General features: G+C 41.1%; 4 protein-coding genes and 1 non-coding gene across 5 annotated transcripts; 4 read left to right on the top strand and 1 right to left on the bottom strand.

Annotated features, from left to right (window-relative positions):
* The first annotated feature begins 27,400 nt into the window (after nucleotides 1-27,400).
* On the top strand, nucleotides 27,401-97,118 carry LOC141617406 (uncharacterized). Its single transcript, XM_074434599.1, has 6 exons — nucleotides 27,401-27,698; nucleotides 91,549-91,673; nucleotides 94,403-95,056; nucleotides 95,178-95,420; nucleotides 95,634-95,763; nucleotides 96,001-97,118. Exons 1-6 carry the CDS (start codon nucleotides 27,401-27,403, stop codon nucleotides 97,116-97,118), a joined length of 2,568 nt encoding a protein of 855 aa, XP_074290700.1.
* LOC141624207 (small nucleolar RNA R71) lies at nucleotides 42,298-42,404 on the top strand. Its single transcript, XR_012534017.1, has one exon. It is a non-coding gene; the product is annotated as a small nucleolar RNA R71 (small nucleolar RNA).
* A 91-nt stretch (nucleotides 97,119-97,209) lies between the features above and the next one.
* LOC141617405 (uncharacterized) lies at nucleotides 97,210-98,463 on the top strand. Its single transcript, XM_074434598.1, has one exon. The coding sequence runs from the start codon at nucleotides 97,210-97,212 to the stop codon at nucleotides 98,461-98,463; it is 1,254 nt and encodes a 417-aa protein (XP_074290699.1).
* Nucleotides 98,464-142,167: 43,704 nt separating this feature from the next.
* LOC141617402 (uncharacterized protein At1g43920, Chloroplastic-like) lies at nucleotides 142,168-142,620 on the top strand. Its single transcript, XM_074434597.1, has one exon. The coding sequence runs from the start codon at nucleotides 142,168-142,170 to the stop codon at nucleotides 142,618-142,620; it is 453 nt and encodes a 150-aa protein (XP_074290698.1).
* A 488-nt stretch (nucleotides 142,621-143,108) lies between these two features.
* On the bottom strand, nucleotides 143,109-144,098 carry LOC141617401 (uncharacterized). The gene has a single exon (XM_074434596.1). It carries the CDS (start codon nucleotides 144,096-144,098, stop codon nucleotides 143,109-143,111), a length of 990 nt encoding a protein of 329 aa, XP_074290697.1.
* Nucleotides 144,099-144,179: the final 81 nt, after the last annotated feature.

The raw sequence follows: 144,179 nt of genomic DNA, 5'->3' as shown, positions 1-144,179 counted from the left end.
TCCCACTATAAATCATAGAAATGGACTCCTATTTCCAGTCGACTACCTCAAGTGACCTCACCTTACCTTGGGGTCTCCCGTGCTCACCCTTCACCCTTTGGCATGTTAGACATCTAGCCACGAACTCCACCACCTTCTTCTTCATTCCGGGCCACCAAAAGACCTTTTTCAATTCCTTATATAATTTATCGCCACCCGTATGTATGGAATATGGTGTACAATAGGCTTCCGTTATGATCCTTCATTTCAACTCTTCATCATACGACACACACCACCTTACCCCAAATATCAACCTACCATCTTGGAGTACTATAAATCTTGAAGGTTTGCCCTGATTTACACTCTCCTTCCACACATTAACTTTGTCGTCTAGCAATTGGTTTTTCCTAATCTAATCATACAATTGATAAGGTTATTTTTAGTCGTTGACCTATCAAAATAAATCCTAAATTACTACTAACTGGTAGCTAGTGGCAAGAAAGGGTCGAATCCATAGGGAGGCGAGTTAATTAATCTAGTTCATTTATATTTAAGTTCATCTTAAGGAAAACAATTTTATGGAGTTTTGTTTGTTTGATTTCTAAACTAATTGCGATGTAAATAAAGACAAATTCAATAATATTAAAGAGTCTAGGGATTGAGTTCACTAGGTAGTCATCCAAGGATAAGATTTAATTCATTGATTGAGCAATTTATATTGTTGAAAGTCATACGATCGGTCGATTCTAATATGTCTTTTTAGATCTAAACTTTACATGCGATCGCTATTATTAAGTCAGTCTAATTCAATTATTATGGCCTATACTAGTCTTAACCCGGTCGGTGAAAATCCTAGTTTGCAAGACTAATTAACCAATTCTGATTAGTAATTAATTAACTAGATGTAAGACAACAATTGAACAACAATCAAGTGCAGTTTACTAATCAATTCATTAATAACCCTTTTCTAACAACCTAGATCCCCTTTCACCCTAGATTATGAAATTAGCTACGCATACTAACAGTAATAACGACAATAAGAATTATAGAAAACATAATTAAAAGCATAAAAGATGAATAACGAATATTGAATGAATTAGAACTTGAATTAATAATAACTAAAGAAGGATTAGAGAGTGCCGTAAATAAAGAGTGTTTAGATCCGGAAACAATAATGATAAAACTAAACTTGGAGTTTTTAAGAGAGTTCTAGGGTAAAATAATATGTAGCTAGGTAAAATAAACCGTAAATAAACATAGAGTACGAATTGGGTATTTATAGTAAAACACAACCGACTTATGGAAATTGCGGAAAAACCCCAGCTCGATGTGTACTCGATCGAGCCTAGGTGCACTCGATCGAGTACACTACTTCCTCGATCAAGCCTGCTCGGGATTGATCGAGCATCCTCCCTTTTCAGCTATTTTCTTCGTGTTGTCTTCTTCACTTCTCTTCCTTTATTCTTCTAGATTCCCATGCCATGTTTCGTGTATTCCTTCATGCCTACTCCACGGTGCTCATTTCATTCCTTTGTTCCTCAAATGTATCATTCCTGCATTAAACACCAAATAACGGAAGTAACAACATTCTAACATAAAAGGCATGTATTTAATATAAACTAGCACGAAAACCGTATCAAAAGTAATTAAGGGGAGGCATAAATATGTATATAATTATAACTCATCGATAATTCCAGCTCAAGAGTCAAGTCATTAATCACACCACCTTTCTTATCACATGAATTCCTTTTTGTTCTTCTTCCTCCATTAACTTCATCCTTGACAAGGTGGTACACAAGGAGCACCGCCTCCCGACTTAAATCTGTAGGGAAATATCCGTATAAAACCCCTTAAAATTAAGGACTATAACGCAATTTTAACATGTGATTAATTGTCATAAACGAAAAACAAGAGAAAACGATAAAGGAACAAGAATCAACCTCGGGTCCTGTGAATTTCGGCCTAAGAACAGAAATCAATATAGATTTCCTCCTAATCGTTGCACTCAAGACCGTCTGAGACTATGCCCCTTGTGCTAGAAATTACTCTCTAATTGCCTTGCAATATTGAGAGAGTTTTTGTGAGTTTTTCTGATGTGAGATCTAGGTTTTCAGAGAGAAATGCTCCAAAAACCTAATTTTTGTGCAAATGAAATGAATTAGCTCAAAAGGAGAGAAAGCCTCTCCTTTTGTTTCACTCGTCTAAACCGTGACATAGGGAGGGAGCGGGCTTTCCACTTTCTCCTTATTTTGACTCGTGGTCCGACTCGTTTTGCTAAAATGTATATGACGGGTTTTAATTATAAATCGTCATCCGTTATCGGATATTAAAATATCAACTAGTAACATGACTCAGTCGATATATTAATACTTGTCCGACAATGACAATATTGTATAATTAATTAATTCAATATACATTAATTAAATATAATCGTTTATATTCAATTTACGAATTAACTGCTTAATTAACCTTAGCCATTATTATTTAATCCGTATTAAATAAATATCTCAACATCGCGTTTGACTAATTATTAGTCAATAACTCCGACTAACTGCTTAGTCATATTAGGCATCAACATGACTGTATTTTCATACCGTCACATCTCTCAAACGTATCCTATAGGTGTGACTTTTAGGGACCAGTTGATCACCGCCATCTGTATGAAAATAACGTCAAACTTATCTAGCAAGCCAACCGTTATTGATAAACGTGGACCAACTGATAATAATACAAAAGTATACCCTTTGATCCTTTTAGAGATTTATATGTCATTGCACTAACTGTGGAGGACACCACCCCCAACAAACTCCCACTTTTCCGTACAAGTGTACGTGCAATAACGTTATCCGCACTAACTGGAGGACACCGGCTCCAACAAACTCCCACTTGTCCGTACAAGTGTATGTGCGACAACCGATTCTCATATCCATTTAAAATTTCTCCCACTCAATGTAAAACAATTTGCAGATCCGTATCCGCAAAGGTCGTATTTTACAATCGATCTGTATCAAGAGTGGTTTCCCCGACTAGAGAGTAACTTAACTGATAAAACGAATTCGTATTCGAGCATGGCCATGCATTTCGATTCTGACTCCTCGAGTGGCCCCGAGAAATATCGAGTACCTGATAAAGGCTGAATATTTCCTTCAACTCGACTCCCGCCGATCTAAGCACAAAGCATGAAATGACCCAAAAACATCTACTTGGCCCCTGTTACGGATGACCGTGAGAAAGAAACCAAAGTCACCCAAAATCGCCTTAATCTCAAGAGACAACGATACTCAAAGAATCGACTCTTAGGATCACCATGGAGGTCCTATCCACGAACTGGCACCGAATGTTATAAAACATTTAGGACTCCACGTCGTTGTCACAATTGTGTCCTACGAGATATCCGTATAACTCGCCTCTGTGATTGGTCGATCAGTCAACAGTTTGACTTATGGCTCGTTGAACCCACCATCAACCAACGTCACAAAATAATTGCGAGTTATCACTCACGTGGGCAATTAAGGACCATAATATAATGTTTGTTCAGTTCACTTTGTGGTGTTCAAAAATTGTCGTACAACTCCACATGAAAAACAAAATATATAAATATCAAAACGATGATGTCGTATAGAGTACACAAGAAAATGAATCTAATCCATAAAAGAGTACTACAACTCAGGAACACGTTTAATTCCCATGGAATTAACATGCCCTTCATGCTTATCTTGTCGTAATGGTTTAGTGAGAGGATCTGCTATATTATCATCTGTAGCAATCTTTTCTATCACTACCTCCTTTTGCTCCACGTAATCTCGGATTAAATGAGCTTTCCGTTGTACATGTCTAGACTTGTTGCTAGACTTAGGCTCCTTAGCCTGGAAGATGGCACCTCTATTGTCGCAATAGATGGTGATCGGGTCATTCGAACTAGGCACTAGAGATAGTCCTTGTAAGAATTGACGCATCCATATCGCTTCCTTTGCGGCCGGATGCGGCATAGTACTCGGACTCGGTCGTAGAATCTGTTTGTAACACTTTGTTTGGAACTCTTCCAGGTGATTGCAGCGCCATTAAGAGTAAAAACGAATCCAGACTGAGATTTCGAGTCATCTCGATCCGTTTGGAAGCTAGAATCACAGAACCGGTTGCGCATAGCTTTTGATCGCCTCCATAACTCAATGCCCAATCTTTAGTCCTCCGTAGGTACTTAAGAATGTTCTTGACACCATCCAATGTGATTCACCTGGATCTTTGTTGGAATCGACTTGTCATACTCAATGCATATGCCACGTCCGGACGTGTGCATATCATGGCATACATGATTGATCCTATAGCCGAAGCATAAGGAATCCGGGTCATGCGCTCTTTCTCTTCCGGTGTCTCTGGTGCCTGAGACTTGCTCAAATGCACCCCCGGAGCCATAGGAAGAAACCCCTTTTGGAGTTAGTCATCTTTGAATCTCTCTAGAATCTTGTCTATATAAGACTCCTGACTGAGAGATAACATCCAACGTGATCTATCTCGATAGATACGGATGCCCAAAATTCTTTGTGCCTCACCCAGATCTTTCATCTGGAAATGGTTCTTCAACCATACTTTTACCGAGTTAAGAGAGGTATGTCATTCCCAATCAGGAGTATGTCATCAACATACAATATTAGGAAGACAATCTTGCTCCCACTCGACTTGATATATAGACATGGTTCCTCGACCGATCGAGTAAATCCATTCTCTTTTATCACTTGGTCGAAACGATGATTCCAACTACCAGAAGCTTGCTTAAGTCCATAAATGGAACGCTTAAGCTTGCACACTTTCTTAGGATGTTCAGGATCGATGAAACCTTCGGGTTGTACCATGTACAACTCTTCCTCCAAATAACCGTTTAAGAAGGCGGTTTTCACATCCATCTGCCAAATTTCATAGTCATGAAAAGCGGCAATCGCTAAGATAATCCGAATGGAACGCAGCATGACTACGGGTGCAAAAATTTCATCGTAGTGCAAGCCTGGCACTTGGGTGAAACCTTTAACAACTAGTCGTGCTTTATAGATATCTTGTTGACCTTCCACAGAATGCTTTATCTTGTAAAGCCATTTACATTGAAGGGGACAAACCTTAGCAGGTAAGTCAACAAGATCCCATACGTTGTTCTCATACATGGAGTCCATCTCGGATTGCATGGCCTCAAGCCATAGCTTTGAGTCGTAACTAGTCATGGCACCTTTATAGGTTGCGGGATCACTACTCGTTAAGAGCAGAATGTCATCTATGTCATGTTCCTCGACCATACCAATGTATCTGTCCGGAGGAATAGAGACTCTACCCGACCTCCTAGGTTCCTCAGGAATACTAACCGCAGCCGGGATTGAAGGAACTGGTTCCTCCAATGGTTGCTCGGCATTTGGTTCTCGAATCTCCAGACGGCTCGAAGGTTCTATTACTCTTCGCGTTCTCGAGAAACTCCTTCTCTAAGAATGTCGCACTAGCCGCAACAAATACACGTTGTTCGGTTGGCGAATAGAAGTAATGACCAAATGTTCCTTTAGGATAACCTATAAAGTATGTCTTGACCGATCGCGGGCCGAGCTTATCCTCGTGTCTCCACTTGACATAAGCCTCGCAGCCCCAAACCCATATAAAGGACAAGTTAGGGACCGTTCCCTTCCATAGTTCATATGGAGTCTTGTCAACAGCTTTAGACGGACTTCGGTTAAGTATTAGAGCAGATGACAGAAGAGCATAACCCCACAATGAATCAGGCAATACGGTGTGACACATCATGGATCGAACCATATCAAGTAATGTTCGATTTCTCCGTTCGGACACACCATTCAACTGAGGTGCTCCAGGTGGAGTTAACTGTAAGACAATCCCACAGTCCTTAAGGTGTTGATCAAACTCGTGTGAAAGATACTCGCCACCACGGTCGATCGTAGTGTTTTAATCTTTCTACCCGGTTGGTTCTCAGTGCCCGATTCTCGTATTCTTTGAATTTCTCAAAGGACTCACTTTTGTGCTTCATTAAGTAGACATAGCCATATCTACTTAAATCGTCCGTGAAAGTGATGAAATACCTATAGCCTTCTCGTGCGGTGATTGACATAGGTCCACACACATCCGTGTGTATGAGTCCTAATAGGTCGGCCAGCAGCGCATTCCAACACCTTTGAAGGAAATTCGAGTCATCTTACCAATGAGACATGATTCACACGTGCCAAATGATTGAAAATCAAAGGCCGAGATAGCTCCATTCTGTATGAGCTGTATAACGCGTTTCTCATTAATGTGTCTCATACGACAGTGCCATAGATACGTTTGATCTTTGTCACCAAACTTTAACTTCTTATTCATTACGTGCAATATTTCGGTGGTCTGATCTAAAACATAAATTCCATTCATGGAGACTGCCTTGCCATAAATCATATCGTGTAATGAGAAAATGTAGGTATTATTCTCTATTACAAATGAAAAACCAAGTTTCTCAAGTGCAGAAACTGAAATAATGTTTTTGGATAGACTGGGTACATAATAGCAGTTATATAAAAATAACTCAAATCTGCTAGGAAGCTGGATCACATATGTTCCCCTCGAGACGGCAGCCACTCGTGCTCCATTCCCGACACGCAGGTCCACCTCACTCTTTACGAGGGGTTCGATGTTTCGGAGCCCCTGCATATGATTGCACAGATGAGAACCACAACCAGTATCTAGTACCCAAGTTCCGTAACTTGCGTGGTTAATCTCAATCATATGAATAAAAGAAGAAGAAGAAGAAGACATACCAACAGGAGTAACGCGACCTGCTTTTATGTCCTCATGGTATACAAGACATGTACGCCTCCAATGCCCAGTCTTGTGGCAATGGTGGCATTCCATGTTACTGGTCTTGCTCTTTGTCACGCCTGATGAGGTGCTCGACTCACCAGGCCCACTCTTACCTGATCCCGACTTCTTAAACTTTGGCTTGCCTACTGCTAGGTCTGCATGAGCTTTGCCCTTACCCTTACCCTTGCCCTTGTTTGACACAACGCGAACATCCTGTTTCAAGCTCCCACTAAACTTCATGTCCTTCTCGGTCTGTACGAGAAGGGAGTGTAGTGCATGAGGAATTTTCTTCAAATCATTCATATAGTAATTGGCTCTAAAGAGCGCAAAACCATCGTGGAGTGAATGAAGCATGCGGTCAATCACGATGTTCTCACTGATCTTACAATCAAGTGCCTCCAGTTTCTTGACATTCTCAATCATGCTGAGAATGTGTGGGCTAACCGGTTGGCCCTTCTGGAGTTTCGCCTCAAAGAAGTGACAGGTATGCTCATAGGTCACGATTCTCGGTGCTTTCGAGAATTTCTTAGTGAGCGTGGTGAAAATCTTGTTTGCACCTTGGGCTATGAAGCGTTTCTGCAAATTGGATTCCATTGCAAAAATGAGTACGTTCTTTATCGCACCCGCTTCCATGACGAAATCGCTATACGTGGCGATCTCGTTAGCTCCAGCCGTGGGACCTGGGTTTGGCGGGATGGGCTCTATCAGATATTTGAGCTTCCCGTCAGCAATGGCAGCATTCCGTAATGCCGCCTCCCGATCCGCGAAGTTTGATCCATCATTCTTGATCGAGTAGACTGATTCATCTGATTCATGAAGATCCAAAGCCAGGACTCACGGTCCAATGTGGCACTTGGCATTGGGTCGTCAGCACGGCCAACCATTTTGTTATTAGCAGTTTAAATGATCGTGATCTACACTGAAAAAAAAAGGAAAAACAAAACGAAATAAGCAACTCATCGTGGTGATTTAAGTCTATTTAAAATTCATTTTTTTAACGTGTAGACTCATTGCACTTATATAATTGATCTACCTCAAGAATTATACAAGTGATCCCAAGACTCAATTTCCGTAAATTGATAAGCCAACTGTTTAGCTAGTTCTACCGTTAGAACTCTCGGTCGATAGATTTCCGTAAATCCTATCTATAGTCCACCATAATCACAGGATCGTACGAGTGACCATAGTGTTGAGATAAAATAGGTCAATCAGTTCCAACTTACCCGACGTAGAAGGGGTCATATTATGCCTACCGACGAAGAAGGGATTCATTGGAGTTTGACCTATAAAGACTATTCTCAATTTTTGGTTGTACGAGGAAGATCCCATCAACTTAGTTTTAATTCATTTTAAGTGAACAAAAATCTAGCATTACGTGAATGAATTAATTTAGGTGATGGCTTATAAAAACGTGTGACATCTGTATGTCATAGAAAACTAACGCGTGACCTCTATATGAGTCAGTTTTCATGCAAATATTAGGTGGTTTGGTTTTAGGCGGAATATGATGCAAACTATCGTTACGATGAAAACATAAAAAAAATGCAAGACGTAAATAAAAGTCCTAGTGTGGCCTATCCTAGCAAAATGAACATAATACAACTTTGGAATCCACTGTTGGACCCGAGAAGCTTGTCTTGATGTTCCATCTTGATCCATGCAGCGGGAGTGAGCGTCCGATCTCCATCTTTGGTCTTCTCAAAATTACAATTTAAAATTCACAAAATATAAACCTATTTACATCCTTGACAAGGTGGTACACAAGGAGCCCCGCCTTTCCTTATCACATGAATTCCTATTTGTTCTTCTTCCTCCATTAACTTCATCCTTGACAAGGTGGTACACAAGGAGCACCGCCTCCCGACTTAAATCTGTAGGGAAATATCCGTATAAAACCTCTTAAAATTAAGGACTATAACGCAATTTTAACATGTGATTAATTGTCATAAACGAAAAACAAGAGAACACGATAAAGGAACAAGAATCAACCTCGGGTCCTGTGAATTTCGGCCTAAGAACAGAAATCAATATAGATTTCCTCCTAATCGTTGCACCCAAGACCGTCTGAGACTATGCCCCTTGTGCTAGAAATTACTCTCTAATTGCCTTGCAATATTGAGAGAGTTTTTGTGAGTTTTTCTGATGTGAGATCTAGGTTTTCAGAGAGAAATGCTCCAAAAACCTAATTTTTGTGCAAATGAAATGAATTAGCTCAAAAGGAGAGAAAGCATCTCCTTTTGTTTCACTCGTCCAAACCGTGACATAGGGAGGGAGCGGGCTTTCCACTTTCTCCTTATTTTGACTCGTGGTCCGACTCGTTTTGCTAAAATGTATATGACGGGTTTTAATTATAAATCGTCATCCGTTATCAGATATTAAAATATCAACTAGTAACATGACTCAGTCGATATATTAATACTTGTCCGACAATGACAATATTGTATAATTAATTAATTCAATATACATTAATTAAATATAATCGTTTATATTCAATTTACGAATTAACTGCTTAATTCACCTTAGCCATTATTATTTAATCCGTATTAAATAAATATCTCAACATCGCGTTTGACTAATTATTAGTCAATAACTCCGACTAACTGCTTAGTCATATTAGGCATCAACATGACTGTATTTTCATACCGTCACATCTCACAAACGTATCCTATAGGTGTGACTTTTAGGGACCAGTTGATCACCGCCATCTGTATGACAATAACGTCAAACTTATCTAGCAAGCCAACCGTTATTGATAAAAGTGGACCAACTGATAATAATACAAAAGTATACCCTTTGATCCTTTTAGAGATTTATATGTCATTGCACTAACTGTGGAGGACACCACCCCTAACAAACTCCCACTTGTCCGTACAAGTGTACGTGCAATAACGTTATCCGCACTAACTGGAGGACACCGGCTCCAACAAAATCATCCGCCACTACGTTGGCTTTTGCTTCATGGTAAACAATCTCCATGTCATAGTCCCGAATCAACTCGATAATATGTATTGAGCTCATTTTGGGTATATATGTATTTCAAACTTTTGTGATCCGAAAATACCTTGAAAGTAGCTTCATACAAGTAATGTCTCCATAATTGTAAAGCAAACACCACGACACCTAGCTCTAAATTGTCAGTTTGACAATTCTCTTCATAAACTTTAGTTGTCTAGATGTATAAGCAATCACTCTCTTGTTTTGCATCAACACACAACCTAGCCCATGCTTGGAAGCATCGGTATACACCTCGAAATTCTCACTACCCTCCGGTACTGCTAGGATGGGGGCCATTGTCAAGCGTTACTTTAAGATTTGGCATACCTTCTCACAATCCTCGTCCCATCTAAACTTGTTCTCCTTCCTTATTAATGTCGTCATGGGGTTATTTATCTTTGAAAAATCCTTTATAAATCTTCTATAATAGCCTGAAAGCCATAAGAAGCTTAGGATCTCGGCTACATTCTTTGGTGACTCCAATTTGTAACTGCTTCTATCTTACTAGGATCTATCGATATCCCTTCCTTAGAGATCACATGTCCCAAATATGCTATGTATGCTCTCTAGCGAAAACTCACAGTTAGACAACTTAGCATAGAGTTGGCTATCTCTCAAGGTTTGCAACACAATCCTCTAATGTTCCTTGTGCTCCTACTCTAGACTTAGAGTACACCACAATATCATTAATGAACACAACCACAAACTTATCCCAATAGGGACTAAAGACCATATTCATCAGGGTGCCAGGCTATCATGGCACATGATGATAGGCGCCAGGCCATGGAGAGGACAACGGTCAAAATATCAGGACGATATTAGACCATAATCGCGTATATTAAAGGAATTAAATGCGCAACATTAAGTGTGAAGATTATGCAGTAAATACGATAATTAAGAGAGAAATATTCGGTGATTATTACTAGCAATTATGGAGAATATTCTGCCTTTAATACCAGATCAAGCAGCCGTTCAGGGAAGAAGACTATATAAGGAACACTTTGAAGATTTCAGGAATCATCTCATTCATACGCAAGAAGAAGCATATGCAATACTTAGAGAAATAAAAAGATTGTTATTATCATATAATTATCTCTAAAATTACATAGTGAAATCCTCTCCTGGCTTGGTGCCCGTGGTTTTTTCCCATTCAAGGGTTTTCCACGTACAAAATTACTTATCTTGTTATTGTTTTTATTTCATTTACGTCTTGTTCTTGCACCCTGACGACCTGACCAACTGACTACCTAGAGCTAGTTAACCCTACACAGTTTCACCCTGACCTGATTTTCCCGTGCGCAAAATCCACACAAAACACATCTGTATAACAAATTTATGCTTTCTTACTATGATTCCCCTATGATCCCATGACATCCTAGTATCCTTTATTACTTGTTTACATCTTTATTTGCTTTATTGCTTGTTTTATTCCATTGCCTTCTTTAGTTTAGAATCATCAACCCAAACCAATCGTGACAACCCCAAGCATAACTACAATTAGATTGAACAATTTGAGTACCCCTATCCCGTGGATCGACCCCGACTTTCTTGCTATGCTAGTATTTGGGTATAAATGTGTTTGAGGGCGTACAACGACACGCTCATCAGCCTCGCAGTCAGGTTTAGATGAAATACTGATCAGGGCGGTCTGTGGATTTCCAGGCCTAACATGATGCAAGCAATTTATTATTGTTGGATTTTAAGTTAGTTCATGTCATATAGTTCATAAGAAGAGTTGGGTCCCGGAGCTGGGTCATTTGTGACTTTACAACACCTACAAGTCGACTACATTCTTCCTATTAGACTACATGCATATGTGGACATGGTGAGTCTTTCGGACTAAATTCTTCCTATTAGACTACCTACAAGTCGATTTTAAGTTAGTTCATGTCATATATTTCTTTTTCTCTTGACGATTTTAAGACCTGTTATTCTGTTAAAACAAACATTCCTGGCCGTATAAGTTTTAAGGTCAGGGCGTCTACTACTCCTCTTCTGAGTAACTTGGACAGTGGCCATGATAAGGGCTGGGCTGCTGGCTACATGTTTGTCAGTACCAATTCTGTGGGTCTTGACCTAGCGTATTTAAATCATGAGGCATGCGTGGCTGGTGAGTCTTTTGGTTTCTTTCTTTGCCCTGCATGTCTTATCTGTTAGTAAAAAATATAATGAAAATAATAAGTCATACCTCTTATGTGTGCAGTTGATGATTAGGTTACTGAAACTGAGTATCCCACTCCCAATGTTTCTGCTTTCCTTACTATTCCTCCTTTGGAGAGGTCCTGGCCTCTCTGTTGTGGGGTTGGTCACCTTCCACGCTTTTTGAAGGCTGACAGTGCTCCCAGGGCGGCTAAAGCTTCACGGGCTGCTAGTGCCACTACTTCAGGCAGTAAGTCCATCTTGATCTTTCCTTTCTTTTTACCTGGACATCTTGATAATGTTTGGTTTATATTGTTGATACAGTATTTCGTGTTGTAGCTACTAGGTCATCTGTTCGCCTTTCCAGGTTTGGCATGGCTGACCTTTCAGCCAGGCTGGCTAAGATCAAGGAAGAAGGTCCCCAGGGAAGCAAGGATACTGAGCCTGTTATTGAGTTGACTGAGCAGTGTAATACTCCGTATTTTATATGACTAATTAAGACGGGTTATATCGATTTATTACGCTAAGCTATTTAATCGTGTTGATATCGTAAGATCGAGTATTCGTAGATTTGTTGAGACCCGTTTAAGTGAACGAAGTCACGTTAGATAGCCCAGTTACCAATCACGCTGACCCATCGACACCGTCTAACCTACCTTAACCTAATCTTACCCTAGCTCTACAAAACACTCCTCTCTCACCCGCCTCCCTCTATTCGACGACACACTTTTTCACAATCACACAAATCGAGAGGGAGAGTTTGAACATGGGTAGTGACGGCGCAGCAGGGAAGAGCATAGGGTGGTTGTCGACACTTTGAGGCGGCCTTAGTGGTGGTTTACGTGGCAGTTTAGGTAAGCAGTCACCCTTTTCTTTTCTTTTTGTCGTTTGTCGGGTTGTGGTTGTTGTCATCGTGTGTCACAGGGAGGTGATAATGGTGGTTGGTGTCGGGGAATTTGTATTGGGTGGTTTGAGTCGCCCCTATTGGTGGCGGTTAGGGAGGTTTTAGGCGGTGGGATTGGCGGTGAGAGGCGTTATCGACAGGGGAAATCAAACGGGTTTAAACAGGGATTTTTCAGGCGGATTTAGGCGATTAGAATTGGGGTGGTGCCACCGTGGACTCGGGGGAGGTCGAAACGGCGGCGCCACGGCGTCTGTGTGCGTTGAGTGACGGCGAGCAGAGTGGTGGTGGTAGCATAGGATGATGTTGATGACGGTGGTGGCTATAGGGTTACCAGGGGAGGCTGATAGTGGCGGCAACCCCTGCTAGGCGGTGTGTCAGTGCTGTTGGTAGTCCTGGTTCGACTCGCCGGCGACAGTCGACCAGGTTGGGGTCGGTTGTCGGCGGTTGGGTCGAACTGGGGAACGGGCCTGGTGGTTGTCGTGGTGGTTCAGGCGGCGCGTGAGGGGTTTGGGCGAGTGTGAAGTCACGGGTTGTGGGAGTCGGGTTGTTTGGTTTGTTCAATGTTTGTTTCGGTTTTCTTAATCGTATAATCCGTTTAATCTTTTATTTGTCGTATTAGTTATTAATTTAATTCCCGAGTTATTTAAAATAATTAGATACGGGTTTTGAGTCGGGTTTGTTAAAATGGAAAAGCTGCTGTATCGGGAAAGTTTCCATTTAAGGAAACTTTCCATTTTAAGCAGTTTCTATTTTTAGTAACTTTCTATTTTGGGAACGGGAATAGTTTAAGTAATTGTTTATCATTTATTTATCTTTCAGAGGGCGAATTTGTTGTGGAATATTACTGAGCACCCGACTATTTGACTGCAATACTGAGGTAGGGGAATACACTGATTGAGTTCTTACGATTATAAAGAGTTGGCATGTTCGGTGATTATATGACATATCTGATTATCTCATTTATCTTGTTGAGCATAATTGATTCATACGTTTCATACATTGCATTTGCATCAGAGTTGGCGTTGGAGGAGATGAGATTATTGCGATTAAGGCCCAGGCGGGTTCTCAGGACTTGCCCTGGTGTCCTCTGCTACGAGCTGGTATATCGATGACGGTCGATTGATATAGTCTGCCGGAGATCGGTATGGCTGGGCGTTCCGGGGATGTGTGTGATGGAGTTGAGAATGGAGGATTATAGCATTGCATTCTTTATTTATATCGTATTACGTACTCAACCTTGCGGTTGACCCTGTGTATTCGTGTACGCCTGTGATGATCCATTTACTGGGGAGCGGATTAACAGGTTGTTGAGAATTATGGAGCTGGCAGGGGAGAGAGCATGAATCATCTGACTTAGAGCTAGCCCACTTTTATTTTCGTTTAGCTATCAGACTTTATTTCCAGTTTTGAGACATGTTCCATTTCAGTTGTAAACATTTATAAACTTTTAATTTAAAGTACTGTTATCTTTCCCTTTGTTATCTACTGCCTCGGGTTTCCGAGATGGTAAAACCCTTCTTTATCTGAGGAGTCCTAGTCCAGGCCCTTAAATAAATGGGGGTGTTACAAAGTGGTATCAGAGCGAACGATCCTCAGGCCTAAACCAATGAATCCAATGAATATAGGAAGAGTCTAAATAAAATGAACCCCGGGATAGAACTGTTAGGAGCACACAAAAGGTAAGGGATGAGTTAGGGGCCCCCTCACACCGAACCATTGGCCCTCTCAGTTTGACCCGGGAACCCTGAATGTATATGAGAGAAAGGGTAGAAAAAGTTGCATGATGTTGAGCATGAATTCATATATCGTTGCCTAAGTGTTAACTGATTGATATTTTACTTGTTGCATAGAAGAGTTGATGGGAGGTTGTGGTATAATACTTTGCATGTTTTAAAGTTGATTCATACTTATATCTCTATAAAGTTTGTGTTAGAAGGCTATGTCTAGTGATATGCGGTTATATGATCCCTAAACCATGCTAGGTCGACAAGTAGGGTAAGAAGTGATAGAATTGGCTAGAGTTGCCAATGTGATTTTGTGTTGCAGCTAATTCCAAATTTTTTTTCTTATAGTCATGCCTCTAAGAAGGGACACAGCTGTAAACATCACCCAGGCAGAGTTAGATCAGCTACGGGCTGAGAATGAGGCCCTAAAGGCCAAAAGAATTGATCCTGCTAAGATGAGTACCATAGTGGCGAGGCATAATCCTACCATCTTCACTGGAGAAGGGGAACCTCACTTGCTGGGTGAGTGGTGTCGGGAATTCACCAACCTTTTTGAGCTGATTGCTTGTCCAGAGGAGCTGCAAGTGGACCAGGCTGCCCACTATCTTAGGGCCACGGCTGGAGAATGGTGGATCAGGAACAAGGCGGAGATCCGACATGTTGCTAGGGACATCGAGGAGGGTTATGTGTCTTGGTTAGAGTTCCAAGCGATACTGACGGACCAGTTCATGCCAGAGTTCAGGAAAGCTAAGCTCAGGGAGGATTTTGATACATTTCGGATGACAGAGGACATGACAGTGGACACTTATCACAGGAAATTCCGATTGTTGGCGTCATACATCGACGAATTTGCTAGGGAAGAGACCATGCTAGCTATGAGGTTTGAGAGGGGACTGACGGTGGATATCAAGAAGAGGCTCACGGCAGCTCCACCTACCACCGTTCAGGACATCTACCTAAGGGCCGGGTGTCTTCTTGAGAGGCTCTCCGAGCAAATCAAGGAGGATAAGAAAGGAAAAGCCGAGAAGAGGAAGCCGAAACTGTCGTGATAATCTCAGGGCCAAGAAGCGAGAGTCGGGCAAGTTCGGTGGATACTCCACCAATAGTGCTCTGGGGATGAGGAATCAAAGCGGAGGCGATTCTGAGAGGTGCTAGTAGTGGAGGTAATGCGCCCAAGGTCACCTGTTATGGCTGTGGAAAGTTGGGACACAAGAAGTGGGAATGCGAAGTTACGGAGGAAACCAAGTCAGGGTTTTCGGACACCTACATCCGGATACTGGCGGATCTCGTCTGGCGGGATCGGGTACAACAACTACCGTGCTCCTAACACCGGCTATGGAGGAGGTGCCCGATCTGGGGCAAGTAACGATTATCAAGGAAGCTACAACAACTATCGAACCGTAGCCAACAAAACCAGCCAGCCGGGGTGGTAACTTCCAGAGGAACCGAACGAGGGAACAAGCAACCCAATACCGCTTCATCGAGTCGATGCTGAGCTAAGTCCAATGGCAAGCTCTTTGCCATGGGAGAGGAAGCGACAAGGAGGATGCCCATGTCGTGACTCGGTACATTTCTTGTCAATTCTAAACCCACATTCGTGTTATTCGATTCTGGAGCCACACATTCATTCATATCTAGTGAGCATGTTAGAGCCTTGAACCTTACTGCTTCTGATAGAGTCGTCGATTCTGTTATAGTACCCTCGGGAGAGTCTGTGTCTTGTGATAGAATCTATACTAGTGTACCTATCCAGATTGGGGAGGTTGTCTTTCACTGTGACCTTATGGAGTTTCCATTAGGTGGTTTCGAGGTGATTTTAGGGATGGATTGGTTGGGGAAGTACAAAGCTTTCATTCACTGTTACCAAAAGGAAATATCATTGAGAGGACCTAAGGGAGTTAGAGTAACCTACAAGGGATACAGGGTCAAACCCAAAGTCAAATTTATTTCTGTAAACACCCTCAAATCGAGTCTGAGGAAGGGAGACCAGTTGATCTTGTGTCAGATGTGGGATAGAGAGTCTGACACCCAAGGATTTCTGACATACCTGTGGTGAGAAACTTTGAAGGGGTATTTCCGGAAGAGATCCCTGGGCTACCACCTAAGCGTGACGTTTACTTTTCCATTGATCTAAAGCCGGGAGCTGGACCTATTTCTAAACCACCATACCGTATGGGACCGAAAGAGATGGAAGAATTGAAGAAGCAATTGGATGAATTGGCTGAGAAGGGTTATATTCGACCCAGTGTTTCACCGTGGAGAGCACCTGTCCTATTTGTCAAGAAAAAGGATGGAAGTTTGAGGCTGTGTGTGGATTACCGAGAGTTGAATAATGTGACTATCAAGAACCGTTATCCTTTGCCAAGGATCAATGATTTGTTTGACCAATTGAGTGGAGCTGGAGTGTTCTCAAAGATTGATCTGAGGTCGGGTTATCACCAACTGAGGATAAGGAACGAGGATATTCCTAAGACTGCATTCAGAACCAGATATGGACACTATGAGTTCGTGGTCATGCCCTTCGGATTGACCAATGTGCCAGCTGTGTTTATGGACCTAATGAATCGGGTGTTCAGTCCTTATCTGGACAAGTTCTTGGTTGTGTTTATCGATGAAATACTGGTTTACTCCAAAAATGAGGAAGAGCACGGGGAGCATCTAAGGATAGTACTGAGAACCTTGGCAGAGAATCAGTTGTATGCCAAATTGAGTAAGTGCGAATTCTGGTTGAAGAAAGTTGCCTTTCTGGGGCATGTGATTTCCAAGGAAGGGGTGTCAGTGGATCCTAACAAGATCGAGGCTGTGACTAGATGGCAGAGCCCAAAGAATGTGGGCGAAATTCGAAGCTTCTTGGGGCTAGCCGGATACTACAGGAGGTTTGTTTAAGATTTTTCGAAGATAGCAAAACCTTTGACATCACTAATGAGGAAAGAGAACAGGTTTGTCTGGGATGAGAGTTGTGAGAAAGCTTTCTTGACCCTCAAAGAGCGCCTAACCACAGCTCCTATCCTTGCTTTGCCAGATGGGAATGATAACTTCAAAGTATATACCGATGCTTCCAAGAAAGGGTTGGGGCGTGTGTTGATGCAGAACGGGAAGGTAATCGCTTACGCTTCTCGACAATTGAAGACCTATGAGGAGAACTACCCTACCCATGACCTGGAGTTGGGAGCCTTAGTGTTTGCTCTCAAGTTGTGGCGACATTATCTCTATGGAGCGACTTTCAAGGTATTTTCTGACCATAAGAGTCTGAAGTATATCTATACTCGAAGGAGCCGAACATGAGGCGGAGGGGAGATGGATCGAGTTGATTGGTGACTATGACATGGACCTACTCTATCATGAAGGGAAGGCGAATGTCGTAGCTGATGCTTTGAGTCGGAAGTCTATCCATGCCCTGATCAGTGCCAGATCCAGGGTGAGGATGTTAGGTGAGCTAAGGAAGATGGGGATTTACATGATCCGACGAGGCGAGACTATTGGAGATATGACAGTTGAGCCAGAGTTGTACGAGGAGATTCGAGAGTTACAGAAAGAGGATGCTAGAGTTCGAAATGGCGCGGTGCGGTGGAACAGCAGTGTGAAGCTTACTCTAAATTCGGTATTCATTCGATGGGAGCTTGAGGTTTGGATAGAGGTGGTGTCGCCACTAATGAGGAATCAAGAGGAAAATTCTTCGAGGCACATGCTACTCCTTATTCTGTACATCCTGGAGGGGATAAGTTATACAAGGACCTCAAGAAGACGTTTTGGTAGCCTAATATGAAGAAGGAAGATGCTGAGTTCGTGTCTCGATGTTTGACATGCCAGAGAGTGAAGGGTGAACACAAGAGACCGCAGGGGAAGGTTCAGCCGCTAGATGTGCCAGAGTGGAAATGGGAGAGTATATCCATGGACTTCATCGTCGGGTTGCCTCGGACTCAGAGAGGTAACAACATGATTTGGGTGATCGTCGACAGGTTGACCAAGTCAGCTCACTTTATTCCCATGAAAGATACTTGGAGTAAGGCTGAGTTGGCTAAGGCTTATGTTCGATGCGTGGTAAAGTTGCATGGTGTGCCTAAAGATACCGTTTCGACGAGAGATTCCGGGTTTCTATCCAAGTTCGCAGAATTGCGTCATTGATGGGTACTCAATCAAGATGAGCACCGCTTTTCATCCTCACACTCGACGGCCGGCCGAGAGAGGACTATTCAGACCCTCGAGGATATGTTGAGAGCTTGTGTTCTAGAGTTTGGCGGATCTTGGGAAGACAGACTGGGGTTGATCGAGTTTTCTTACAACAACAGTTATCACGCTAGCATTGGGATAACTCCATTTGAGGCACTTTATGGTAGGAAATGCAGGAGTCCTGTATGTTGGGATGATCGATCTGACGCTGTCGTTTTGGGGCCAGAGATGATTCAGGAGATGGTTGAACAGGTACAGATTATTAGGCAAAAGATGAGAGCTTCCCAGGACAGACAGAAGAGCTATGCTGACACTAGGAGGAGTGACATTTCTTTCGAGGTGGGAGAGAAGGTACTACTCAAAGTGTCGCCGATGAAGGGAGTTATGAGATTCGGGAAGCGAGGAAAGCTGAGTCAGAAATTCATTGGACCTTATGAGATATTAGACAGAGTTGGAGAGGTGGCATACCGTTTAGCATTGCCACCAGCGTTAGCCAGAGTTCACAATGTCTTTCATGTTTCTCAGTTGCGGAGGTACTTGAGCGATCCATCACATGTGTTGAGTCCTGAGGTGATCGAGGTGGATGAGCAGTTGTCCTATCTGGAGACACCTAAGGAGATTTTGGACAGGAAAGTGAGGAAGACCAGGAATGGAGAGACAGCTTTGGTGAAAGTCTTGTGGACTAACCACAATGTTGAGGAAGCTACATGGGAGACTGAGCTTTTCATGAAGGAAAGCTATCCACACCTGTTTACATGAGGTAAGTTCCGGGACGTAACTTTCTTTTTAGGAGGGTAGAATGTAACATTTTGTTTTATTGACCTAAATCCAGGAGTTATCTACACTAGAAAATCTGTTATGGTACCCACATCGATGCTTGGAGGTTGATAGATGAGCGAAATTCGGGACGAAGTTCATTTTAAGGGGCGAAGACTGTAATACTCCGTATTTTATATGACTAATTAAGACGAGTTATATCGATTTATTACGCTAAGCTATTTAATCGTGTTGATATCGTAAGATCGAGTATTCGTAGATTTGTTGAGACGGGTTTAAGTGAACGAAGTCACGTTAGATAGCCCAGTTACCAATCACGCTGACCCATCGACACCGTCTAACCTACCTTAACCTAATCTTACCCTAGCTCTACAAAACACTCCTCTCTCACCCGCCTCCCTCACTTCGACGGCACACTTTTTCACAATCACACAAATCGAGAGGGAGAGTTTGAACGTGGGTAGTGACGGCGCAGCAGGGAAGAGCATAGGGTGGTTTGTCGACGCTTTGAGGCGGCCTTAGTGGTGGTTTATGTGGCAGTTTAGGTAAGCAGTCACCCTTTCTTTTCTTTTTGTCGTTTGTCGGATTGTGGTTGTTGTCATCGTGTGTCACAGGGAGGTGATAATGGTGGTTGGTGTCGGGTAATTTGTATTGGGTGGTTTGAGTCGCCCCTATTGGTGGCGCTTAGGGAGGTTTTAGGCGGTGGGATTGGCGGTGAGAGGCGTTATCGACAGGGGCAATCAAACGGGTTTAAACAGGGATTTTTCAAGCGGGTTTAGGCGATTAGAATTGGGGTGGTGCCACCGTGGACTCGGGGGAGGTCGAAAGGGCGGCGCCACGGCGTCTGTGTGCGTTGAGTGACGGCGAGCAGAGTGGTGGTGGTAGCATAGGATGATGTTGATGACGGTGGTGGCTATAGGGTTGCCAGGGGAGGCTGATAGTGGCGGCAACCCCTGCTAGGCGGTGTGTAAGGGCTGTTGCGCCCGTTCGACTTCATTGGGCGCAATGATCGACCTGGTTGGGGTCGGTTGTCGGCGGTTGGGTCGAACTGGGGAACGGGCCTGGTGGTTGTCGTGGTGGTTCAGGCGGCGCGTGAGGGGTTTGGGCGAGTGTGAAGTCACGGGTTGTGGGAGTCGGGTTGTTTGGTTTGTTCAATGTTTGTTTCGGTTTTCTTAATCGTATAATCCGTTTAATCTTTTATTTGTCGTATTAGTTATTAATTTAATTCCCGAGTTATTTAAAATAATTAGAGACGGGTTTTGAGTCAGGTTTGTTAAAATGGAAAAGCTGCTGTATCGGGAAAGTTTCCATTTAAGGAAACTTTCCATTTTAAGAAGTTTCTATTTTTAGTAACTTTCTATTTTGGGAACGGGAATAGTTTAAGTAATTGTTTATCATTTATTTATCTTTCAGAGGGCGAATTTGTTGTGGAATATTACTGAGCACCCGACTATTTGACTGCAATACTGAGGTAGGAGAATACACTGATTGAGTTCTTACGATAATAAAGAGTTGGCATGTTCGGTGATTATATGACATATCTGATTATCTCATTTATCTTGTTGAGCATAATTGATTCATACGTTTCATACATTGCATTTGCATCGGAGTTGGTGTTGGAGGAGATGAGATTATTGCGATTAAGGCCCAGGCGGGTTCTGCAGGACTTGCCCTGGTGTCCTCAGCTACGAGCTCGTATATCGACGACGGTCGATTGATATAGTCTGCCGGGGATCGGTATGGCTGGGCGTTCCGGGGATGTGTGTGATGGAGTTGAGAATGGAGGATTATAGCATTGCATTCTTTATTTATATCGTATTACCTACTCAACCTCGCGGTTGACCCTGTGTATTCGTGTACGCCTGTGATGATCCATTTACTGGGGAGCAGATTGACAGGTTGTTGAGACTTATGGAGCTGGCAGGGGAGAGAGCATGGATCACCTGACTTAGAGCTAGCCCACTTTTATTTCCGTTTAGCTATCAGACTTTATTTCCAGTTTTGAGACATGTTCCATTTCAGTTGTAAACATTTATAAACTTTTAATTTAAAAATCTTGTTATCTTTCCCTTTGTTATCTACTTGCCTCGGATTTCCGAGATGGTAACACCCTTCTTTATCCGAGGAGTCCTAGTCCAGGCCCTTAAATAAATGGGGTGTTACAAGCGATCCGATCTTTGCCAAGTCATGCTTCGCACTGCCGCCCCTGCTGAAACAAGTTCAACAGCCCAAAAAAGGAGAATTGAAGATGTTGATGTTTCTGCCCCGGTCAGGGAGGTGAGAGCCAGGTTGGATAATATGGAGGCTGCTAGGGTGAAGATCAGGGATTATGCCGTTTCTAAATCGGATGTCATGCTCACCCTTGACCCTATGGAGACTGCTACTCAGGCAGTTGCTTCAGTGGATCATTCAGTCAGCCTCTTGGCTGGTGCCCTGGCTGCTGTGAGGGAGGTAGGTTGGCATAATTTCTATATGTGTTTTGTTTTTGGTAGTTTTCTATTGTTGGTATAAGTTTACTCATACTTTTCTTGTTTTTGACCAGGGTGCTGCGACCTGTCTCCATAATGCCTTTCAGGCTACTTCTTTGGTAGCCAGGATTGATCTGATGAGATCAGATTATGATAGGCTAAAGTCTGAGCTGGATTTTGCACGAGCCGACTGGTTGCTAAAGTGCTGACTTGACCGGTGCGGTGAGAGGGATGCTGCTAAGACTGAGGCGGTTTCAAGCAAGCGGCTGTTGCAGGAGGCCTTGGATAGGAATGAGGAGCTCACCCAAGAGAGGGATGACATGGAGTTTAAGCTGGATGATGCTTCCCTCTGTTTCTATATGAAAGAAAGGGCGGCTGCTATGTCAGAGCCTATCGAGGCCAGGGCCAAGTAGGATCCTGTGGCTGAGATGACCTTTCCTGCCTCAAAGTATCCTGACCTGCACAATTTGGAAAACGAGCAGGAGGTCGACTCTCTAGGGGAGCAGGATGTTGGCGCTGATCTGTTTAAGAGTGAGGAGCAGGTTGTTGATGCTGCTGCTGTTTCTAAGGAGAAACAGTGATAAATATTTTCAGTTGGTATTTTGGCCCATCCAGGGGGGATGTCCCTGGACAAACATTTATTTTTCTTTTCCTGTTTTGGGTCAGGGAGGTTGTCCCAGGCTTTTATGAATATTTTGGCACCTTTTCCCCAGGGGGTAAAGGTTTTTATTAATATAAGCATGGTGGCCTTCTTTTGGCTTATTCTGTCTTTTGCTTTACTTGTGAATTTCATCCTGTTGGTGCTGACAAACATTCTGCTTGAATAACCTGCACATTATTTTTGTTTTAATTTGTTATGAGTATTTCAACCAAGTATAGTTTTTTGCTATAATGGTTGAAGGCGTGGGAAATCCGGCCTGTCAGGAGGGCTTACGTCCCCTGCCTAGCTGGAGGGCTTGGTATTCGACCTGTCAAGAGGGCATTTAGACTGATGGTCGGGATAAAACACCCTTGCACCTGTCTTGCTACGTCCAGCCGGTTGTAATCCGTGGCAGTAAACCTAGTCAGGTCAGGCAATTATTTTATGCCTGATTGGTCCTGACTCTTTACTGTATCTGGTGGTGGTTACCAACTCGTCAGGCACGGTTAAGTGCAGAATTTTTGTTCCAGGAATATACAGTAGAGTAGCCCTCAATCCTGAATATTTATGCATATAATCTTTCATTATGTATAATTGTTCAGGATTCAAAAAGTAAATAGATGGGTTAGTTGATCAGATATAAAATACAGACAAGGCATGTAAAACATGTAGTTCATCACATAGCATGTTAAGTTGAGTAGTAATTTATACCTGATTGTAGCCTGATCTTTACATATGGAATAATTTTAAATGAGTTACATTCCAGGATATTGGGATCATTTCCCCTTCTAGCGTTTGGAGCCTGTAAGCTCCTTGTCTAACAATTGAATCAATTAAGTAAGGGCCTTACCATGTGGGAGCCAGTTTGCCTGCTGACTTTTCTTTTTTATTTGGAAATACTTTACGTAAGACCAGGTCTCCTTCTTTAAAGACCACGACCACGCGTTTTTATTGTAAGTCCTGGCGACTGCTTGTTGATATGATGCCATCCTGATTTTGGCAACGTCTTTTAATTCTTCTGTCAGAACCAAATTATCTTGCATCAGGTCTTTGTTGGCTTCAACGTTGTTCAGGCTGCATCTGGATGTTGGTACTCGTACTTCCGCAGGGATGACAGCTTCACAGCCATACACCAGGGAATAAGGTGTTTGGCACATTGCGATTTTGGAGTTGTCCTGTCTGCCCATAGTACTAATGGAAGTTCTTCAGCCCATCTGCCTCGTCTTCTTTTCAACTTCTTTTTTAGGTAGCTTATGACTACCTTGTGGCTTGACTCCACATGGCCATTAGCTTTTGGATATCCAGGGGTCGATGTTACCAGGTTGATATTCCATTCTTGGCAAAATGCTTGGGCCCTTTTCCCCACGAACTGAGTTCCGTTGTCACATACTATTTCTGATGGGACTCCATATCTGCAAATAATGTTTGTCCTGATGAAGGATATTACTTCTTTTTTGATTACTTGCACGAAAGAGTCGCCTCAATCCATTTGGAGAAGTAATTAGTCATAGCTAACATGAAGACTTTTTGTCCTGGAGCTACGGGCGGTTTTCCCACAATATACATGCCCCATTTTATAAATGGCGAGTGCGGAAATTGAATGAAGGAGTTCGGATGGTGATGTATGATTGGTGCATGAATTTGGCAGCTTCGCATTTTGAAGAGTATTCCGAGCGGTCGACCCTCGGTGTAGGCGAGTGCTTTGTCCTGATAACTTTGCTTGCCAGGCTCTTTCCTCCTTTGTGGTTGCCATAATGTCCATCATGTATTTCTTGAAGTACTAGTTTAGCTTCGTCAGGCTCCAAGCATCTTAGGTAGGGTCCAGCCTGCGATCTCTTGAACAGGGTGTTATTGATGATAGCATAAGTTGAAGCTCTAATTTTAAAAGCCGTTGCTTCATGTCTTCCCTGAGGCAGTATTCCTCGGAGAAACCAATCATAATAGGGTTTAGTCCAAGAGTTATTGTCCTGATTAACAGGATTGTCCTGTTCAGGTTTGCTGATGGTTGGCTCTAATAAGTTCACAATTGGTATTTTGTCGAAAACAGTGGGGGTGAAATTTGAACCTAGGCTGGCCAGAGCATCAGCCTGGGTATTCAGGTCTCTTGATATTTGATCTATGTCAAATAAAGCAAATTTAGCGTTAAGGTTTTTTGCATATTCTAAATACGAAATCATTTTTGCATCCTTAGCCGTATAAATTCCCTTTATTTGATTAGCAATTAATAGTGAGTCAGTTTTTACCTTTAGGTTTTAAACACCGAGGTCTAGACATACCTTTAAGCCTGCTATCAGGGCTTCATATTCTACTTCATTGTTGGTAGCTTTGAACTCACAGCTTACAACCTCGGCTATCCCGTCTCCCTGTGGTGATTTAAGTACTAGTCCTAACCGTGTCCCCCTGGCGTTGGATACCCCATCTATGAATAGGGTTCATTCTTGGTCTAGGGTTTTATTTTCTAGTTGGTTGACCTCTTTTATTAGTTCTGGTTCCAGGTTAGGGCTGAAATCAGCCACAAAGTCTGCTAGGGCCTGCGACTTGATCGCTGCCCTGGGTTGAAAGGAGATGTCATATGTGCTAATTTGTACTGACCATTTGGCCATCCTGCCTGAAAGTTCAGGTTTACGCAGGACAGATTTTATGGGCAGGTTGGTCCTGACTATAATGGGGTGACTTTCAAAATAGGGTCTCAACTTGGTACATGACATAATGGGGTGACTTTCAAAATAGGGTCTCAAGTAGTCCATACCTCAACTCAGCATCTAACAGGCTTTTACTTACATAGTAGACTGGATGTTGCTGCCCATCTTGTTCTTTCACTAGGACTGCGCTGACTGCTGTGTCAGTGACGGATAGGTATACTGCAGAGGTTCTCCCTTTTCTGGCTTAGCCAGTAAGGGTGGAGATGACAAATAGGTTTTTAGATCCTGAAAGGCTGCCTCATGCTCATCTGTCCACTGGAATTGTTTATTCTTCCTGAGGAGGTTATAGAATGTTTTGCATCTTTCAGAGGATCTTGATATAAAGCGTTTCAGGGCAGCTACCCGGCCTGTCAATTTTTGGATGTCTTTGACAGACTTGGGTGACTGTAGTTCCAGGATAGCTTTTATCTGTTCAGGGCTGGCTTCTATGCCTCTCTTTGTGACCATATATCCGAGAAATTTGCCTGCAGAGACTCCAAAGTGGCACTTTGCAGGGTTTAGTTTCATGTTATATTTTTCTAATATCTCAAATGCTATTTCTAGATGCTTCACATGGTCTTCTGCATTCTTAGATTTCACCACCATGTCGTCTATGTATACTTCCATAGTGTCACCTATCTGGTCTTTAAACATCATGTTGACCAGGCGCTGGTACGTTGCCCCTACATTCTTCAGGCCGAAAGGCATAGCAGTGTAACAGTATATGCCTCGGTCTATAATGAATGCAGTACTCTCCTGGTCACCAGGGTGCATCTTTATCTGATTGAATCCACTGGAAGCATCCATGAATGTTAACATTTCGTGGCCTGCTGTGGCATCTACCATGGCATCAATATGAGGCAGGGGGAATGGATCTTTAGGTCAGGCTTTGTTCAGGTCAGTGTAGTCTACGCAGACTCTCCACTTTCCATTCTTTTTCTGCACAACAACTACGTTAGCCAGCCATTCAGGGTACATTACTTCCCTGATCATCCCCATATCTAAGAGTTTTTCTACTTCCTCATTTATTAAGGTGTTTCTTTCAGCTGCAAATTTGCGCCTTTTCTGTTGTACAGGCTTAAAAGATGGGTCAATGTTTGGGCTAAAAATAGCACAACAAAGAAGGCCCACTTAATAAAATAATGGCTATGGAAGAAGTGATAAGGAGGAAGGAAGCCCGCGGTTGGAGAAAGGGGAAACGGGCTCAAGAGAGATCAGGTGCCCATCGTAGAAGGCGTCCGGATTAAGGAAAGAGGTATCAGGGAGAAGTTAGGGAGAAGTTAGGGAGATCAGGGAGAATTGGGAAGGGAGTCCGAGTTTGGAAAGAGTCTTTATGGAAATTATATTCCCTTTCCATATTCGAGGTAGGACATATCTAGGGTTCTTACCCTATAAATAGCCAAAGGATCAAATCAAGAAAGAGGACATTCAACACCCATATTCATACATCAACATTCAAGATCATATCTCGACATATAATATACGTTCGTCCAAGATCTGCAGGCCTGACACCTAGGGCCAGCAGAATTAGTTTTGAGCCATAATTGTAATCATCCTCCTATTCATATAGTGCAATACTTGGCAGGGTACCGTCCCTCCCGCGGTTGTTCCCACATCGGGTTTTCCGCGTCACCAAATCTCACGTGTTAATTTAAATTACGCACTTTATTTTTCTATTTACTTATTGACATACGAACGATCGAACATCCAACCAACGAGTAAGACTACATTGACCCTAATTAATCGACTTGGGTAAAAACACCTAAACAGTTTGGCGCCCACCGTGGGGCATTGTGGTCGTCAATCGTTGATATTCTAGATATACAATGGAAAAGCAAGCATCTGAAGGCGTGTCAGGGAGCAGGCAACCATCGCCACCGCCACCATCTACTCAAAATCCAACATCAGCAGTGGCCACGCAGGCCCCCGGACACACCTCAAGAATCATACCGACAACAAAAACCTCTTTACCTCCCAAAGCCCCTGCTATCGCGGCCCAAGCCAGATCAGATAAAGGAACAACAAGTTCAGGCCTCCCTCCGCCACTTAGTCCCACACAAATATTGCTCACCGGCGTGGAAAATCTTCAAAAAACTGTGGAGAACATGAGAGAAGACCAGAGGAGAGCGGATGCTGAAGCAAGAAGGAGAGACAGAGAGCTCTGGGCACAGATTGATATCCTAAAACCGCAGTCTGTCACCCCAGTAAGCAGGACAGGTGACGGAAGATCTCCATTGGTAGATCTGACACAGGGACTATCAGGCAGCAGGCAGATACCAGCTGAACTAATAACAAGATTGGATTTGGCTACAGTACCTTCAGATGGAAGAATAACCCCACGAGGGTTGGGATACCTCACGCCAGATAGCTGGCAGCCGGCCAACTGCATAGGGACACAAACAGGTGGCCTCCCCGTCAGCAGCCCCGCAACAATCGATCGAGCACACATAGCGGGATCCGAGTCGAACCAACAAATGAATCGCGGCGGGGGGACAATCGTTACTCGCAACCCCCCGGCGCCGGCCTATCGAGAACCTTCAAGAGCCCGGATCGGGAGGAAATATGCGAAGGTGACAGTGGACCCAGTTCGGCCAAGTATAACTAATCAAGGCAATACTTGGAGCTAAAGAAGATGCTTTGAGCGGGTCCCGGGCTACCACCCCTACTCGAGAAAGCAGCTCTAGACAGTTATGCCGACTCACCATTCGTGGACACCATATCCATCACAGCCATGCCAAAGGGATTCACAAATCCAAATATGCCTCTCTTCGACGGCACAACAAATCCCTTTGATCATATCAGCTAGTATAAACAGAAAATGATGACGGTAACAGCTATAGGGCAAGTCAAGGAGGCTTGCATGTGCAAAGGGTTCGGGTCCACCCTAACAGGACCGGCACTTCGATGGTTTGTGAGCCTGCCCAACAGGTCGATATCTACATTTGCTGAATTGGTGAACACATTCACTCATCAGTTTGCAAGCAACAGAAAACCACAGAAGCACGCAGGAGATCTGTACAGAATCGTCCAGGGGGTAGGAGAGAGCATTGGAGAATACAATACTAGGTTCAACAATGAGAAGGTAGCAGTACGAGAGTGCGATGTCTCAATAGCAGTAGAAGCCTTCAGAAGAGGCCTCCACCACGACTCCTACCTATACAAGCAGCTAACTATGCACCCATGCCATAGTTTCGAGGCGGTGCAGGAGAAGGCAGCTGCCGCAATCAGACTGGAGGAAGATGTCCAAGCCAGAGCCAGCTTGTTAAGCACGCCCGGTATTTCTAGTACCTCAGCCGTGGAGAACTCAGGAAGAAAGCAAACCACCAGCAAGAAGGATGAGAGATACAGACCATATGGGAGGGGTGTCAACAGAATCGAGGAAAATCAGCTACTCCCCACTCTGGAGGAATATGGATTTACTACAGGTATCGGAGGAATCCTGAAGGCACTCAGGGAGATGGGAGATAGAGTCAGGTAGCCCAACCCACAAGTAGGAGAGCAAGCATGGAGAAAGGATAGCAAGAAGAAGTGCGAGTTCCACCGGCATATCGGGCACAACATTGAGGATTGCTATACATTACGAAGAGAGATCAAGCGCCTGTACGAACAAGGAAAGCTGAGCCACCTATTACCACGTGGGGGCAAGCGGCAAGATAAGGTAGGCTCCGCCAAGCCTGCAGACCCACCCACATGTACTAAAATCATAAACGTGATAACAGGCGGCTCAGACTTAAGCGGGCTGACATACTCAGCAGCCAAGAGACGTGCTACCGAGACCAAAGGAGACAGGCCAGCCAATTCGTGCACTTTCTCACGGTGACTGCCCAAATCGGCTTTGACGAAGGAGATACATACGATGAGCGAGAACATCATGACGCGCTTATTATCACCTTATCAATGGCCAATTGCACAGTTAGAAAGGTCTTGGTAGATACAGGAAGCTCGGTCAACTTAATCATGCTGAAAACTATAGAAACCATGGGATTTAGCGAGAAGGATTTGCAGAAGAAGACTATTCCTCTGGTAGGCTTCAGTGGAGAAACAGCTAGCTCATTAGGCGGGATAGTCATCCCAACCTATGTGGGAGGAGTCAACAAGCAAGTCAGGTAGCTGGTTTTAGACGGCCCCTCTACTTACAACGTCATCTTGGGAAGACCATGGTTGCACCAGATGAAGGCAGTCCCCTCAACATACCACCAGTGCATAAAATTCCCCACACCATGGGGAGTAGAAATGATAAGAGGAGATCAGGAGGAAGCTAGAGGCTGCTATAAGAAGGCACTCAAGTGCACTGCCAGCCCCCCCGCATAGCAATTACGAAGCGACCTATCCAGACGAATACATCGAACCTCCAAAGCGGAAGAGCTGGATCAAATCAACTCGGACAAGCCGCACCCCGGCAACGAACCGTGCTCATTGGAGCAGGATGCACAGGAAGCTTAAGACAGCAACTAGCCAAGTTATTACAGGATAACATGGATTGTTTTGCATGGTCACACGATGACATGATAGGAATAGATCCGTCCATCATAACACATAAGCTTAGTGTGGACCTAAAGTGTAAGCCCGTCCAGCAGAGAAGAAAAAAGTTTGCAGTGGAGAGAAATAAGGTGATCAACCAGGAAGTAGATAGCCTGCTGGCAGCGAAGAAAATAAGCGAAGTAAAATATCCAGAATGGCTGTCTAACGTAGTGGTGGTTCCTAAGAAGAATGGGAAGTGAAGAGTATGTGTGGACTTCACCGATCTCAACAAAGCATGCCCTAAAGATCCATTCCCGCTGCCTCATATTGATGAAATAGTGGACGCAACAGCTGGGCATGAGATGTTAACATTCCTCGACGCATGGAGTGGATACAATCAGATCAAGATGGATCCTGCAGATCAAGAGAAGACGGCATTTATGTCTGAAAGAGGAATATATTGCTACAACGTCATGCCATTCGGCTAAAACGCGCAGCTCCACATATCAAAGGTCAAGTTAACCGAATGTTCAAAGAACAGATAGGAAGAACAATGGAGGTGTATATTGATGACATGGTGGTGAAATCAGAAAAGGCCAAAGATCATATGCGGCATCTGGCAGAAACATTCGACACCCTCAGAGATTACAAAATGATGCTAAATCCATCTAAGTGCACCTTTGGAGTATCTTCTGGCAAATTCTTAGGCTATATAGTAACCCAAAGAGGAATAGAGGCCAGCATCGAGCAGATCAAAGCCATCTTACAGCTGGAATCACCTGAGAAGCCTAAGGATGTTCAAAGACTAGCTGGGAAGGTAGCAGCCCTAAACAAGTTCATTTCAAGATCTTCAGATAAATGCAGGCTGTTTAACGACATACTAAGGAAAAGCCAGAAGTTTGAATGGACCTCTGAGCACGAGCAAGCCTTCGAGAGTCAAGCACTACCTTAGCGACCGGCCACCTGTCGAAGCCAAAGCCAGGAGAACCATTATTCCTATACCTAGCCGTCACAGAAGTGGCAGTGAGTGCTGTCCTGGTCAGAGAGCAACAAAAGGAGAAAAAGCAAGTATACTACGTGAGCAAGTCTCTGCTGCCAGCAGAGACCAGGTACACATCTCTTGAAAAGTTAGTACTATCATTGGTAGTAGCATCTCGCAAACTGCGCCCCTATTTTGAGTCCCACATCATACATGTCGTGACCAACTACCTGCTAAAAGCTATCATGAGGAAGCCTGAATTGTCAGGCAGAATGTCAAAATGGTCTGTACACCTCAGTGGGTACGATATCCAATATGACCCCAGAACAACAATTAAATCACAAGAACTTGCCGACTTCGTATCAGACTTCAGCCCAGCCATCCAGAATCTGGCAGATACAGAGATCCTCACCTTAGAAGGAAGCAAGGAGTCAAAAGTCTGGCAGATGCATATTGACGGAGCCTCAAACCAAAGGGGGGCAGGTGTAGGATTAATCATGCGGTCACCACAGGGAGACCTGATAGCGCAAGCAGTAGGATGTGAATTCAAGGCAACCAACAATGAAACAGAGTATGAGGCCTTGATATTAGGAATGAAGCTAGCTTTGGAGTTAGGGGTCAGGCACCTTCTCATATCCAGTGACTCTCTGTTAATAGTCAACCACGTGAATGATGAGTTTATAGCCAGAGATTCAAAGATGATTGCATACCTAAAAGTAGCAAAGGAGTTAAAACAGAAATTCGAAACTTGCAAGCTTAAACAGATCCCCAGAGATAAGAATGTGGAAGCAGACGCCCTAGCAACCCTGGGGGCAACATTTAAACCAACAGAGCTATCCAGCATTCCAATAGCACACATGCTGGAGCCTTCTATCCAGAAGGCAGACGAAATGGACAGAGGTGAACTGGAGGATCCACGGAGCGAGAAAGAAATCCAGGCAGTTACAGAGGAAGGTGAGAACTCCCAGCCAAACAGGCAGACGCCTAATCAAATAGCCGATCAAGCAGGCGACTGGCGCACACCTTACTTAGACTGGCTGCGCTATAACAGACTACCAGATGACAAAAAGGAAGTGAGAGCTTTCAGAGTGAAGGCCTCCAGATTCATACTTATTGATGATATATTATTCAGAAAATCGCTAGCAGGCCCCTACCTACGGTGCCTGGACAAGGAAGAAGCACAGACCGTGTTGCATGCTCTCCACAGTGGCAAATGTGGAAACCATGCAGGGGGCAGGAGTCTGACAAATAAAGCCCTCAGACAGGGATACTATTGGCCTACAATGAAGGCAGATTCAGCAGAATACGCACGAAAATGTGACGCCTGCCAGCGCTCAGCACCAATGATCTATCAGCCAGCAGAGCCCCTGCACCCTATTATCTCTTCCTGGCTATTCATGGCGTGGGGCATGGATATAGTAGGACCTCTACCACGAGCCACAGGAAATAGAATCTGGATGCTAGCAATGATAGATTACTTCTCCAAGTGGATAGAGGCAGAAGCATTCACGGAGGTAAAGGATAAACAGGTCATTTCGTTCATAAAACGAAACATCATTTGCAGATTTGGTATCCCATCAGAAATCATATGTGACAATGGCTCACAATTCATCTCAAACAATACCGAGGGATACTGTGCCAGGTGGAACATCACCTTAAAAAAGTCAGCACCTAGGACTCCAAAGTCCAACGGGGCAAACTGAATCCAGCAACAAAATCATCATGGACAATCTGAGAAGGAGGTTACAGGAGTTAGGAGGAAAGTGGGCAGATGAATTGCCACTAGTGTTATGGTCAGACAGAACGACACCAAAGATAGCAACAGGTCAAACACCCTTCAGCCTGGTGTTTGGCGCAGAAGCAGTCATCCCATCAGAAGTTCTAGTTCCCACTCACAAGTATGAAAATATGACACGGGAACCAAACAATACAGAGATGACCAGAAGCCTGGACACAATTGACGAGCTGCGAGCAAGCGCAAAAATCCGTCTGGCTGCCTACAAACAGTTTGTGGCCAGGAGTTATAACAAGAATGTGAAAGTCAGGCTCCTGGAGGTAGGAGACCTGGTCCTCCGAGAGGTGTTTCAAAACACCAAGAATAAAAAAGCAGGCAAATTCGCCTACAAATGGGAAGGACCATACCAGGTAGAAGGAGTTGTTGGCCATGGCGCATACAGACTGATGACTATGGACGGTCAAATCATACAACGCCCATGGAACGTACTTCACCTGAAGAGATATTACTTTTAATAATAAGTAGACTCTAGCTTTCAGAATGATGTACTATGAAAAGCCAAACCACCTTTTAAAAATTAAAATAAAAATCCGGTAGTAGGCATACTGCCAATTTCACTTTATTTCTGGTGTCTCTAGTTATTTTTAAGACTTTAAACTACTATTAGATGGTGTGGTCTGGCAGCGTCCTGGGACCACAATTGCTCTGGTACCCCATGAGATGGCGACAGGTACTTCACATCATTTTAATAGATTTTCTTATTTTCAGGCTTCTCTAAGTACACCACTTTGAATTCTGGTATCTATGGTATTTTGAAAGGATGTCTAGCAGGACTGTCAACTGCCAATGCGGGGTGACTAGGCACACGACACTCCAACATGCCTAACCTATTTTCTCCACAAGGAGCACCCTCACCAGGCGGACTGTGGAACATACGAAAGGGAGCCTGGTTGACAGTGAATACGCTTGTCCGGCCTACCCCGATACCACCCCCGGACGTAGTTCGCACTAATCGCAATTAATCGGGGCCCCAACATGCATGCACACGAACATGGAACGTAGGGATATCTGCGCTACCAGAATCCTGCAGCGTCTCCATCGGTCCTAGAATGACGATAAACTTGCCTCAATGACGCCCCTGTCGGCTTTAAACGAGATGAACACACCTTGCGTCAAGAACAAGGTTAAGTAGTCCAAAACTGCGGCATACGCCTAAATCAGCCATCTGGCTGACACGGCAACTAGCTTAGTCTGGATCAGCCTTTTCAGGCTGACCAGGCTGGTCTAAATCAGCCTCCTAGGTTGACACGGCCACTCCTCCTTACATTGCGGCATACGCCTGATCGGTCCGTTTCGTATTCACAAGTAAATAGATGTGGTCGTTGGTCACGGTCGAATCAAAACACAATTTATAGCTTAACAAGCAACTCTATAATTAGTAAAGAGGCAAGTAAAGGTCGGATCCCAAGGGACGGGAGTTGAAATGAGATTTCTATTGTAACTAGTGGTATCTAAGGGGTGTCACAAATTGCGTTGATGTAGAAGGTTACTAAACTAGAATAACAATGAAAATAAACAAGCAAGATGAATTAAAGGGGTGTAAACAATTGATTAAAGGCACTAGGGTGTCATGGGGTCATAGGGGAATCATGGGATATGATCATACAAACATGTTCTCAAATTATAAGCAAGCAATTATTGTTGTGATGGATTGAGTTGGGTTATATCTTACAATCCTAGGAAAGTTTGGGTCCCGGAGCCGAATCGATTAGATTGTACAATACCTACAAGTCGACTTAATCTTCCCTACTCAACAACATGCATGGTCTAATGAGACTCGAGTTGGGTTATGTCTTACAAGTCTCATTGAAAAGGTAGGAGATGATAGTAAATGCAAGGATTCATAGGCTTAGCATTTCATCAAATATAACATGTGCATGAGTTGAGATCAAAACAAGCAAGCAAATAAGATATGAAAGCATATTAATTTAAGCATGAATCATTCCCCATGTTGGTTTCCCCTAATCACCCATTAACCCTAGCTAAGAGACTACTCACTCATTATCATGTTGATCATGCTAGCAAGGTTGTCAATCATACCAACAATATGAAACATGATGAATAAATGAAAGTAATTAACAATAATTAAAAAGGGATTAAGAGATTATACCTACTAATGATTCCAATAATAAAGCAAGAATAATAGAAGTACTTGAATGCTAGATTGAGAGGTTGTCAATCTCCCAATAATAACCCAAATAATCTTCAATTACCCAAAATAAAGGATGAACAAAAGAGAGATTAAAGAACTAAAACTTGGATTAAAACTTGATAAATACTTGATTACAATATTGAAGAGAGATTTGATTGATATTAACTACACTAATTATTGATAAGAAGAACATGCTCCTCTAATTAGACTAATGGGGTATTTATAGTGAAAATTAGGGAGGATGCATTAGGGTTAACTAAGGGCTAAACTAGTAATTACACTTTTTAAGTTGAGCAAGGAGGACCCGGTATTTTCTGAGAGAAGGGCTTCTCTTTTCGTAGCTTGAAGAAGACAACCCGTGCTGTGAAGGAATCCGGGCGGATTAAGGTCGGGACGGCCGGATTTGGGCGATGGAATCCGAGCGGATTCTGGGGAATCCGGGCGGATTGCTGAGGGGGAATCCGAGCGGATTCCAGCTGGGACGCTCGGATTGTGCAAGGGCAGGACGGGCGGATTGTTGACAATCCGCTCGGATTGTCAGTCAGCGTGGTAACTTCTTCTTTTCTTCCCTTTTCTTCATAAATTCCTTGGGGATTTCCTTGGGGACTCAAGGATCTTTTCTCAACATTGCTCTTCTACTAAGATATGTACAAAGGCCTTCTAATCTTGTCTCTCCTTGATGCTTGGTCATTGAATTTGATCAATTTAGTCTCGATTTGCCATGAAAATGCAAGATTCTTACTCCTTTCCTACCAAGGGATCAAAATCTCAAAGAATATGCAAAACAAAGAACTAAAGATAATAAATGACCCAAATAAGCACTAAAAAGCATGGAAACAAGGGTAATTCGGGGGCTAAATATGCGCCAATTATGGTCACATCAAATATCCCTAAACCGAACTTTTGCTCGTCCCGAGTAAAGAGGTGACAAAGACTAGGACTAATACTAACCTATCCTAATAATATAGCCGATATGAGACAATTAGCGGGTCTCACTCCGCCCCTTCAACTCACAACAAGACAACCATGAGGTAGGATGCCTTCTTGCAAGGCAAGGTGGGTCTTGCCAAAATGGTGACACATCCAAACATTAAGCACACAAAAACACATAATGGATGCATCTACAAAAAGAATAGCCACTCCTTCATCAAGTGGCGGAAATTATCTACAAGGGAAGCAATTCAAGGGTACACAATCCTTCATAGATGCAATTTGTTCAAACTACTAGGCCTAGAAGGATACCAATAAATCACCTCCAAGTTGTGTCAAGCTAGGGTACCTTTGTCCTCAATCGTTAAATGCTTTTGTCAAGAGTAGACTCCCTATGGTGTTAGAAACACTGGAGGATCGCGGAATTCCCCCTCTTGCCTAGACAAGAAGAAGGGTCGTCCCCTCTCTACCATGCACAAAAATGGATATGATGGATAAAGGGATCAATAGATATTTGAGCTTCACTTTGGGAGTTTGCTTTTGTTTTTGTTTTCCCCCCAATTTCTTGTGGCATATAACATTTGAGAACACTTTCTTTGCCATTTATTTTTTGATTTTTGGCATTTCAATACTTGACAATTTTTTTTTTTTTTGCATTTCTTTTTGAACATTTTCAAAGTCACCCCAATTAGTAACGAGGGTGGCTTGTATTTGAAGCTTAGGAGTTCTATTTTTGCTCCTCTTTTCATTTGATGCATTTTTGCAAACTTTCTTTCACTTTTCATTTCATTGAACTCAAATTGATTTCTTTTTGTGCCCATTCCCTTTGATGACAAAAATATATGGTAGAACATGGATGAATGATGGTTGGGTGCATGGTTTCAAGGGTCACCTTGGAATAAACGGTAGCCAAGGAGTTATCACACCACAAGGTACTCTTGACTCGGCCTTAAACCATGGGTCAAAGGATACTAGCATGACACATCCTAGGGTGTTTTACAAGTATTCTAACAAGCAAAGTCTTAAGAATAAAAAGCATCTACTAGGGCCTATATACACTTGTCAAGCTTCCGAAGTAGACGGTTTCGCAAAATTTTTCTAACATGCAACTACATGCCATGATGCAACTAACATATAAACATCCTAATGCATATGATTCTACCAACTAATATGACATATAATCTAAATGCAAGTCCTAGATTCACATTGTTATACCGCATCAATCAAGATAAAGCCACATAGTCATTAACATAAAGAGGAAAAAGGAGATTGAAAAGATCATACCATGCGGTCTTCAATATCCTCATGTCTCGGATGTGGCGTAGTCAATCAATGTGAGCAAGGATAAAACAAGCACAATATATACAAGACAATATATACAAAGGAAATGAACTTGTTTTTGGGTTTTCAATTTTTTCAATTTTTATGATTTTTGAAATTTTTTCAATTTTTATGGGTTTTTGAATAAGAGTTAAATGTTAGAATTCCCATCCCCACACTAATATGGGCATTGTCCTCAATGGCCAAAATGATGGAAATTATGCAAAGATGATGCATGATTTCTATACTAAATACAATTCTATACTAAGCTACACTACATGATGCATGGTTTTTGTTATGACAGAGAGGATAATTTAGATTACCTCCCGTTGCGTATGCATTAACTTCCCCAAACCGAGTAAGACACTATTGCTAATGTCCAAGGATGGGTATAGTTCATGCACACACTATGCTATGCATGAAACTAGTTTGTCATTTTGGATTTTACAAATGGGAACAATAAGATAAGAACACCTCAATGGTACCGAGGTCTGAGTCCTTTGATGTTGCTAGGACTAAACCAACAATGATAAAAATGAAATAAAATACAAAGAGATATAGACAAACCATGGGAGTGTAGGAGTCTCCAAGGCTTGCTAGTCTTCCATCATGCTATCATCATCACCACTTCCCTCATGAGAAGTGGTCACATTGCCACTTTCCTTGTCATTTGCTTCTTCACTTTATTCCTCATCTTCCTCTTCATCATCTTCACCATTTCTTTCTTCTTCCATTGCTTCTTCCTCAATATTATCATCAACTTCTTCATCATTTCCAACAACCTCATTATCTCCCACCACGTCCCTAGATTCACCCGGAAATAAGACTTCTCTATCCGCCCAACTAGGCAAAGGACAAGATGGATCAAGGAGTCCTTGCCTAGCTAGATGTAGGAGGGGTCGATATTGATCCAAATACGCATTTTTCCGATCTTCATGGGCTTGCTTGTGCATTGCTTGCATGAGAAGAGTCACATAGTCTTTCCCAATTTCAATTCCTTCCGGCTTGAACTCTTCATACTCAAAGGGGTAAGGTGGTATGACAATGGAAGAGGAGGGAGCTTCAAGATCACCCTTTTGTTGTTGAATGATATACTCGGCTTCTTCGGGAAGGGGAAGTAGATAATTGGTCTGGTGGACGCTTAGGCGACAAATCTTCGAGGGCAAGGTGAACGATCTAGCTTCACTAGTTAGCCATCCATATTTAGTGTCAAGGGGGTTATGGGCAACCCACTTGAACTTGTGAATCATAATGTGCATATCAATAAGATGGCCACCTTCCTTTGCTTTGTACTTCTTATCCTTATTGAAATTAGGATCAAAGTACTTAGCTAGGACCGTGACTAGGCCGCCATTGACAATAACGGTCGTGCCCTTCTTCCCATTATCAACATTAAGCCATCTATCAACCAATAGCCTCAAAGAATTGTAAGGGTTGGTGTGAATTCTTCCGATATTCAAAGCCGATTAAAGGAGAATAAAATCGAGTCTTGTGAAATGATTGGTGTCTTTCCTAGCAATTATGGTATTTCCCACAACCTTGTGCCATACTCTTATGCCCGGATGATGGACCAAAAGAGCACGACACGCATGAAAATCCTCAAATTTCTTCCCGGAGATTGCCTCCCAAAGAGGTTCGGGGTCATACTTTCCATAACTCTTGAAATAACTTTCCTCATCACTAAGACCCAAAATTTCACCCAATTCCTTAAAGGTAATGCGTCTACTAACATTAGCTAGACGAAACTCGATATTTTCCCTATTCTCAACTTTGGTGACTTTCAAAGGACTTAAAAATTCCAAGACAAGGGAGGGGTATGTCAATTCCTTTGTTTCAAACAATTTCTCCAACCCCATGGCTTTGAAAAAGGCTTTTGTTTGTTCAAGAACACCCAATTTTTCCAAGGCATCTTTACATATGAATTTGGTGGATTGAATATATTTCATAGCAAACTTGACAAAGGTATTTCTATGGGTATCGGAAATAAAAGTTACCTCCGGATAATGCAAAAGTTGATTAATTACCGGAGTAGAGGATGTTGATGGTCCCATAGAAGGTTGTTGTTGTTGTTGCACTTCCAAGTTTGGTGTTGCCACCACCATAGCCAAAGCTTTCTTTGTTTGAAGAGCCTTTTGCCTTTGTGAGTGTGCCTTAGCCTTTGGTGCCTTTGTTGCCTTTGTTTCACCCTTAGTCCTTGCCATTGATGAGCTTAATCAAGAAAAGAATGAAAAATCTTCAATTTGTAGTATGCCCAAATCGATTTTAAGGTGAAAGGCTTTGCCTTTATGAAAACAAAAATCGACTCAAAGGTTGAAGATTTTGTTCTTGGTTTTGATTTTTGTTGAAGAAGGAGTGATTAATTTGTTGTTGGAAGGGTGGTTTGATTTGTTTTTGTTGAATGTTGTTGAGGGTTTTTGTTTTTATGATGGAGAGGATGAGGGTTTTGATGTTGTGGGTAGTGTTTATGAATGAATGAATGAATGAATGAAGGTGGGAGGGGTTTTAAAGAAGCCGAAAATTTCAAAATCAGGGGGCAATCCGTGCGGATTAGGCTCAATCCGTGCGGATTCTGCTTCTTCAATCTTTGCAAAAGCTCGCCTAAAGACGGGCGGATTTGGCACAATCCGCTCGGATTTACCGAACACGGACGGGCGGATTTCTTCAAAGACGGACGGATTTCTGCCCGAGATTTTTGCTTGTTTTCCTCAGCTGCAAAGACGGGCGTCTTTTCCACAAGACGGACGGATTCTTCAAGACGGGCGGATTCTCTGGAATCCGCTCGGATTCTTCAACAGTCAAGAAAATTTCAAATTTCAGCTTAGTTCAAGACGGGCGTCTTTTCTGCAGGACGCTCGGATTGCATAAGACGGGCGGATTCTTGGGAATCCGCTCGGATTCTTCCCTATGTACACGGATTCAGTTCCACCCGTGCATAGCGCATTCCCTTTATCATTCTTCCATTCTTTCTTTCAAGGCTTGTGTTCTTCATTGTGGGGCCAATACGAAGGCATGAATAGCCTAGGCAATTGCCATCCCCACACTAAGGTAAAGCACTACACATCAATTGAAGTTGTTAGTCCCTCCCTCACTTCTCTCTTACATGACAATTATTTTGATCAAAGTAAATAAAAATCCAAAAATGACAAAAATGCAATACAAGAATTGAAATGTAAGTTAGGGAGTTAGAAATATTTACAAGTGGTGGTTTAGGGAGGACTCCACCAAACTCTCATTCTTGATGAGATGTCAAGGGGGCATGTTCAAGGTGTTGTTGATGTTGCTTAACACCTTGAAAAAGTAATCAAAAGCTTGTTCATTATTATGGTAGAGGTCCTCAATAGACCGTGGCCCTTGTTGTTGATCATGATCGATGGCATGCCCAATGTAGGGGTTAAAAATCCCTTCAAGCTCGTCGTCCCAAAGACCACAAACTTCATTGAGTTGATCATTGAAAATCTCTTGCTTAGATGGAGACAACTCTCCCAATTTCTTCTCTTGGCCAATGAGGCCATCCTCTTCTTCCTTGGTTGATTTTGATGAGCTTTGCAAGCTCTCCTTGTCACAATTCACTTGCTCTTTGAATGGAGCATCTTCAATTTTCTTCCTCCATTGGAGTTCCGATTTCTTCCTTTCATCTTTTCGGCTATAATGATCAATCATGAAACATGGCTCATGCAAACGAGGAGCTCTCATAGTCTTGTCAAGATTAAAAGTTATGCTTTCATCTCCCACTTCTAGAGTGAGCTCTCCATGTTTCACATCAATCACCGCACCGGCGGTGTGTAGGAAAGGTCTTCCTAGGATGATTGGAATGTTGGAATCTTCCTCCATATCAACAATGACAAAGTCCACCGGGATGAAAAATTTCCTAATTCGCACGGGGACATCTTCCCATATCCCTAATGGTGTCTTCGTCGATCTATCGGCCATTTGAAGTGTGATGTTGGTGCATTTAAGCTCTCCCATTCCCAACCTTTTACTCACCGAGTACGGCATGACACTCACACTAGCCCCTAGATCACATAAGGCTTTGTTGATTGTCGTGTCGCCAATGGTACACGGTATTGAGAAGCTTCCCGGATCCTTTAACTTTGGAGGTGAACTCCCTTGAAGTATTGCACTACTCACCTTAGTGAAGGCGATAGTCTCAAGTTTCCGGATCGACTTCTTCTTTGTGAGGATATCTTTCATGTACTTTGCATAGGCGGGAACGTGGTTGATTAATTCCGTGAAAGGAATTGAGACTTCTAAATTCTTCACAATTTCCATGTACTTTCCAAGTTGATCATCAAATTTGGGCTTGGCTTGACGACTTGGAAAAGGAAGTCTAATCACAATGGGCTCCTTCTCTTTGGCCTTGTCTTCATTTTTCTTTGAACTTTCTTCTTTTGATGATTCTCCATCTTTGGAGTTTTACACAATTTCTTCCTTCTCACTAGCTTCCACAACTTCATCCTCAACTTGCTTCTTCGGTGCTTCATACCTTATACCACTTCTCAAGTGAATGGCACTAACCGTTTCATGTCTAGGGGGATTACTTTGAGGTGGTAATTGCCCCTTTTGTCTTTGTGAGCTTGAAGATGCTAGTTGAGTCAATTGTGTTTCCAACATCTTGGTGTGAGCTAGAATGTTGTTGATGGTGGTTTCTTTTGCTTGGCTATCTTTTTGCATTTGGGTGAAAAATTCTTGTTGATTCTTTTGCATTTGGAGGACCGCTTTTTGGACATCAAAACCTTGGTCATTTTGGTGATTGTATGGATTTTGATTTTGGTAACCTTGGTTTTGATTGTAAAAGGGTCTTTGATTTTGGTTTCTCATGGGTGGTTGAGTGTATGTTGTTTGAGGGTTTTGAACATTTTGGCTTTTGTATGAGAGATTTGGATGGAACTTGGTGTTTTCAATGTAAAAATTTGAATAAGGGGTACCACTTTTGTAAGCTTGGAAGGCATTAACTTGTTCGGTTGTTCCCCTACACTCACTTGGGTCATGACCCAAAGTTCCACAATTCTCACATATCCCACTTGGGATTGATGAGGAGGCCGTCATGGCATTGACATGATGCTTCGATGATTTTGAGTTTTCCTCAAGTCTAGCCATAGCTTGTTCAAACTTCAAGTTGATTGTATCGATATGGGAGCTTAGTTGGGCACCTAATTGAGTAACGGCGTCCACTTCATACTTTCCTCCTCTAGTAGCCTTGCGAGGCCTACTATATTGTGAATTGTGGATTGCCATCTCTTCAATTTTGCTCCAAGTTTGGTTGTCATCAACCTCGGTAAACATCCCATTCGATCCCATATTGAGAATGTTCCTAGAATCTTCATATAAACCATTCCAAAATTGTTGTACCAAAAACCATTCGCTAAGTCCATGGTGAGGACATGAGCGACAAATTCCCTTGAACCGCTCCCAAGCTTCATACAAAGAATCTTCATCCCTTTGCTTAAAACCCGTAATTTGAGCTCTTAGCATGTTGGTCTTTTCCGGTGGGTAGAATTTTTTGTAGAAAGCTAGAGCCAACTTCTTCCAAGAATCTATTCCAAGGGTGGCCTTATCAAGGCCCTTCAACCATTGCTTTGCGGTGCCGATTAAGGAAAAAGGAAATAAGACCCATCTAATTTGGTCTTGAGTCACGCCCGTTTGAGAGATAGCATCACAATAATCGCAAAAGGTTTCCATATGAGAATGAGGGTCCTCACTAGGCATTCCCCCGAATTGGCTCCTCTTAACTAGTTGGATGAAGGCGGACTTGGCAATAAAATTTCCGGTGAGATGTTGCGGTGTAGGAGTACCGTTTGGTAGATTCTCCTCGGTGGGTACGGAGTGTGACGAGAATTTTGGCATTGTAGGTGGATTTTGTGGGGTATTGTGTAATGGGTTTTCTTCTCCTTCTATTGCGAAAGGATTGACAAACTCACTAGTGGGTTGAACAACTTCACTAACACCTCTCAAATCCTCCTAACAAGTCTCCTATTGTTCGTCAAGGTTCTTTCGATTTCACGGTCAAAAGGTAACAAATCACTTTGTAACCTTCTAGACATGCAAAATATCAAACAACTCAAAAACAATTAGAATAAACCTTGAGGATTTTTACTTCCTCAAGGCGAAGAAAGACACAACTAATAACAAAAAAGGAAATTTAAATCAAACAAACACCGTCCCTGAAGAACGCGCCATTTTTGATCGGTCCGTTTCGTATTCACAAGTAAATAGATGTGGTCGTTGGTCACGGTCGAATCAAAACACAATTTATAGCTTAACAAGCAACTCTACAATTAGTAAAGAGGCAAGTAAAGGTCGGATCCCAAGGGACGGGAGTTGAAATGAGATTTCTATTGTAACTAGTGGTATCTAAGGGGTGTCACAAATTGGGTTGATGTAGAAGGTTACTAAACTAGAATAACAATGAAAATAAACAAGCAAGATGAATTAAAGGGGTGTAAACAATTGATTAAAGGCACTAGGGTGTCATGGGGTCATAGGGGAATCATGGGATATGATCATACAAACATGTTCTCAAATTATAAGCAAGCAATTATTGTTGTGATGGATTGAGTTGGGTTATATCTTACAATCCTAGGAAAGTTTGGGTCCCGGAGCCGAATTGATTAGATTGTACAACACCTACAAGTCGACTTAATCTTCCCTACTCAACAACATGCATGGTCTAATGAGACTCGAGTTGGGTTATGTCTTACAAGTCTCATTGAAAAGGTAGGAGATGATAGTAAATGCAAGGATTCATAGGCTTAGCATTTCATCAAATATAACATGTGCATGAGTTGAGATCAAAACAAGCAAGCAAATAAGATATGAAAGCATATTAATTTAAGCATGAATCATTCCCCATGTTGGTTTCCCCTAATCACCCATTAACCCTAGCTAAGAGACTACTCACTCATTATCATGTTGATCATGCTAGCAAGGTTGTCAATCATACCAACAATATGAAATATGATGAATAAATGAAAGTAATTAACAATAATTAAAAAGGGATTAAGAGATTATACCTACTAATGATTCCAATAATAAAGCAAGAATAATAGAAGTACTTGAATGCTAGATTGAGAGGTTGTCAATCTCCCAATAATAACCCAAATAATCTTCAATTACCCAAAATAAAGAATGAACAAAAGAGAGATTAAAGAACTAAAACTTGGATTAAAACTTGATTAATACTTGATTACAATATTGAAGAGAGATTTGATTGATATTAACTACACTAATTATTGATAAGAAGAACATGCTCCTCTAATTAGACTAATGGGGTATTTATAGTGAAAATTAGGGAGGATGCATTAGGGTTAACTAAGGGCTAAACTAGTAATTACACTTTTTAAGTTGAGCAAGGAGGACCCGGTATTTTCTGAGATAAGGGCTTCTCTTTTCGTAGCTTGAAGAAGACAACCCGTGCTGTGAAGGAATCCGGGCGGATTAAGGTCGGGACGGCGGATTTGGGCGATGGAATCGAGCGGATTCTGGGAATCCGGGGCGGATTGTTGAGGGGAATCCGAGCGGATTCCACCGGGACGCTCGGATTGTGCAAGGGCGGGATCGGATTGTTGACAATCCGCTCGGATTGTCAGTCAGCGTGGTAACTTCTTCTTTTCTTCCCTTTTCTTCATAAATTCCTTGGGGATTTCCTTGGGGACTCAAGGATCTTTTCTCAACATTGCTCTTCTACTAAGATATGTACAAAGGCCTTCTAATCTTGTCTCTCCTTGATGCTTGGTCATTGAATTTGATCAATTTAGTCTCGATTTGCCATGAAAATGCAAGATTCTTACTCCTTTCCTACCAAGGGATCAAAATCTCAAAGAATATGCAAAACAAAGAACTAAAGATAAGAAATGACCCAAATAAGCACTAAAAAGCATGGAAACAAAGGTAATTCGGGGGCTAAATATGCGCCAATTATGGTCACATCAACGCCTAAATCAGCCACCAGGCTGACACGGTAGCTAGCTGAGTCAGAACGTCGGCCTTTTCAGGTTGACAGGACTCGCCTAAATCAGTCAAGCAGGCTAACACCACAGATTTCCTAAAAACAAGGAAAATAAATAACAGGCACACGATATGTAAGCTAAAGCCTTGCCAAACTGTGACAAGGGGCATTTTCAAACTATGGCAAAAGTACGGCCCAAAGTTTAACCGCCACCTTGGCGGAGCAACCACAGAAAAAGTTTTAAAACTTACAAAGTCTGCCACCTCTGGGCCAGACTGCCAAAAAAAGTTCATCAAAACACAAAATACTTAATTGTCGGTCACATTAATGACCTCCACCTCCGGCGTCTCCTCTGCCTGCTGACCTCCTGTTTCAGGTACTGCACCAGCTTGCACATCCTTAGCCGCCATAGCTCCCTGAGCTCCGTCAGCAGCATCCTGGGACATTTCAACTCCATCCCCAAAGAAATTGTTCGGCCAAAGTGCGGAGAATTCACCTCCCCAACTTCAGGCATCAGCACACTCAGATCAGGTTGGGTGGGGTAGAGCATCTCCAGCTACTTCTCCTCTTCCTCTATAGCCCGCTAGGTAAAGGCCTCCGCGAGGGCAGCACGCATCCCGCTGATCTTTCCCCGCCAGATAGCATAGGCAACAACGTTGGTGGCCAGGGAGATCAGCTCACTGATCTTCTCGTCAGAGCGCTTGAGGGAGTCAGAGAAAGTGTTGCACACCGCTTGAGTACGAGCCACCGATCGCCCCTCCTTGACTTCTTCTTGGTTGGTGACAAAGCTCCGTCTTCAGCTCCACCACGCGCTCCTTCAGATCAATCCGCTGCTGTGCCAGATAAGCAACAGTCTCCTTCAGCTCCTGGTTCTTGGTGCTGGTAGCACGGCTGGTGGTCTGCACTATGTTAATCATCTTCCTATTGTAGAGTGCAGACTGAAGAGTCTGGGGCATGAAAATTCAGAAGTCAGCAAGGAAGTCGAGAGATAAAAACTAAACAAGAAAAGACAAACAGGTAGAGGAAGAAGAGTATTTACCATGAAGGCATTGTGCACGTCATTCTCAGCCATCTCCTCTGGGGAGAACTCTGAGAACGTCTCCTCAACGGGAGGGAAGAGCAGCTGGTCAATCTCTGGCCAATACGGCACCTTGTCCACATTCCCAAAGCCCTATGGGAAATGAGCAATGATGCCTCCACTAGACGAAGCACGAGGACTGGCAGGAGGAGTAGGCGGATGGCGAGATAACGGGTCGACCTCCAAGGGTTCACGTACAGCAGAACTGGAAATTGTGGGAGGAGTCTGGAAGGAGGCAGCGGGAGCACTCCTCTTGGAGGCAGAGGCCACATCAGGGCTAGCAGAAGGTCTCTTTCTTTTGGCACTTTGGAGGATGATTTCCAATTGATCGGCTTTTGAACCCGCAAGCGCATATAGCCTCAGACGACAGAATTCTTAAAACATCATCAGAAACAGCATGCAAATGAAAGTGGTTGAAGAAGCCTTACCAGAAGACATACTGTGAGCTGACTGAGGAGGATTGGAGTTGGAAGCAGGTGAAAAATCGTAAGCGGATCCGAAACTTTCTCTCGGTTCGGAGATGCTTGAATGCTTTGTTGCAGTGTGATCTTGGCACCAATACGGGTAAGGTCACAGGGGCCTGCACGAAGACGATGAAGTAAGCTAGTAAGCAGCAAGATAAAATAAATCATGTGGCAGGAAGACTACTTACTCGAAGTCAGAACCCATTTCTCGAAGATATAATCATCACGAGGCTGGATGGAGTCCTTCCTCACGTAGAACAAGTCCTCAAACCATTTCTCATCACGGGATTTTGACGCGTGTTTGAAGGGAGCCTCTCCATGGCCCCGGAATGAGAACTGACCCCAGCCCAGGGATCTGATGTTGTACATATGGGCTAGATCACCCAGAGTGACGTGTTTACTAGTGTTCTAACCGACGGCCAGAGAGTAGAGAAGAACTCTCCAAATGGCAGCAGAAATTTGTGCCATGGCAAAGTTGTTGGTAAAAATGAAGTCTTAAATGAGTTTAGGGAAAGGAAAACGGAGGTCATATCTAAATGGGTACAGGTAAAAACTAACCCACCCTGGACGGAGGGCGTCGGCTTTTTGCCCTGGTTCAGGGATGGCGATATCCACCCCGTCACCAAGACCAAGCAGATTCTTGATCATGGGAATGTCGGCCGGAGTTAAAGCAGAGTCACAGTCGTGAGGATGCTTAAAAAGTCCCCGAGAAGGAAAGGTTGGGTCAACATTACGGTCGGAAGGTATGGAGGTTGATGAGGATTGTCTAGTTTTACCCATGGTGGAGAGAGAAAAATGAAAATTAAAGAAGAAAGGAGGAAGAATTACCTGATGAAGGAGACGGAGGAAGAGGACTAGTGAAAGCCGGCGAAGAACAAAGGAAAGGGAAGGTTGAGGGTTTAAGAGAGAGGAGTATTTTTTTAAATGATTTGGGATTAATGAAAGTGGAGGATGGACGTTGGAGTTATAAAGAGGAGAGAGGGAGTTGGGTGAGAGAAAAGAGGAATAGGGCGGCTGAAATGATGGATTACATGGGAAGGAGTGTAAAAGACGGCTTAGGGTTTTTACCATTTGGTTACGTAAATTCCTTGCTCGATACTTGAAAGCGTACTTCACAAGAAATTTGGGGCAAACTGTTTGGGCTAAAAATAGCACAACAAAGAAGGCCCACTTAATAAAATAAAGGCTATGGAAGAAGTGATAAGGAGGAAGGAAGCCCGCGGTTGGAGAAAGGAGAAACGGGCTCAAGAGAGATCATGAGCCCATCGTAGAAGGCGTCCGGATTAAGGAAAGAGGTATCAGGGAGAAGTTAGGGAGATCAGGGAGAATTGGGAAGGGAGTCCGAGTTTGGAAAGAGTCTTTATGGAAATTATATTCCCTTTCCATATTCGAGGTAGGACATATCTAGGGTTCTTACCCTATAAATAGCCAAAGGATCAAATCAAGAAAGAGGACATTCAACACCCGCATTCATACATCAACATTCAAGATCACATCTCGACATATAATATACGTTCGTCTAAGATCTTGCAAGCCTGACACCTAGGGCCAGCAGGATTAGTTTTGAGCCATAATTATAATCATCCTCCTATTCATATAGTGAAATACTTGGCAGGGTACCGTCCCTCCCGCGGTTGTTCCCACATCAAGTTTTCCGCGTCACCAAATCTCACGTGTTAATTTACATTACGCACTTTATTTTTCTATTTACTTATTGACATACGAACGATCAAACATCCAACCAACGAGTAAGACTACATTGACCCTAATTAATAGACTTGGGTAAAAATACCTAAACAGTCAACATTGAGCTTATGAGTAATTATATCAGCAGTAATTCCAGTCATATCAAAATGTGACCAAGCAAACCAAGATGATTTATTTTTAAGGAATTTTACCAGTTCAGGCCTGACACTATCTGGTGCGTCAGATCCTATCAATACATACCTGTCAGGATACTCAGGGTCTAGGATTATCTGATCTGTTTCCATTCTGGGAGGTGCCACATAAGTGCTCCTGACAGGTTACTATAATTGCTATGCCAGGGACTTACCTGTCTTAGAAGGCTTCAAGGCTGCTGTGTAGCATTCCTGGGCAGTCTTGTGATCCCCTTTGATTGTGGCTATGCCCCAGTCTGTTGGTATCTTGATGCACTGGTGATAGGTTGATGGTACGGCCTTGACATTGTGAATCCAAGGTCCGCCTGGATATCGTTGTAGGATGACAAGCAGTCAAGGACTCCAAATTTCTCATAGGATGAGACTCCTTCCACGTAGGTTGGGAGGTGTATTTCTCCTAAAGTGCTCCTGGTTTCACCGAATCCTACCAGACGCCGTATTTCTTGGTGATTTGATCCTCGTTTATCTTCATGGCTTTCGAAGACGTCAAGCATGATCAGGTTCACCGAGCTGCCTCCATCTACCGTAATCCTTCTTACTTGTGGGTCGTTCCAATCTGCATAGAAATCACCAGGCCATCATGATGAACATCGTGGATGCCACCAGGTCACAATCATTGAAAGTGATTGTTGGGACAAGATCCGGTTTGCGGGGTGACACGAGTCCTTGGTGTCCTGGCTATCTTTTTCTTCTTGAACTTGTCAGGCCGCAAATCTCTGAACCGCCAGATACGAATTTTACTTCATAGATTGGTGGTGGTGGAGGGAGATTGCGATCCTGCTTATGCTCCTGATTTTCTTTATCTTGGTTTGCGTTCCTGCCTTTTATCTTGATCAGATCTTTCAAATATCCTGACTTTAGCAGGTAGGCTACTTCCTTCCTCAGGGTAAAACAATCATCCATGGTGTGTCCAATGTTCATGTGAAATTCGCACCATTTTGAATTGTCTCTTCTGGGACTTGTATTTTCTGACTTCCTGGGCCATCTAACTGCTGTTCCCATGTTGTCAAGTCTCTGGATCAATCCTGCAATATCAACACTGAAGTTATGTTTGGAGATAGGTGGATAAACCTTAACCTTACCTTGATATTCATGAGCCATGTTGACTTCTGACTGATCTGGCCTGGAATATGGAGTAGGTCTATAATTGTTCCCTTTGTTGCTTTTCCTATTGCTTCTTTCATGAACCCTTGGTCTACTGGGTGATCCAAGTTTGTAGCTTTTATCTTCTTCCAGCCTGATGAAAGCGAGAGTCTTGGCCTGAACATCTTCGAAGGTGTGGCAGGGATACTTAGTGAGTTCGCTGTATAAGTCATTGTATGGTAGTAACCCCTGTCTGAATGCCTCCACTGCTGTTCCAATGTCACACCTGGGTATAAACACTTTTTCTTTGTTGAATCTTGCGAGGAATGTCCTGAGAGTTTCATCAGGCTTCTGTGTAACTCGGTAAAGGTCACTGGATCGTTTCTCCAACTCCCTGCTACTTGCAAACTGCTGGTTGAAACTGTTGATCGGGTTGGCAAAGGAATGGATGCTGCCAGTTGGCAGGTTGATGTACCATTGCAGGGCAGGACCAGCCAGGGTCGTTCCAAATCCCTTGCACATGCAAACTTGTCTGAACTCGCTGGGAATAGATGCTACAAACATCTTTTGCTTGTAAAGAGCTACGTGATTTTCTTAATCCGTGGTTCTATCATAGACCCTCATGGATGGAATTGTGAACTTTTTTGGTAGGTCTACTTTTGCTATTTCGTCTATGAAAGGCGAATCAGCATAGCTATTAGAGGCAGCTTCTTCCATGCTAGCAGGTACTCCTGGTATCTTATCGAATTTTTCGTTGAGTTTCTTGATCTCCTGAACTACTGCCATCATGATGGCTGCCGCAGATTCATCAGGTTTCTCTTTATCATCATCTTTTGGTTCATCATCACCATCTACGTTAATGACTTTAGGAATACTTGGGCTCCCAAAGCTGGAAAAGTCAATGTTCTTAATGATTCATGAAAACGGGGTTCTGGTTGGAATCTAGAGCACCCCTGGGTTTTTTTTTTCCAATTTTTGCTTCAGGGCCGACTCAGATTCTTTCAATTGCAGGATTTCTGCTTCAGTTTGGGCCAATTTTTCTTTCAGGCTTTCCAACTCAGTGATTTTTTGGAGAGCTGCGTTCAATTGTTCTTCAACGGTGGGTTGGGCCATTTTTATAGGATTTTTGAGTTTTTGTAAGATAAGAAAAAAGGATTTAAAGAGCTAGATGCCCCACGGTGGGCGCCAATTATTTTGTGTGGATTTTGCGCAAGGCGAAATCAGGTCAGGGTGAAACTGTGTGGGGTTAACTAGCTCTAGGTAGTCAGTTGGTCAGGTCGTCAGGGTGCAATAACAAGACGTAAATGAAATAACAACAATAACAAGATAAGCAATTTTGTACGTGGAAAACCCTTGAATGGGAAAAAACCACGGGCACCAAGCCAGGAGAGGATTTCACTATGTAATTTGAGAGAATAATTATATGATAATAACAATCTTTTTATTTCTCTAAGTATTGCGTATGCTTCTTCTTGCGTATGATTGGGATGATTCCTGAAATCTTCAAAGTGTTCCTTATATAGTCTTCTTCCCTGAACGGCTGCTTGATCTGGTATTAAAGGCAGAATATTCTCCATAATTGCCAGTAATAATCACCGAATATTTCTCTCTTAATTATCGTATTTACTGCATAATCTTCACACTTAATGTTGCGCATTTAATTCCTTTAATATACGCGATTATGGTCTAATATCGTCCTGATATTTTGACCGTTGTCCTCTCCATGGCCTGGCGCCTATCTTCATGTGCCATGATAGCCTGGCACCCTGACAGCCTGGCAGTCAGGTTTAGATGAAATACTGATTAGGGCGGTCTGTGGATTTCCAGGCCTAACAAGATGCAGGCAATTTATTATTGTTGGATTTTAAGTTAGTTCATGTCATATAGTTCATAAGAAGATTTGGGTCCCGGAGCTGGGTCATTTGTGACTTTACAACACCTACAAGTCGACTAAATTCTTCTTATTAGACTACATGCATATGTGGACATGGCCCACCTGCAAGCCCAGCCGATCTGTGGACATACAACGATCTTTTGAAAGCCACGCTCGGCGGCGTAAAAATGCTTTCGACCGGATCATTTTAGATCGGTCGGTTTCGTCTCGATAAGGGTCTCGAAACGGTTAGAGATGTTCGGAGTCGCCACCAAGCATTTTTGGGATGTTTGGAACCCGTTCGAATCCACTTTATACCTCGGTCAAATTAAGCACAAAGCAGTGTTTGACATAGGTATTAAAGATAAGGAATCGTCCCTCTTTAGCATCCTATCTCTAGAATGACTCTCGTACGCCCTGGATAAGTTCGTCCACCATCCAAAGTTTCTGAGTAAGAGGTGAAGGTACGTATTGGGAATCCCTTTAATTAGACACCCAATCCCGCCCGCGGTAGCGGCCTCTACTGATCGATCTTGGTTGGTTGAATGCAAAAGTTGATAAAACGGTTTAAATGCATGAATGCGCATCCAATAATTTAAACCTAACATGTGAGAGCTTTCTAAGTCGGTTGATTTAATCCAAGTATCAAGTATAAGATGTCGAGTTGGATTAATGGTTGATTTGCATGCAAGACGGAAATTAAACATCCATTTACCGTATTAGGTTTATGGTGCATAACGTGATCCATTTGTCTTAGTAAGGCATTTTACAAATGTGATTTTGAATGAGCAAACAGTCATATGATCCGTCCTATATCCGGGTTAACCAGAGTCGGGATCGCCCTAGACTAATGCTGGAAGGGGAACAGGCCCTGTGCCAGACGGCCATAAGAGGCGCGAGCATGCCGGCGATGTAAGGGGGCCTCCCCTGGTTTTGAAAATAAGGAAGAAAAGGCCTGTTTAGGCACGGGTAAGTCAACGGTTATATGCCGTGCTCTGACCATTTGAAAAAAGTTTATAAAACGTATTGAAAAATGGGTATTTGACCCGGTTTGGTTTGAAAGGGTCGTTTAGACCGTATTTGTTGATTTTAGGAACGAGACTCGAATAATCATCATTATTTTGATGATATTCGGTGTCGAGTTCGACGTGGCAAGCTTGATATGAATAGTTTTGAAAATAATTATGAACAAATTGTTTTAAGTTCATTTGTATATAATTAGTCAATACTCATCATCGTACCCGGGTTAAAATCTGACATGGTATGTGGAACCAAGGATGACTTTGTGTTGGTGACTAATATGTTTATTTTGGAAATGTGAAGGAATGATGAAAGGCTTTAAAATACCTCCCAAAATGTAAAGAAATAAAAGGCTTTAAATACCTTTTAAATGTTATTAACCAAATATTATCACCGAAACACGGATTTAACCGTCATGGTATGAGGAACCAAGGGTGAAAAATGTTTTATGGTTTAAAACAAATAAAATAAAATAAAAAAGGTTTGAAAATATTTGAAATGGTAAAAACCGATTAAAAATATGAAAATGGATTAAAGGGAAAAGACGAGAACAAACACGGTTGAGTTCTGACCTGGGCACCCCATTGAGGTGCGAGCCTATGTGCACAATAAGGGGCTTCTGCCTCATGCCAAAACTCAGTTTTGGCTCGTTTATCCCATGTTTTGGATCGTGTTATGCATGTTTTAGCATGTTATAGTCATAAAACAAATGAAGACATGATAAAATAAGGATTTTTACACCCTCATACTTACGTGTTTGGTTATGGCGAGAAACCATCGTAAGTGTACCAACTCGTTTGGTCGGAAAAAGACTCGGTTTAAACCCATTTTGGTAAGTAAAAAGAGTGTTTTATTAAGATTAGTGACGGTGTAGTGGTCGAAATGGTCGATCAAGTGATTTAATGCACGATGACGGTACCAAACAATATGTAAGGCTTGTATTTACGATCGGTAGGTCGTAAATACGCGTCGGATTGTGACTTAAGAAGTCGAGTCGAGAATTTTAAGGGAGAAAAGAGGGGGCGGACACTCGTGTAAGTTCTCAAATGGGGGCATTTAAGGGGTATTTATAGGAAAATGAGTGGTTGTTTGAGTTTTGAGCGACGTGGCCACCTGGGCTGCTCAAAGAGGCGCGAGCCACATCGCGGGTCTTCGAGTTGTCCTGTCACTTTCACACAAGTGCAATCATGATTTGTTCTATCCTAGGATTTGTAGTCACATGTTTGGTACTTGACCCTTCATGAATCCGGGAAATCTTAGTATAGAAGACTTTAAATGTTTTGTTTTTGGTGGTTGACTCGGTTTGACTCGTTGTTGGAGTCGGGATTTTAATTTTTGAGTCGGTTTTTAGTCCGGTGTCGGTTTTGACTCTAGTTAGTGTCATTACGACCTCGTCATCGTGTATTAAACACTCCAGGTACTTTTGAAAAGTTTTGAAATGTTTTATTTTCGAAATCGTTTTAAATTTTCCGACGTAAAGTTGTACACAAACTGTCGATCAAACACCGCGATTCCAAAGGATGTTGTAGTCCGATAATCATCGGGTGTTTGTTGGAGTCTCAGCAGATACTGAGTATCTACAGAGCCCCAATTTTGACTGAGGCTTGGACATGGAAAAAGTCAAAGTAAAGCCCCCAGGTCAATCGAAAGGATTCGGGCCATGGACCTGCCATCGGGAAGGGCGACGCCAAGGCGACTCGAGGGTACGAGTCAAGGACTTGTCGTCGGGAACATTTTAGAGTCTGTCGACTATCCGTGCGGGTCGTTTAAAGTCCGTTAGACTACGTACAAAGGCTCGTCAGCCATAAGAAGGAGTCATACCTGAGGCATCTTTGGATACGTCCTTGCACTTTTGCGGATAAAGGCTCGCCAGCTGTGGTGCGTATGTGAGGAGGGCTTGCCAGCCGCGATGCATAGTAAGGCTCACCAGCCATGGTGCGTACCTGAGGAGGGCTCGCCAGCCATGGTGCATACATGAGGAGGGCTCGCCAGCCGCGATGCGTGATAAGGCTCACCAGCCATGGTGCGTACTTAAGGAGGGCTTTCCAGCCGCGATGCGTAGTAAGGCTCGCCAGCCATGGTGCGTATCTGAGGAGGGCTCGCCAGCCGCGATGCGTAGTAAGGTTCGCCAGCTATGGTGCATACATGAGGAAGGCTCGACAGCCGCGATGCGTAATAAGGCTAGCTAGCCATGGTACGTACCTAAGGAGGGCTCGCCAACCGCGATGCGTAGTAAGGCTCGCCAGCCATGGTGCGTACATGAGGAGGGCTCGCCAGCCGCGATGCGTAATAAAGTTTGCCAGCCATGGTGCGTACCTGAGGAGGGCTCGCCAGCCGTGATGCGTAGTAAGGCTCGCCAGCCATGGAGGGTCGGTTAATTGACCGTGAGAATAGCCGCTTCGGATGGGCTTATTTAGAAAGTAGCGGACTCATGATGCCGGCGTGAAAATAGTGAATTTTGAATTTCCACTATCACTGTTTTTTAAATAAGCGGGTTCCGCGAGGAAGCCCCCTGTTGGCATTTGAAAGAATAGTGAATTTGGAAACTTCATTATTCGTTTTTGAATTTGAAGTGGCGGTTTTAATCGCCGTTTGTTTGAATTTTTTGAAGGAAATAGCAAATTTTAAATTTTCGCTATTACGACTGAGGTGACGGTTTATGTGCCGTCGTTGACATGTGAAGGAAATATTGAATTTGGAATCTTCACTATTATTTTGAAGTGAAGGTTTATGTTGCCGCCGTTGACATGTGTTGTGAAAATAGTGGAATTTAATTTCCAACTATTATTTTGAAAATGACGGTTTTAATTGCCGTCGTTTGAATTTTGAGGAAATAGTGAATTTTGAATCTTCACTATTCTACTTGAAATTGAAAATTGAAGAAATAGTGAATTTTGAATTTTCCACTATTATTTTTGAAATTGACGGTTTTAATCGCCGTCATTTAATTTGAAGAAATAGTGAATTTTTGAATTTTCCACTATTATTTTGTTTTTGAAGGGAAAATGGCGGTTGATCGCTGTTTGTTTGAATTTTTAAAGGAAAATAGTGAATTTTGATTTCACTATTTGTTTTTGAATTTGAAAAATGACAGTCTTTAATATCGTCATTGAAAATTAGAAGTTTATTACCGGAAATTGGGCCAAAGCCCAAAATTTCGCTGAAAGAGCAGGGAGCACCTGATTGAGGCGCGAGCTACCTGGCGAACCAAGGGAGCTTCCTTATTTTTCTGTAAAAGACGCGAGGTTGGTCCGCAAATCATCCTCACTTCATATTCGACCTTCGACACAAATAAACCACAAAAATAGCCATTGTTGGACCTTTGCTTGCTTTCATTCGTGCCATTTTCAGCAATGTCATCTCAAGGTATGTATTCCCTCTTGAATCCATTTGAATTTGTTGGTCCTTTAGCTAAATTGAATTAGGGCGAAAAGTTTACCCTAGAAAATCGATTTGGGGTTTTTGATTGAGCCCATTTCGAGTTAAATTGATGATTGCATTAGGTTAGAAACCTGTTTAGGAGTATAGGGGTGCTTTTAGTTTGCATTTAGGTCCCTGTTCCCACTCCTTATGTTCGAAAGACGTGAGTGAGGTGGAGAAACCGTCTCATCTCACAATGCCAAGTTTATTTGCTTGGATAGTGGGTCCCACTAGGTTGTATTGTAGTCGGGAAAGACCGTATTTGCCATTGTGGACCTTTGTTGGGTATTGTGGGCAAAATTGGAATTTTTGCCTTTTGTGATGGTCTTATGTCTAACGGAATAAGCGCCTGTTTAAGCTTGAATTGAGTCAGTTTGCCTTGAAATGGACCTTATTGGTAGTTTAGGTTGCCTTGAGGCGTGCTAAAATCACGTTGCCTTGTCGTAGTCGTATTTTGACTTTTTGACCGGTTTGCGCTCAAATTGGCGTAGAAATTACCTCTTTGAGTTGTAGAAAAATACCCCGGTTGCATCGGGAACGTATTTTGGTTTGTTGGCGGACCTTGTGTGGGTCTTGGGGTGCCATTTTTTGTTGTGGTTGTTTTGACTCGTCTTTTGCTTGAAAAGAAGGGCGAGTCATTTTTTTTTTTTTGCGTTTTTGTAAATTGTTTTGTTTGGTTGGTTGGATTTGGGCGTGATTGCCCTTGTTTTGCTTTGCAGGTTTTTTTTTTTTGGATTTGTCCAATTTACGCTGTCGTAATGCCGAAATTTCGGTTGCCGTCATTTGTTTGACCTTGATTGCAGGGTACCATTTAGGACCTATGGGGTCCATTGCGGAGGCCTTGGAAGAGGAGGATGATCCAGGAGGAGGAGAGGCGACTGTGGAGGCTGCGGGAGCCGAGGTGGTGGTAGAGGATGCTTCCGTAGAGGAGGGGAGGCGGCTGTCGCAGCCGGCTTGTCCTTTTCGTTGTGGCTTATAGACAGGGCAGCTGATGATTGGAGGTCAACACCGGGGTGGTGCATCGCATCATGGTCCTTGGCCTCCTTATCATCCAAAGTCTGCCAGACACTGTCTTCTTTTTTGTCGTGGAGCAGGAACGAGGTATTACCATCATGGTAACCACCTCTGCTTCCGTTGTTGCTCCTCTGTTTCCCGTGTTGCTCCCTTTCTTTTCCGAGCGAAAGGATAGGGAGTGCTTAGTTTGGTAGGTGGCGGATAGCCCCCAGTTTGTTGTCTTAGGCCAGTGTCTGTATGATAGATGTCTATACTGGATCCTGTTTGTATGGTCAGACGTTTGTATCAAACGTATGTCGATGTATTTTGCGTGAGGAGGTTTGTATATATGTGTTTTTGGATTGTGGTTCATTTTGTGATTTTTGGTTTTTTTGTGTTGTGTTTCAGAGGAGCGATGTCGGCTGTCAATTCTCCTTTTGCTTTGCACCAGTTCCTGTATCGTTAGTGTAGAAAACAGGCAACAGGTAGCACGTATGCATAAACGTAAACACGTAAAAGCATTTGATTGAAAACAAAATTAACCACGATGACTTGAAGTTAAAATTGAATTTTGAAAATTTTTGCGACAAGTCGTCACGTTTGGACTCACAAAAGGAATTAATTTGAAATTGAGCAATTAAGTGTCGTGAATTAAATTGCGTTGAAATTGTTGAAATTGATTTGTGACTCGAAAAATTCAAACTCAAATCGTCGGGGATGAATTTTAGAAAAGATTTTTACGAGTGTATTTGATTTGATTTTCGTGAGGTCAAGACTCGAATTTGTGAGTGCTTGAATATTTGAGGAAAACTGACGTCGTGTTATCAATTTTCGATTTTTATTTTTGCTGTAAAATTGCGAAAAAGCGAAAAATTTTCGGAATTTTGATTGACATGGAAACGATCCGTCGCGGATCGGGGCGACTAGCCCTTCCCCCCTTAAAAAAAGAAAGAAAAATCCGTATGTTTAAAGCTGCGTTATGGAAACCGTGTCAGATTTCGTAAAACACGAAAATAAGGAAATGCGAGTGTGAGGAAACACAAAATGTCTTGGACCATCCCGAAGAGGCGCAAGCGTTCTGACGGGAGGTTTGAGGTGTCAGGAGAAAACACAAGTTGAAAAAGACAAGTCAAAGCGGGAATCCTGGGAGAGGGCCTAAAGAGGCGTGAGCAGCCTGGCGATGGGAGCCAACTCTCCCCTTTTTCTGAAAAACGCGCTAATCATTTTTGTATAAATAGTGATGTTTGCGCTTCATTGTTTCATCATCCGAAACACAAAACATCTCTTCAAAACTTCTTCTTATTCCACAAAAATATTTCATGGATGCCTTTGAGAATGTGTTGCGACAATGGTGCCGGGATTTGTCGCCTCCCGAAAAGTATCAACTCATTTGTATGGGAGTTGGTCAATTGTTGGTGCTCCGTCAAGTCAAGGTGCAATCCTCATTTCTCGAAGCATGTTCTCGGTTTTGGGATTCGAAACACCATGTTTTCGTCTTTCCGAAAGGTAAAATTTGTCCTCTTGCCGAAGTAGTTGGAGCCATTGGTAGGTGGCCGGGTTGTGTTTCGGTGCTTCCTCCGACTCGGTTGTGCTACAAGGAGAAATCCCGTTCCATGTTGGGTTTGTCGACAAGTCAAGTCTTTTCTTCTTGCTCCACATGGTGTGGATATGTTGGCTCTTATCAACATCTTTTCCAACCGATTAGATGCCAATGTTTCGGAGGTGGCTAGGAGAAGGGCTCTTGCCTTGTCCATGTGTACCTCTTTGTTGATGTTTTGAAGAAGGAGGGGCCAAAATGTTATGGTAGCATGACCCTTATACATGTGGTTGAGCAAATGGAGCATGGTAGAGATCCATCATGGTTGGTGCTTGGAAAGATCATCCAAGCTTTGGATAAGGAAGGCTCTTGCGGGGAAGTTCCTTCATTTGGGTCCCCAAGGATCCTCCAAGTGTGGCTATTGGAGAGGCTAAGGTATGTAGAGCCTCCGGTTAATTCTTCTTATTCCTTCCGTCACCTTACCATGAGGAAGAAGTTGTACTCGGATAGTTTTGCTTCTACCGAGGCTTTTTGGGATGCAAGATTGGCGGAGGAGGGTGGTCCTCACATCCGTTGGGTGGTGCCATGGTGGCACTTGAGGTCCTTCACGGGGTTGCCCGCTTCGGGTGCTAGTCCTCGTTCTTTGATGGTGGTGGGTTTGAAGGTTGTTTCCTTCATTTATCCCGAAAGGCTCATGAGGCAAATGGGGCGTCAACAAAAGGTGCCCCCTCAAGATACCCTTGTCCAAGAGAATGTTTTCCGGAACTCTGAGCTTGTGGAGGTCTTCAAAAGATGGTGGGACACTCCGCCGCTTTGGGAGGTACCAAACCCCTTTGCCACGACATGGGTGACTCCCGCTTATGTCAAGTGGTCACGCGCTCCGTCCTTGGAAGAGAGGTCCAAATTCCGTAAGGACGAGGTTGTCGACTTGAAGTATCGAGAGGTTGGCAAGGCCAACCGTTCTTTTTTTTAGGAGTATGTTGATGGAGCTAGTCCCAATATGATGAGACCACCAAAGAGGCGAAGCTCAGGTCCCAAGAACATGGTGGGCCGTGCATTGGCTCGTTTCGGGTCGAACATGGGGTCTTGTGCTAGACCGGAGGCCGTCGCCGTCTTAGATCCGTTGAGGATCTGTTCCGAGGAGGAAATCCATGCTAGGTGGGCCAACAAGAAGAACAAGGGGAAGATGTACCCCGAGGGAAAAAGCAAGGGTAGAATGGAAGAGTGAAGACCTCCATTACCCACTTTATTATTATGTTGTATTATTGTTGTGAGTTTTTATTATGTTGTACTAGCTATGTTTTGTGTGTTTTGTGCTAGTTTTATTATGTGAGGTGTTTTAGTTGACACCTTAGCTTTGACAAGTTGTAGACTCGTCGAGCTTTATTTGTTGTTGAAATTGTAATCCCTCCCATTATTAATTAAATAAGAGGATTGCTTGTGTCAAAAATTGTGAACGCTTGTTTCTTCCATCCATTTTGTAAAGGCAATTCGATTTGAACCGTCCGAAACGTTTGCACATGGGAAAGTGGGATTTTTAGAAGGAAGGGAGAAAGGCTTATTTTTGGTATTTTTTGTGGGGAAAAGGGAATGTTGTTCCCTTTTCTTTTTTTTTGATGGTGATGTTTCTTGTATGTGGGTTTTTTTTATTATGGGGATGGTTGTATCCTTCTTGTGTAAGAAAGGACTGCCTACGTATTCATCTGAAGAGGTGAAATCAAACCATGATCGTAGTTCGAAATGTTTTGTAAATTTTGATTGGGTTTTGTGGTTGTATCCCTCATGTATAAGAGGAACTGCCTACGTATCCACCTGAAGAGGTGCAATCAAACCATGCTCGTAGTTCAGAGGTTTTTGTTTGTTTTAGTGCAAATGGATGTTGCCTTTGACAGATCAAAGGACATTCGAAACGGGCAAGGTACCGCAACTTAGACTCGATAAAACATGCAATTTCAAATCAGAACGTGTTGAGGAACTTGACTTGAAAAGGGTTAAGGTGGACGCTAGTTATAAAACTAGGCTTGGATCGTTTGTTGTTACGGTTCAAGGGTAGTATTTCTTGAGTTGGTCAAGGTTGGTCAGGTTTGTAAAATCCTCCCCATCTAGGTCACTCAGTCTCACTGCGCCCCCCGAAAGCATTTTCTTGACCAGGTATGGCCCGGCCCAGTTGGGTTTAAATTTTCCCCTCAGATCGACGGGTAGCGGTGCTCGAACTGACTTGAGGACCAAGTCGCCCTCCTGGATGTTCCTGCGTTTGACCCTCTTGTTGAATGCCTGTTGTATACGTTGTTGGTATAGCTGGACGTTGTGCAAGGCGTTGAGTCGCCGCTCGTCTAGAAGAGTGAGTTGCTCGTACCTTCGACGGGTCCATTACGCCTCAGGAACTTGACTCTCTAACAGGATACGTAGAGAAGGGACCTCTAACTCTACCGGTTGAACCGACTCCATACCGTATGCTAGGTAGAAGGGTGTGGCACCTGTCGGTGTTCGAATGGAGGTTCGGTATCCCTAGAGTGCGAATGGGAGTTTGCTCGGCCAATCGCGGTAGTTGTCTTGCATTTTCTTGATAATGGTGACGATAGTTTTGTTAGCTGCCTCCACCGCTCCGTTGGTTTGGGGACGGTAGCGGGATGATTGATGTCGTTTGATTTTGTATTTGTCCAGCAAGGCTTGAGTTTCCGCCCGGAAGTGAGAGCCTTGATCGCTGATGATTTCATGGGGTACCGCATACCGGCAGATGATGTTGTTCTGGATGAACTTGGCCACTTGTTTGGTGGTCAAGACTACATATGACTGCGCTTCCACCCATTTGGTGAAGTAGTCGATGGCGACGAGGACGAAACAATGCCCCTTGGTGCCCACCGGGTTTACTTTCCCGATGATGTCGATGCCCCAGGTTGAGAAAGGCCAGGGTGACATCATGGTGTATAAAAGGGATGGTGGTATGTGTTGTATGTTGGCGAATATTTGGCAATTGTGGCAATGTAACGGCAATCGGCTTCCATGGTGGTCCAGTAGTAACCTAGCCGCATGATTTTTCGGGTAAGCATCATTGCGCTCATGTGAGGGCCACATTTTCCGTCGTGGACCTCTCCCATGACTTTTTTGGCTTTGTGATGGTTAATGAAAAGGAGGAGAATCCCTTGGGGTGTTCTTTGTATAGTTGATTTTGGCTTATCGCGAATTGTGATGCAAGTAAACGGATGGCTCTTTGTCCTCTTGGGTCAAAGTTGGGAGGGAATTCGTTTTTGGTTTTGTACTTTAGGATGGCTTGGTACGTAGGTTCATCATAGCTTTCCTCGTCGTTGTTGATGGCACAAATGTAAGCTAGCTCGCTCCCTTTCTCGACACATAGGGGCATCGATGTCATGTCGTCAGGTATGTTGACGAGTGCGACAAGTTTCGCTAGGGCATCAGCAAATTGATTTTCCTCTCGTGGCAAGTGGAAGTAGTCGACTTGGTCGAAGAACTCGGCCTCTTGATTGATTTTTGCTCGGTAGGGAGCTAAGCTGTCACTTCGGATTTTCCATGATCCGGACACCTGATTGATGATGAGCGAGGAATCGCCGTGGACCCTCAGTCTTTTGATGCCAAGTGTGATGGCTGCTTGCAGGCCGATGAGGCACGCTTCATATTCAGCGGCATTGTTGGTGACGGCGAAGTCTAGCTTGACCGAGATCGGAACATGTTCTCCCTCCAGTGATATTAAGAAGATTCCTACCCCGAAGCCTCTCAGATTAGATGCACCGTCGAAGTGTAAGTCCCATGCGTCGGATTCGGCACAAAGGATGTCCTCGTCAGGAAGTGACCATGTGTCGGTCGTTGGATCCTCGTTGACGGGATTCTCTGCTAGGAAATCGGTGACTGCTCTTTCCTTAATAACCTTGAGGGGTACAAACTTGAGATCGAACTCGGACAACATAAGTGTCCACCTAGACAGCCTTCCGTTTAGTACGGGTTTTTCGAATATGTATTTGACCGGGTCCATCTTGGAGTAGATGTTGTTGGAATATGTCTCCTCCGACAATAATGCGATCACAACTGTTGATCATGATGATCACATGTTTAAATCTCATTTTAAGAATACATGTGGGATGAAATATTTTATAGTCAACTGGTCCACACATATCGGTAATGATTGGCTGACTAGAGTTTGACATTACTGTCATGCGACGGTGGTGATCAGTTGATCCCCTTAGGTCATACCTATAGGGAAATACTCTTAATTGATTATTTAATTAATCGTATGCCGATACGAGTTAATTAAATTGCTTAAAATTGACGGATGATTTTGTGAGTAAAGATAACGTGTCTTATTGTAATTTGATTAAATTAGATACGGTCTAAGTAATTGAATTGTTTTATTACTTAGATAAAATTATTGTTTACGAAACAATTTGGAATTGAAATTAAATGAATAATTTATTATAAATGCAAGACGTTGTAATTTATAATTTGATAAACCGTTTTGGTACAAGTAATTACGAATTACTAGTCAATTTTGTAAATGACATATTTTATGAATATGTTGATTTTTAATATGTTAAAAATACATTACATTGTGACATGTCATGTAACATGTTACATGTGACAAAATTGACAAATGACAAAATAAAATGGATCTCCCATTTTATAGAAATGTACCGAAATATTGAAGGGAGTTAGTGGAAAAATTGTGTAAATTGTTTTAAGTGGAAAACTGTAATACCCCGTATTTTTATATAATAAATTAAACGGATACTATTATATATTAATTATTATACATTTTATATTACTAATTAAGGCGGGATAATTGTTGAGTCGATAATTACGTAAATTATTTTAATTAACCGCGTTGTATCGATCTAAGTTAATTAAGACGGTTTTATATAGAATTCGAAATGTGAGCTGACACATGTGAGCTGGCCCAATAACTGTTCAGCCCAATTTAACCCTAACCCTAACCCTAAACCTAATAGTACCCCTTCCCTCACCCGCCTCCCTCACGCCTCCCTCCTTCATCAACACCAATCATCACGAATCCGCATAGAGAGAGAGAGAGAGTCTTCGTGGGTGGTTGACGGCACAGCAAGGAAGAGCTAGGGGTGATTGGCGACAACCATAGACGACCGTGGTGGCTGTTATGGCGGCGGGAAAAGGTAAGAGCAACCCTTCTCTGTTTTCATTGTTTATGTCGGGGTTTTGGGTGGTTGTTAGTATCCGATAGGGCGTTTATGGTGGTTGTTGACGGGGTAAGGGAAATGGATGGTATGTGACGAATGTAATGGTGGTGGTTATGGTGGCTTTAGGTGGTGGTGGTGGGTGAAATAGGTGGCGGCGACGGGGGTGGCAAACGGGTTAAAATGTGTGTTTTTCAAAGAGTTTGAGTGATTAGATTTGGGGTGGCGCCACCGTGGACTATGGGGAGGTCGAAACGGTGGCGCCATGTCGTCTGGGTTCATGGGCTTGCGGCGAGTAGGTAGGTGGTGGTTTGGCAGGGGATGGATGAGAGCCGCGGTGGTTGCAGGTAGAGAACAAAGGGTGTTTGGTTAGGCGTGGTTGTGAACCAGGCCAAATGGCGGCCATGGTTTGACGCGCCGGCGAGGGTCGACCCCAGTGGGGGTGGTTGCTGGTGGCTGGGTCAGAGTGGGTGTAGGGGCTGGTGGTTGACACGGCCTCACGGTGGCCTGTGGTGGCGGGTGAGTGCGTGTGAAGGGGGTGGTGTAGGTGACGAGTTGTTTTTAGTTTTGAAACGGGTTTCGTGATAGTTAATCGTTATATTTCGATAATGGGTCACATGCTTAATTAATTAATTTAATTCCGAGTTATTTAATTAAAATGATTAAAGACGGGTTTTAAGTCGGGTTGTTGCATTGTTTTATGTTTGATTCGGGTTTTCTTAAAACGTTTAATTCGTTTAATATTTTATTATCATATTAGTTATTTAATTTAATTCCCGAGTTATTTAAATAAATTATTCCCGAGTCAATTAAATAATTTATTTAATTTAATCCTCGAGTCGTTTAAATAATTAGAGATGGATTTTGAGTCGGGACTGGTTAAAGTGGAAAGTTACTATATCGGGAAGGTTTCCATTTTAAGAAATTATACTTTAATAACTTCCTATTTTGGGAAGTTGGGTCAAATATTAATCGTGTTATTTTAGCTATCAGTTGGGCATAAGTTTGGTGTCGGGACTGTATTTCGGGAAAGCTTCTATTTTGGGAGATTGCTATATTTAGTAGTTAGTAATTATAAATATTATAATTGTTTTAGGTGACGGATTCGTGAAGGATCGATAATCAAATTCATTGCTTTACTTTCTGGACTGCTTAACTGCTTAATTGGAATTGCTGGCACTTTGAGGTAGGGAAATACACTTGTGCTATTATCGTTGTTGTTGAATTGTGTTGACTTGATTTCTGGTTGTTGATTTAAGTACGATTTATATATACGGAAGGAGATTGACTGAATTGATCATATTGAGTATGATATCGCAACATCGGGTAACTGGCATGATTTTATGATTTATCAGTTCATTATATATATATATATTGTGTTGCATTCATTTCTTTTGAGCATTTATATGCATTGGAGATGGAGAATGTTGTGGTGATGTGGTGCGGTGATGATGATGTTGTGATAAGGCCCGGGCGGGTTCTGCAGACTTGCCCTGGTGTCCTCAACAAGCGAGTGCGGATCGACTTGGTCGATATATAGTCTACCGGGGATCGGTATGGCTGGGCGTTCCGGGGTATGAGATGTGTGTGATGAGTTGAGATGGAGATGGAGGTGACGGAGTATCATGCATATCATATTTTATTGTTTTATTGTTTTCCCTACTCAACCTCGTGGTTGACCACGTGTATTCGTGAACACCGTGATGAACCGTTTTATGGGGAGCGAGACTTGACAGTTTAAGAGATAGAACAGAGTTGGAGGGGCGTGAGACATTGGATCGATTTACTTAGTAGCTAGATCATCATCTAGAAGACTTTCACTTTTATTTATGTCGTCATTCTTGTAATTTGAGTTGAAAAGAGGATTTGTAATAATTAAGTTAAAATATTATATAAATTGCCTTGGAGTTTAATTTGTTATTCACTACCTCGGGAAACCGAGATGGTAACAGTCCGTTTTATTAGAGAATGTCTTGACGAGGACTTCTTTTATAAACCGGGGTGTTACAAAGTGGTATCAGAGCGAACGATCCTCAGGCCTAAACCAATGAGCCCAATGAACATAGGATGTGTCTAATTAAAATGAACACCGGGATAGAACTGTGGAGCACACTAAGGTAAGGTATGAGTTAGGGGCCCCCTCACACCGGACCTGTGGCCCTCTCAGTTGACCGGAAACCCCGAGTATATACGAGAGAAAGGGTAGAAAAGTTGCTTGAGGTTGAACAGAAATTCATCTATCGTTGCCTTTTTGTGTGTTAATTGATTGATACATTGATTATTGCAGGACAACGCTACGGTAAGTAATTTGTATGAATGATGTGTTGATAGCACTACTATGACTAAGTAATATGCGGTTATGTGATCCCAAAGCCATGCTAGTATAGTATTGTGATAGTAATTAGAAACACTATCGAATTGCATATTTATAGTCATAACGATCGTGATTTAGATATACGGAGTAGATCGAGATGCGAAGGGATTCTATGGGGTAGATGTTACGAATTGTACAGTGTGAGATTTAAGTTAGGATAGATTAGTATCGATAGTATAGTTGTAAGAAATGGGACATAGAAAATGAATAACTTAGTGATAAAACTCGTTCTGGTTGGTGTTACCCTTTAATCGACCTTACTGCCATTTCTTTTCTGTTTATCGCCTATCGATGAAAATTTTATGAGAGATAGCCTCGTGAATTAGTGTTCATTTAGCGTTGGTTTCATACTTATATGATATACGGATTAGGAGTAATAAATGTTTTAGTAAGCTGTGGTTAGGAAGTTCCTGTGCAGTGATGTTTTGACCAGCGATTTTATAAAATCCCCATTTAAATTGTACTAATAATTTTCGCATAATTCCAACTCCATCGATCATAAAATTCGCATATGTTTTCAAATTGATAAGTCCCTAAAAATCTTGATGTCTCAATATTAAATAATAAGTTTAGCAAACTGAGTTGTAAAATTCTTTAAAAATGGAATTCTTGTGCTTTAAACCTAATTCTTTTTCCCTGTGTTTTTAATCTCCGTGTTTTATAAAAGTAATATGAATCAATTTTTAATTGAACGGTTATTTGTTCGTGGTCTTTGGAAATTACAACGTGAATCAAAACATTTAAAATGTGCGTCTATGTTGAATTTTCATACGATTGTTTGATTAAATTAAGAGCCTCAGTAAGGTGAATTTATAATGTTTTATATGACGATAGTAGCACGCATGTTCAGTAGTTATGTATCTTAACAAGTGATAAATTTAAAACTTAGTCGATAACATGGTTGGCATGATAGTATGAGTAAAATTGGATATCTTAATTTGATTTTAATCGAGGGTGAAATATTTTATACGAGTCCAGTTGTTTGCATATTTTATATACGTTTGGCATGTTGGAATATCTTTGGTGTGTTCATCATATTTGCATAGTGGTCGGATATATATAAATATAAAACTATATTGTCATATCTTGGTAAAGTTGATGGTATTAAAAGTAATTTGATTGTTCTAATATACTCGCATGAAAATTATAATAGTTATGTTTAAAAGTTTACACATGGATGGTAGTAATGATTGTGTCTAAATGTTCACACGTGTAGGATGTCATCTGAGTTCTAATGTCTTTCATATGAGTTGTGTGCCCATAGTTATAATTATTATCTTCATCGCATTAAATGATTTCAATTGAACCTAAACCTATGACACGATAATAAAAGATGTTTATTTCTTATTGGATATGTTCATTATTATATTATCATAAAATGCTAAAGTGATTCTTGCAATTGTATGGGTGTGATATAAAGGAAACTGTTTGATATAACACGACATTTGACATATCTATATTCTCGAGTCATTACTATGAATTATATTTTAATAAAAAGTGTTTATGATAATTATATTGGCAATTATAATGGATAACCCTTTAATGATTCACATGTTATGCATTGGTTCCAATGATAGTCGTTATAGTTACGTTTAATTGAGCCGTGAATATAACTGAGTAAAGAAGTGCAACTAAAATCCTGATGATTGAGGTAATAGTCGTGCATTAGTAAAGATAGGACTGAAATGAATAAGATGAACCTGTAAATTATAATATATGAGTCGACACCTAAGCTCGTTTTGTTTAAAGGAATTGAATTAAGTTTATCGATTATGAGTTTCGTAGTAAGTTTGTAAATGGATTCTATGAACGGCTCATATAAGATTTATGTTAGGAAAATTATTCACCGTCCCGTAAGAAAGTAAAAGTTTTGAAAATGAAGTTAAATTTGTGTCGTATGAGTATAAATTCGAATGAGATTTCCGGCCGATTAATCACGTTTGTATGTGTCCATGATAATTGCTAGTCTGGAGGAATGAAACTAGAACGGAGTCATAAGTAGTGGGATAATTTAGTCATGTTGTTCGTTCATATAGCGAATTGGTGGGTTGTGGTTAATTACGAATGTCAAAACGGAAAATGTAATGTGGTGATTTAAGTGAATTGTGTGTCAACATGGTATGTTAATATTAGCATGACAAAAATCTAATACTTGTAAAATTTGTGTAATTAAATACATTAACCTTTTATGTCATGGTGTTGGGTGCAGTCAAAATATATTCAATACCAAGAACGAAATTTTATGCATGATAGTCTTGTATGTTAACTTTCCAATATCGTGGTTTAGTCGCTTGTTTGACTCGACCAATATGTTTGTAAAAATTTGCCAATCAATGTGCTTTCGTCATTCGTAAATAAATCCCAAACCCTTTGTTATGAGGATTAAAATATTTCTAGGTTGATAAATCTGCGAATTTGTCTTCATTTTATTGGTGATTACGTGTCTTGACCTAAAATCTGTACAATTAAGTAAAGGAAAGTCAGACTGGACCTATTAGGTTATAAATTTTCATAAATCGATTTATTAAGTTTTGACCTTAATTCTTTCTTAGGAGGATTAATCCCCTATGTTCTAAGGTATGAGATTACAATTATTGGTCAAATGAATAATTACTAATGATTTTACTGGTAACGGTAGCTTCCTTGAGAGAGCTTGTAGGTGGATTGTCTTTGGTAGGGATTAGTTAACTTGAGCGTGAGTTGTGAATCTTTTATTCTCTTTCAGTTGTTAGCGGTAGTTTGAGAACTTTGGTTATAATAATGAAGGTTACGAGGACGTAACCATGTTTTTAGTTGGGTAGGATTGTAATATCTTAATGCTTGAATTGCACCTGTTGTAGATTGTAGTTTTGATCAAGTTGACGTTTCGTTGTGAGGTTGCCTATGCAAACGAGTTCTATATGTTTTGTTCCTACTTCTGTTAGTTGGTTGATGTTTAAAAAGAGAGTGTAGTTAAACTACTGGTATTGAGTTATGAGTTGTGGGGCCTTTGTGCCGAGTTACGTTTGCGGTCCAGTGCGACCATGGTTATTGAGTTAATTGAGTTTGAGATCGGAAATTAGATGGAAAATGACAGTGTTCTCAGGTGATTATTTAGTTGTTATACAGTTGTGTTCTCAGGTAGTTATTAGTCCTAGTTAATTGGGTTAAGTAAAGACGAGTTAAACTTCGGGACGAAGTTTATTTTTAGGAGGGCAGAATGTAACATTCCGTATTTATTATGTTTAATTGATGTGTCAAAAGTGTGTGTTAACCATGTTAGAAATGCGTGACGTCCGTAAGTACGATATACAATACCCTTTTGAGGTTTGAGTATGGGAGCGAACTTCGGGGCGAAGTTCATTTTAAGGGGGGAAGACTGTAATACCCCGTATTTTTATATAATAAATTAAACGGATACTCTTATATATTAATTATTATACATTTTATATTACTAATTAAGGCGGGATAATTGTTGAGTCGATAATTACGTAAATTATTTTAATTAACCGCGTTGTATCGATCTAAGTTAATTAAGACGGTTTTATATAGAATTCGAAATGTGAGCTGACACATGTGAGCTGGCCCAATAACTGTTCAGCCCAATTTAACCCTAACCCTAACCCTAAACCTAATAGTACCCCTTCCCTCACCCGCCTCCCTCACGCCTCCCTCCTTCATCAACACCAATCATCACGAATCCGCATAGAGAGAGAGAGAGTGTTCGTGGGTGGTTGACGGCACAGCAAGGAAGAGCTAGGGGTGATTGGCGACGACCATAGACGACCGTGGTGGCTGTTATGGCGGCGGGAAAAGGTAAGAGCAACCCTTCTCTGTTTTCATTGTTTATGTCGGGGTTTTGGGTGGTTGTTCGTGTCTGATAGGGGCGTTTATGGTGGTTGTTGACGGGGTAAGGGAAATGGATGGTATGTGACGAATGTAATGGTGGTGGTTATGGTGGCTTTAGGTGGTGGTGGTGGCTGAAATAGGTGGCAGCGACAAGGGTGGCAAACGGGTTAAAATGTGTGTTTTCAGGCGAGTTTGAGTGATTAGATTTGGGGTGGCGCCACCGTGAACTAGGGGGAGGTCGAAACGGTGGCGCCATGTCGTCTGGGTTCATGGTCTTGCGGCGAGTAGGTAGGTGGTGGTTTGGCAGGGGATGGGTGAGAGCCGCGGTGGTTGCAGGTAGAGAACAAAGGGTGTTTGGTGAGGCGTGGTGGTGAACCAGGCCAAATGGCGGCCATGGTTTGACGCGCCGGCGAGGGTCGACCCCAGTGGGGGTGGTTGCTGGTGGCTGGGTCAGAGTGGGTGTAGGGGCTGGTGGTTGACACGGCCTCACGGTGGCCTGTGGTGGCGGGTGAGTGCGTGTGAAGGGGGTGGTGTAGGTGACGAGTTGTTTTTAGTTTTGAAACGGGTTTCGTGATAGTTAATCGTTATATTTCGATAATGGGTCACATGCTTAATTAATTAATTTAATTCCGAGTTATTTAATTAAAATGATTAAAGACGGGTTTTAAGTCGGGTTGTTGAATTGTTTTATGTTTGATTCGGGTTTTCTTAAAACGTTTAATTCGTTTAATATTTTATTATCATATTAGTTATTTAATTTAATTCCCGAGTTATTTAAATAAATTATTCCCGAGTCAATTAAATAATTTATTTAATTTAATCCCCAAGTCGTTTAAATAATTAGAGATGGATTTTGAGTCGGGACTGGTTAAAGTGGAAAGTTACTATATCGGGAAGGTTTCCATTTTAAGAAATTATACTTTAATAACTTCCTATTTTGGGAAGTTGGGTCAAATATTAATCGTGTTATTTTAGCTATCAGTTGGGCATAAGTTTGGTGTCGGACCGTATTTCGGAAAGCTTCTATTTTGGGAGATTGCTATATTTAGTAGTTAGTAATTATAAATATTATAATTGTTTTAGGTGACGGATTCGTGAAGGATCGATAATCAAATTCATTGCTTTACTTTCTGGACTGCTTAACTGCTTAATTGGAATTGCTGGCACTTTGAGGTAGGGAAATACACTTGTCCTATTATCGTTGTTGTTGAATTGTGTTGACTTGATTTCTGGTTGTTGATTTAAGTACGATTTATATATACGGAAGGAGATTGACTGAATTGATCATATTGAGTATGATATCGCAACATCGGGTAACTGGCATGATTTTATGATTTATCAGTTCATTATATATATATATTGTGTTGCATTCATTTCTTTTGAGCATTCATATGCATTGGAGATGGAGAATGTTGTGGTGATGTGGTGCGGTGATGATGATGTTGTGATAAGGCCCAGGCGGGTTCTCGGCAGACTTGCCCTGGTGTCCTCAACAAGAGTGGCGATCGACTTCAGTCGATATATAGTCTACCGGGGATCGGTATGGCTGGGCGTTCCGGGGTATGAGATGTGTGTGATGAGTTGAGATGGAGATGGAGGTGACGGAGTATCATGCATATCATATTTTATTGTTTTATTGTTTTCCCTACTCAACCTCGTGGTTGACCCTGTGTATTCGTGAACACCTGTGATGAACCGTTTTATGGGGAGCAGACTTGACAGGTTTAAGAGATAGAACGGGAGCTGGAGGGGCGTGAGACATTGGATCAGACGACTTAGTAGCTAGATCATCATCTAGAAGACTTTCACTTTTATTTATGTCAGTTCTTGTAATTTGAGTTGAAAAGAGGATTTGTAATAATTAAGTTAAAATATTATATAAATTGCCTTGGAGTTTAATTTGTTATTCACTACCTCGGGAAACCGAGATGGTAACAGTCCGTTTTATTAGAGAATGTCTTGACGAGGACTTCTTTTATAAACTGGGGTGTTACAAAAACACAATCATAAAAAGCTAACTACTAGCCTTGCATGCCTATCATTTTCTTGGGTAGAAAATCTTGCCCATGCATTGGGCACATATACTCCCTCCAACCGGTTTCACCATGAAAAGATAGGGTGTTTCCTCTACAATTATTCATTCACTCTTATGATAATTTTTCTAGTGTAAGAAAAATGCATGCTCTCTACAATTTGTGTAAATTCTAGAGAAATAAACTCCAAAATAATTCCTCCTCTCCACCGAAATAGTAGAGAGACAAATTAATATTTTGTGTCAAATTTAAGTATGATTAATATTATTACTAGATCAAAATAATATTAGTTTTTATGAGTCTTCCTTGGGTATATGCTTTTGGGAGAGATTCTATACTTGAATCTTTGTTCATCCATTATTGGAATGCTCAAGAACTAACAAGAAGGAGATCTTGTTGGTGCCCTTATAATCCGAAAATCATATGGTGAGAAAACGATTTCTTCACTTATCTATTTTAGTTTGCATGCATAAGATTTGTAATTAATTTTATGACTAAATTAATTGGAAACATATATGAATATGTTAAATAATGAGATATAGATTACTAACAAGCGGTATCATGAGCACAAGGTTGTTTGCATGCAAATCGGTTATAGTTTTTCCGAGTTATACGATTAACATATAAAATTTATAAATTTGTGTTTATTATGATATATCACAAAATTTACTATGCATGTTAACTTTTCTGGTACTAAAATGTATTTAGGATTTTTTGGTTAATTTATGGATTTTTATTGTTCATCTTATATACTAATGGCATTAAAATGTGATTTTTATGATAAAAATGTCATTTTTGGATGAAAAATAGCTTAACTTTGAATTTTCCAGTGGTTTTTGGATATGATTTCACATATATTATTTTTAGATGATTTGGAAATTTTTAGAATTTTTGGAGTTGTTATGCTCGAAATATGGATTTTTCATGATAAAAATCGGTTTTAAATGAAAAATAGGTTAATATGAGAAATATTTGGAATCTGGTCATATAAATTTAGTATGTTATCATATGAAAGTTAAAAGATGTGTGTAAAATAATAGGCTATATTGAAGTCTTTATACATGATTTATGAATTTTTGATGAAAAATAGCATAAATAGTGACTTAATTAGTGAATAATTGCTAAAACATACTTCATGACTAAGGAAAAACGTCACATGTTGCATTTTATTATCGTTTTCAGATCTAAAATTGAAAAGTTGATGAATATAATTTTTCTCATGTTTTTATGATTATAATTGATAAATCCGAAAAACCGCAACATAGTTTTTCCGATAAATTTCGAAATTTTTAACCTAAATTTTTGAACGCTATGAGTGTCATGGTATTTTTCCAGAATGTTCATGAGTTTAAATTTCAAATTTTGAATTTATTTGAAATTTTTGTGATTTATTTGAAGTTTATGGCATTTTATTGTTATTTTGAGTCCATAAATGAACAAATTTTAAGAAATAAAAGTTAATTATTGTCAATATGTTAGTGGAGACTAATTTTGAGTCCTAAGTTGGTTAGGGTAATTAACTTGTGCATAAATATGATTTTATGTAATTTATTGTGATTTTAAAAGGTTGAATCACGCAAATCCGTAAAAACCGTTTAATATACGATATTGGCTCCTTAAAGACGATTTAGCATAAAATTTGGCATGTTCATACATATTATAATGCTGCATTTTATTTATGATTGTCACAATTTTATTTTATGTAATTTTGAATTATGTAATTTTTACTTAGTATGGCCTTAGTTTTTAATTGGTATTACCCGAAATGTATGGGAATATCGATTCGATTGTAATTTATTGTGATCTCGTATCACCGTTTTGTAATTTAATAGATTTATTTTATTTTATTTACAAATGTATAATAGGAAATTATGTAATTTGTTATGTAATTTATTTATTTCGGAGTTCCTTGAAGACGATGTCACTCAAGAAGGCGATACATAAAGACGGTGTTACCTCGAGATGCGTGCCAAAAACCGAAGTTCAAGGGACCAATGGAGTTGGTTTCCGAATATGTAATAGTTAATTAGATTTTCTATTTTAGGAAGGCCATACTGGGATTTATTTTATGTTTTGCATTTTATTTATATGTTGCATGCATCGCTAAATCGCCATAACTAAAACATGCATTATCATTTTAATCGAGTTTATCGACCGTGTCAATTACAATTATCGTAGTTCACCGCTTTAGTTCACTTAAACGTGATAGATAATAAATTGACATGACCTCTCGCTAAAAATAAACAATTGAGACTTAGCCTTACCAAAAAGTAGAAACCATGAAAACCTATTTCGTGAGGGAGTGCACTCGGCCACACCGGGGTACAAACCTTGTTACATAGGGGAAGTGGGTGATAAATGTCTATCCACCGAATTCATGTTGATGAGGGTTTCATCGGCCACACCGTTCCCAAGTTAATGTGGGTTTGGATCATGGACACATTTATTCGAAATTTGGATTGAACTCAACAAAAGTTTTTGATAAGGGTTTTATCGGCCACACCGTGCCCTTGTCGGATGTGTTTTGGGCTATAGATAAATATTAGAGTAATTTTATCGACCAAGAGTTCTAAAAGTAGAATCGATTACAGCGTTAATCCACTGAGTTATATTGAGAAGGGTTTCATCGGCCACACCATGCCCAAGTTAATATGAATTTGGATCTTGGAATTATTTATCATAGTTGGGTAGAGGTCACTATGTAAATGCTTTACTTGTTATTTACAAGTATTATTATAACGATGAATGTTTTGTTTTCATTATTCCGTTAACATATTGTTCTATTTCTTTACCACAATTCATATACGATATCATTTCGTTTTTTGATTCAAATCTCCATTAAAACATCGTAACTAAAGACAAATATGAATTTGCTTCTAAAACCTCAAATGAACCATTGCTAAGGATCTCTTTTAAAGAGTATAGATTAAAGTTATTCATTATCAAACATGTTTTTGATTCTTGACTAAACACATCTACTTACAATGGATTGTTTTTCATATACTTAATTGAATTAAGTACCTTGAAGCGATAAATTGTTTTGGTAATTAGATTTGTCGGAAATCGTAATAGACCAAAATACCGCAACCACTTCAATGAAAGTTTTAAGACTAAACAAACGAATGAAGAGTAGTCTTCATGAATATAATTTTGCTTCTCAAAGCAAAGATTCATTGAAATGAGTGGGAGCATTCTCTTAAACCGTTAAGAAATTGATGAGGTTCAAAGAAGTAAAATTAGAATGGAATTGATACAAGGTAATGTTAAAAGTAAAGTTATTGAGAATAACGAAACTAAACCTATCAATTCCGACCGATAAAGTTTCCATTGTCTTAAATGTTAGACACTAGAAAGGAAACTACCCCAAGTTGTTAAAGAATAAGCAAGTTAGTTGTGGGACATCTAATAGGACTTAGTTCTTTATTTATTCGATTGACATAAATTTTGCTAGTACTACTTCGTCAATATTTGAAACCAGTGGAGGTTTTCATCATTGTGTTTGATACATAGGATGATTAGAATATGACGACTAGCAACATATGATGAAGAGAGATAGAGTCATTGTGTACACAATCTAGTTTTTGAGTTTAATGTTGTACTTAATTGTGACTATTAAGTGCATAAACTCTAAATAAGAATATAAATTTGTTAAGATACAAAGGGAGTTTCACTTTTGTGACCCTATACATCATGATTTGATGTATGGCTAGCCCATTATCAAGGTGATTATTTTCTAAACCAAACTAGATTGATAAATCATGGAGATGATGTAAGACTCAAATTGGTAAACTAAGATTAAACCTTAGATTCTGGAATGATGAACGCAAAGAGTTATCGAGTACTCTTGAAACCATTAGATCTTATGGTATATGCGCATCTTGTATTCAAAGCAAGATGTCTCGTGCCTTTTGGTTGAAAAGGAGATCGAGGTTGTAAATCATTGATCCAAAATAGGTTGATCATTTTCTTTTACCAACGATTTAAGTTAACGCTAATGTGTTCACTTAATAAGGTAAATAGAGAAATCTTTGAAGAAGTTCAAAGAGTTCAAGGAATCATGATTTAGTCGTGATGGGATTATCAAGTGAAAACCTTGATGCAAGCCAAATGAAATGTGATATAGTATCACAAACTAATCTCTCTTAGCACACATTATGGGATAATGTGTGGTTGGATAAAGAAATCAAACGCTATTCGATATGGTTTGGACTTCGATCAAGTTACTTTGAGTTACTTGATCCTTTTGGGGATTTTATCATTTTGTCTAAATTATTTTTCCACTAAATCTAAAACGAATCATATGAGATATGATATGGTAGGATACCATGCTTGTAAGTTTTCACAAGAAACAAATGCTCATTTTTCCTTCCTATAATCACGAGTACAACGAGTTTGTGGCTTGTGAAGCTGTCTTTCTAAAATACAAGTTTATTTCTAGAAGACAGAGTGGGAGAAATTATTCAAGAGCCACAAAGAATGTTATGTCGCGAGAAACTGGTCTTTCTTGGCTACATGGGACGTTTTGTGTAAAACATTGTTTCTTCAAAACCTAGGAGGTTAAAGTCGTCACTTGTTGAAAATGATGAATTCATGTTACTTTTAAGAAAGTAAAGAGCTTACAACTTACAGTGAAATTGTTTGATTCAAATTGATTACTTCTGTAAAGTAATGAACATATGACTTACATGAGAGTGTTTAAGTCACAACTCAATATAAGGCTTAGAGCCATGAAAATCCGAAATAAAAGGCTTGATTAGTGACAAAGGGTTTTGCACTAATAAAGTTAGATATCAAAGCTTGATTGGTGGCAAGGGTTTTGCACTAGTTGAAATACTTATGTCTATTTGGATCTTCATAGAAATTGTGTTTCATTATGATGATATACATATAGCAAGTGAATCTAAAACCCACTTCTTTAATTAGAAGGAATGTATTCAATACATGTCTTGAGTTTTGTAGATTCTTGCAATCCTAAGATAATGTGAAACTTAAGAGAGGGTCTTGAGTAGGACATCAATGAGTTGGAATCAATGATTTGATCATGGTATAAAAATTTTCCCGATAAGTCAAGAAGTTGTGTTTATACATGAAGTTTAGTGGGAGTTACGGAAATTTTAATTAGTCTTATATGTGGATGACATATTGATCATTGGGAATGATTTAAGACTTTTGGAGTAATATAATACATCTTTAATATCCAGATTTATGTAGATAAATCCACATGATATCAGCGTCAAATAAGAAGTCTTATGTTGATAAGATTCATGACTAGTTCAATCAAGTTGAACATATTTGATTGATTCCATTTGCTTCCGCTGCCGAATCAATTAAATAGGAAATGATGTATAACACTTCATATACTTTGAGTATGATGAATTGTTTCAAATCGAATTTAAGTAATCATTAGCAAGTAAGCCATAAACATTACCCTTAAGTTCTTGTAGAAGCATTAAGGATGTAATGCAAAGTGTTTTTGATGCAATTTTGTGTAAGGGTGTTACACAAGTGACAATTGACAATTGAGATTGCGCATGGTTTCCGACAAAACCATAATTAAAACACATTAGGATGGTTAAGATACCATTATGGCTATGTTATTTAAGAAATAGATTTTATAGAATCGTTCTAGGCAATAAAGAACAATGAGAAATATTTACAACGGAAATTGAGTACACTTGCAATCATGGGATGTGCAAGAGGGATGAGTCCCGCACACTGTTAAAACAGTGGGAGCTATTTTAAGGCATGAAAGCCTATGTCTTGATTGGATCTCGACACGTACTCAGAAAGTTTTTGTAATGCAAATATATACATTACAAAGGAAAACGAGTATGTAGTAAGGTTGAGTAAGGTACAAAAAGTTGATAAAACCTACTAACCAAAGCCTTCTCATGGGCTTAACATGATGAGTCATGTCATATATCATTTCAATTGCATTGAGATGAATAACTACATATAAGATGAAAATGGATTATAAAATTATGAAGTAGTAATCAGGTATTGACTATTCATATGATAATCACATTTGTCGTTCGAGTTTTTAAATCTAAAAACTCCCTTTATACTTTGTTACATCCAAACGGGTTGTAGAGACAACATTGAACCCCGTTAAAGTGAACCCGGATTAACATGGTATTCGCCCATAGTCACTTGTATAAGGTGACGTCTCGAAGTGACTAGAGTGTGATGCGATTGATGGCAAGTTCAAGTGCCATAGAGTCATGTGAGATGAATAGTCGATCACATAGGCAGACTGTTAGGAACACTTTGTCGTGCAGTGACCGCTTATAGAGTTCTGGCAAATTTATATAGCCTGGTCGTGGCAAGAGCTACTATAGTATTCTAATGAGTCGATTCTTTTGACTAAAGACTCTTCGCCTAAGGTGGCACAGTTTCAGATTAACTTTGATTTGTGTTACTACAACCTTCGTAAATGGGGTCAAATGGGCATATTTTGGGTTATGATGGCTGTGGCTAGTCGAAGGGAATAAGTGCGATAGGAATTGTCCACCCCCTTGTCAGGGTTAAAACAATATCTCAGGGCCACTCGAGGAGTAATGAACTGGAAATGCGTGGCCACGCTCGGAAGGTATCTATGGTAGATAAATCCGGTCAATCAGTTATTCTCCAGATCGAGGAAACCACTCTAGATATGATCACTTGCAAGTACGACCCGAAAGACACCTTGCATTGAGTGGGAGATAGTAATAGGACAAGAGAATTGGTGACGCACACTTGTCGAGGACAAGTGGGAGATTGTTGGAATATGTGTCCTCCGACAATAATGCGATCACAACTGTTGATCATGATGATCACATGTTTAAATCTCATTTTAAGAATACATGTGGGATGTAATATTTTAGAGTCAACTGGTCCACACATATCGGTAATGATTGGCTGACTAGAGTTTGACATTACTGTCGTGCGACGGTGGTGATCAGTTGATCCCCTTAGGTCATACCTATAGGGAAATACTCTTAATTGATTATTTAATTAATCGTATGCCGATACGAGTTAATTAAATTGCTTAAAATTGACAGATGATTTTGTGAGTAAAGATAACGTGTCTTATTGTAATTCGATTAAATTAGATACGGTCTAAGTAATTGAATTGTTTATTACTTAGATAAAATTATTGTTTACGAAACAATTTGGAATTGAAATTGAATGAATAATTTATTATAAATGCAAGACGTTGTAATTTATAATTTGATAAACCATTTTGGTACAAGTAACTACGAATTACTAGTCAATTTTGTAAATGACATATTTTATGAGTATGTTGATTTTTAATATGTTAAAAATAAATTACATTGTGACATGTCATGTAACATGTTACATGTGACAAAATTGACAAATGACAAAATAAAATGGACCTCCCATTTTATAGAAATGTACCGAAATATTGAAGGGAGTTAGTGGCAAAATTGTGTAAATTGTTTAAGTGGAAAACACAATCATAAAAAGCTAACTACTAGCCTTGCATGCCTATCATTTTCTTGGGTAGAAAATCTTGCCCATGCATTGGGCACATATACTCCCTCCAACCGGTTTCACCATGAAAAGATATGGTGTTTCCTCTACAATTATTCATTCACTCTTATGATAATTTTTCTAGTGTAAGAAAAATGCATGCTCTCTACAATTTGTGTAAATTCTAGAGAAATAAACTCCAAAATAATTCCTCCTCTCCACCGAAATAGTAGAGAGACAAATTAATATTTTGTGTCAAATTTAAGTATGATTAATATTATTACTAGATCAAAATAATATTAGTTTTTATGAGTTTTCCTTGGGTATATGCTTTTGGGAGAGATTCTATACTTGAATCTTTGTTCATCCATTATTTGGAATGCTCAAGAACTAACAAGAAGGAGATCTTGTTGGTGCCCTTATAATCCGAAAATCATATGGTGAGAAAATGATTTCTTCACTATCTATTTTAGTTTGCATGCATAAGATTTGTAATTAATTTTATGACTAAATTAATTGGAAACATATATGAATATGTTAAATAATGAGATATAGATTACTAACAGATGTGGACCGTGTAGCTGAGCATGTAATGCCGCCGCTTCTTTGTTGACCATACTAGGGCAAGGCATGTCTTTTCCAGCTGGGTGTACCTTGTCTCATACTCAATGATCTTTTTGTTGATGTAGTAGATGGCTCGTTCTTCGCCGTTGACTTTTTGTGATGGCATAGCTCCCATGGCTGTGTCTGTGACAGTTAAATATAGGGATAAAGGAATCCCCGGTTGAGGTGGCATGAGAATAGGAGGTTTGGATCGGATTTCGTTTATCCTGTCGAAGGCTTTTTGACAGTCGTCGTCTCAATCGGTGTGATCGGAGGTGCGAAGTTTCTTGAATATTGGTTGACAAATCATGGTGAGCTTGGCAATAAAACGACTGATGTATTGGACCTGACCGAGAAATCCCCGAATCTCCTTCTCGTTCCTAGGCCGAGGCATTTACTGAAGGGCTTTGATTTTGGTTGGATCAATCTCAATGCCTCTTTTGCTGACGACATGTCCCAAGAGTTTTCCGGAGATGACCCCGAATGCACACTTCAGAGGATTTAGTCTCATGTTATATTTCCGCAGACGAGAGAAGAATTTTCGAAGGGCGTTGATGTGGCCGCCCGTTCTCTTGATTTGACGATCGTGTCATCGACATACACCTCTACCTCCTTGTGCATCATATCATGTAGGAGAGTTGTAGCGGTTCTTTGATAGGTAGCCCCGGCTTTGATGAGGTCGAAGGGCTTGACCATGTAGAAATATGTACCCCACTGTGTAGTGAATGTAGTCTTGTGCATGTTGTCCTTAGCCATTTTAATCTGGTTGTACCCAGCATACCTGTCCATGAATGATAGGAGAGCATGTTCGGCAGTGTTGTCTTCCAGAATGTCAACATGTGGCAAAGGGAAGTCGTCCTTTGGACTCGCCTTGTTCAGATCCATGAATTCGACGCAGACCCGAATTCTTCCGTCCTTCTTCGGTACTGGAACGATGTTGGCCACCCAGTCAGAGTATTCAGACACTTTGATGAACCCGGTCTTGAATTGTTTGTCTACTTCTTCCTTGATTTTCAGGGCCCATTCAGAACGCATCCGGCGTAGCTTCTGCTTCACGGGTTTAGCTCCGAGCTTAATGGGTATCCGGTGCTCTCCAATTTCCCCTCAATCCTGCATATCTCTCAGAGGACCAGCGAATACGTCCTTGTATTCGTGGAGGAGGTCAATGAACTGTTGTCTTTTTGAGGGGTCCAGGGTTGTCCCTATCCTAAGTTCTTGAGGTGTGTTGTCGGTTCCTACGTTAATAGGTTCGGTCTCCTCAATGATGGGGGTTCTGGTTTCCCGTTTGTCAAGTTCTTTGGCTAGGTGAGGTGGGTAGTCACTCAAGTCAAATTCCTCATAGTCATTCAGAATTGCATTGCAGTTAAATTGAGATGAGTCATAAGCAAACTTAGCGTTCATTAAGTTGACACGAGCGAAAAGCTCAGAGAGGACAGACATTTCGTGGTCGGGAGGTGACACAAATAGAGGAGGTGGCCCCGGAATGTGCTCCGAGGTTGGCACCTTTCATGGGAGTGGGGTGGCGCTGGTAGACTCGGCCTCTCCGAATCACCCACGACTTTGTGATAGAACAGCGGGAAGGGGACCTTGACTGGGACATCAGGAGTGTTAGGAGCTACGACAGACTCTGACTCCGACTCAGACTCAGATTCAGATTCTTCTTCGCTTCCCTCTTTGAACATAGGGCCTTCTCCAGTTGTGATCTTGAGAATGCGGCCTCGACGATCGGTCCACTTGACGGTCTTCCTCCAGCCCTGTGTAACTTTCTCCGGGTCAGTGTCGAAGATCAAGGCGGTTGGGTCAAATTGGTTGTCCTTCAGGGCGATGTTGATAATTTCCTCATAGTCAAGGTGCTTGATGTTATCTTCCCCAAAGAGGAGAGTGACAGCTTGTCCATCGAGGCATGACGATGTCTTAGACTCGGTTAATGCAGCTTCGGTGTTGTCGGGGATGATGTAGCAGTCCTGGAAGACTTCTACACCCGGGTGTCTGACCTTGGCCACAGAGTCATAGATCGGCTCAGGAAAGCCATGGTAGAGCTCGGACTCTCCCTCGGGGAGAAAGTATCCATTGAGGGTCAAATGATAGGGACGGAGGATAACTCCGTGCTTCTTGCACTTCCGAACTAGGAGGTTCATCTCCTGGATATCTTCATCGTTAGGCTCATATCCCAGTCCTAAGGGAATGTTGGGGACCTTAGCCTGTTTCAAGGGAGGTAAGGTGTCTTTCAGTGGATTGAGGGGTAAACCCGAGAAGTAACCCTGGCGCATCATGATGCGGTTGACTGTGAGGTTGGCAAACGGGTCACAATCAAAGGGTGTTGATTCATCAGTTATGGCATTCGTAGCTTGGAATCCCTACATTTCATTATCATCTTTCTCAATGGTTTGGGAGGCTATTCCCTTTCTCATGACGGCTTTGATCGGGGAAGCAGGAATTGTGATTGTTTTCCCGTTGAAGGGGACCCTGATCTTCTGGTGGAGAGTTGAGGTAACTGCCCTGACGGCATGAATCCAGGGACGTCCCAGGAGCATATTGAAGGAGGCGTCGATGTCGACCACCTGAAAATTGTTTTTGCCTTTCCAGTAGTCCGGTTGCGACAGTCAAAGTGATGAGCCCCGCGACATCTTGACGAGTGCCGTCGTTGGCACGTACTCCTTGATTTGTTGGGACCAAATCAGCTTCCTTAATACCCAGCTTGTGAGTAGTCTTGAGGGAAATGACATTTACCGCGGATCCGTCATCTACAAGGACCATGGGCACATTCTTCTTGAGACATTGTACGGTAATGTACAGGGAAAGGTTATGATTGGCTCCGAAGGGAGGGATATCTTCGTCGGAGAAGACGACTGGGTTGTTCAAGTCAGGGGCGTCCCTCGTCATATGTGCCACTATTTCTTCAGGGGAAGAGGTGGAGGGCAAAGTTAATTTTCCCAGGGCCTGTAGCAATGCATGTCGATGCTCAAAGGTTGTCGCGATCAGTTGCCAGATCGAGATCTCGGCCTTTGCCTTCTGAAGATGCTTGAGGATCGAATTCTCAGGAGCTATTGGTTGAGTGTCTACTTCTGGGACGACTTGGTCATTTGTTGTTGGAGCGACCGCTGAATTGTTCGGGTTCTGATAGGGGTGTCCGGACCGAGTAAGGTGGTCGATATCTTTCACCCGTTTCTCTTTCCCTGGGACAATATAGACATCTTCAACATCATCTCTCCAGATGCCATTGATTTCAAGATATCGAAGGCACCTTGGAGGGGTATTCCTTGGTGGGCAGTTTTTGTGAGGGATATTTCTGTGAGGGTAATTTTTGTGAGGGTAGTTTTTGTGAGGTTGATTATTGTGAGGGTAATTGTTGCTAGGTGCATGCCAGAATGGTCGCGGGAGCAATCCGTCCTGGTCAGGGTAGTTTTGGGCGCTCGGGGTACTCTCCCTCGGGCGTGGTGGTGGAGGATTGAAGATAAGTCGGTGGTAGGCATCGTCAAGTCGGGTGATCCTCTCGGAGAGGCTGGGTATGGCTTCCTCAACCTGTTGGAACACGGTGAGCATAGTTGCGGCACTGAACACAAATACCCCGTCCGAGGGATCTTTCTCCAAGGTGTTTACCTCGTTATTAACTGGCAGGATGAGGTGTGAGCAGTCCAAAGTTGGTTCATCGTTGGAGATAGCGTGGATTCTAAGAGGGTTTGTTTTGTTGTTTGGCTTAGACGGCGGGGGTAAAGGCAAATCCCCTTTCTCAATCATGTCTTGGATGATGTGTTTGAGTTTGAAGCAGGTTTCTGTATAATTCCCTTCCCTTGATGGTACTGACAGTAGGCATTCGGGTTCCAGAAGCGGGATTTCTTAGCATCGGTCGGATCCGGGGTGGGTCCGATTGGTTGTAACTTTCCCTGGTCCATGAGCCTTTTCAGGACACTTGCATAAGTTGACCCTATATTAATGAACACTCTCTGGGGGCGCTCAGCTCTCTTAGCAGATGGTTCAACGAGGTTGACTTCATCGATCTTGTTTGTTTCGCCGTATGGGCGAAACCCGGTTGAGGTGGATCCTTGGTAGCCTCTGCCAGTGGTCTTGGCCAAGGCACCCTTCCGGAGGTCATCTTCAATGCGTGTCCCCAGAATTTGCAGATCCTGGAAGGTCTTAATATTTTGGTATCTCAGTAAATTGGCATACACCTGACGGAGATTGTTGACGAACTTTTCCACCAAAGTTGATTCACTCGGCTTGGTGACCAGCTCAGTAATTACCCTCCTCCAACGGGTTAAGAACTCAGTGAATCCCTCCTTATCGTTCAGGGTTAGAACCTCGAGGGTATGGGTATTGGCTTCGATTTCAACATTGTCGGCGTATTGTTTGGCGAATTCAACTGCGACTTCATCCCAAGTAGTAAGGTTTTTGGGATCAAGGGAGTAGTACCACTGGCAAAGGATCGGTTCCAAAGAGGACGGAAAGATCCGGGTGAAAAGTTCCTGTTTGACCCCTTTAATGGCCATGTAGTCTTTGAAGGCACGGATATGATTAAGCGGGTCCTCCACTCCTTTGAACTTAGGTATGTCAGTTAGGGTGAAGTTGTCGGGTAATTGATCCCCAACAGGTTCGAACCTTCGGTTGTTCTCAAGATGGATATTAATACCCCGGGCTAGGAGCTGTTGTTCCAAGAGCTTTAGCCTCTTCTCGGTTTCAGTCAGAGGTGGAGTATTATGTTCTCCAGCTTCTTTGTTTTCCATGGCGTCGATACGGGTCTCGACGCGATCCAGGGTGACCTTAAGAGCGGTGAGCAGGCTGGCTAGCTGATCAGTTGTGACATCTCTGTTGTTATCATCATTGTTGTTGTTAACAGACGAAGTTGAAGACGAGGCCATGGCTCTGAGGTAGAAAAACGCTCACATTACAACTCAATCCAACACGGTTCAAAGACTGAACGCATACAACACAAAGGACGGGGCAAAGATCAGACTCAACAAGACGAGGATGACCGTGTGTGGTACCTCGGTGCTGACTCTCTTTATGACGTGACGGTGTTGACCGAACTTTGACATGAGTCCAATTTAGCAGCATGACGCCATTGGACGAGTCTCATGGTGAGATGACTCATAAGTAAAGACCCATAAGTACGTTTGCTTCGACTCGATAGACACGAGGCGGAATTGGAATAGTGGACTGAAGTTTTCGAAAATAGAAATTTTCAAAAAGATTCATTTGTCGCTTTGTGGACGACTTCCGAAGATAGAGATCTCCGCAAGTCTGTCAGTTGAAAGGGTCGTCTTAAGTTTATTTTCAAAAGACGGTTTGAGTTTGAATCGGCTCAGAAAACAATGTATTGTCTCCCAAGACGGTTTTTGAAATTCAAAATTGTATCTTTTGAAAATCGAGTTTGAAATGTTTGAAGAGGTCTCGGGGACGGTGCATGGTCCTTGGGATCTCGAAAGTGTCTCGAGAAAAGGGTGTGTGTTTTCCTCGGGTTTTGAAAGAGCCATTGTCGGCGCGAAACGGGTTAAAATCCGTGTCTAGACGCGGCGATTATAACGGCGTAAAAAGGTGATTTGAAATGGTTGTAAAGAACCGAGTTTGAAAATTGTCATTACGACGGCCTAAAAAGGCGTGTTGAAATGGTTATAAAAACCGGGTTTGAAAATTGTCATTACGACGGCCTAGAAAGGCGTGTTGAAATGGTTATCAAAACCGGGTTTAAAAATCGTCATTACGATGGCCTAGAAAGGCGTGTTGAAATGGTTATAAAAACCGGGTTTGAAAATCGTCATTACGACGGCCTAGAAAGGCGTTTGAAATGGTTATAAAAATCGGGTTTGAAAATCGTCATTACGACGGCCTAGAAAGGCGTGTTAAAATGGTTATAAAAACCGGGTTTGAAAATCGTCATTACGACTGATACGTGCATTTTATATAGTCTTTTTAGGCCTTTTCATGCACGTATTTCCATGCTTTTATCGTAGTTTATGCTACGAAATGCCCCGAATATGCTACTTTGGTTTGTTTTGTCTTATTTGCAGGAATGAACCAGAAAGTAGTAAAATCAAGCCTTTTACCGTCCGTTTAGCATGCATTTGGAGGAAGAGTGAATTTGGAGCGGGAATGTAGCTATCTTGAGATGCGCAAAGAAGAAAAATAGCTAGGCGAGCAAAGGAAGAACTTCAAATTGCTAGTGCCTACTTTGAAGAGCGATATCTCGCGTTCTACAACTGATATTCAGGAGATTCCAATTGGAGATGAAATATTGTTCTCTTAGCTTTCCAACGCCACTGGAATCGCCCTGTTTGCCCAAGTAACGAAGAAATGGCAGCCATTTGAAGTTCAGTGCGCAAAGCAGGAAATTGTTGTTGGAAAGTACTCGATCGAGTACAATTATGCTCGCTCGAGTCCTTTTTCTACTCGATCGAGTAGTTGAATTTTAGGATTTACTTGATCGAGTAGAGTTTCTACTCGATCGAGTGGTTTAAGCTTTAGTTTACTCGATCGAGTGGTTTTAAATCACTCGATCGAGTGGATTCTCTTACGGGCTGGGCTTTTAAGCTTTATTTCGCTATTAGGTTAATAACTTCCTATTTTCTTATAAATAGGAGAGTAGGACGTCTTTTGTAAAGCACCCACACACTATCAGATGATGTTTTACTACTGTTTTCTGTTCTGCCTCTTATTTTCCGGATCTATTTCAGTAACCTTTCTCTCCCTTTTCCTCTTTAATTTAATGTTTGTTCCTCTTTCTCTCTTTATTTATGTTCTTTATTTAATTATGTCTAGCTAAATACCTCTGCTAGGATTAGGGAATTTAATGAATGGATGTTAATTGCTGATTAGGTTATTAGATTCGTCGTTGTTGTTTAGTCCTTGTTGTTAATCGCTGCCCTTAACTGTATCTTGCTAGTTGATTCGAAGCAATTAGCCTTTTAATATTGGTAAACCTTGACCTGGACTGAAAGGTTGGAATAGGCGAGACCCAAATTAAAGTGAACAATAGGATGCTTTAGTGAGGGCGAAAGTTAAGCTAATAGTATTTTAGGGCGAATTGAGACCGAAAGGAGATATTCATTGCCCCTTAGACCGACACACCGATTGATTTGTGACCTTACTTGCAATTAACTGACGTTCATTGATGACCCGAAATCCTAGTTTCCCTTTTCTCTGTTAATTTCCCTTAATTCTTTCTCTCATGCCTTAATCTTGTAGTTCAGTCAAAACATTTTAAACCCCCGTTACTCATAGACTAAAATTAGACAGATAAATCTCATTTTGCCTCCCTGTGGAGATCGACCCTACTTACCGCTAGCTTCTGTTAGTTGTACTTAGGTATTTATTTTTGATACTGCGACGACCGGTATCAACGACGGCCTAGAAAGGCGTGCAACGTTCGGCAAAAGACCGAGGTTTGAAATGGCCATTATAACGGCGCAAAAAAGGTGATTTTGGAAATTTGGAAATGACATGGAAGGACTTATGATCAAGTAGCACATAAGCACTCACAGTTCATTATATTATGCATTATGCTGACACGGGTTTTGGCTTAGAAGAGTGGGTTACACACCAAGCAATCAAACCCCGATTTGCGAGAGGGATACCAATCCAAACAAAATGTGTAAGGAGGGTGTCCTAGCCTCGTGCTCGAAAGTGATGAAAGCTCTTTGACGAAACAGAAATGTGTGACGTCAATGGTATGCTTGACTCAATCGGGATTCGAAACGGGGGGATGAGAAAATTCACGCCGAAGAGACGAGCCAATTGGTCGGTAAAGGTTAGGTTGTGGGCCCAGACAAGGAACCCGACCGTGACCGTAATATCAATTAATGCATTCCAACCAAGACCTCGTTCGAGTCTCACCATCTAGAGATCACAAAGACTTAAGTGTCCTAGTTTTCCCCAGCGGAATCGCCAATCTGTGAACATGGTGTGGACGCGGGGCCACAGGGGTCACTCGGTAGTGAAAAGCGAGCAAGCTTTGCAATTGTGGAGTCGCCACCAATTTATTGTGGAAAATTGGAAATCGTTCGAATACCTCATGCCATGTCAAGACACAAAGTAGTAACATGAACACCAAGAACTCGTTACCCTTAGCATTCTATGTCTAGAATGACTCTCGTGGATGTCAATGAACACGGATGTTCACAGAGATCTGGAGTAAGGGGTGAGGGTACGTATTAGGAAGCTCTTTTGATCGAACACCTAATCCCGCCCGCCTCGATTGCGGCCTCTACTAATGATTAGGGAAAATCGTCTATACTCGATATGTTGAAGGTTATATGCATGCAATGAAACATCCAATAAATTAATCCTAACATATGAGAATTAACTAAGTCGGTGAACACGTAGTTTAACAAGCATTAATGTCGAGGTAGAAATTTAATGTTGATTACATGTGAGAGCATTCAAGCAATACGATAAAAGAAATACAATAAAAAATACAATAAAGAAAAATTACAATAATTACATTAGGTTTATTGATTCACGTCGAAAATACATTTAAAACGGATGGTTTGGGAAAAGAAAGAATAAGTAATAGACGAATAGGTTATTAGGTGATAATACGATTAATAGTTAATTAATACGTAAACTAATAATTAGGTGAAAGCAGAAACGGGAGTTCAGAGACAGAACTCAACCCGGAACAGGCGCAGCAGAGCTGCGTCCTTTGAAAGAGGCGCAGCAGTTGCTGCGTCTGTTCCCGTGTTCAGTTCTGGCTGTGAAGCCGGAATTGCATGTTATTAATCTTCATGGGTGATCTTAATGCTTGATTAATATATTTGACTCGGATAGAAGTGGTTTATCAGATTATTTACATATGATTGAGTCATAAAAACAATAAAACATGGATAGAGCTAATTAGAACGAATTATTTACAAGATTAAAAGATTAATTATGAGAATTAATAACACAAATTAAACTAACTAAATGAATTAATTATTAAACAGGTTATTAATGATGAACTAATGATAGTGAGGATAAATAAAAGATGAAAATATTTCAATGATGAATTCCAGAGACTCAATATGGATAAATCGAACCTCTAAAAACCCGAATTGATTTTATGACGAAAACCCGCAAATATGAATTATAAGGCATTTCAGTCGGGATTCTGAAAGATGAATTAATTACTAATGATTAATGATTTACATGTTAAAAATACCGTGTTAATGAACAATTAACAATTGAAAACAAAGACGAAAACGAACAGACAAACAAAAGACGAAGGAAGAACAAAGGAAGCAGGAACTGCGGCACCCTCAGGAAGAGGCGCAACAGGTACTGCGTCCCTTCAAAGAGGCGCAGCAGTTGCTGCGTCCTTTCTCGACGTTTATCTTCTGATAATCCGTAAAAATGATTTAAGTAAGGTTTTATAAATCAGCTTTAAGCATATTTTCGACGTAAATGTTACAATAGTAATTACAAAAAATAAAGAACAATAATAAAAGAAGGGATTTACACCCTCAGACTTACATGTTTGACGAAACGAGATTGACTATGTTAACGTTTAGTGATGCTCGACTCGAATGTACGACGAAAGTGCCCTCTAAGAGGAATTTAAACAAGATGGATTAAAGTTGATTGATATGGAGTTGGTCAAACTGGTCGGTCATGCAAAACGAGGCTGGTAATCAGAAGGATCCGACCTTACGTGGTCGAAAGTTCATGTACGTAGACGCCAAAAAGCAAGAGCGTGGTCTTAGAATGCAAAGGGAGAAGAGAAGGGCGGACACTCGCATGAGAAATATGAGGACCAAAGGTCTCTATTTATAGTAATCACACAGAGGCATTAGGGTTTCGGAGAAACTTTGGAAGTGAATCTCGAAAAGATTTGAAAATACGCAGAAAGGAACTGGAGAAGAGGCGCAGCAGCTACTGCGTCTCTTGGAAGAGGCGCAGCAGCTACTGCGTCTCTTGGAAGAGGCGCAGCACCTACTGCGTCGTTTCCCAAGTGGTTTCCTCCTACGGAAGAAAGATTTCAGCGTTTCTATTATGGAATTGCGGTTTGATCTCAATTTCCTTAATATTTTATATAATATTTCGGGATATAATTTGCCAAAGAGATTGAAAGATTGAAAATATGGAATAGAAGTATCCGGAACATTCCAGAATATTCCGACTCGGCATTTTAAAATGGTTATTAGAAAATGGAGACAGTTTTTAACCCGAACTCCAAATGTACTCTAATTACTGCCAAAACGACCGTATCGACGCGTAGATGACAACTATGAGGTAGACACAAGTGTTTGAGCTATCACTTGACGATAAACTTACGAACTATCATAAATCATTCCGCGTACCAAACATGCGGCCCAATCATCACCGGGTGGCTTGCGGGAGGTGCAAAAATAAGGTATCTACAGAGCCCCCACTTTTACTGAGGCTTGGACAAGGCGAAAGTTAAAGTATAGCTATCAGGTCAATCAAAGATTACAACCTGACGACTATGGCGACGCGAGGCGGCTCAAGGGGTCAGAGCGAAGGACCTGTCGTCGGGAACATTTTAGAGTCTGTTGACTATCGGGGAGGGTCGTTTAAAGTCAATTAGACTATGTAAGGTGGCTTACCAGCCATAAGAAGAGACCATACCTGAGACTCCTTGAGACGCCAAAGGAAGGCAAAACGTGAAATCGAAGAGGCAGCAGGACGTCGGCAGGAACTGCTGGGGAAATCTGCTAGGGTCGGTTTTCAAACAAACTTCGGCAAAACTTGACGTCGAAGTTGATATCCACGTGTTGAAAGGGACAAATGCCTGTCCGGAACTCTCGCTGGGGGAACATAATCGGGACTGATCTCCACGTCTTGAGAGGGACAATTGTCTGTCCAGAACTCTCGCTGGGGGAACAGAATAGAGGTGTGTCGAAACACCTGTCAGAGGGTACTCGCTCGTTGTGGCAAGCAAGGTCTTGATAACGTACCACAACAGTTCACAGTCGGTTTGAAAATGCGGGTCTGGGCGAAGAATAAACATCAAACGGACCAAATATATGATATATGTTACTGAGGAAGAGGCGCACCAAAGATGGGACCACAAATAACGAACTTATAACGAATCTTCGAAAATTAATTTCGAGGGAAACTGAGGAAGAGGCGCAGCACCTGCTGCGTCTTTTCCTGAGCGTGGCTCTGTCTGGGTAAAAACTCGATAAAACACGGGTTTTATTCATATTTTCGAAACACAAATTCATCAAATACTCTCTCGAATTTCAACCATTTCTCGCTAAAATTTTATCAAAAGCTTGCATTTGCCATGACTAATCGAGGTATGTGTATTATCTTTGCATTAATCTTCCGCATTTGAACAATTTGAAAGGACAAATTAGGGTTTCTAACCATAAAAATGTCGAAAATTTGGGGCTTTTCCCCCAAATGATTTTGCCTTGCAAAATTGACTTTACAGATGGATTATTGGCAATATAAGGATCATAACCATGTGTTCATTTCGAATTTTCATTGAGTTTTGAGCATTTGAGTAAAATTGAGACGGTCTCACGGCTGAACCGTAAATTGCTTCGAAAATAGCCTTAGGATTGCCCATTTGTGATGAAACTTGATATTTAGAATCCTTGTACGATGGGTAAACTTCCTACCATTTCGGAATTTTGATTTGTGACGGCTTTTTGAGGACACTTTTCTAGGGCATAATCATCGTCATAACGAAATGCTGTCGAAATTCCGACTCGAACCCATGACTAGGCTTCAATTTAGACTTGCCTTGACCCATATCACCACATGAGCGGTCGGGTTTTTGGAAAAGAGGCCAAAGATGGCGAAAAAAAAGCGATTTCGGAGCTTTGAAAGCATGAAAATCCCCTAACTAAGGCTTGTCGTCTTTTGACGCGACCTAAATTCACTTTAATTTTGCAGGTGATGAGGCTTCTACGTCAAGGAGGGGTCCCATGGACGTAGACACGACTCTTGACACTTCTCGTACGCTTGAGGAGGCAATAGAGCAGGCTTTCACTGCTGTAGTGGCAGCTTCTGAGGACGAGGTCGTCGAGGAGGAGGTTGTTGAGGAGGAGGAGGAAGCCTCGAGGCGGGCTAACATCGGACGAGGTGGTCACCAGCTGAGGGGAGCGCCCGAGTGGGCTGAGAGCTGGGACTGCAAACACCTCATCTGTGCTGCAGAGGGTCACATGTCCTACAGGATGGTGAAGAGCTTGGTAATTTGAACTCATTACTCTTTCATTTATATTCTTTTATTATTACTCGCTATTCCTTTTCTCTTTCATTCGAGCTAAAGATAGCTCTTGCTTCGAATCAAAATAAGAGGCCGGGAACATCAGGTCTTTCTCGGGCTATACGACGATGATGGAGTCTTACGGGAAGTTGTCGCCGGAGGAGCGGGCCATCATTGCGCAGGGAGCGTTTGGTGCCTTGGTACGAGGTTGGAGGGACATCAAGGGAAGGAAGATTCGGGCTAACCTTAGCCTGGTTCGAGCTTTCCTTGATCGGTTTTGAGACACGACCTCTACTTTTCACATGCCTTTTGGCGAGGTTGGGGTCGCGTTGGACGATTACGGCATGATTTCTGGCTTGCCGTGCGGGACTGAGGCTGTGGTGTGGCTGGAGACAGCCAAGAGGGTGGACTCGGCTGAGGCTAGGAGCTTGATCGGTTGGAACCTGATGCCGAAGGCTTCTGCGGTTCCCGGGTTGGTGCCTAGTTCTTATGTTCAGGATTACTTTGCTGGGAAGAGACCGGCGATGGTGGTGATCGATGAGAGGGAGACGAATCCTCCTCCTTGCACTACCGAGAAGAGAGCTCGTTTGTGGCTCTGGTGGTTCTTGTCTTCGATCTACCTCGGAGACAAGGGAGAGAGGCTGTCGACGAAGCTTCTTCCCTTCCTTTCTAACCTGAGTGGCCTAGGCCGTTGGGTCTGGGTCGCTGCTAGTTTTGCGGTCCTCATTCGCTATATGAGGGCCATGGTTTGTCCGGAGCTGATAGAGAAGGGGACTTCTACTGCCACTGTTGGCCCTGGACTGTTGCTGGAGGTACGAAACTTTTATTTCGTATCATGAAAGATCATTTCCTTTTCGAATTACGAAAGATCGTTATTGATTATCTTGTCTTGCAGGCGTGGGTGTACTCCTACTTCCCGAGTCTCGCGCCCAAGAGGACGGAGCCAGTGGAGAGAGCATATCCCATTGTGAGGGATTGGGAGATGTGTCGCACGAAGAGCCATCATTCGTTTCACGATGTCTGTCGATGGGACGTGAACGCTCTACAGTTGTAGGGCGTGAGTACCGTCGACTCACCCTTCTTTGTTTGCTTATTCATTGCTTTATTTTAGAACTGATCATAAGAATGATCTCTTGTTTGCTTTTCATAGTGGGTGCCCAGGCCTTGGGTGGACTACAATGGCGTCCCTCCTTTTGTGGCTGAAGTCCTTCGACCCAGGAGCTCAAGCCGGTTGTTCTTGAGGACGTCGATGGGTCCCGTGTGGTACTTGGGCGAGCGTTTAACTCGTCAGTGCTCTCGTGATGTCTTGACGGTCCCCATCGATCCTCCTTGGACGATTTTCAGGGAGCCTTCCGATGCTGAGAGGGAGGTAGACCTGGCAGACGTCGGTGGCGACGCCCTCCTTCTTCCTGGTGAGGACTACTCGTCGTTCCTTTACCAGAGGTTAGCGTACTGGCCAGTTGTGGTAAGTGCTTTATTCTTTTTCGATTGACATAAAAAACATGATGAATGATCATCAATTAATGAAAACCATTTGAATTTTGCAGGAGGTTGAGGTGGTGGGCATCGAGCCCGCAGTGTACCCCGAGACCCTCGAGTACACTGATGCGACGGGGATGACGACCATCTCCGAGCTTCACGACTTTGACGCGACAGTGAGAGATGCTGGTCTAGACGAGTGGCAGCATCTGATTCGGAGGGTATGCTCCCCAATTTAATCAGCTTTCGTATAATAATACACTTATCTAAACTTATCCCATTATTGAGAATCCTTGTTTATTGAAATGTAGGTTTCGCCATCCCGGTTCGTGGCTTTGTGGAGGGTAGGCAACCGGCTACGGGCTACTGCCATCGAGGCACTTGCTGGCGGTCGAGGACGTCAGGTATGAACCTTCCGTTTACTTCACTTTTGATTTTTCTAACTTTCTTTATGTTTGAAATGATTGACATGAGCCAATTCTTGTCGTTTGCAGAGGGAGCGTGACTTGGAGCGAGAGCTAGCCCAGTCCCGAGAAGAGACGGCTCGCCTGCTGAGGGAGCTAGAGGTCCGCGACGCTGAGATTGCTGCTCTCGAGGCGAGAGTTACCGAGTTGGGCGGCGACCAGCAGTAGTTTGTTGCTTTTTGTCGTTTTTGTTGTTGGTTGTACTTCACGGACTTTTGTACATTTTAGGACCTTCATTTTGAACTTTATACACTTTGTTTCGGGCTCGAGCCCCCAGTTTGGTGTACATATACCTTTTGGTTGTATATATGATGGTTGTACGTTTTTACCTGCAGGTTAGCTTTGAACAGGTTTGGTAGATAACGGTTTATGCCGTCATGCTGCCGACATTTACACAGAAATTGCACATAAAACACATATCTGTACACATGACCTAAATTAGTGCAAGAAAAAGACTCGAGAAAATGCAAAAAAATTATCGAAAATGACCGGACAGTAGGGAGGGTTACCCCCTAATGGAGCCTTTTTAGTTCACTTCCCTACTCTAGGGTGCCAAAATTTGGTGCTTCAACAAGGATTTCCAATGTTTTATAATAAGCCTCTTATTATCAAAGCTTGGTCTGAGGATTGTAGTTTGGCTAAGGAGAAGGTTAACAAGGTTCCTATCTGGAGTAAGCTGTGTGGACTTCCTCTAAAATTCTGGGGTTCTTCTAGTCTGGAGAAAATTTCATCTTTGATTGGTAAGTTCGTGAGATGTGATGAGCCGACTATGGATAAAACTAGACTAGGATATGCCAGAGTTATGGTGGAAGTGGATGTGGGACAGTCATTCCCTGAAAAAATTTATTTTAAGGATGAGAAAGGCAAAGATATTTGTGTGCTTGTTGAATATGATTGGAAACCAGATTTGTGTACCTTGTGTAAGGGCATTGGCCATATCACTGGGGCTTGCAAAAAGAAAATTGAGACTAAAGCTAAGCCTCAATTGAGACAGGAATGGAGACTTGTGCAGAGGGGTCAAACTATTGTGCCTACTGCAGTGGCTCATGTTGCTGTGCTTAGGGCTCAATCTGTGACTAAACCAATGGGTGATCCTGTATCTGGTGTCAGGATTTCTAGGCCAGGTTCACCTATTCTATCCCCTGTCACAGTTGTCTCAAGTATGGTAAGACAGGAATACCAATCATCTCCTTCTGTTGGTGAGCCTGGTTCACCTACATATGATGAAGTGCTCATTAGTCCTAAGAAGCACGTGAATGGGGGACCGGAGAATCCACCAGGAGACAATTTAAATGGATAACATAGGTAGTTGGAACGTGAGGGATATAAATAAAAGTATCAAGCAAGCTGAAATAAAACGTTTTCTTTTTCAGAATAAAGTAGGTCTTTATGGGTTACTTGAGACTAAAGTTAAAGATCTGGACTGTACTGGTATATTATCTGGCTTTGGTCTCCATTGGAGAGGGGTGAATAACAATCAGTATCATTCTGGGGGCAGAGTCTGGCTTGTTTGGGTTGATCAGGTATTTGATGTGCAAGTTCTAACTATGTCTGATCAACATATCACTGCTAAAGTCACTGAGATTGCTTCATCTGATGTGTTTCTTTTCACTGTGGTTTATGGGTCTAATGATAATAAAGAAAGATTGAATTTATGGAGTGAGCTTTAAAATATTAAAAATTCTTGGAGGGGTCCTTGGTGTGTTTGTGGAGATTTTAACAATCTGTTGGCCCTCCATGAGAGAATTAGTAGACCTGCTCATTGGAATAATGTTGTGGAGTTTAGGGAGTGTGTTGATTACTGTGAGCTGATTTATGTCAAAGCACAGGGATCTTATTTCACTTGGAATAACAAGCATGATCCTTCTTCTAGAGTGTTCTCTAGGTTGGATAGATTTATGATTAATGCTGATTGGATGAATCTCTACCCTGAATGTCATGCTTACTTCTTACCTGAAGGCAACTTTGACCATTCTCCTTGTATTTGCTATAGAATAATGGAAAGACAACAAAGACCTCATTTCAGATATTTTAATATGTGGGGGCAAGATCCCCACTTTCTGGGTATTATCAAGCATACTTGAAGTCCGAAAGTGACTGGCTCTAGGATGTTCCAGGTGGTAACTACGCAAAAAAATCTCAAGCAACCTCTGAAGAAGCTCAACAGAACTAGATATGCTGATGTGGAAAATGCAGTGGAGGTGGCTAAGATAAGACTTTCTGATCTGCAAAATCTGATGCATAAGGATCCTACCAATCTTGCTGTGTTGGAGGAGGAATCTGCAGCTGCAGTGGAATATAGGACCTTGAGCAAAGCACATTATAGTTTTCTCAGTCAGAAGTCAAAGATTGGATGGTTGTGTGAAGGAGATGAGAATACCAAGTATTTTCATAACCAAATTAAGGCCAAACAAATGCATAATAAAATTCTTCAAATTAAGGATAAAAATGGTCAGCAACATACAGATCCTCTCAGCATAGAGAAAGCATTTCTGGATTATTATATGGAGTTGTTGGGGGACAGTAAAGATACCTTGGATGTCCATGTGCCTACTGTCACAACTGGGAGTTTAATTTCTGAGCAGCACAGGAGTATTCTGTTGAAGCCAGTCTCACCTCAGGAAGTAAAGGATTGTATTTTTAGCATTCCTTCCACTATATCCCCGGGGCCAGATGGGTTCTCTAGTCAATTTTATAGAGATTCATGGGACATTATTGGGAAGGATATTACTGGAGCTGTTCTGGATTTCTTTGCTACTGGTAAATTGCTGAGACAGGTTAATTCTACTATCCTCACTCTAATCCCTAAAGTTAAACAGCCTGGGAGTGTACTTGAATACAGACCCATTGCTTGTTGCAATGTATTGTATAGGTGCATTACTAAAATTATTTGCTCTAGATTGAGTGAGGTTCTACCTGACATTATGCATAGTAGTCAAGGAGGGTTTATTAAGGGAAGGAATATAGTGGACAATGTTTTGATTTGTCAAGACTTGGTAAGGATGTACAATAGAAAGGTCACTTCTCCTAGAACTCTTATCAAAATTGACCTTAGAAAAGCCTATGATACTGTGGAATGGAAATTTATTCATCAAATGCTACATGCTTTGAAATTCCCTCCCAAATTCATTCATCTTGTCATGATTTGTATCACTTCTCCTACTTATTGCCTTAATGTCAATGGGAACACTTTTGGTTTTTTCCCTGGCAAGAGGGGACTGAGGCAAGGGGATCCTATGTCTCCCTTGATTTTTACTGTGTATGGATTATCTCTCGAGGATTCTTGTTACTGTTGGCCAGCAAGAGGGGTTTAGGTTCCATCATATGTGTGGACACATCAGACTCAATCATTTGCTTTTTGCAGATCATCTCTTATTATTTTGCAAGGGTAATGCAGTGTCTATAATGTGGCTCTTGAGAGGGTTCTCTACTTTTTCTGCTACTTCTGGGCTTGCTCTGAATAATGATAAGACTGACATCTATTTTAATGGATTCAGTAAGGATATTATGGTAGACATTGTCAAAGTTTCTGGTTTTAGAATAGGTACTCTGCCTTTTAAGTATTTAGGTGTCCCAATTTCTTCAAAGAAAATCTCTAAATTTGAGGGACATAAGCTGATTGAGAGGATAGTTCAAAGAATTAGAAGCTTGGGGGCAAGGAAATTGTCTTATGCTGGCAGGCTTGTGCTAGTTAAGACAGTGCTATCTACCTTACATTCTTATTGGGCTTCCATGTTTTTAATACCTACTGGCATCATGGCTAAGGTGGACTCTATTTGTAGGAATTTCTTATGGGGAGGAAGGGATTCCTACTTAAAAGCTCCTAATATAAAGTGGAATACCTGCTGTAAACCTAAAGATGAAGGGGGATTGGGTCTTAAGAATGCTAAGGTGTGGAACAAAGCTCTTATTGGAAAATATACAAGTTGGCTTGCTTCAAAAAAAGATCAGTTGTGGGTTAAATGGGTTAATCATGTGTATATGAAAGGGTGTGATTGGAAAGATTATACTTCTCCTCCTGATTGTTGTTGGTCCTGGAGGAAAATTATTCAAGTGAAGGATATTTTTAAGTTAGGCTATTCTAACAACCAATGGATTGCCAAGCCGTCTGGATATTCAGTAGCTGATGGATATAACTGGCTAAGAGACACTTCTTCTCAGGTTCCTTGGAGGCATTTGTGCTGGAATAATCTGAATGTGCCAAGAACTTCCTTTATTTTTTGGGCCTCTCAGCATGGTAAACTTCTTACTCTTGACAGATTGCATAAGATGGGGATTGTTCAGTCTACTGTGTGTTTTATTTGTGGTTCTGAGACAGAAAGTCATGAACATCTTTTCTATAAATGTGAATATAGTAAAAGATGTATGCAGCTGATGCAACAGAAACTCCACATCCAGTTTCATGGAGAGCATATGGTGAAATGGTACTCTTTGAGTAGATCTAGAAGTGGTTTACAAAGAGTGATTACCGGTGCTTGCTTTGTTGGAATGATTTATGGTATTTGGCATGTCAGAAATTGTGCTAGATTGCAGCAGCAGGTGCAACTGCCAAGTATGTTGGTGAATCAAGTTTGGAAGGAGGTCAAAGACAGATGGTTACATAGGAACAAACGTCCTCTCAGGAATTATGATCAGCTTTGGCTTGATTCAATTGTTTAAAGTTTTGATAGATAGAAGATAGTAGTTTTCTTGGCTTGTATACTCATAAACTTTGTGATTCTTTTGATATTATATATATACTTACCTTTCACCAAAAAAAAAGTTTGAAATGTGATATGAAACGGGAGTGAAATGATTCCTCAAAAAGAAAATTAAAAAGAAATGGTTAAGTTTTGAAAATAAGTAATTAAATTGGTGAAATGATTCCCCAAAAAAGAAAATTAAAAAGAAATGGGTAAGTTTGAAAAAAAAATAATTAAATTGGTGAAATGATTCCCCAAAAAGAAATTTAAAAAGAAATGGTTAAGTGTGCTGAAATGACGAAAATGTCGATGTCGCCTCGAAATACGTGCCCGTAGAATTAGGAAACTTGAAAACATGGTAATTTGACGGAATTACCAAAAAATAATAACCCATGCGAATAGGAAATTATGCTTTAAGGATTTAGGAAATATTCAACGCGGAAAATCACAGAAGTACAGCTGAGGAAGAGGCGCAGCAGAAGCTGCGTCCCTTTTAAGAGGTGCAGCAAGTGCTGCGCCCTTTCCTAAGTGTGTCTGTCCTGACAGATTTTAGGAAACAACTTTTAGTATAAATATGGACGTCGATGGAGGTTTTATTCACATAATTCTTCCGTCTTTCTCCGTCTTATTACATAAAAACTCTCTAATTAATTATATATCATGAATACTTTAGAAATCTGTCTCAAAGAATGGACAAACGATTTCTCAAATGTAGAGAAACATGATATGGGTGCCTACAACTTTGGATCAATTTTGAGCTTGAAGCTAATTAAGGTTGTTAAACCATTCTTGGATGCTTGTCTCGAGTATTGGGACCCGAACTATCACGTATTTTCCTTTCCTGGAGGCGATATCTGCGCATTCCCTGAAGAAATTGCTGCAATTGGTGGTTGGGACCCGGAACATTTACCTGCTATACCCTCTACTTCTCAAGGGTATAAAAACAAATATAGGGATTTGCTTGGATTGACAAGAGCTGAGGTTGACCGTCTTGTGACCTCAAAAGGAGTTCGAATGCTGGATTTCATTGATCGATTCATAAATAGGGCAGATCCTACTATCTCCTATGTTGCGAGGCGGAGGGCATTCGGGTTTTGCCTATTGCATGTTTATATCCTTCAAGGGCATGTTGATGAGGATATGAGAGGTGACCCTCGTTATTTGAGCCTAGTTGAGCAGATGGAGCTGCGCAGGAGCCCAGCTTGGCTATGTTTAGAAAAGATCCTATTGGAGTTAGATAACAGGAAAGCCAACCGCAACCTTCCTTTTTGGGAAGTCCCATCATTTTGCAGGTAAAAGAACACATCTTATCTTTCTTTTTTTTTTCTTTTTTTTCGAATACTAATACCTGCTTTTGGTAGGTTTGGCTTATGGAGTGCTTACGATTGATCGAGCCCCCAGTTAATGTTCCTGCGTATCATGCTCGCTTAATTGCAATGAGAACTAGGCTTTACATGGTGGACATTACTCGAGTCTGCAACTACTGGGAGAACAAGCTGAAGAGCGAGGATGGTCCCTTGATCAGATGGATCGTACCATGGTGGCATCTAAAATCTGTTACTGGAGTATCGTCCTTGGACCCTACCCGATATGTGCGCATTCCTGGTTTGGAATTCATGGTATGCATCTTCCCAGAGAGGCTGATGAGGCAGGTTGGATTGAAGCAGATGATTCCAAAGCTTGATACTGTTCCTCAGACTGCCATGGTGCTCACTATTGAGAGCCGAAGAGAGTGGGCCCTCAAATGGGCTCAAAGAAACATGTGGTTCCTAAACTCTTCTGTTAGTGCACTATGGGTATCAGATTCCTACTTGCAATGAAGGAAAGCTACTACTCCTGAGGAGCGCGAGAGACTAAGGAAAAGCGAGCCTGTTGACTACAAGGTTCATGATGTAAAGAAGGAGAAAGAGAAGCACTTGACCGAGGGAGAGTAAGAAGCCGGATTTCGAGTTGTTCATCTATCGAAGAAACCGAAGACTTCTCCTGCCGTGGAAAAGGTGATAGATAAGAATGGCAAGGCTAGACCATGAGAGAGACCGTTGGTGATTAGGTCTGAGATAGCGCAGGAGCATCTGGCTCGTGGTCGAGACAAGAAATATGATAAGAATGACAAAGGCAAAGGGAAAATGGAAGAATAGCCTAAGTCTTTGATATTATATTTTATTATTATTATCATTTGTAATATGGTGAGGTTTTTAGAATCCTAGCCCATTTATTTTAGCATTTATTTATTTTATGGCATATTATTATTATTATGGAAAGAAATGAAATAAAAGGTTAATTGATTATGAAACCGTTGTGATTTTCTTTTATTATTCTTGTCGAATTCCAAATGCATACGTAAATGTTCTTCTATTTACATTCAAAAGATAAATGGGTTGTATCCTGTGAAGGATTGCCTACGTATTCATTTTTTTTAAAATGAAATCAAACCCTTGCGCGTACTTCTAGTAAATGTAAAAGAATAATTGTTCTAAGCAAGAGCTTGTAATGAACTAGAAAATAAGCATGAGCTTTACTTACTCTTAAAGCACAATACAGTTTATTTGATGATATGAGGATGACGATTTGTCAAAATGCAAGAGAAAGGTGACATTAGTTTATTTCAGCTGGCTAGGGGTCGTTTATATTCCGTGCCACAGGAGCGACACGTGAGGTTACGCGAGGCGCGTTTTGTTCCTATTCTAGGCATAGTAACGTTTTAGTTGGTCGAGGTTTGTTGGGTTGGCAAATTCATTCCCATCTAAGTCTGTGATCCTAACCACACCCCCCGGGAGTATGGATTTGACCAGAAACGGACCGGCCCAGTTGGGTCTAAACTTTCCACGCGAATCGACAGGTAAAAGAGCTCTAACTGATTTGAGAACCAAGTCTCCTTCTTTGATGTTCCTTGGCTTAACCCTTTTGTTGAAGGCTCGTTTGATACGTGCCTGATGCGTTTGCACATTATGTAATGCGCGCAATCTACGTTCATCTAGGAGGATGAGTTCTTCATACCTATCCCTCTTCCAATCGGCTTCCGGGATTTGACTTTCAAGTAAAATACGCAAGGATGGTATTTCGAGCTCGACTGGTTGCACGGCTTCCATGCCGTAGGTCAAATAGAAAGGGGTGGCCCCAGTGGGCGTCCTAACAGATGTGCGATATCCCCATAAGGCAAATGGTATCTTGCTTGGTCAATCTCGATAGTTGTCAATCATTTTCTTGAGGATTGTGACAATGTTTTTGTTTGCTGCCTCTACTGCACCATTAGTTTATGGTCTATATGGCGAGGAATGGTGATGTTTGATCTTTTATTTGGCTAGCAATTGTTCAGTCTCGGCCTGGAAATGGGATCCATTGTCACTGATGATCTTATGTGGGCAACCGTATCGACATATGATATTGGTTTGTATGAATTTTGCCACGTTCTTGGCTGCGAGACTAGTATAAGAAGCCGCTTCTACCCATTTGGTCAAATAGTCGATAGCCACCAAAATGAAACAGTAACCTCCTGTTCCGGCTGGGGTGATCTTTCCGATGATGTCAATTCCCCAAGCAGAAAAAGGCCAAGAAGATGTCATGGTGTAGAGTAATGAAGGAGGGACATGTTGAACATTCCCGAAAATTTGGCAGTTATGACAATGTCTGACATACTTGAGGCAATCGGATTCCATTGTGGTCCAATAGTATCCTAAACGCGTGATTTTCTTTTCCATCATTGGTCCACTCATGTGAGGGCCACATTCTCCATCATGGACTTCTTCCATCACTTTCCGTGCCTGTGAATGATCAAGGCATCGCAGGATTACGCCAAGAGGCGTTCTTTTATATAATTCTCCTTGCATGAGGACGTATTAGGAAGCTAGTAGGCGTATAGCACGTTGTCCCCTCTTGTCCATATCCGATGGAAAGGTGCCGTTGAGTTTGAAGTTCAGGATTTCTTGGAACCAAGGTTCCTCTGGGTTTTCTTCTTCATCTGTAATTTGGTGCACATAAGCCGGTTCTGACCGTCGTTCGATGCATAAAGGCATTTCTACCATATTATCCGGCATGTTTATCAAAGATGCAAGTTTTGCAAGAGCATCTTCAAAATGATTCTCTTCTCGAGGTAAGTGTAGGTAGGTTACTTGATCGAAGAATTAGGCAACTTGGTCTATCCTTGCTTGATAGGGTGCTAGGCTTTCACTCTGAATTTTCCAAGATCCCGTAATTTGGTTGATGATCAAAGATGAATCTCCATGTACCCGAAGATTCTTGATGCCTAAACCTCTCTGCGCTTAGTCCAATGAGGCAAGCCTCATATTCTGCCGCATTGTTTGTCACCTCGAAGTCGAGTTTGACAGAGAGTGGTGTATGCTCGCCTTCAGGAGAAATGAGCAACAATCCTATTCCGAATCCTCTTAAGTTCGACGCTCCATCAAAATAGAGGTCCCAGGAGTCCACATCTGTTTGGAGTATATCCTCGTCCGGAAACGACCAGGTGTCTATTGCTTGTGCATCATTGATGGGATTTTCTGTGAAGAACTCAGCGATGGCGCGCCCTTTTATAACTTTCAGAGGCACATACTTGAGATCGAACTCTGAGAGCATCAAAGTCCATCTTGCAAGGCGCCCATTGAGAACGGGTTTCTCGAAGAGGTATTTGACAGGATCCATTTTGGAGTATATTTTGACAGAGTAGCTAAGCATGTAATGGTGTAGCTTCTTCGTTTCCCACACCAGAGCGAGGCATGTCTTCTCGAGTGGTGTGTATTTGCACTCGTACTCCAAGAACTTCTTACTGAGGTAGTAGATAGCCCTTTCTTCTTTTCCTACTGTTTGGGCCAGCATGGCACCCATGGCTGTTTCAGTTACCGTGAGATATAAACCAAGAGGTTGATCTCGTTCGGGTGGCATGAGCATTGGTGGTTTGGCTAGTATCTCCTTGATTCGGTCGACTGCCTTTTGACAGTCATCATCCCACATGGTGTGATCCGTTTTCTTTAGCTTTTTGAAGATAGGTTCACAGATCATGGTTAGTTTCGATATGAATCGACTTATGTACTGCACCTTACCCAAGAATCCTCTAACTTCCTTCTCTGTTTGAGGTTGCGGCATTTCGATTAGAGCTTTGATCTTGGAAGGGTCTATTTCTATACCTCGTTGGCTAAAAACGTATCCCAAGAGCTTGCTGGATGTTACCCCGAATGCACATTTCTGAGGATTGAGCCTCATGTTATACTTTCGTAATCTGTAGAATAATTTGCGAAGGTTCGCAATGTGCCCTTCTCTATCCTTGGGTTACGAAGGCGGTCTTGTGCATATCTTCTATGGCCATCTTGATTTGGTTATACCCTTCATATCCGTCTATGAAGGATAGCAATGCGTGATCCTCTGTATTATCCACCAATATGTCAATATGTGGTAGAGGAAAGTCATCCTTGGGACTTGCTTTGTTTAAGTCTCTGAAATCAACACAAACACGAATTCTCCCATCCTTTTTGGGTACGGGTACTATGTTGGCTACCCAGTCTGAATACTCGGAAACTTTGTTGAATCCGGCTTTGAATTGCTTATCGACTTCTTCTTTGATCTTAAGAGCCCATTCTGTCCTCATTCGACGAAGCTTCTGTTTTACGGGCTTGAAACCTGGTTTGATTAGGATTCTGTGCTCTACGATATCCCTGTCGATCCCTGGCATGTTTTTGTAGGACCAAGCAAAAATGTCCTTGAACTCGTGTAGGAGGTCTATGAAACTGGCCCTCTCGGCGGGGCTCAAGTTCGTCCCTATCCTAAGTTCTTGGGGTTCTAGTTCGGTTCCTACGTTGATGGGTTCAGCGTTTTCTATAACTGGTCCCCCGTCCCCCTCTTGTAATATTTCTTTGGCTATGTAGGGAGGTATTTCGATTGAGTCTGGGTCTGGGTCATCCTCATTATCATCGTAAACAGAATTGCATTCTGAATAACACAAAGAGTAAGCAGAACCTGATTTATTCATATTAAAATTTGAGAAAAGTTAAAACAAAGATGCCATCTGTTCGGTAGTCAGTGGCGGTAAAGGGACAACTGTTGGGACATTTCCCGAACTACTGTTACTATTTGATGCTAAGCTAGGAGAAACAAGGGGAGTGGGAGTGACGACACGAGGAGACTCTCTAGAGACTTCTCTAGACTCTGACGCTGACTTCGACTCTGACTCTGACTCGAATTCATCGTCTTCTGGTTCTCCTTTGAACATCTCTCCTTCTCCTGTAGTGTGTTTGAAGAGTCTTCCTTGGTTGTTTGTCCACTTGATCGACTTTTTCCATCCTTTCTGTTGATTCGAGCTAGTTTCTGTGATTAATGCGGTAGGGTTGAAGTGATCGTCTTGAAGTATCATGGTAATGATCTCATCCTACGCGGCTCTAACAAATCGATCTTCCCCAAACAGTAAGCTAACAGCTTGTTCGTCTAAACAAGGTGCTTGACGAATTTTGACGGTAGGAACCGTTTCTGTGGGAATAAAGTAGCAATCGTGAAAGATCTCGATTCCAGCCAGTTGCTTTCCTATGTAGTGCCAAGGCTTGGAAAACCCATGGAAGAGTTCTTGGCTTCCCTCCCTAACGAAGTAGCCATTTAGGGTAGGGAGGTAGGGTCGCATTTGGATTCCCACGTTCTTGCGGTTTTGGAATTGAGTGGGCATTTCTAGGGCTTCCTCCTTGGTGGGTTTATATCCTAGTCCTAGTGGTATCCTTTGTGAATTTCCTTCTTTGTAGGGTGCAAAGGTGTTTCTTCGGATAGGATTCAAAGGCATTCCCGGGAAGTATCCCTGAGATTTGAGTATGTGGTTGACCACTAAATTGGAGTAAGTATTGAAGTACAAGGGTGCCAACTCGCTTTCTATGACGCTTATGCTATGAAAGCCCCCAAGTTCATATACTGGATCCACGAGTACTTGGTTACTTGATCTCTTTTCTATTACCGCCTTGATGGGTGACGAAGTGATCATCACCACTTTACCATCTAGTTGGATCTTGATTTTCTGGTGGAGGGTGGATGTTACTGCTTTGGAAGCGTGAATCCAAGGTCTTCCCAGAAGTATATTAAAGGATGCTTCAATGTCCACTATTTGGAAGTTAACCTTTCGTTCAATCGGCCCTATGGCTATGGTAAGGTTAACTAGTCCTACCACTTTTCGTCGTGTACCATCATATGCACGAACACCTTGGTTTGTAGGGGTCCAATCCGACTCTTTCATGCCTAATTTGTATGCCGTTTTTAATGGTATGACGTTGACTGCCGAGCCGTCATCTACCAAAGTCATTGGTACATTCTTCTTCAAGCAAATGACAGTGATGTAAAGAGCCAAGTTGTGATTAGCGCCAAAAGGTGGTAAATCTTCATCCAAGAAAGTAACAGGGTTACTTAGCTTAAGTGACTCTTGGAAGACCAAGTTGACCACGTCGTCGGGTGTGGAGTTATGTGCCAAATTTAGTTTGGCCAAGGCTTGCAGTAAAGTTTGGCGATGTGGGAATGAGCTTGCAACTAATTGCCAGACTGAAAGATCAGCCTTTGTCTTCTGTAGTTGCTTTAGCAAATGGTCAGTAGAGGTATCTTAGTTTTCATTTGGCGTGAAAACGTTGGTATTGGTGATTGGACCATTGGCTATGGGCCCATTTTGAGAAACATTTTGGTATGGACGCCCTGAACGAGTAAGATGGTCCACATCTTGATCCTCACTGTTTCGGACTATTTCCTCACTGACTTTAACTAGGTAGTGTTCAGTGAGGTATGTTGGAGCTTGTGTCCTCCACAAATTAGTGTGATAACATTAGTAAATCTCTTACATGTTCACAAGGGTATACTTCGTATTTTAAATCAGTTGATTAACGATTACCTAATAACGGTTGGCTTGCTAGAAAGTTTGACGTTATTATCATACAGATGGCGGTGATCAACTGGTCCCTAAAGGTCACACATATAGGATGTGTTTGAGAGATGTGATTATGGAAATGTAATCACATTGATGCCTTATATGACTAAACAGTTAGTCAATGTGTTGATGAGACGATTATTTAATGAAGATTAAATAATATTAGTTGAGACGAATTAATTGTCAATTCGTAAATTGAATATAATAAGTTATATTTAATTAAATGTATGTAATGTTAGCTTGGACGAATTAATCATTAATTAAGTAATTAAATGTAATCGGTTATATTTAATATCAACAAGATGAATGTGTCATAGTGGTAATAGTGAGGGTACTCAAACCAAGAGGTCATGGGTTCGATCCTCACTAGATGACAATTTACACATTTTATACATTTTTGGAATAATCGAAAAAAAGAGAAATTAACTCTCTTAATTTCGGTATATGGGCCGAAAATTTGGAAGGAAAATATCTACCCTATTACACCTTATACTCGGTTTTATAAGGGAATGGGAGATCATTATTTTCTAACCTAATTTTAACCTAGTTTTGCTCATCATTTCTCTCATCAGAAAATCACACAAAAACCCTAATATTTACAGAAAATTAGGGATCTCATTCTAGCAATTTTGAGAGGTATTTCTCGGAGCATCTTGGGTGCAACTGATAAGAAAATATCATTGTGATATTGTTCATAGGCCGAATTAGCTAGGACCGAAGGTTATTTCTAATTCTCTTTACCCTTTTGTTTATGTAATTTAATTTTATGACTAGCATTCATCATGATATATTCGTTATAGTCCTTAAATTTAAAGGGATGCATACAGATAAATCCCACAAGTGGTATCAGAGCCCAAGGCCACGAATTTTATTTTGATGGTTTTCATAAAATTGGATGTAAACTATTTTTAGGGTTTCGAAAAATAATATAAAAAAAAAAAAAAAAACGGCTGAAAAAAAATTTTCTTTATGCCGATTGGAAATTTTTTTTGAGCAGCCGGTTTTTGGTTTTTTTTGTTGTTGATGCGATTTCCATTTTATTTTTCATATTGTTGTTTTAATCAGTTAAAATAATTATATGAAGAATTGGTAGATGTTTGATTTAATGAAGATTAAGTTAAAATGTAAATGGAATCGTCTTGTTGATGATATAAAAATTTGTTTTTGCTATATAGTTTTTAGCATATATGGTTAATCATGTTTCATTAATTCATATGCTAATCTTGTTCTAATAGCAACCATAAACGATTTTTGTTCATCTTTTGTTTTCTATTTTACGGGCTGTTATTTTTTTGCCGAATGCATTAAGAAAAAAAATTCGTTTCATTTTTGTTCTTGAATGCCGTGAAAGAAAAAAAAAAATAGGGGGCTCACTACTCTTTTTTTTACGCTTGATTCTTGTTCACGTTAGCTTTTTTTTTTAAAAAAAAAAATTGTTTTTTTTCTTTTCGGTTTTTGCTGAAAAACCGAGAAAAAGTTTTTTTTGGGCTGTTTTCGGTTTTGCCGAGAAAAATTTTAAGGGAAATTTTTTTTGTTGATTTTGGCCAATGATTATAATTATACATTTTAATTTTAATGTATGATTAATTGTAGTGAAAAGGTTCACATATAAAGATACCGAATTATTTTAAAGCAGTTTAAAATATTGATGGATTAAATTCATATTACAAGTTTAATATGAATTAAGATTAAAATTAATGTGATTAATTGAGGAATTGTCACTTAATTTGATCAATTTAAATAGGTGGTTTGGATAAATTAATCAACATAATTAAGGAATTGTGACATGAATGTTTAATTTATTTAGTTGATGTTTTTTTGTTGAATGAATCGTTGAATGAATTTAATTTACGTATTTTTGCAATCGGTTGTAATTTGTAATACTTAGTGTGACCTTAGTCAAATTATGTTTTCGTAATGAAGGAAACATAATTTTTATGTAATTATGAGATCTCGAATCTCCTTTATTTTTCTTTAGTTTTTGAGTTTTTGAAATTAAAATGTAATAAATAGGTTTATTATGTAAATTTATTTATTGTAATTTTCAAAGAAGACTAAAGATGGAGATTGGAGCTCACTCCCGCTACATGGATGAAGATGGAACATCGAGACAAGCTTCTCGGGTCCAAAGATGGATTCCAAACTTGTATTTAATGTTCATTTTGATAGGAAAGGCCACACTAGGACTTTATTATTGCTTTTCAGTTTTCATTCCTATTGCTTTTCATTCACATGATAGTTTATGCATCATATTCCGCCTAAAACCAAACCACCTACTACTAAAATGCATGAAAATTGACACATATAGGTTGTATGTTAGTTTTCATAGACATACAAATGTCACATGTTTATTAAGCCATCATCTTAGTTTATTCATTCACGCATGCTAGATATTAGTTCACTTAAAATGAATTAAAATAAAGTTGATGGGATCTTCCTCTAAAACGGAAATTGAGATTAGTCTTTATGAGGGCAAACAACTATGAATCCCTTCTTCGTCGGTAGGCATAATATGACCCCTTCTACGTTGGGTAAGTAGTTGTGTTGACTTAGTTTACCTCAACATCATAGTCCGAAGAGTTTCTCGTGATTATGATGGACTAAAGATAGAATTTACAGAAATTTATCGACCAAGAATTCTAACGGTAGAATTAGCTAAAAGGTTAGCTTATCAATTTACAGATAGTTGAGTCTTGGGATCATTTATATAATTCTTGAGGAAGGTCAATTGTATAAATGTTTTGAGTCTTTGCGTTATGACAGTAGTTCATTATACTTAAAAATATAAACGATGCACATGCTTATTTTTTTTTATTCTTCTTCTCGCAGTGTAGAACGCGTTTATTTTGATAATACTGTTACAACAAAATGTTTCGAAATAACGTAATCCAAATGCCTAGTGCCACACTTGGACGCGAGTCCTGGCTGAAAATATTCATGGACCAGATGAATCAGTTCACACGTCTAAAAAACGACGGGTCCAACTTTGCGGACTGGGAGGCAGCACTACGGAATGCTGCCATTGCTGACGGTAATCTCAAGTACTTAACTGAGCCAATACCGGTAAACCTAGGCCCCAATGCAGGAGTCAACGAGTCGCTCGCTTATAGTGACTTCGTTATGGAAGCGGGTGCGATAAAGAACGTACTCATCTTTGCAATGGAAACCAATTTGCAGAGACGCTTCATTGCTCAGGGTGCAAACAAGATTTTCACCACGCTCACTAACGAGTTCTCAAAAGCACCGCGAATCGTTACATATGAGCATACCTGTCGCTTCTTTGATGCGAAACTCCAGAAGGGCCAACCGGTTAGCCCACACATTCTTCACATGATTGAGAATGTCGAGAAGCTGGAGGCTCTTGATTGCAAAATCAGTGAGAGCATTGTCATTGACCGAATGCTTTATTCTCTTCATGATGGTTTTGCCCTTTTCAGGGCGAACTACTACATGAATGACTTGAAAAAGAGTCCTCATGAGCTACACTCCCTTCTCGTACAGAACGAGAAGGATATGAAATTGAGTGGGAGCATGAAGCAGGATGTTCTCACAATTTCCAACAAGGGTAAAGGTAAGGGCAAGGCTCATGGCGACCTAGTTGTAGGTAAGCCAAAGTTTAAAAAGCCAGGAAATGGTAAGAGTGCGCCTGGTGAGACTAGTGGCTCACAGGGCAAGGCAAAGAGCAAGGGCGGTGACATTGAGTTCCACCATTGTCACAAGACTGGACATTGGAGGAGGAACTGTCCCGTGTACCGTGAGGACATAAAAGCAGGCCGCGTCGTTCCTGTTGGTATGTCATCTTATATTCATATGATTGAGATTAACCATGCAAGTTTCGAAACTTGGGTACTTGATACTGGTTGTGGTTCTCATCTGTGTAATTATTTGCAGGACCTAAAGAACATCATACCTCTCGAAAAGGGTGATGTGGACCTGCAAGTCGAGAATGGAGCACGAGTTGTTGTAGTCTCGAAGGGAACATACGAAATCCAACTCCCTAGTGGTTTTGAGTTATTTTTACCACTGTTACTATGTACCTAGTTTATCTAAGAACATTATTTCTATTTCCGTACTCGATATAGACGGTTTTGCATTTTCAATAAAGGATAATAGCTGTATTTTCTTTTTAATGAAATGATTTATGGTAAAGCAGTTTCCATGAATGGAATTTACATCTTAGATCAAACTACGGAAGTATTACACGTGAATAATAAGAAATTAAAGGTTGGTGACAAAGATCAAACCTATCTATGGCATTGTCGAATGGGACACATAAATGAGAAACGTGTAAAGAAACTCGTCGATAATGGGACTATTCCCGCATTTGAATTTTCTACATATAGCACGTGTGAATCATGTCTCATTGGCAAAATGACTCGAATTTCCTTCAAAGGTGTTGGAATGCGCGCTAGTGACCTATTAGGACTCATACATACTGATATTTGTGGACCAATGTCAATTACCGCTAGAGATGGCTATAGATATTTTATCACTTTCACGGACGATTTGAGTAGATACGGATATGTCTACTTAATAAAGCATAAAAGTGAGTCCTTTGAGAAATTCAAAGAATACCATAACAGGGTTGAGAACCAACTGGGTAGAAAGGTTAAAGCACTCCGTTCAGATCGGGGTGGCGAATATCTTTCAAATGAGTTTGATCAACACCTTAAAGACTGTGGAATCGTTTTACAGTTAACTCCACCTGGAACACCTCAATTAAATGGTATGTCCGAACGGAGAAATCGAGCCTTAATTGATATGGTTCGATCCATGATGAGTCACACGGTAGTGCCTGATTCATTATGGGGTTTTGCTCTTTTGTCAGCTGCTCTTATAATTAACCGAAGTCCGACTAAAGTTGTCGACAAGACTCCATATAAAATGTGGAAGGGAATGGTCCCTAACTTGTCCTTTATTCGGGTTTGGAGCTGCGAGGCTTATGTCAAGTGGAGACACGAGGATAAGGTCGGCCCGCGATCGGTCAAGACATACTTTATAGGTTATCCAAAAGGAACATTTGGTCATTACTTCTATTCGCCTACCGAACATCGAGTTTTTGTTGCGGCTAGTGCGACGTTCTTAGAGAAAGAATTTCTCGAGAACAAGACGAGTAATAGAACCTTCGAGCTGTCGTAGATTCCAGAACCAACAACCGAGGAACGGATGGAGGAAGTTGTTCCTTCAACTGATGATACGGTTAATATTTCTGAGGAACCTAGAAGGTCGGGTAGAGTCTCTCATCCTCCGGACAGATACATTGGTATGGTCGAGGAGAATGACGTTTTACTCCTAGAGAGTAATGAACCCGCTACCTATAAAGGTGCTATGGCCTGTTCCGACTCAAAGCTATGGCTCGAAGCGATGCAATCCGAGATGGACTCCATGTATGAGAATGACGTATGGGATCTAGTTGATTTACCTAATAAGGTAAAACCTCTACAGTCCAAATGGCTTTACAAAATAAAGCGTTCTGTAGACGCGCAACCAGATACTTATAAGGCACGACTAGTGGCAAAAGGTTTCACTCAAGTGCACGGATTACATTATGATGAGATTTTTGCACCTGTAGTCATGCTACGTTCCATTCAGATAATCTTAGCGATTGCCGCTTTTCATGATTATAAAATTTGGCAAATGGATGTGAAAACCGCCTTCTTAAACGGTTATTTGGAGGAAGAGTTGTACATGGTGCAACCCGAAGGTTTCATAGATCCTGAACATCCTAAGAAAGTATGCAAGCTTAAGCGTTCCATTTATGGACTTAAGCAAGCTTCTCGAAGTTGGAATCATCCTTTCGACCAGGTGATAAAAGAGTATGGTTTCACTCGATCGGTCGAAGAACCATGCTTATACATCAAGTCGAGTGGGAGCAAGATTGTATTCTCGATATTGTATGTCGATGACATACTCCTGATTGGGAATGACATTCCTCTCCTATCTTCGGTTAAAGAATGGTTGAAGAACCATTTCCAGATGAATGATCTGGGTGAGGCACAACGCATTTTGGGAATCCGTATATACCGAGATAGATCACGACGGATGTTATCACTTAGTCAGGAGTCTTATTTGGATAAGATTCTTGAGAAGTTCAGCATGACCAACTCCAAGAAGGGGAACCTTCCAATGACGTCTGGGATGCAGTTGAGCAAGTCTCAGTCACCCACGACGCCTGAAGGGATTGAGCGCATGAGTCGTGTTCCTTATGCATCAGCTATAAGATCAATCATGTATGCCATGATATGCACACGTCCAGACGTGGCATATACATTGAGTATGACAAGTCGGTACCAACAGAATCCATGTAACTACGGAGGACTAAGGATTGGGTATTGACTTATGGAGGAGATACTAAGCTATGCGCAACCGGTTATGCAGATGCTAGCTTCCAAATGAATCAAGATGATTAGAAATCTCAGTCTAGATTCGTTCTTACTCTTAATGGTGCTGCGGTCAGCTGGAATAGTTCCAAACAGGAAGTTGTAGCAGATTCTACTACTGAGCCATTGAAGTATGATAAGCATGGAGGGCACGTTATTTCCATGAGAATTAAACGTGTTCCTGAGTTATAATAGTCGATTATGAATTTGATACATTATCTTTTTCATATACTATTTATAACTTCATCGTATTAATATAATATTTTATTTTTCATGTGGATTGTACTGACAACTTTGAACGCCACAAAGTGAACTGAATTACATTATATTTTGTTTTGGTCCGTAATCGCCTACAAGAGCTGATAACTCTGGCTATTATATTGTGCAGTCGATTGATGGTGGGTTCAACGAGCCATAAGTCAAACTGTTGACTGATCGATCACAAATGCGAGATTATAACGATACCTCGTAGGACAAATTTTTGTGACAACGTAATGGAGTCCTAAATGTTTAAAAACATTCGGTGCCAGGTCGTGGATAGGACATCCATTGTGTTCCTAGAGTCGATTCTTTTGTCTATCGACTGTCTCTTGAGATTAAGGCAGTTTTTGGTGACTTTGGTTTCTTTCTCACGGTCTGCCGTAACTGGAGGCTAAGTAGATTTTTTCTGGGTCATTTCATATTGTGCTTACATCTGCAGGATTCGAGTTGAGGAAAATATCCAACCCTTATCGGTATAGTTATTTCTCGGGGCCACTCGAGGAGTAGTAATCAAATGCATGGCCATGCTCGAATGTTGATTCGTTTATCAGTTAAGTTACTCTCTAGTCGGGGAAACCACTCTTGATAATGATCGCTTGTAAAATACGACCTTTGTGAATACGGATTTGCAAATTGTTTTACATTGAGTGGGAGAAATTTTAGGATATGAGAATCGGTTATCGCACATACACTTGTGAGGACAAGTGGGAGTTTGTTGGAGCTTGTGTCCTCCACAAATTAGTGTGATAACATTTGTAAATCTCTTACAGGTTCACAAGGGTATACTTCGTATTTTAATCAGTTGATTAACGATTACCTAATAAAGGTTGGCTTGCTAGAAAGTTTGACGTTATTATCATACATATGGCGGTGATCAACTGGTCCCTAAAGGTCACACATATAGGATGTGTTTGAGAGATGTGGTTATGGAAATGTAATCACATTGATGCCTTATATGACTAAACAGTTAGTCAATGTGTTGATGAGACAATTATTTAATGAAGATTAAATAATATTAGTTGAGACGAATTAACTGTCAATTCGTAAATTGAATCTAATAAGTTATATTTAATTAAATGTATGTAATGTTAGCTTGGACGAATTAATCTGTTAATTCGTAATTAAATGTAATCGGCTATATTTAATATCAACAAGATGAATGTGTCATAGTGGTAATAGTGAGGGTACTCAAACCAAGAGGTCATGGGTTCGATCCTCACTAGATGACAATTTACACATTTTATACATTTTTGGAATAACTGAAAAAAGAAAAATTAACTCTCTTAATTTCGGTATATGGGCCGAAAATTTGGAAGGAAAATATCTACCCTATTACACCTTATACTCGGTTTTATAAGGGAATGGGAGATCATTATTTTCTAACCTAATTTTAACCTAGTTTTGCTCATCATTTCTCTCATCAGAAAATCACACAAAAACCCTAATATTTACAGAAAATTAGGGATCTCATTCTAGCAATTTTGAGGAGTATTTCTCGGAGCATCTTGGGTGTAACTGATAGGAAAATATCATTGTGATATTGTCATAGGCCGAATTAGCTAGGACCGAAGGTTATTTCTAATTCTCTTTACCTTTTTGTTTATGTAATTTAATTTTATGACTAGCATTCATCATGATATATTCGTTATAGTCCTTAAATTCAAAGGGATGCATACAAATAAATCCCACAAGGTATTCATCCTCATCATCGTCGGTCCATACTCCATTGATAGTAGCAAGTTCACTCAATCTAATTATTTCGGCCTCCAATTGGATGATTTGGTCGATTAGTTCATCAACCACGGCTATTACTTCTTGCATTGTAGCATTTCGAGAGGATATAGTGGCGCACGTTCTTCGTGTGTTTCACTTGGATCACGTAAGGTTGCCACTACGCTTTCTAAATATAAGACTTGCCTATTCACACTATTTGCCCATGCTATAAGGTCGGTGATGGTAGGGGAAATGGTAGAGTAGTTCCCTTCTTCTTCTATTGATTAGATCTCATCTTCGACTGGAGAAATGAGGTGTGAACAATCTAAGGTAGATTCTTCACTTGTAATCATCAGAACTCCAAGAGGATTCTGAGTATTGTTAGGTTTACCTCCAAGCGGTATTGGTAGGCAATCGTCTTCAATCATGTCTTGAAGCACATGTTTTAGCTTGTAACATTTTTCTGTATCGTGTCCCTTACCTCTATGATATTCACAGTACGAATTCTCGTCCCAGGATTTGGATTTCTTTTCTGGTTCGGGTGTAGGGCCTATGGGTTGAAGCTTACCCTGTTTCATCAGTCTCTTCAGAGCATTGGAGTAGGTATCCCCAATATTTGTGAACTTTCTTTGTGGGATACTCTTCTTTGATGGTTCGAGAAGGTTAACCTCATCAGTCTTGCTAGTAGAGTCGTAAGAACGACTTGTTGAACCTTGATATCCACGACCTACCGTTTTGGACAAGAGCCCTTTACGGATGTCATATTCGATCCTTGTTCCTAGTACGGTTAAGTTCTTGAAGGTCTTAATGTTTTGGTATCTCAAATGATTTGCATAAATGGGCTTTAAATTGTCCACGAATTTTTCAACGAGGGTAGCTTCATCTGGACGCTCGACAAGTTGGGTACTAGTCTTCCTCCACCTACTTAGGAAGTCGGTGAAGCCTTTTTTATCATTTTGGGTAAGAACCTATAAGGTGCGCATATTGACTTGGATCTCGGCATTATCCGCATATTGCTTAGCAAACTCGATCGCGGCATCATCCCAAGTGGCAATCTTCTTGTGCTCTAGAGAATAAAACCATTGTTTAGGAATGGTGTTGAGAGATGAAGGAAAGATCCTTAGGAACATCTCGGGTTTAATGCCTTTGATAGACATGTAATCCTTGAAAGCACGGATATGGTTCAAAGGGTTTTCATGTCCCTTAAATTTCGGGATATCCGTCGTGTTGAAGTTGGTTGGCAATTTGGAGCTCACGGCCTCATACCTGCGATTGTTTTCCCTATAGATATCATCCCCTTTGAGAAACATCAGTTGTTCCTCCAAGTATTGGAGTCGCTTCTCAGCTGCAGTCGGATCTATGGGAGGGTTGACCTCTCGTGCTCCCACAAAAGGTGGTGGATTTTCATGCGCGTAGTCATTCACAAAATCATGAAGTATTTCATTTTCTGCGGGAGGCAACCTAGTTTCTACAGCAACAATTCGGCCCTCGATCGTGTTGAGGCTATTATTCACTTGGTCTTGGCTAGTTTGGAGACGAGCGAGCGCGTCTAGGATTAGATCATTACCATTCAGTGGTTGTCCAGTGACACTTGCGTGACTAGTTCCAGGCATCTTGAAAACTGGATAAGAGATCGACGACGAATCAAAACACGATCGACCATTGTAGCACACTTACTCAAAGAAAAGGTTTGACTTGGGAAGTGGGAGTGTGCCACTTGTGTCAAGTGAGGTTTGAAGAAATGATAAGGTTTGGAAATGTTGGTCCTAGTCAACTATAGTGTAGTTGTAGGAGTGGACTCGAAGTGAGGTTTTGAAATGGGTTTTGAAGACCGAATTTTGACTCGACAATTGGACAGAGTTTCGGCTAGTTTTGCGCTAATATTGGCCTATTTTTTCGAAAATTTGCATTTTAAAAGAGATTTTGATTTTACAAAATTCGTCATGGTTTTGTTTAGAAAATGGTGATCACATATAGTACAAGTATTTATATAAGCATTATAACGGGATGTTGAGTGCATTTAAAAGGGTTTTGGTTTAAAGGGTGGGTTTCCATACCGAACAATCAAACCTGGGGTCTGTGGAGAGGCACGTACCAAACAGGAGTAAGGCCGATTCCTAGTCCATTTCCTCGAGTAGTGAAAGTCCTTTATATAAACAAGAGTAAGTACCATGGTATGGTTGACGTCAATTGCTATCTATCCTTAGGCCCAAATAAGAATTTGGACCGTCTACACGGGACGGTTGGTCGAAAGGGTTGGGTTGGGCCTAGGAAGGCCGAATAAACGATCTAGGAAGACCGAGTTATGAAAACCAACAACTGTCTTGTATAAACTATTCCCTAACCTTGTTCAAGTTTCACCCTAGCTACACGTAAGTGTATTAATCCCCAGCGGAGTCGCCAAACTGTGGACGCGGGTCCACGGTGGTCGCTCGGGAGGAAAAGCGAGCAAGCTTTGCAATTGTGGAGTCGCCACCAATTTATTATGGAAAATTGGATACCGCTCGAATACCTCATGCCATGTCAAGACACAAAGTAGTGACATGAACACCAAGAACTCGTTACCCTTAGCATTCTATGTCTAGAATGACTCTCGTGGATGCCAATGAACACGGATGTTCACAGAGATCTGGAGTAAGGGGTGAGGGTACGTATTAGGAAGCTGTTTTGATCGAACACCGAATCCCGCCCGCCTTGATAGCGGCCTCTACTAATGATTAGGGAAAATCGTCTATACTCGATATGTTGAAGATTATATGCATGCAATGCAACATCCAATAAATTAATCCTAACATTTGAGAATTAACTAAGTCGGTGAACATGTAGTTTAACATGCATTAATGTCGAGGTAGAAATGTAATGTTGATTACATGTGAGAGCATTCAAGCAATACGATAAAAGAAATACAATAAAGAAAAATTACAATAATTACATTGGGTTTATTGATTCACGTCGAAAATACATTTAAAACGGATGGTTTGGGAAAAGAAAGAATAAATAAATAGACGAATAGGTTATTAGGTGATAATACGATTAATAGTTAATTAATACGTAAACAAATAATTAGGTCAAAGCAGAAACGGGAGTTCAGAGACAGAACTCAACCCGGAACAGACGCAGCAGAGCTGCGTCCTTTGGAAGAGGCGCAGCAGTTGCTGCGTCTGTTCCTGAGTTCAGTTTTGGCTGTGAAGCCGGAATTGCGTGTTGTTAATCTTCGTGGGTGATCTTAATGCTTGATTAATATATTTGACTCGGATAGAAGTGGTTTAACGGATTATTTACATATGATTGAGTCATAAAAACAATAAAACATGGATAGAGCTAATTAGAACGAATTATTTACAAGATTAAAAGATTAATTATGAGAATTAATAACACAAATTAAACTAACTAAACGAAATAATTATTAAACAGGTTATTAATGATGAACTAATGATAGTGACGATAAACAAAAGATGAAAATATATCAATGATGAATTCCAGAGACTCAATATGGATAAATCGAACCTCTAAAAACCCGAATTGATTTTATGACGAAAACCCGCAAATATGAATTATAAGGGATTTAAGTCGGGATTTTGAAAGATGAATTAATTACTAATGATTAATGATTTACATGTTAAAAATACCGTGTTAATGAACAATGAACAATTGAAAACAAAGGCGAAAACGAACAGACAAACAAAAGACGAAGGAAGAAGAAAGGAAGTAGGAACTGCGGCAGCCTCAGGAAGAGGCGGAGCAGGTGCTGCATCCTTTCTCGACGTTTGTCTCCTGATAATCCGTAAAAAGGATTTAAAGTAAGGTTTTATAAATCGGCTTTAAGCATATTTTCGACGTAAATCTTACAATAGTGATTACAAAAAATAAAGAACAATCATAAAAGAAGGGATATACACCCTCAGACTTACATGTTTGACGAAACGAGATTAACTAAGTTAACGTTTAGTGATGCTCGACTCGAATGTACGACGAAAGTGCCCTCTAAGAGGAATTTAAACAAGATTGATTAAAGTTGATTGATGTGGAGTTGGTCAAATTGGTCGGTCATGCAAAACGAGGCTAGTACTCAGAAGGATCCGAGCTTATGTGGTCGAAAGTTCAAGCACGTAGACGCCAAAAAGCAAAAGCGTGATCTTAGAATGCAAAGGGAGAAGAGAAGGGCGGACACTCGCGTGAGAAATATGAGGACCGAAGGTCTCTATTTATACTAATCACATGGAGGCATTAGGGTTTCGGAGAAACTCTGGAAGTGAATCTCGAAAAGATTTGAAAATACGCAGAAAGGAACTGGGGAAGAGGCGCAGCAGCTACTGCGTCTCTTGGAAGAGGCGCAACACCTGTTGCGTCCTTTCCCAAGCGGTTTCCTCCTGCGGAAGAAAGATTTCCGCGTTTCTATTATGGAATTGCGGTTTGATCTCAATTTCCTTAATATTTTATATAATATTTCGGGATATAATTTGCCAAAGAGATTAAAAGATTGAAAATATGGAATAGAAGTATCCGGAACATTCCAGAATATTCCGACTCGGCATTTTAAAACGGTTATTAGAAAATGAAGACGGTTTTTTACCCGGACTCCAAATGTACTCTAATTACTGCCAAAACGACCGTATCGGTGCGTAGATGATAACTATGAGGTAGACACAAGTGTTTGAGCTATCACTTGATGATAAACTTACGAACTGTCATAAATCGTTTCGCGTACCAAACATGCGGCCCAATCATCACCGGGTGGCTTGCGGGAGGTGAAGAAATGAGGTATATACACATGGCCAACCTGCAAGCCCAGTCGATCTGTGGACATACAGCGGTCTTTTGAAAGCCACGCTCGGTGGCGTAAAAATGCTTTCGACCGGATCGTTTTAGATCGGTCGGTTTCGTCTCGATAAGGGTCTCGAAATGGTTAGAGATGTTCGGAGTCGCCACCAAGCATTTGTGGGATGCTTGGAACCCATTTGAATCCACTTTATACCTCGGTCAAACGAAGCACAAAGCAGTGTTTGACATAGGTACTAAAGATAAGGAATCGTCCCTCTTTAGCATCTTATCTCTAGAATGACTCTCGTACGCCTGGATAAGGTCGCCCACTATCCAAAGTTTCTGACTAAGAGGTGAAGGTACGTATTGGGAAGCCCTTTAATCAGACACCCAATCCCGCCCGCGGTAGCGGCCTCTACTAAACGATCTTGGTTGGTTGTTAAATGCATGAATGCGCATCCAATAATTTAAACCTAACATGTGAGAGCTTTCTAAGTCGGTTGATTTAATCCAAGTATCAAGTTTAAGATATCGAGTTGGATTAAAGGTTGATTTGCATGCAAGACGGAAATGAAATATCCATTTACCGTATTAGGTTTATGGTGCATAACGTGATCCATTTGTCTTAGTAAAGCATTTTACAAATGTGATTTTGAATGAGCAAATAGTCATCTGATCCGTCCTATATCCGGGTTAACCGGAGTCGGGATCGTCCTAGACTAATGCTGGAAGGGGAACAGGCCCTATCCCAGACGGCCATATGAGGCGCGAGCATGCCGGCGATGTAAGGGGGCCTCCCCTGGTTTTGAAAATAATGAAGAAAATGCCTATTTAGGCGCGGGTCGGTCAACGGTTATATGTCGTGCTCTGACCATTTGAAAAACATTTATAAAACGTGTTGAAAAATGGGTGTTTGACTCGATTTGGTTTGAAAGGGTCGTTTAGACCGTATTTGTTGATTTGAGGAATGAGACTCGAATAATCATCATTATTTTTATGATATTCGGTGTCGGGTTCGACTTGGCAAGCTTGACATGAATAGTTTTGAAAATAATTAAGAACTAATTGTTTTAAATTCATTTGAATATAATTAGTCAATACTCATCATCGTACCCGGGTTAAAACCCGGCATGGTATGTGGAACCAAGGATGACTTTGTGTTGGTGACTAATATGTTTATTTTGGAAATGTGGAGGAAAGATGAAAGACTTTAAAATACCTCCCAAAATGTAAAGAAATAAAAGGCTTTAAATACCTTTTAAATGTTATTAACCAAATATTATCACCGAAACACGGATTTAACCGTCATGGTATGAGGAACCAAGGATGAAAAATGTTTTATGGTTAAAAACAAATAAAATAAAATAAAAAAAGTTTGAAAATATTTGAAATGGTAAAAACCGATTACAAATATGAAAATGGATTAAAGGGGAAAGACGAGAACAAACACGGTTGAGTTCTGACCTGGGCAGCCCATTGAGGCGCGAGGCTATGTGCACAATAAGGGGCTTCTGCCTCAGGCCAAAACTCAGTTTGGCTTGTTTATCCCATGTTTTGGATCGTGTTATGCATGTTTTAGCATGTTATAGTCATAAAGCAAATGAAGACCTGATAAAAGAAGGATTTTTACACCCTCATACTTACGTGTTTGGTTATGGCGAGAAACCGATGTAAGTGTAACAACTCGTTTGGTCGGAAAAAGACTCGGTTTAAAACCGTTTTGGTAAGTAAAAAGAGTGTTTTATTAAGATTAGTGACGGTATAGTGGTCGAAGTGGTCGGTCAAGTGATTTAATGCACGATGACGGTACGAAACAATGTGTAAGTCTTGTATTTATGATCGGTAGGACGTAAATACGCGTCGGATTGTGACTTAAGAAGTCGAGTCGAGAATTTTAAGGGAGAAAAGAGGGGGCGGACACTCGCGTAAGTTCTCAAATGGGGGCATTTGAGGGGTATTTATAGGAAAATGAGTGGTTGTGTGAGTTTTGAGCGAAGTGGCCACTTGTGCTACTCAAAGAGGCGCGAGCCACGTCGCGGGTCTTCGAGTTGTCCTGTCACTTTCACACAAGTGCAATCATGATTTGTTCTATCCTAGGATTTGTAGTCACATGTTTGGTACTTGACCATTCATGAATCCAGGAAATCTTAGTATAGAAGGCTTTGAATGTTTTGTTTTTGGTGGTTGACTCGGTTTGACTCGTTGTTGGAGTCGGGATTTGAATTTTTGAGTCGGTTTTTAGTCCAGTGTCGGTTTTGACCCTAGTTAGTATCATTGCGACCCCGTCGTCGTGCATTAAATACTCCAGGTACTTTTAAAAAGTTTTGAAATGTTTTATTTTCGAAATCGTTTTATGTTTTTCGTCGTAAAGTTGTACACAAACTGTCGATCAAACGCCGCGATTCCAAAGCATGTTGTAGTCCGATAATCATCGGGTGTTTGTTGGAGTCTCAGCAGATACTGGGTATCTACAGCATGATAAACCAATTCCTAGGGAAACTTACATCTCGGAGCCGAGTCAGTTAAGACTTTACAAGACCTACAAGTCGACTTGGGTTTTCCCTACTCAACATTATGCAAGGTCTAACAAGGGTTGAGTTGATTTATATCTTACAAGCCTTGTTGAATAGATAAGAGATGGGTAAAAAATGCAAGGTTTCATAATCTAGCATTTCATCAAACATGACATGTGCATAAGTTGAAGAACAATAAGCAAGCATTCATATGAACTCATTAAGTATAAATATATCCCATGATTAACTCCCCTAATCCCCCACCAATCCTAGTTAAGAGACTACTCACTACTCATCATAATTATTATGCTAGAAATGGTGTCAAACATCACAACACAAGTGAACATGATGATTAAGCAAGACAATAAACAAGAGATTAACAAGTAAATAAAAAGGGATTAAGAGTGTTACCAACTTGGAGAGTAAAGATTAACATAAATAAAGATGAATCCTTGAATAAAGATGAAGACTTGTCACTTAATCTTCAAATACATACGAGATCCAAATGTAAATAACTTGAATTGAACAAAGGTAATGGAAGAACAATAGAAGCAACCCTTTGATTAGTGGTGGAGAGTTGTCAATTCCCCAATACAAACCCAAGAATTCTTCAAGTACCAAGCTAAATCTAAGATTGTATGAGAAATTATTGAGAAAAGATTAATGTGTAGTTTGTGGAAAGATTAAAGACTAATCTATTCTAATCTACTCCTAATGAAGGCTTAATCTAATCTAAGGAAGCTTAGTCTCTTAATTATTACAAATGGAGTATATATAGTGGTACATCTGTTGGAATATGTGTCCTCCGACAATAATGTGATCACAACAGTTGATCATGATGATCAGATGTTTAAATCTCATTTTAAGAATACATGTGGGATATAATATTTTACAGTCAACTGGTCCACACATATCGATAATGATTGGCTGACTAGAGTTCGACATTACTGTCGTGCGACGGTGGTGATCAGTTGATCCCCTTAGGTCATACCTATAGGGAAATACCCTTAATTGATTATTTAATTAATCCTATGCCGCTACGGCCTACGAGTTAATTAAATTGCTTAAAATTGACGGATGATTTGTGAGTGAGATTAACGTGTCTTATTATAATTCGATTAAATTAGATACGGTCTAAGTAATCGAATTGTTTTATTACTTAGATAAAATTATTGTTTACGAAACAATTGAAACTGAAATTGAATGAATAATTTATTATAAATACAAGACATTGTAATTTATAATTTGATAAACCATTTTGGTACAAGTAATTACGAATTACTAGTTGATATTGTATATGACATATTTTATGAGTATGTTGATTTTTAATATGTTAAAAATACATTACAATTTCACATGTCAAGTAACATGTCACATATGTCACAATTGACAAATGACAAAATAAAATGGATCATCCATTTTATGTTAAAAGTGCCGAAATAGTGGGGGGAGTATAAGATTTAAATTGTGTTTTTATTTTAAGTGGAAAACACAATGATTAAAACTAGCTAGTAGCCATGCAAACCTAGTTTTTCTTGAGAAGAAAAACAAGCTCATGCATTGGCTCCACTCTCCATTGCCAACCGGTTTTTAGAGGAGAAAATGCCAATGGTTTTTCCTTTAATTATTCTACTACTTCATAATATATTTCTAGTGTTAGAAATTATTCTTCTCTACACACATTGTAAAACTTAGAGAAATAAAAAACCTCTCTAAATCATTCCTCTCTTGGCCGAAATTTACAAGAGAGAACAAATTTATTTTGTGTCAAATTTGAAGTAAGACTTGTATTATTTCTAGTACAAAATAATATTAGTTATTAGGGGTTTTTCCTTGGGTATAAACTTTTGGGAGAGGTTCTATTTTGGACCTTTTGTTCATCCATTATTAGGAAAGCTCAAGAACTAACAAGAAGGTGATCTTGTTGGTGCCCTAATATCCGAAACCACAATGTAAGATTGACGATTTCTTCTTTTATCTTGCTTTTGTTTGCATGCATAAGATCTAGAATTTATTTTATGACTAAATAAATTTGAACATATATGAATATGTTGAGTAATGGAATTAGTGTATTCTAACAACATCATTAGGTTAAGTAAGGGTATATTAGTAAATAACATTCTTAAGTGTAAAATAGAGCTTTGCAAGTCCCGAGGGACATGCGCGGATCATGTATCAACTCCCAAGGAAATCTGTGCGGATTGGCCTGAAGAGAAGGCTTGCTGTAGAACGATCCGCTCGTCCTGGCATCGGGATGCGCGGATCCTAGGTCTGGGATGCGCGGATTGTCTCACGGGGTTTTCTGAAATGGCAAAGCAGTTCTGGAACGCGCGGATCCTGGGACAGCTTGTCTATTTGAGCTCGGATTGTAAAACGGACGTCATTTCCTCATTCGGACTCCTACTGGAGTGATTCAAAAGCCCAGGCCACTTGATTTTTCGACGCCGTTTCATCTAGCATATTTTCAGAGCCAAATAAGCAAATCTTGGTTTGGTTCCGAGCAATGTTTCTTGTAATGGCTTCCTTCTCGTCATCCTTGCTTTTAAGCCTATGATCCTTCTATATACTGTTTATTCCTACATCCTTGGTCATCATTCTTACCTCCTCTTCATACTAGTTCATCCAAGATCGTCAACAAGCTTTCGATTATGCGCTAGAAACGAGAATTCCGCCTCATTATCTTCTTTCCTACAAGACATATATAATGCAATAGGAAAGCAAAATAGGAAGGAATTGACGGATAAAATGGTCATGAAATGCTATATTAGTATGGAAAATGGGTTCAATTAGGGGACTAAATATGCGCAATTAAGAGTCACATCAACGGCCGGTGCGTTTGTCAAACCAAACGACATTACTACTGACTCATAGTGTTCGTACGAGTTCAAAAAGTTGTCTTCCGAAAATCTCCTTCCGCAATTCTCAATTGATGATAACCCGATCTCATGTCAATCTTAGAAAATACTCCGTCTTCACTCAATTGGTCGAACGTCATCAATCCTAGGCAAATGATACTTATTCTTTACCGTCACGTGGTTCAATTCACGGTAGTCAATACACAACCTCAAACTCCCATGTCCCATCCTTATTCTTCACAAACAAGACCGGTGCACCCCAAGTAGACACACTCGGCTTCATATACCCCTTGTATAACATCTCTCCTAGTTGTTCCTTCAATTCCTCTAGCTCTCTTGGTCCTATCAGGTAGGGAGCCTTACAAATAGGTCTCGTCCCCGGTATCAAGTCAACGCTAAAATCGAGTTCTCTCCTAGGTGGAAACTCCGGTAACTCCTCCGAAAAAATATCCTGAAACTCACTCGCTATGGGTATATCTACCGCTTTCAACTCTTCTACCCTAGTGTCCCTCACATGACACAATATGATTTGGTCTCCCTCCCTCAAACATGATTTTAAAGTCATTGAAGAAATAATCTTAATCTTAGGTCTAACCACAAATCCTTTGTAACACACTCTCACCTCTTTTGGTCCCTTCAAAGACACTTCTTTCGGTGACAATCTATGATTGCCTTATATTTCCCTAGCGAATCCATGTCAAAGATAACCTCAAAGTTCTCCAATGGAAAGTCCAATAAGTCTGCTATAAAATTTATCCCACCAATAACTATAGGTACATCCCTATATAGCTTGGTGCAAAACACCACTTTCCCCAAGGGTACTACTACCTAATCCACAATTTGATCATAAGTCTCTAAATCCAAAATCAAGGCATGCTTACTAGAAATAAAAGAATGTTTGGCCCCCGCGTCAAACAAAACAAAAGAAAGTTTAAGGTTAACCAAAAATTTACCGTGACAACATGAGCATCCTCATCCGCCTCTTGTCGGTCCATCAAGAAAAGCTTCCCACTAGCCTTATTTGCTCCTCATCCCCCTTGAACGGTACTTGTAGAAGTAGTTGGCTTACTCTCATTACTTGGTCGTCCTCTATTGGCATAGCCCCTTTGTTGTGAACCTCCACCTCTACCTCCACCTCCTTGCATAAAGCTTTGATTGTGGCCTCTCATATTACTCCAAGTTCCCGATGTCCGATTACTCTCGATGCCTTGGGAAGGCGTCCTAAGGAAGTTCCCTCTTGGTGAAACTCCAAAGCCATTCATCTCGACACTCCTACAATCCCCCATCTTATGGCCATAATTTCCACAACCATAGCATTGGAGTCCCTTTGGCCTCTCCATAATCATCCCTCTTCCCAATATATTGCCTTGCCTCACTCCTCCCATGAATCTGGAACCTCCAGTAGAATATGCACGGGATTGAGTGAAGTTGGGCTTCTTGTGGTTTTCCTCTTCACCTCCATCACTCTCTGTCTTCCTCTAGTCTCCTAGCTTCTCCTTAGCCTTCTTCATCTCATTGGTAAAGTCTAACAACCTTTCCGCGTGATCGGCTCTTAAGAAGGTCTCCTTGCGATCGGTTGGTACGCCCGCGGGTAGCCTCTCCAAGATCTCCAAGATGAGGCCAAGATTTCATTACTCAACTTTAGGTCTCTAGCATAAAGCGTCATCTCTTGGAACTTAGCATAGTATTCCCCTAACCGTCATGTCATCACCCATCTTAAAGGCGTCAAACTCCGCTCTCAGCTTACTCCTCACATGCTCTGGCACAAATTCCCCTCAAAACTCTTCTTTAAAACTTTCCCAATCAAGCTTGTATCCCGCTTTGGTCAGTGATAAGTAATAATTTAGTGTCATTTTACCCATACTTCTATCTTTTATTAGCCCAATTTATGTGCTTTAAATTGTCACATAGCTCATTTTATTGTTTAATTTAGTAATTAGAATTTTTAATAAAATAATCATAAATAATTGTTATATATCGTAGAAACGGTACTCCTCTTGTTTGTTTGATATTTGTAGGAACCGAGTACTATAAAAGAAACAAAAAGATCAAGAAAGGGGCAAATATGTGAACCAAAGTCTAAGGTCTTAAACCAATTCAGTCGTCTTTCTCCTGTTACCCCTTACACAAATTGTATCAAATCACCATTTTCATCAAATCAAACCAAACCATGAGTCCACGACTAACCAAAGCCGAACTCGGAAGTGAATTCCGAGTCATGAACCACGACAGCACCAGGTCCTCCATCGTTCAGCACGGTTTCAAAAGCTGACACAGTGGCGGCATCGACATCAACAACATCAATCGCCTGAACCATCACGAACCTACAACCCCCCCCCCCCCCATTCAATAATCAGAACCACCGCAAATGTATCACCGTGAGCAACCCAGCAGCGAACACGCAACGAGAAGCTAACACGCCCAATTCCGTTCCTGCCTTAATTGCACCACAAGCAGCTACAGCCAACCACCCAACTGCTGTGCAACCGGTTGGGTGACTACCCTCCTTCTTTCTTCTTGTCTACGTGCTCTGAGCCGCCTACCCGACCACCGGCCCAATACACGGCTAAGAGAGCATGAAGAATTCGCTTTTTGTCTTGTGTTCTCGACGCTCAAAATCATCATCTCCACCGGCAACCTTCACCCCCTCTGTGAAAGTTCGGAATTGAGAAGAACTGAATTCTCATTAATGATGAAGAACGTACATAGGTTTTGCATATATACACATAACTTACCCTAATCATATCTTTTGGTATCCTAAATATTAGGTAACAAATAACAACTTAACTAAACCTACAAGATATGTATAACAAGAATATACAATCATATCTCCTAAAATAAGAGCATAAGATATTTACATTCTAACACTCCCCCTCAAGTTGGAAGACGAGGTAAACCGAGTCCCAACTTGAACTGCAAATGATCAAAAGACTCCCCTCCAAGTGCTTTCGTGAATAAATCCGCAATCTGTTCTTTGCTCCTGACATGAGAAGTATTGATCGTGTTGGTGACTAAATGTTGACGAACAAAATGACAATCAATTTCTATATGCTTCGTCCGATCATGAAAAACCGGGTTTTTGGCAATGTGAAGAGCAGCTTGATTGTCGCAATATAAAGACATAGGTGTTGTATGAAAAATACCGAATGAAGCTAAGAAGGACTTGAGCCAAATCAACTCACTCGTGGCCGCTCCCATGGCCCTATACTCGGCCTCTGCAGTGGATTTTGCCACCGTCACCTGCTTCTTTGTCCTCCACGAGATAGGTGATTTTCCCAACGAAACAAAATAGCCACTTAAGGACCTCCTCGTGATGGGACAACTTGCATAATCCGAGTCACAATAGCCACTCAACCGAAAGTCACCATCTTTCCGAATAAAAATACCTTTGCTCGGATTCCTCTTGATGTAACGAACCACACGAAGAGCCGCTTCCCAATGCTCCTGTTTTGGTTCATTGACAAACTGAGATAAAATGTGTACCGCATAAACTAGGTCCGGTCTCGTGATGGTGAGGTACACAAGCCTGCCCACGAGCCTACGATACTTCATTATGTCCTTCAAAACATTCCCTTTTGCAAGTGCTAGGTTATGGCGATGTTGAATGGGTGTGTACACGGTCCGAGCTCCGGCCTGTCCACTTTCTTCTATAATATTTACTGCGTACTTTCGTTGATTCAGAAACAAACCACTTGCCCCATGAGCAACCTCGATTCCCAAGAAAAACTTCAAGCGTCCCAAGTCTTTAACACCAAATTTCGTATCAAGGAATGTTTTAAATTGCATACAAGCTCGATTATTGTTGCTAACCACAATCTTATCGTCTACATAGACGAGTACCCCAATAAAGACTTCATCTTGATTAAAGGTAAACAGTGAATAGTCCGCTAAGGATTGAATGAAACCATACCTCTTCATCGACTCAGTCAGTTTTGCAAACCAATTCCGGGAAGCTTGCTTCAAACCATAAATAGATTTCATTAATTTGCAAACCTTATTCTTCTTTTCTCTTTCAAATCCTTGCGGTATTTTCATGTATACATCTTCATCAAGCTCACCATAAAAGAAAGCATTATTGACGTCGAGCTGTTCGATTGTCCAACCCTTCATTACGGCTATAGCTAGCATGCAACGCACACTTGCCATTTTAGCTACAGGCGCGTATGTCTCGTGAAAATCGACTCCTTCCACTTGAGTGAAACCTTGGGCTACAAGTCTCGCTTTGTATCTTTCAACCTCACCATTAGCTAAGTACTTGATCTTATACACCCATCGGCACCCAATCGCTTTCTTTCCTTCTGGTAAATCAACAAATCTCCAAGTATTATTGTTTTCCAAGGCTTCTATTTTTTTTCGCATTGCCTCCCGCCATTGTTCACTTCGCGCAGCATCGTGGTAATTTTGTGGCTCCTTTTCTGCATCAATCTTGGCTAGGAAAGCTTTATAGGAAATGGAAAAGCAATTAGTACTAACGTAATTGGATAAAGGATAGCGCGTACCTGACGACGAAGAAGCTGATTTTTCGCGATGAGCATTGGACATTGGTGTGTCTATTCTTGTCGACTTACAGTAATAATCTTTTTTCCAAGACGGTTCGAACTTTTGTCTTGCTCCTCGACCCATTCTTTCGTCCTCTGTCTCACCACCAGTCACCTGCGTAGTGCTCCCGGCGTCATTACCAGCTTCCTCTTCATTTACTCCTCCACTCATATCACTAGTACCCACATCATCCTCTACTCCAACAGCTTCTAAACTCCCCCTGTCAGCCTGCTCAGTCTCGTCGCTTTGTTCATATTCAATGAACAAGTGATCTTGGTCTACTCGTTGTGAATGCTCCCCATGTTTCTCATCGCCCTTCTCGAGCATCAAGTAAGGGCTCACATTCTCATAAAAAACCACATCACGCGACACAAAAACCCGTCTTTCCTTTAAATCGTACACCTTCCACCCCTTCTTGCTATGTGGGTAACCTATGAATATGCACCTCTTTCCTCGCTCACCAAACTTGTCTCGAGGTTTTTCTTTATTATGTGCATAGCACAAGCACCCAAATACTTTAACATTGTCAAAACAAGGTTTCTTTCGATACAAAATCTCATAAGGTGTTTTCCCATCCAATAACGGGGTAGGTGTCCTATTTATAAGGTAGGTCATGTCAATATACATTCTCCCCAAAAAACTAATGGTAACCCTCCTTCGAACCGCAGGGCTCGTGCCTTCTCTAATATGTGACGGTGTTTCCTTTCTACTCTATCATTTTGTTGGGGTGTATCCACATTACTAGTTTGAAACTTAATCCCATTTTCATTGTAATATCGTTGCATTGGTCCGGATAATAATTTCGTGCCATTGTCACTTTGAATTTTCTTAACACAAGTATCAAATTGAGTTTTAACCATTTGACAAAATATTTTCATAAAATCGCCTGCTTCACTTTTGTCTTTCATTAGATAAACCCATACGCCCCGACTATGGTCATCCACTATGGTCAAAAAATAATGTGCTTGTGTCAAGCTTGATACTCGATATTTGCCCCATATATCACAGTGAATTAATCCAAATAAAACATCACACTTCTTATTATTTGTTTTGAAAGGAGTTCGAGAAAGCTTTGCTCGACAACATGAATCGCAAACAAAATCCGAGTTCCAATGTAAATTGCATCCAACTAAATTAGAAAAACGGGAAAAAATACTCTTTGACGGATGTCCTAATCGTTTATGCCACAACCGTCCTTCCTTCGTCAGCGTCACTTTACGCACCTTCTCATCCTCCCATGGCTCCTTCGACTGATAGTAGTACACACCATGTCTATGCTCACCCCGTCCAATCGTCATCTTCGTAGTCGGGTCCTGCATATCACAATAATCCGAATAAAACGTTATTACACAATTCTTTTCACTTATCAGTTGTTGAACAGAAATAAGATGACATGTGAGATTTGGCACAAATAGCACATCCTGTAGAACAAGTTTATCATTTAATCTCACTTCCCCATGTATGCTAGCTGCAACAACTCGTCCATCAGGTAAACTCACTTTTGAGACATCGTCTGTCCAAACATTCGTTAACAAATCTCGTCTTCCCGTCATATGATGGGAAGCTCCACTATCAATCATCCACTCAACATTAATGGTTAACTTCATACCTTTTAATTTATCATTACTGTCTGGACTCGCACTCAACAGGATCTTTAGTCTGTCAATTTCTTCACTAGTGAAAGGCAAATTTTGTTGCACGCCTTCGACCCTGCTCTAGTTCCCACGGCATTGGCTCGCTGATTTCCTTGGTTCCTGCCTCTGCCTCGTCCACGTCCACCACGGTTGCTAGTGCCTCCTCTCCTACCACCGCCATTCTCTCTTGCTTTGACTACTTCGTATCCGTGTTTGTCATAGCAGTTCTCCTCGGTGTGGTAGTACTTTTTGCAGTGAGTACACTGTGGTGGCATATATGGTTCATCATCGACGCTTCTTCCTCTTGTTGTATTGACTCCAGTTGCCATTGTCGCATCTACTCGCTCTTCCTTGACTTTGGTCATGGAAGCATGACGTTCTTCCCTTAACACTATGCCATACGCACGGGTGAGAGTAGCTATTGGTTCCTCCATTAATAGGTTTGTTCGAATATTTCCGTATAATGTCGAATCCAAACCCATTAAAAACTGGTGAACCTTTTCTTCTTCTTTCTCCTTAATGATCGAAGCCGCTGCTCCACATGTGCATTCCTTGGCCTTGCTATAATTTCCTAGCTCATCCCAAATGGTTTTGAGCCGTGTGTAGTATTCGACAACTGAGTCGGATCCTTGTTTGCACTCATTAAGTTCATGCTTCAGTTGGTGCACTCTAGGCGCATTACCCGCTGAATACCTATCACGGAGTTCTTGTAACACCCCGGTTTATGAAGGAGCCTTTAGCAAGACCTTCCCTAATAAATCGGGCTGTTACCATCTCGGTTTCCCGAGGTAGTGAATAACAAAGTACAACAATACCAAAGTACTTTAAATTAAAACTTAACGATTACGTGTTTATTACTATTATCCAACTAATACTTAATATAAGATAAATACAACCCGCAGCGGAAAATAAGTTAAGTGATAGAATCTTCTATGTGGTCTAGACTTCTAGGTAGATTGGCCAAGTCCTCACGCTTCCCATAGCTCCCAAGTCAGCTAATCTTTAGTACCACAAATCGCTCCCATTACGGTTCATCACGGTGTCCACGAATACACAGGGGTCAACCACGAGGTTGAGTAGGGAAAACAATTAAACAAAGAAAATATGATATGCGTCATCCTCCGACACCTCCATCTCCATCTCATCTCGTATCTCATATCTCATTTCTCATATCTCATAACCCGGACAGCCCAGCCATACCGATCCCCGGTAGACTATATATATATCGACCGTAGTCGATCTGCCAGCTCGCAGCTGAGGACACCAGGGCAAGTCCTGCAGAACCAGCCTGGGCCTTATCACAACATCACATCATATCTCATCATCGTCACCACCACACCATCCTCCAACTCCAATGCATATGCAATGCTCAATAGTAATCAATGCAACATGATATGTATATCAATGAATGAAATCATGCCAGCTATCAAAATAATGAAATAACATAATCAACACGAACAGTTCAGTCAACCACACTCCAGTATATGAATCATAACATAAATTACAACCACGAACAAGTCATCGATCACAGCTCGGTCACATGTAACACAACAACTCAACACAATTTAACAACACCGGTAAGTCAAGTGTATTTCCCTACCTCAGATCTGCAGTCAAATAGTCGGGTGCTCAGTAATATTTCCACAACAATTCGCCCTCTGAAAGGTAAATAAATGATAATTGATTACTCAACTATTCTCGTTCCCAAAATAGAAATTTACCAAAAATAGAAACTTTCCCGATATAAAAACTTTTCTCTTTTAACAATCCCGACACAAAACCTGTTTCCAATCATTTAAACGACTCGGGAATTAAATTTAAATAGCTAATGTGATAATAAAATATTAAACGAATTAAACGTTTTAAGAAGACCCGAATCAAACATAAAACAATTCAAGCATCCCGACTCAAGCCCGTCTTTAATCATTTTAATGCACTCGGGAATTAATTAATTAATTTAGAATACGACCCATAACGAAATATAACGATTAAATTATGAAAACCCGCTTCAAAACCAAAACAGCCCGTCATCCACACAACCCCCTTCCCATGCTCTCACCCGCCACCACAGGCCACCACGAGGCCGTGGCAACCACCAGTCGTGGTCCCCACTTCAACCCAACCACCAACGGCCACCCCCACTGGGGTCGACTGCCGCCGGCGGTTCAAACCAAGGCCGCCATTTGGCCTGGTTCACCACCACGCATCACCAACACCCCTCGTTCTCCACCTGCCACCACCGTAACCATTAATCAACCACTGCCCAAACAACCACCCGTCAACTCGCTGCCAACCCACGCACCCAGACACCACAGCACCACCGTTTCGACCTCCCCCTAGTCCACGGTGGTGCCACCCAAACCTTACCCCTCTAAAACCCGCCTGAAACCAAAACCAAACCCGTTTTGCCACCCCCTGTCGCTGCCGCCTTTTACCGTCAATATTACCACCTAAGACCACCCCAACAACCACCAGGACACTCGTCTCACACCACTCTACTCCTATACCCCTTCGACAACCACCATAAACGCCCCTGTAAGACACGAAACAACAGCCAACAACTCGACAGAAAGAGGAGAAGGGTTGCGCTCTTACCTTTTCTGCCGCCACCAGGGTTGCCACCGGACGTCGACAACCACCCCTAGATCTTCCCTGCTGCGCCGCCAACACTCACACTCACTCTCCCTCTCTCGATTTGCGTGAAGGCTGAGTTATGGGCCGCTGAAAAGAGGTGGGCGGTTGAGGGAATAGGGTTTAGAAATGTTAGGGTAAAATTAGGTTAAATTTTGGTTAGATGATAAATGGGTCGTGGGTAACCGTGCTTGGGTAATTGGGTAAATGTCATGGGTCCGCGTAGATGGTAAAAGAATTAGATAACATGGTCTCACTCAGTTAAACCCGTCTTGACAAGCTTATGACTAACTCGATCCTATGATATCAATACGACCAGACAATTACTCGGCTCAACAAACAATATAAAATACGGGGTATTACAGTCTTCCCCCCTTAAAATGAACTTCGTCCCGAAGTTCGCTCATTTACCAAACCTCCAAGTATCGCCGTGGTTACCAAAACAGATTTTTCTAGTACAAGAACTCATGATCTTAAGCGGGTGAAACAGAATGTTACATTCTACCCTCCTAAAAAGAAAGTTACGTCCCGGAACTTACTTCATGCAAACCTAACACCACTCATGAACTCATGCAAACTATCAGAGCACCATAACAGCAGCAGTTTGATTACACAACATAGGGAACTCATTTGTATGGGTACCACGCGACGAAACATCAGCTTGAACAAACCTACGATCTACAACTTGATCAAAACCACAATTAATAAACAAGTGGAACATAAATATTAAGATTTTACAATCCTACCCAACTAAAAACATGGTTACGTCCTCGTAACCTCTTTTCAAATGTCATATTCCTATGCAACAAACTCACTGTCAACAACAGGTAACAGAAAAGAACACATGACAAGAGATTGCGCAGAAACATTAAGTCGGAAACAAGGTTTTATTATGGAATTAACTGATTGTCAACAAGTAACACTTATTACTTAGCTCATGCTTGACTTAAAACATAACTTCAAACTAAAAGAACAACAAGAAGGAACCAAAGGTTTACACGGTTTCATAACAGACCGATCATGGTGTTACTAGCCCTAACCTAACGGTCCTTAGGTCGCGCTTCCTCTGATTCTGGTGACTTCTATGTCATTCCCTTTCTGGTTCACCTCTTCCCCGAAGTCTGGCATGGGTGGTTACGTCGTACTTTCGGCATCAGGTACATTAGCGTAAAATTCGTGTCTCAGGTTGCCTGCTATAAAGTCAAAGGTATGCTCGGGCGGGTATTTGGCCCCGCCGCAGATAATGGGGTCACGGAATAGCCTCATGCAATGGGTGGTCGCTCTCTCATATAAAATCGTTTGTCTTTGTCCTTTAGTATGCCGAGTCGGGAATAGAATCGATAAGGGTATACGCTCTTAGGCCGAGTATTAGTTAAATACTCGGGTGCCCATTATGGCCATACATGTCCATGGCAGTACAAAGTCTCTCACAATGCTCATTAAAGTCAGCATCAAGTGACATGTAACAGTCTTGCGGGTGTACATTGTAGGGATCCATCCTACAAAATGGAAAGTTAACAAATTAAGACACAAGGGTGTTAAGACAAAGGATTCATCCTCGAGGTTTAAGTGTGCGGAAGTTATATAACAAGTTTCCAGGGTAACTGTAATACCAGGGTTTTGGTCAACTCAAGATCATCACAATTCGCATTATCTACCAGAGAACAATCGCTTTAGAAATATCAATCGCAAGAATACACGTAAGTCAGCATGCAACTTAACATTGACCCCATTAAATTCCTCTCCCAAGTCAAAACTATTACCAATCCCGAACAATTGAACCGCCCTACTACTAATAAATCACCAGGAGTATTAAACCTGCGGTACGTAAGCACTACTTAAACACCTTGAAACCATAGAAAACATAACACGTAATCAAAACCTTTTGACTCATCAGGCATACAACACGAATTAGCCAATTTGTTTGATATAAATTCTGAAACGTATTTGCTAATAAAAGTAACAACATATGATTCATAACAACACAACATTACTTCCATATCCCACGTGTGTTTGACATCATAGCAACCATATCGTTCAATTGTGTCCAAAGAACTTAGTACAACTCATTTTCAAAAAACAAACGATATCGCATAAATAGTTTAAACATACATTCATCATCTTATACTTTGTAGAATTCTAGCTATAGTAAAAGATTAGCAACTTGGACACTTCACTGATTTGCACGACTTAAATACTTGGGCAACTTGTAGACTCAATTAGATGTAACTATATCGACTATCATTTAAACCATAGCATATCATGTGAATCATCAAAGGGTTATCCTATTATAATTGTCAACATAGTTATCATAACAATCTTTATTTTAATATAATTGATAGTAACGACTCGAGAATATAAATATGCCAATTGTCGTGTTATATCAAACAGTTTCCTTTATATCACACTCATGCAATTGCAAGAATCACTTTAGTATTTTTACGATATTGTAATAACGAACATATTCAATAACAAAAATAACAACACTGTTTATTATCATGTTATAGGTTTAGGTTCAACCGAAATAATTTAATGCAATGGAAGCAACAGGTATAACTATAGGCACACAGGCTCACAAAAAGGACCTTAGGACTCAGATGACATCCTACATGTGGTATTATTTAGGCACAACCATTACTACCATTCATGTGTAGACATTTAGACCTAATTATTATATTTATTCATGCGTGTATGTTAGAACAGTCAATTAACTTTTAACGCTATCAACTTACCAAGATATGACAATATAGTTTTATATTTATATATATACCCGACCACTATGCAAATAAGATGCACACCCAGAGACATTACATCATGCCAAATGTATACAAGGTATGCAAACAACTGGACTCGTATAAACATTTCACCCTCGATTAAGAATCAAATTAAGCTATCCAATTTTACTCATGTGATCATGCCAACAATGTTATCAACTAAGTTTTAATTTTATCACTTGTTAAGATATATAACTACTGAACATGCGTGCTACTATCATCATATAAAACATTATAATTTCACCTTACTAAGGCTCATGAATTAATCAAACAACTGTGTGAAAACTTAGCATAGAACGCACATTTTACAGGTCATGATTCACGTTGTAACTTTCAAAATCACGAATAAACAGCCGTTCAACGAAAACTTAAGTTATATTACTTTTCATAACATACAGAGAGTTAATAATTTGTGATAAAAAGAATGAGGTCGAAAGTTCAAGAATTCAATTTTTAAAGAATTTTACAACTCAGTTGGTCCAAACAAGTATGTGACAGCAATTGGTCCGAAACTTGGGTCAATTCGCAAAGCTTACCTTTTAATATAGAGACATCAAGAATTTTCGTGGCTTATCAATTTGAAAACGTATGCGAAACCTCTAGTCGATGGAGTTGGAATTATGCAAAAATCATTTACACAAATTAAATGAGGATTTTTACAAAATCGCCGGTCAACACATCACTGCACAGGAACTTCCCGACCACAGCCCACTAAAACATTTATTGCTCTTAATCCGTATACCCTATAAGCATGAAACCAACGCCAAAAGAACACTAACTCACGAGGCTATTTCTCATAAAATTTTCATCCGTAGAAAATTAACCGAAAGGAAATGACAGCAAGATCAATTACAGAGTAAAATCAAACAAAACGGATTTCAACACTAAATCATTCATTTTCCATGTTCCAAGCTCTTACAACCATACTATCGATACTAACTCATCCTAACTTAAATCTCACACTTTTGTATTTACGTAAACATCTATCCCATAGAAGTCCCTTCGCCTCCCGACCTACCCCTTACATCTAATCACGATTGCTACGACTAGAAACAAGCAATTCAATGGTGTCTCTCATTACTATCACGATACTATACTAGCATGGCTTTGGGATCACATTACCGCATATCACTAGACATAATAGTACTATCAGCACATCATTCAACATCTATCCAGATAATTATCATCAATTCGCAATTATTTTCACGCTCACGATTACCACAAGCCAACACTTCATTGATTATTAAACTGATCACGAAACTTAATTCTCATCTCCACGACATCATATGGTCACATCATCATTCATACAAAACACTTACTGTAACGCTGTCCTATAGAATGGTTAGAATATATGGGTCTCAGGGTATACATCAACTCAATTATACCCAAGGTTTTCCTTCTAACTGCCCCATTCACTCGTTTTCTCTTGGGTTGCCTGGTTCAAAACTGAGAGGGCAAAAGAGCACGTATTAAGGGCGCCTTCTTAACCGCACTGTGAGCCCCTAACAGTTTATTCCCAGGGGTTCATTTTATTTAGACACATCTTACGTTCATTGGGTTCTTTGGTTTAGGCCTAAGGATCGTTCGCTCTGATACCACTTTGTAACACCCCGGTTTATGAAGGAGCCTTTAGCAAGACCTTCCCTAATAAATCGGGCTGTTACCATCTCGGTTTCCCGAGGTAGTGAATAACAAAGTACAACAATACCAAAGTACTTTAAATTAAAACTTAACGATTACGTGTTTATTACTATTATCCAACTAATACTTAATATAAGATAAATACAACCCGCAGCGGAAAATAAGTTAAGTGATAGAATCTTCTATGTGGTCTAGACTTCTAGGTAGATTGGCCAAGTCCTCACGCTTCCCATAGCTCCCAAGTCAGCTAATCTTTAGTACCTGTCAAATCTGCTCCCCATTACGGTTCATCACAGGTGTTCACGAATACACAGGTCAACCACGAGGTTGAGTAGGGAAAACAATTAAACAAAGAAAAATATGATATGCGTCATCCTCCGACACCTCCATCTCCATCTCATCTCGTATCTCATATCTCATTTCTCATATCTCATAACCCGGACAAATTTCACCATACCGATCCCCGGTAGACTATATATATATCGACCGTAGTCGATCCGCCACCAGCAATTGAGGACACCAGGGCAAGTCCTGCAGAACCAGCCTGGGCCTTATCACAACATCACATCATATCTCATCATCGTCACCACCACACCATCCTCCAACTCCAATGCATATGCAATGCTCAATAGTAATCAATGCAACATGATATGTATATCAATGAATGAAATCATGCCAGCTATCAAAATAATGAAATAACATAATCAACACGAACAGTTCAGTCAACCACACTCCAGTATATGAATCATAACATAAATTACAACCACGAACAAGTCATCGATCACAGCTCGGTCACATGTAACACAACAACTCAACACAATTTAACAACACCGGTAAGTCAAGTGTATTTCCCTACCTCAGATCTGCAGTCAAATAGTCGGGTGCTCAAAAAATTTCCACAACAATTAAGCCCTCCGAAAGGTAAATAAATGATAATTGATTACTCAACTATTCTCGTTCCCAAAATAGAAATTTACCAAAAATAGAAACTTTCCCGATATAAAAACTTTTCTCTTTTAACAATCCCGACACAAAACCTGTTTCCAATCATTTAAACGACTCGGGAATTAAATTTAAATAGCTAATGTGATAATAAAATATTAAACGAATTAAACGTTTTAAGAAGACCCGAATCAAACATAAAACAATTCAAGTATCCCGACTCAAGCCCGTCTTTAATCATTTTAATGCACTCGGGAATTAATTAATTAATTTAGAATACGACCCATAACGAAATATAACGATTAAATTATGAAAACCCGCTTCAAAACCAAAACAGCCCGTCATCCACACAACCCCCTTCCCATGCTCTCACAGGCCACCACGAGGCCGTGGCAACCACCAGCCGTGGTCCCCACTTCAACCCAACCACCAACGGCCACCCCCACTGGGGTCGACTGCCGCCGGCGGTTCAAACCAAGGCCGCCATTTGGCCTGGTTCACCACCACGCATCACCAACACCCCTCCACCTGCCACCACCGTAACCATTAATCAACCACGCCCAAACAACCACCCGTCAACTCGCCAACCCACGCACCCAGACACCACAAAGACCACCGTTTCGACCTCCCCTAGTCCACGGTGGTGCCACCCAAACCTTACCCCTCTAAAACCCGCCAAAACCAAAACCAAACCCGTTTTGCCACCCCCTCGCCGCGCCGCCTTTACCGTCAATATTACCACCTAAGACCACCCCAACAACCACCAGGACACTCGTCTCACACCACTCTACTCCTATACCCCTTCGACAACCACCATAAACGCCCCGTAAGACACGAAACAACAACCAACAACTCGACGTAAAGAGGAGAAGGGTTGCGCTCTTACCTTTTCGCCGCCACGCCCGCCACCAGGGTTGCCACCGGACGTCGACAACCACCCCTAGATCTTCCCTGCTGCGCCGCCAACACTCACACTCACTCTCCCTCTCTCGATTTGCGTGAAGGCTGAGTTATGGGCCGCTGAAAAGAGGTGGGCGGTTGAGGGAATAGGGTTTAGAAATGTTAGGGTAAAATTAGGTTAAATTTAGGTTAGATGATAAATGGGTCGTGGGTAACCGTGCTTGGGTAATTGGGTAAATGTCATGGGTCCGCGTAGATGGTAAAAGAATTAGATAACATGGTCTCACTCAGTTAAACCCGTCTTGACAAGCTTATGACTAACTCGATCCTATGATATCAATACGACCAGACAATTACTCGGCTCAACAAACAATATAAAATACGGGGTATTACAGTTCTTCCCAAATCTCTTGAACCGATACTGTAAACGTAATGCTTGGGTGTAATTTCGGATCGATTACGTTCCGAAACCATGCCCTAATCATAGCATTACATTGTCTCCATGCGACGGATTCAATAGTTTCTTCTTCATCATTACAAATCGGCTTCTTTACTTTCCCTTCAATGAACGCCAATTTGTTTTTTGCATCGAGACCGTTTTGACAAATTTCCTCGCCCAAAGATCATAATTGTTTCCATTGAAAATAATTTGCGTAACCATTAAATTCGGATTATCCGAAGGGTGTAAGAACAGTGGTGAAGTTGTGGGAATTATCTTTGGACTTCCCATGCCACCTTTCAATTTATCGTTGCCTTGTGATTTATCGCCTCCAGTCATACTTTGGTCGACTTAGAAGACAATGTCAGGATCGTTTTTGTTTTGTTTTGTTTTTTTTTTTTTTTTGACTGCTCACGATACCATGTGAAAGTTCGGAATTGAGAAGAACTGAATTCTCATTAATGATGAAGAACGTACATAGGTTTTGCATATATACACATAACTTACCCTAATCATATCTTTTGGTATCCTAAATATTAGGTAACAAATAACAATTTAACTAAACGTACAAGATATGTATAACAAGAATATACAATCATATCTCCTAAAATAAGAGCATAAGATATTTACATTCTAACACCCTCTATTAGCATCACCACCATACGACACCTGCTTCGACAACCACCGTTCTGCTCCTACTGCCAATTCCACGCCCGACTGCCATTTGGTGAGCCTGACCACGACCTTCAACACTCGAGTCCGTCACCAGCAGCAGACGAGCGCCGTGACTCGACCCAGAATCGAGTATCAACTCATGCTTCTACAAACAACACTAATTCAACAAACCCATCCGCGGCTAACCACCATAATCTCCTCCATCGATCATCAATGTCCAGCCACCATCATTCATCAAGGCTTGATTGTCTATGTCTGATTGACTCGACTGAATAGTTCATTGATCGAGTGTTTAAATCTGAAGGAGATCAATAGAGGGAAAGACACTTGTGCAATTGTGCCCTGGTAATAGGAAAAAGACGGAAAACAGTAGTTGTAGAGAGCAATAGTATAGTACATTACTTTAGTTTCGTTAATTTGTATTCAAGACTCCGACTTTGTTTAATCTAGCTTCTTCTTATGTTCATCTATTCAATCTTATCATCATTTTGGTATGAATTTCTCTAATTATGTTTATTCTCATTTATTGTTAGTAGGTTATTTGATTAATCTAGTTGTATACATGTTGGAAAATGAATAGACGCTACCGGGTGACATTCAATTTGGGCGCCACATGTTTAGTGAGTAATTTTATGAGTAATTTAATAATTACTCCCTTTTAGAAACCTCTTTTCTAAATTTACTCTCTTTTGAAAACTTTTTATTATTTTACTCCCGTGAAATGTTTTCAGGTCAAAAATTGCATCCAATTTGACATTCTGGTGACATATTCCGTCAATATTTGAAATTTCTGATTTTAAGTCTATTTTTAAGACGAAAATGCCCTTCCCTCTTCTTATATACTCTTATAAGTCTTCTCTCTCCTATAAATTCTTCACCTCACTTCATTCATTCATCCTATTCTTATAATTTTCCCATTTTTTCCCCAATTAAGGTATGTTCATCTTCTTCCTCTCAATTTTATTTCTGTTGTAATTACTAATTAGTATAGTGTTCTGCAAATTTGCGATTTTGTTTCAAAAAATTATGCAATTAGGGTTCATATATGCGATTTTATGCCATTGAATTAGTAATTTACAATTTTTGGTTTTCTGCAATTAATTTAGGGTTCATATTTTCTGCATTTTTGTTTCAAAATTTAGGCAAGAACATGTCAATGGAAAGCAGCTATGAAAGTAGTCATCATAGTGTTGTTGATGAGCAACCCAAAAAGTGTCTGTGCGGTGTCCCGGTTGCTATTTTGACGTCTTCCACACATGACAATCCAGGGAGAAGGTTTGAAAGGTGCAAGTTTTCTAACCCATCAGCTGGTATGGGGGGATGTCGTTGGTTTCGTTGGCACGATCGTGTTCAAACAGAGTGGCAGAAAGACATAATCAACAAGATGAAGATGGAGAAAAGAGTGAATGAGTATGAAGTTGGTTGTTTGTCTCGTGAAATTCAATGGTTGAAGGATGATAGGAAGAAGCTTCAGTTTGAGATTGAAAACTTGAAGAACAAAGCATTCATGTCTAAGTGTGAAAGGGTTAGTTATTGCAAAGGGTTTCCATTGACATTTGTATTTGCCATTTTCATTGTTTTGATCATAGTATGTACTAAGTAGGCGAAAGTTTGGATGAATGTAATGTTATTAGTACTCTAATGTTCAAGAATTTGGCGGTAATGACAATGGTATCATTTGGTTATGTGCGAATTTGGTGTTGATGAAATAATTTTGCATTTGTAGCCTTTCACTAATTTTCTAGTTTGATTGTTCATTTCTCACATTTACACAAGTAAATGCACTTCAAAAGTAAACAAATAAACCAGAAAATTACAAGGGCTTGTTCAATGAACAACCATCTAAACAATTGTTACTGCTTGAAAGGCAACTGCTGCAGTATACGAACAAACCAACCCAATTGCAACACACTTTCATCTCAACAAACAGCCTAAGAAGACTGAAATTGACATTCATCAAATAAACTTCATTGTTCAAAGATAAAATGGTTCAAATGATACTGATAATGAAAGAGCATAATGAAATTTCATTGTTCAAAACACAACAGCAAAGCACGATTGTAAATAAAGTTCAAAAACAACAACATAAGATCAGAGCAGATTGTTTGAAGCTTGGGACGATAGATCAGTGAATGCCATAGAAGTGGGTGATGCTTGGTTGGGTGCATTTGCAGCAGTGGAGGTACTTGGGGAGTTGCCAGTGTGGTGTGCTGTTCTCCACGTCTCTTTTCTTGCAGCCCTTGCCAGTTTTTTTTTCCTTTCATTCTTTGCATACTCACTTCTACCAAGAGGCCTTCCACCAGGAGCTGCAGCTGGCTTTGGAGGTGCAGGGGGGTTTTTGCATGTTCTTTTGTAATGGCCTAAGCCACCACAGTGGCTACAATTGTTGGTCCTCTTCAACCTCTTCACTTGTTGGTCTTCCTTTTCACCGGCTGACTTTCTTCTCTTCTTTGACTTTGGTCTTCCTGGCATGGTCCTCATTGGTGGTGGTAGTGGCTCTAGTAAACCTGTTGGTTCCCATTGTTTGACACCAGGCATAGGAGAAACAGAGTGGGCATAGGTGAGCATGTACCTCTCCTTTGAGTATACCTCATCAACATAGTCTTTGGGGTCCATTCTCTTTTCAAGCATGCATGCCATTGAATGGGGACAAGGCAGACCAGTTAAGTCCCAATACTTGCACCCACATGACCTGCTGTTTAAGTTCACAACATATTGCTCTCCTTTCAGTTCCACCTCAAACTCACCATCATCAGATTGCATAAAAGTAGCAAATCTGGCCTCATCCTTTGCCCATTCCAAGTACTTGGTCACATATGGCATCAACCTCTCATCAACTTTCCTTCCACCCTCTCTTTTTTGACAAATTCTTTGCATTACATACCTCCTCATCCATTCTAAATGTGTGAGTATTGGTTTATCTTTTGCTTCTTTCAGAACTGCATTGAATACTTCACACACATTGTTCAGGAGAAGGTTTGACTTGCAACTTACATCAAATGCATGCCTAGACCAATGTTGAGGGGGAATGTCATTCAAGTAGTCATGTGCCTCCTTTGACAAGACCTCCATGCCCTTCATTTCTCTCTTGAAATCAGCCTGTAATGATGGAGTTTGAGTTTATTAATTAGAGCATAAAGTAAAGCAGTAATTCTGAATTAG

Source organism: Silene latifolia, chromosome X (assembly GCF_048544455.1).
Source record: "Silene latifolia isolate original U9 population chromosome X, ASM4854445v1, whole genome shotgun sequence".
Taxonomy (NCBI): Eukaryota; Viridiplantae; Streptophyta; class Magnoliopsida; order Caryophyllales; family Caryophyllaceae; genus Silene; species Silene latifolia.
This window is presented reverse-complemented; position numbering and strand designations above follow the sequence as displayed.

Coding starts and splice junctions, on each gene's coding strand:
- LOC141617402 (XM_074434597.1), top strand. CDS start 142,168: ATGTCAATGGAAAGCAGCTATGAAAGTAGTCATCATAGTGTTGTTGAT.
- LOC141617401 (XM_074434596.1), bottom strand. CDS start 144,098: ATGAAGGGCATGGAGGTCTTGTCAAAGGAGGCACATGACTACTTGAAT.
- LOC141617405 (XM_074434598.1), top strand. CDS start 97,210: ATGTGGCTCTTGAGAGGGTTCTCTACTTTTTCTGCTACTTCTGGGCTT.
- LOC141617406 (XM_074434599.1), top strand. CDS start 27,401: ATGAGAGAAGACCAGAGGAGAGCGGATGCTGAAGCAAGAAGGAGAGAC. Junction 91,674..94,402: donor TGGCAGCTTCTGAGGACGAG/GTCGTCGAGGAG, acceptor TTTTATAATAAG/CCTCTTATTATCAAAGCTTG. Junction 95,057..95,177: donor TCATTAGTCCTAAGAAGCAC/GTGAATGGGGGA, acceptor TTTCTTTTTCAG/AATAAAGTAGGTCTTTATGG.